This window comes from Lingula anatina, chromosome 8 (assembly GCF_051362555.1).
Source record: "Lingula anatina isolate TDL-2025a chromosome 8, LinAna3.0, whole genome shotgun sequence".
Taxonomy (NCBI): Eukaryota; Metazoa; Brachiopoda; class Lingulata; order Lingulida; family Lingulidae; genus Lingula; species Lingula anatina.
The window spans coordinates 8,202,435-8,326,194 of NC_141774.1; the positions used below are offsets into that span (position 1 = coordinate 8,202,435).

General features: G+C 37.3%; 12 protein-coding genes across 15 annotated transcripts; 7 read left to right on the forward strand and 5 right to left on the reverse strand.

The window, feature by feature from the left end:
• Positions 1 to 583: 583 nt before the first annotated feature.
• On the reverse strand, positions 584 to 3,385 carry LOC106181992 (C-type lectin domain family 10 member A-like). Its single transcript, XM_013566600.2, has 4 exons — positions 2,967 to 3,385; positions 2,633 to 2,699; positions 1,992 to 2,165; positions 584 to 1,403 (listed from the first exon to the last, which is right to left on the reverse strand). The coding sequence occupies exons 1-4, from the start codon at positions 3,285 to 3,287 to the stop codon at positions 1,180 to 1,182; spliced, it is 786 nt and encodes a 261-aa protein (XP_013422054.2). The 5' UTR covers positions 3,288 to 3,385; the 3' UTR covers positions 584 to 1,179.
• Positions 3,386 to 4,967: 1,582 nt separating this feature from the next.
• LOC106181961 (carbohydrate sulfotransferase 1) lies at positions 4,968 to 13,931 on the forward strand. Its single transcript, XM_013566539.2, has 5 exons — positions 4,968 to 5,273; positions 9,523 to 9,697; positions 10,173 to 10,407; positions 10,850 to 10,969; positions 11,848 to 13,931. Exons 2-5 carry the CDS (start codon positions 9,592 to 9,594, stop codon positions 12,923 to 12,925), a joined length of 1,539 nt encoding a protein of 512 aa, XP_013421993.2. The 5' UTR covers positions 4,968 to 5,273; positions 9,523 to 9,591; the 3' UTR covers positions 12,926 to 13,931.
• LOC106150373 (arylsulfatase I-like) lies at positions 13,851 to 38,900 on the reverse strand. Of its 2 annotated transcripts, none has more exons than XM_087019289.1 (8): positions 38,803 to 38,900; positions 28,242 to 28,425; positions 27,721 to 27,899; positions 26,793 to 26,907; positions 25,413 to 25,508; positions 15,838 to 16,081; positions 14,717 to 14,877; positions 13,851 to 14,246 (listed from the first exon to the last, which is right to left on the reverse strand). In XM_087019289.1, exons 2-8 carry the CDS (start codon positions 28,396 to 28,398, stop codon positions 13,942 to 13,944), a joined length of 1,257 nt encoding a protein of 418 aa, XP_086875415.1. In that variant the 5' UTR covers positions 28,399 to 28,425; positions 38,803 to 38,900; the 3' UTR covers positions 13,851 to 13,941. The 2 variants fall into 2 exon arrangements, with proteins under 2 accessions (XP_086875415.1, XP_086875414.1); XM_087019288.1 differs by lacking the exon at positions 38,803 to 38,900 and adding an exon at positions 29,187 to 29,552.
• On the reverse strand, positions 19,178 to 23,202 carry LOC147760306 (uncharacterized). The gene is made up of 2 exons (XM_086994040.1): positions 22,800 to 23,202; positions 19,178 to 20,325 (listed from the first exon to the last, which is right to left on the reverse strand). Exons 1-2 carry the CDS (start codon positions 22,906 to 22,908, stop codon positions 19,178 to 19,180), a joined length of 1,257 nt encoding a protein of 418 aa, XP_086850166.1. The 5' UTR covers positions 22,909 to 23,202.
• LOC106158940 (arylsulfatase J) lies at positions 29,871 to 36,139 on the forward strand. Its single transcript, XM_013535068.2, has 9 exons — positions 29,871 to 29,896; positions 30,762 to 31,048; positions 31,608 to 31,791; positions 32,214 to 32,395; positions 32,540 to 32,654; positions 32,901 to 32,996; positions 33,227 to 33,467; positions 33,759 to 33,919; positions 35,614 to 36,139. The coding sequence occupies exons 2-9, from the start codon at positions 30,785 to 30,787 to the stop codon at positions 35,982 to 35,984; spliced, it is 1,614 nt and encodes a 537-aa protein (XP_013390522.2). The 5' UTR covers positions 29,871 to 29,896; positions 30,762 to 30,784; the 3' UTR covers positions 35,985 to 36,139.
• On the forward strand, positions 37,707 to 40,445 carry LOC106158937 (arylsulfatase B-like). The gene is made up of 4 exons (XM_086994157.1): positions 37,707 to 38,178; positions 39,074 to 39,257; positions 40,000 to 40,181; positions 40,314 to 40,445. Exons 1-4 carry the CDS (start codon positions 37,915 to 37,917, stop codon positions 40,443 to 40,445), a joined length of 762 nt encoding a protein of 253 aa, XP_086850283.1. The 5' UTR covers positions 37,707 to 37,914.
• Positions 40,446 to 40,653: 208 nt separating this feature from the next.
• LOC106158938 (arylsulfatase J-like) lies at positions 40,654 to 43,114 on the forward strand. Its single transcript, XM_013535065.2, has 4 exons — positions 40,654 to 40,747; positions 41,284 to 41,524; positions 41,817 to 41,977; positions 42,392 to 43,114. Exons 1-4 carry the CDS (start codon positions 40,654 to 40,656, stop codon positions 42,760 to 42,762), a joined length of 867 nt encoding a protein of 288 aa, XP_013390519.2. The 3' UTR covers positions 42,763 to 43,114.
• Positions 43,115 to 51,757: 8,643 nt separating this feature from the next.
• On the forward strand, positions 51,758 to 56,803 carry LOC106158935 (uncharacterized). Its single transcript, XM_013535062.3, has 5 exons — positions 51,758 to 52,129; positions 54,092 to 54,159; positions 55,144 to 55,250; positions 55,570 to 55,679; positions 56,188 to 56,803. Exons 1-5 carry the CDS (start codon positions 51,845 to 51,847, stop codon positions 56,500 to 56,502), a joined length of 885 nt encoding a protein of 294 aa, XP_013390516.2. The 5' UTR covers positions 51,758 to 51,844; the 3' UTR covers positions 56,503 to 56,803.
• On the reverse strand, positions 56,718 to 62,194 carry LOC106158934 (tRNA-uridine aminocarboxypropyltransferase 1-like). Of its 2 annotated transcripts, XR_015335721.1 has the most exons (6): positions 62,133 to 62,194; positions 59,748 to 59,935; positions 59,310 to 59,450; positions 57,934 to 58,786; positions 57,355 to 57,730; positions 56,718 to 56,917 (listed from the first exon to the last, which is right to left on the reverse strand). XR_015335721.1 is itself a non-coding variant. In XM_087019401.1 (5 exons), exons 2-5 carry the CDS (start codon positions 59,910 to 59,912, stop codon positions 57,477 to 57,479), a joined length of 1,413 nt encoding a protein of 470 aa, XP_086875527.1. In that variant the 5' UTR covers positions 59,913 to 59,935; positions 62,133 to 62,194; the 3' UTR covers positions 56,718 to 57,476. The 2 variants fall into 2 exon arrangements, 1 of the variants encoding a protein (XP_086875527.1); XM_087019401.1 differs by having other exon boundaries at positions 56,718 to 57,730.
• Positions 62,195 to 63,173: 979 nt separating this feature from the next.
• On the forward strand, positions 63,174 to 69,766 carry LOC106158936 (sperm microtubule associated protein 2-like). The gene is made up of 5 exons (XM_013535063.2): positions 63,174 to 63,255; positions 63,341 to 63,407; positions 66,593 to 66,657; positions 67,013 to 67,079; positions 67,497 to 69,766. The coding sequence occupies exons 1-5, from the start codon at positions 63,225 to 63,227 to the stop codon at positions 68,059 to 68,061; spliced, it is 795 nt and encodes a 264-aa protein (XP_013390517.1). The 5' UTR covers positions 63,174 to 63,224; the 3' UTR covers positions 68,062 to 69,766.
• Positions 69,767 to 71,320: 1,554 nt separating this feature from the next.
• LOC106150489 (uncharacterized) lies at positions 71,321 to 89,155 on the reverse strand. The gene is made up of 4 exons (XM_087019030.1): positions 89,034 to 89,155; positions 88,549 to 88,683; positions 78,582 to 78,684; positions 71,321 to 75,824 (listed from the first exon to the last, which is right to left on the reverse strand). The coding sequence occupies exons 2-4, from the start codon at positions 88,641 to 88,643 to the stop codon at positions 75,696 to 75,698; spliced, it is 327 nt and encodes a 108-aa protein (XP_086875156.1). The 5' UTR covers positions 88,644 to 88,683; positions 89,034 to 89,155; the 3' UTR covers positions 71,321 to 75,695.
• Positions 88,857 to 121,573, forward strand: LOC106150496 (nicotinate phosphoribosyltransferase). Of its 2 annotated transcripts, XM_087019028.1 has the most exons (15): positions 88,857 to 89,035; positions 90,625 to 90,795; positions 95,146 to 95,356; positions 95,894 to 96,024; positions 97,943 to 97,999; positions 99,519 to 99,634; positions 100,421 to 100,505; positions 100,955 to 101,063; positions 104,228 to 104,368; positions 104,726 to 104,810; positions 105,264 to 105,344; positions 105,663 to 105,765; positions 106,167 to 106,324; positions 106,553 to 106,660; positions 107,064 to 121,573. In XM_087019028.1, the coding sequence occupies exons 1-15, from the start codon at positions 88,951 to 88,953 to the stop codon at positions 107,139 to 107,141; spliced, it is 1,719 nt and encodes a 572-aa protein (XP_086875154.1). In that variant the 5' UTR covers positions 88,857 to 88,950; the 3' UTR covers positions 107,142 to 121,573. The 2 variants fall into 2 exon arrangements, with proteins under 2 accessions (XP_086875154.1, XP_086875155.1); XM_087019029.1 differs by lacking the exon at positions 97,943 to 97,999.
• The last annotated feature ends 2,187 nt before the right edge of the window (positions 121,574 to 123,760 follow it).

The following is a 123,760-nucleotide window of genomic DNA, read 5'->3' on the forward strand; positions in this document are numbered from 1 at the left end:
AACAGGACGTATGATACCCTGACCAGATACATGGAGTACACAGACTCTGTTATCTGCCGGTATTGATATTGTCTTGATATTCCAAAGCCGAAGACTTGTTTCTTTGTGTCTGCAACGGGTATCTCTTCACATGCAGTTTAGCCAAGTATAGCAGATTTATTCTTTATCTTAAAATAGCCAAACACAGCAGATTTATTCTTTATCCTAAAACATTTTTGCAAACCGAGGTCATTTCCGTGGGGTGCAGGTTTTATTAAGCTTCATATTCCTTACTCTATACAAGGAGTTATAACAGAACTCTGTTATAACTCTTTGCTCTATACTAGAGTTCATCTGAGTGATGGCATTAATCCCATTCAAAAGCACATGCTGATCACAGAAGAGAAAAATGTAACAAATGATCCAGACACGCCGGTGAATATATCTAGTGAAAAATCAATCTTAGGTCCTGGTAGTGGGAACAGGTAGTTATCCCACAAGGCAACTTAAAATAAACGCCCTTAAATAAGACCACAAAAAAAAAAAAAACAAACTATTTTCACAAATATACATTTGAAGACAAAAACACATCGCAAAATTATTTCTTGAAGTTTTAATTATCTGTACCTTTTTAAACAAGGGAAGATTTTTCGTGCAAGGCCTAAGAATAACTTTTATTGCCTATTGAAAGATAATATAAAAATGTCTCGAAACATGCATAGACTTACACCCCATTTCCATAGATTTTTAGATCGATCTATCCCTGTGGGGAGTCTCACTAGATTACTGTCAGCTTGGCCGGCTTAAGCGTCTGCCCCGCCTACTAAAAGCTGTAAGGGAGTAATTAACTATGGTGCCCGCTTGGCTGACTGCAATTTAGCGTGAACCCCCAGGGAGTTAGGTCGATCTAAATCTTAATCTCTAGATCGATCTAAATCTCTGGGAAGGACCCATATTTCCTTCATCGTTTTCGTTCTGGTACACAAAAATTAATTCTTTCAAAGATTAAGTCTATTAAAGCCAATAACAATCAAGTAATTTTGAACATGTCCAATATATAGACATATTTAATCCTACTATCCGTCCAATATATGGTCAATCATACTTAACAGTCATGCGCCAAATATATATATATATATATATATCCATTCCGCGCATGCCTGGAAAGACACCGCGCGAACGTTGCCATGGAGATCAAAATCACGCGTAGCTGAACTCACAGACGAAGCCGTTTCCGTCCTGGCAGTTTTTGTCGTTGAAGGCAAAGGATCTAAAGAGCTGCAGGCACGGTTCACGGTTCAGTTTGGCGTTCGGTTCCCCGCGATCCCAGTTGGAAAATGTGAACTCTTTCCCCGTGTAAACCCACCTCCATTTCCCCGTGGCTTCATCCAGGTAACCGCTTGCCCAGCTGTCTCCCAGATTTTCTTTACAAATAAAATAATATTATAATAAATAAATAAATAAATAAATAAATAAATAAATAAATAAATAAATAAATAAGACTGATTATTTCCATAAATTTGAAAGGGTCACAATACTTCTCTTAATTCATTTTAATTCTACTGGTAGGCCCCACTCATCTGTCTTTTCTTCATATTTCATCCTGAGTTTAATAACAATAGCAATGTTTTTCAGTCATCGTAGGCATTATACATGTATAAAAAACATTCGGAACTGCTTGATACTGTTTGTTGTACAAGAGAGTTCTCTAAACTCTAAAACCCAGGGTGCAATATAATCTATGTTCCACACGTCGTCTAAGTTTCAAATAAATTAAAATAACCATGTCGATGAAAATAAAAACCCTTCATCATATCCCAAAATCGAGTGACTGATATGTTCCAGTAATATCGACCAGTAATATCGATTTCAAGAAGTCGCTTTAAACTGAAATTTGTCGTCACGTGTGTTTCTCTAATTTCATCGGTATCTTTAAAACTGACGAAATGATGAAGATCTTAAACAAAATAAAAAAATATCCTTTTAAATGGGCAATATTAAAAACATCTCACCGTTCTGAAACACCTTGTTCTTTAAGATGTCCAACTTGGCGGCAGAATCCACCGACAGTAGTTGACCGCCTCGAACTTCACAGTATTTGCGGGCGTCGAACCAGTTGAGGCTGATCCAAACACGGAGGAAGCAGGAGCGGAGTTCTGGCGAGGACTTGAAATTGGCTGGGCAGGCTGATATGATGAAAAAAGCAATGGACGACTTGAAAAAAATATGTATTTTTACCTTGTCTAGGAGAACGTACAATAGAAAGAAATAACTAGCTTTATCTTTACACCAATTATTAGCCAGCTTTACCTTATATCTAGCGATAACTCAGTTACCACTACTGATTCATACATATATAGTTTGCAATTTTCTTTCTTTTGAAATCTCCTGTCGATGGCGAAAAATACCATCAATTTCAAATCCCCCAAATAAGATTAACCCCCAAAAATGTATGGAAAATATCATAGAAGCACCTTCGTCAAACTCCAAAATATTGAAAAAAATTTAAAGAAGGAAAAAGGTTGTAGAGCTGCGAGCTAATCGCCGTAAAACAGGCGTTGATATTAAATCATCCTCATCTGTGTACATGCAATAAAGACTTAAAAGCAAGCTTGCTGCTAGTGCGCGCTTGACTTTTTGACAAAAAACAAACCTGTAAACTTCTGCAACTGCGGCTTCAGAGTTCCTTGCTTCAACGCAGAGACTTCAGCTACTTGTACCTGAAATCCATATGTACACATTTTTAAATTTCCTATTCTAAGCTTTCACATAAACTTCATCTAAAAGATATATAATGCGTAGCATTCTCCCTGACTGTAGTTGATTAAGTTGGATATTTTTCCGTTTTATTGGCGCTGCATGCGTACATTGCAATTTGTTTCATTATTTGTTATTCTAAACGGTCACTGAATCAAAACAATGCCATGTTTTGGCAATATTTAATTAAAAACCAACTTATTTATTAATTTGAAAAAAAAATTAAATACCTGTAAAGACGTCTTGAGGACATCCACCGTCCGCACCAATTGATCAATCTGCGTTCTCATCGAGGCGGCGTCTCCGAGGGCGATTTCATTCTCAATCAACAGCCTCTGGATCTGCTGGCTCTGGGTGGTCACAACCGCAGTGAGGTTGGCGGTGGCCGCTTTGCACGAGCAGGTGTCCTTGGGAACATCGACGCCATTCCCGCCGTCGACCGGATTCGGCATTGTGGCGGGATTCTTCGGCTGTGGCGGAGTCACAGCGCCTAGGGCTGTGCTGGTAAGCGCCACGAGCGAGAAAAGCACGAAGAGATTAGAGAAAGCCATGTTGAAGGCTCGGTGTAACTTCAGCGAAGTGTCTGGTCACAGATATTACCTGCGTTTATATTGGGTAGGTTTTGGAGAGATAGGGTTATCACGAAAGGGTCACGGAGTTGTCTGGCGGTTTTATTGATTTTCAGTGTAGGTCTTAACTATCTCTGTTATCGTTAGATTTAAAGATTTCATGTCTCATCATTTTGTGAAAGTGTTTCTTAATTGTGCATGATTTTCATCATTTCATCGTGGTCTACATACCTTCTGTCACAATAAAAAGAAAGCACTTCTGTTTCTTTGAGCTTTTCTCTGTTACACATTATACCCATTGTAAACCCCCCCCCCTCCCCATTCTCCCACTCCTGGTAGCTTTTATCTAGTGGGTAGAAAGAGATATTGAAATCACCCTCAGTCTGGACGATATCTAGTCCAGATACCGCCACTTGTCCGATCGCTTCATAAAGTAAGGCTTCAGCGGCATTGAGGGCAGGCAATCCATTGGCGCGAAATATTATAAATCCGGTGAAAGATTTTTTTTCGCGTTTTTAATACTTTTCTTAAAAACATTCCCTTTTAATTAATTTATTCGAAGGCCTTCACCCAAACGCCTTCCCATGCACTTTTGCTTTTTATTACAATCACCTGCCATTAAAAACCTCCGTACCTCAAATTTCACTTTCTTTATTACATTTTTTTAACAAATAGATTTTCAGTTGTTTTTAAATATCAAATAACTGAAGCATGACAGTTAAACTTTAATTTGACATCAAAACTCGCCAATCATTTAGGAATTACTGATATCAACAGACACTACTAAATTATGCTGTCATAGTTGAATGACATATGGATACAGGTTTCGAAATTATCGCGCTTCTATGTAACCGCCAGATGTCACCACTAGCTAACCCATAATTTACTTGCCAAAAGCCGAGTCAGTTTACTCAATAGATGATGTAAGCTGGATCACAATGGTGTACTGTTGACTCAATGTTCACAAGCACTATAAAGCCAGTCAAATTTTTAAGGGGACGTATACGGAAATCTGAATTTTGGGGTTCTCATTTAAAATTTTAAGGTCGTCTTATTACTCTCTACCCACTAACCGCCTTTGCTAGAGTTTCAAAAGCATGCTTCAACATTTCGGAATTATGATAATAATATAAAGAATGGTTTTAAAAAACACAAATTTAAAACACAACAACAATTTACGCTGTTTGTTCGCTGAAGAAAAGTAAAGGGCAAAGTTTGATCTTCAAAACGTAATATAAACTCCGCATATCCCCATTGTACCTTATGTATAAACAGGTGACGGCTCCAAAGCGTGACTTCAAAGCCGTATTTTGCTTTCACTCATACTAATTTGCGTAGCGCCAGCAACCCATTTAGAAGTAGTTTAAAATACAACGAAGAGGAAAAAATATAGGGCCTAATCCAGATTATTAAAAAGGGGAGGGAGGGGGCAAAGATAAATCTGCTTCCCCTGGTGACGTCATTCAGGCCTGAACAGGTTAATTTATACAGTCCCGTTCACATCAGTCTTAACATAAAGCTCGATCAATTTATTCTTTTATGGGAATTGCCATTTAACCCGTTCGTCTCATTCGTGACTCGTTAAATCTGCCAAACGGATTAAAACCGGGCTGTAAGTTAGACCCGGTGTGTCTGCATCTGAACGAAGGTGTAGGGAACAGAATATGGGACACCGCTTCATACCTGCGCCTATTCATGTCCCCGTCACTCAGAGCTGGCTGTAGTATATAAAATATAGCACGCCTAATGCATTTGTCCAAACAACTCAAACAATTGACTTCGACTTCGTAATGCGTTACCCCTGTGACCGGTCAATACACTAGTATATGTACCTGGTTTGCATAAAGGATACGTATGTGATTTAAGTCTCGGGATTGAAGTTATAGGCGATGGCTCTTACAGGTTGAGGTTTATAGTTGTAGTCGTTACCTGCTGATGTGAGGAGGTGGAACAAGGGATGCAGTTAAGGTGAGTGAAATCCGGCTGTTAACCACTGTTTAATTTTTGGGCGTGTGACACTTGTGGCACTCCCGCTCAGTATGTTTAAGTTTATGAAGGTAAGAATACATGACAATCGTCTATAGGTATGCACTTTTAATTGTCCACTGGAGTTTAAAAATGCAGCGACCACGATGTGGCATAGTGTCCATGTTCGGTATGTCTTTAACACAATAACGGAGAGTAAGGCCCACATAAAAGACGACCCAACAAGCAACCATTGTGAACACATCTAGCGTGTTCTCAAATTTCAATTTTTTAACACCTTATGGCGTAAATATGCCGTGCCTATTGATAAACAAGATGGTGGAGACGGTGACGACCGCTCCCCCTACATCATGTTTGTTTTGCCATAAATATACCACAGCGCACGTTTTTAGCGATTTCCCTGGGGATTCGAGTAGTAGCTGAGTCCTAGTACAATCAAAACACAAGTTCGTACCAGAAGCTTGTACCTCCGTATAAGCCATACATTATATGACATTCATATTATACGTTAACAAATGGGAGCCACCCCTGACACAGATAATACACATTCCCTATAGATGTTCTGCGGGATCTTATGGGACTTGATAGGAATCTTACAGGACTCTATGAGACTTAATGCATGTTGGGATTCCGTCGGACGTCCTATTGGATTCCTGTCTAGAACATATGTGCTTAAGGATTCTATTAGATATTGAGCCAATTTCCCTATACATGAATGAAACGTTATACAGCACCCTATAAGATTTTTAGCCAATTTCCCTGTATAGGACGTAGGATATGGTAGGAAATTTCCATGTGAGTGGTTAGGGACAGTTGAGGGGGGGATTATTCGTCATTTTCTCCCATGTTTTCTGTCAAACCACAACTTGTATTCCATTGTTCAATGTAGTGATGATACGGGTTAAATCCTAAAGCCAACAGACACTATACTGTCAAATGGATGGATACAAATCCCAGGGCCGTAGCCTGAGCAAAATGCCAAGGGGGGCAGTAGCAGACACGAGGGGTCGAAGCCCCCGAGGGGGGAGGGTATGGGAGGGGGTGTCCCCCTCCCATGGTGTTGAAAATTTTTAAAAACTGTATGTATAATACTGCATTCTGGTGCATTTTAACTGTTTTATTGCTCAATCAGAAGTCAGAAATTGTGGGTTCATTTTGCCATAAGTATAGCTCCCCTAAGGATAGCTCCCTAAGGGAGGGTGAGCTTTTTGGCATGAACTGAGTTGGCTAAAAACAGTACACCTTTGTTAACAGATTGTTGAATGATTGTCTAGTGGCCATGAGTGCATTTTCTCACAGAATTGATACCAACTTTGCAATTATTTTTTGTTAATTATTATTTTATTAATTATTATTTACCTTTGCGATTATTATTTATTTATTTATCTATTTTTTGCACATCAAATCCCAGGGGGGGCAGCTGCCGGAGGCTACGGCCCTGAAATCCTGAACATCGACTTTGCCGCAGGTACCCTTGCAAGGGCATGGAAGAACAATGTTGGTGTAATAAATATATGTGTACCTGTATGATAACAATAATTGTCAATTTCCCTGGCATATAACAAAATCAATTATGTACCGATACCACATGGATTTGTCTCAACCGTAGTAGAGAGCCTACTCATATATCAAACGCCTTATTCAGAGCACAGCGAATTACTTTGATCATTATTATTTAATTGAACGTTGGAAAGCAGGCATCGCAAAAAGAAATAAAAACCGTGCAAGCTAAAGAAAATCGATGCCCATCTTGGTACCGTCACCACGTTGAACAGATGAAAGTGAAATCAATACCCAAATACGGCGAGATAAACCATATGGGCTGTGGGCTGTGTAAATATATCAAGAGTCGAGGCCGTCTCAAAGGCGTCATGACGACTGGGGATGATCAAGGGTTGGTCCAGGGGCGCGGTGGGGTTGCTTTCCACCCGATCTCCTTTTTAAATTAACAGCATAACGAGTGAAATGAGTGAAACAGCAAGCGATTTTCTCATTTTTATTTCCTTCATATCATAGTAAAATTTTGTCTGTTGTCCTACACTCAATTTTTCTTATTCTCGTGAAACACACACACACACACACACACACACACACACACACACACATTTTCGTATAAAAATTACTCCAGTAGGAGACGGATGGTTAACACCCGCCACAGGGGGGGTCCAGAGATATTTTCCAGAGATATTTTCTGACAGTCTTCCAAATGATCTTTGTTGACCCATGCTCATTTTTGACCGTCTTCCAGCAGAAAAAATTACATACCCGTTAATGTAAACTGAAGACCCAGAAGACGGCCTAAATCCGCTCCTGGCCTGCCTATTACAGTTACGTGTTCTTTATTATTATTATAATTACCCAGCAGCAAAATTCTCTTCTATGACACAGAGAGACACGCGAAGTCAGAGCTACAGACTTATAGCACCGATATCGAAATACAGGCTTGACATTTAATATGGAATATTTTTTCCAAATCATAATTTATCAGTTTTTTTCCTACTTTGCTGACTGATAAATGAAAATAAGGATTAAAATCATATTTTCATAACTTTTGATAATCTATTCGATGTCAGTGTGACATCAGTTCATTAACTGAATTCGCCAGTGAAACATACAAAAATACATTGCCTATTTTAAGTCATACGACAACCATTGATAGCGATATTTTGGATCTCCATATTTTCCTAATTATTGTCTTTAAAAGAATTACATGTCCCACAAAGGCCCCCCATGTCAGTGTCTAGTCAAAGCAACAGTCGCTGTTACGCTTGACCTCATCTTGCTGCTACCAGAGGTTTCAAGCCGCAAGGTATTCCTTATGATAGATTTTTAGAGATTAATCTGAAATAAAATTCCAGGCAACCGTTAAAACTTGTCCAATTTGGCTCAGTTTTGTTGTAGGACATGCAGGCTGTTGATTCGGGGAGTAATGACCTACCGACATATTGTCTATGTGGTTCAATTATGGCGATTTAGATGACCAAGGTAGCTACTCATTCCCTTGGTTCTGTAAGTTATCTGCTATTAAAAGTGCTCTGTGTGAACCGGCAATCTCATCGTGCAACCTTAAATTGTTCCTAAGGTGCCCCCTATCAAATGAAAGTCAAGTGGTTCCCAGATTATTCCTTTATATGATCTGGTTCAGGTTTTCATCGATGACTACCATTGGTGTTTTGGCACCAATGTGGTTTCCACTCCAAATACTGACACTGTCAATGACCTTAGTCACTTAAGAAGTGGCACACGCTTCGTCGTAGGCCTCTTCAGGATGTCTGTAAACTCTGTTTAGACCAGTTTAGCGGTACAGGTGAAATCTGACCCCAATAAAGAATGCCACGCGGTTTCAGTGTTCTACCCAGAAACGGTCATGGCCCCCAATTCATTAGAGAAACAGACTACGCAACCTTGCTGTTTACAATGGCTTCCTCAGAGGTCATCTGGTATCTTAACCTGCTGAAACCAGTTTGGTGTTCGCTAAGAGCCTTGAAAAACGCGTTTTGGTGACAATTTGCCCCTCATTCAAAATGGACTTGGTGGTTTTGGTTTAATTGCAGCAGCATATCCTGAAGGACAGTGAGTCCTGTACCCTGGCGGTAAGACGTCGATGCATTGGGTGTGGTCTCTGTGTAGGTACATCAGTCTGGGCATTACTCTATAAAACTGTATAGACCATTCCGTTTGACACAATAATCTGTCTGGCAATGTCTGTGCTTTTCGTGCCATTCTGGCACAGCTTGACAATTTTGTAAAACACTTCTTAACTCATTTTACGCACTGCAAAACCGACCGCTTGCATGTAAAATTTCAAATTCTTCTATACAGTAGTTGCCGACATATGGATACTTTTTTAACAGAACCATGCTTCACCATAGCCAAGCTTTGACCAGCCCAAAGGAGCACTGCCCAATTAAATCAGTGCATATTACACAAGGCAACAGTGCAACAGACTTGGTAGTCAGTTAATTGGCAGCGACACACTTGACTTCACACTTCTCCAGTCAGATGTCTTATATGAGATCTGAATTTTTTGAAAAAAGAACGCATTTTTTCCTAGGTATACCTTTAAAACTGAAATATTCCATATTAAATGTCAAGTCTGTAATAAAATGTATCACAAATACTGTATTTTATATTATGCGTTATTTATTTATTTATTTATTTATTTTCATATGTTTTCCTTAATTAATTAAATTATTTATTTATAGTTTTCTATTTCTTCTTTCTTTTACAGATGAAACCAAAATGACAGCATATTATTTACCGGATGGTCCCAGTGTTGTGATAGCGTGAGAGGAGAGACATGCCGGTGGTACTAGCACGGGGGTTGAGGTTCCTCTCGCTAAAGGTGGTCTTCGTCTACGCATTACTCTCCTGCTCCTTGTTTTATTACTGGCTGGAAACGGGACGTAAGCAAACAGATTGATTTGTGTCCATGACTTTTGTTTCTTTGCATCTTATGCTCTCTCTCTCTCTCTCTTCGTCTGCGCGCGCGCGCGTGTGCGTGCGTGTGTGTGTACAAGGCCTCGGTGTTGCAGTTTGTTCTTTTTTTCTTTATTATTGATGTTAATAAACATTTTTTTGGGGGGGAGGGGTAATTAATTAACATTCTTAATGGCTGACAGGCAACATCCCTTCCTACTCTTACCTATCAAAGGCCCCTATGTGTAACCATCTTTTCTCAAACAATCTATACTACATGTAATTTGGTTTAAGCAATCGTATCGTTATATTTCTAAACATTTCAACAGCTACACTTTCGTTTTAACGAAAAAACAGTCATGTGTTTTCCAATGACCCTTTGTTTTCCAAACGCGTACTGGTTTTCTTCAAATTAACTATTTACAAAAACCTGACATAAAAAACTTTTTTCAATACTTCCAGTGGTTACAAACGACCCTCAAAAAGTGGAGCGACTCTTCGCCCCCCTAGTGGGCATCGGAGAGGAACTAAGCGCACGACAGGTTATAATTCTGACCTATCAGAGGAGCGGGAGTTCTTTCACCGGAGAGCTCTTCAACAAAAACGACCATGCTTTTTACCTGTTTGAGCCAATTTGGGGATTCTACAAATCTATGGAGAAATATGGTTCCCTTACGTATCCGAACGGCACAACAAAGTAAGTGGGTGTTTTCGTCACTTTTTTCTGTCAGAAGTATTTAAACATATATTATGCTACTTTAATTTGTGAAATATAAAGTATTTGAACATTAATATGTTAATTCAAATAAAAATTGATATTAGTTGGTTTGCATGACTTTTTTATTTTCATCACTGAAATTAAGTTATTACTACAAGTATTTTGTCATTATTCCTGTTTTTTTTTTTTTAATAATTTACCAATCAACTAATTTACCTACTTTACCTCATAAATCGGATGGAAAACTGAAGTCGATTTCAGATCCTCAGTCGTAGGTGAAATTTCCACAGACAATAAATTTACCAAAGCAGAAATATTTTAAACGTTGCTAAGCAAATCATAACTGACAATTACATGGTTGAGGTTACACAAAATACAGTACTTTCAAGAACATATCACAGATAAAAATCTTCGTTTTCAGACCGGCTCCAAAGCATGGTATCGAGTTTGACGAGACCACCCAGATCGTGGATGACCTCCTGAACTGCCGCATGTTTAATATTCCATTAGATGTGACCGCGCCATACGATATCGTCTTCCAGTGAGTGTCCAGTCACATTTACTTCTGTCGTTATCTTTCAATAATTATTACGTCACTTGGCTAAATGACGTTGTCTTTCAGCAATTATTACGTCATTTGGCTACATGACGCTATCTTTCAGTGATTATCACGTCATATGCGTCACGACGTTATCTTTTTATAGTCATGTCGTCGCACGGCCTTATGACGTTATCTTTCGGTAATTATTACGTCATCCTGTCTTATGACATCAACTGACCGTAATGGTTAGTCACAATGCCTTATCTTCATTAATAATTACGCCATAATGGCTTGTGACGCTATCTTTCAGAGCCTCTTTTAAGATAAATAGGTTTTTCACAAAAAAAAAAAAAAAGAAAACGTTTTTCTTTTTCTTTTTTTTTTTTTTTTAATTTTTAGTCAGTTTTTGGGCGAAAAAACTATTCCAAAAGCTTAGAAACTGAGCCTATTACTATACAGGTTAAAGCTACTAAAGGTCACTGAAAAGACTGAATGAAAAGAAATTCTACAAAAAATTCCGAAAGTGCATACTTTCACAATGTTTTACGGTAAACTTATCATATGTTTGCGATATTTTGAAAAGCCTATTTAGAAACTTTATTTTACACCACCAAAGCTGTTTGGAAATTTCAACCTCAAATGACGCATGATGGCGTTTCAAGTCACGACGAATTTTTTACGTTACATCGATATCGAAATTAAGTATAGAAATAAAAAATTTAGAAAAGGTAGAAAACTGTCACAATAAACCGAACCCAACTGCCACCAGTTTTACAAAAAATATTCGTATCACTTAGACGCGTACTCGTACAATCACTGTCATATGACAAAGCCTGATTAAGAATGATCTAAAAACGTCTTTCTTTTTTGTACTGCAGGATATTCAGAACAGATAAAGGTAAAGAAATCGTAGTACCCAAGGACAACCACGACTTCCAAGCTGGTCTTGGCAGACACCAGAGACTCAATGACTTCAAGTATTTCGACTGTCTTAAATCAAAACGGGGACTGGGAAAGGCGTCATGTTTACCGTTGATGCAGGAAGCGTGCAGAACAGCATCACTAAAGACGCTGAAACTGTTGCGAATCCGTATGAACCAAGTGGAGACGCTGATGCAAAAGAATCCACGATTGAAAGTCATTCATTTAGTGCGAGATCCACGGGCTGCTTTAATCTCCCGCCGCAAGGTGGGCGAGATGATAGGGAATCTCGAGATGGAGGCCAATATGAGATGTATGGAGATTTTGCGAGATTACAGTACGCGCCAACGTCTAGAGCACGTGTTTCCCAACCGCATCATGCAGGTCCGTTACGAAGACCTGGCCGAGTTTCCTACAGAAACGGCTACTGCTATATATGAGTTTTTAGGCTTACCGTTTCCTAAGTCAGTAGAAAAGTGGCTGTTTAACGCCACTCAGAGTGCGGGCAATGTAACAAAGGGTATCGGAGACTATGGCACCGTGCGCAAAAACTCTACTGCTACTGCACATGCGTGGATTCAAAAGATTTCCCCAGCGGATGCATTTCAGATTGACCAAGTATGCTCTGTGATATATCCTCTCCTTGGCTACCGACCATATAAAGAACTGCAGCCATTACGTAACTTGACGGGAGAGTCTTTAAGCAATAACGTGCGGGGCTCGTATGGCTTTTTATACAAACGGCCCAAACCACCGGTCAATATAGACTGGTTTCGTGAAAACCCGTACCAAAAGCAAGTCCAAAATCAACCGTTCAATCCTCGACCGCCACCCCCGGGTATGGGGTTTTGGCCTCCACCGCCTGGCCCGCCCCAGGGAGCGCCAGTCCCGCGTGGCGACCCTCGTGCGGCGATGGAGATGTTTCAGCGTCAGAAACAGTGGAAAGCTTTGGCTGATTTTCAGGCAAAATATAGAAACGCTCCGCGGAACAATAAACCGCAGATTAATTTTATGAAACATAAATTGAAAGGTTGAAGATTTAATAGGGTACACGTAGCTCTGTTATTAAGTGGTATTTTCAAGGAACCTGAAGTTTGTTTAATTAACATCTAATGTAGAATGAATGTTTGTTAATTAACATGAATTGCATTCTCTTAGGACATATTTGGACGGAGTAGCCATCCAACTTGTGTCATCAGACCGTTTAAAGGAGAATTTAAATCTAGTCCTCTCGTCTGAATTCATATTAGTTTGACTTGTTTTAGTACTTTGGTAGTTATGCGTAACAGTGGGCCATTCTCCGTTCTGCCAAAATTTCCTATTCCTCATAAAGCAAGTGCATTTCTCAGGCGTCACTGTTAAGCAAAATTGCTCAGTTTACCTTTAAAAGTCATTATATAATTATTGAATTTTTAGGCTTATCTTTTATGTTATAATCATTCTTATTCTTAGTTGCAATTATGTTCAATCTTATGCTCTAAGCAAATGTCCTATACTTCAACTCATTGTTGAGTTCGGCCAAACAGGGTGTGAAAATGCCTTCTTTGTACCGGTGAAAGTGACCTCTACTCTTGATTTTTAATTATATCGAATAATAATTTACTTTTAATAATTTTAATGATTTTTTTTTTTTCAATATGATTTGTTACGAATGAAGCTTATTTTCTGGCTGCAAAAGGAACTCGTGTGCTTGTTTATTAATAGGATTTTTATGTGAATCAGTTATAATAAATTGAAATAAATGAAATATTTTATATTATTTTTAAAACTGATTACGCATTACTTACATGCAGACACATGGTTTCGTAGGCTTAAATTTGTTTAGATGATTAATTACGTCAAAATATCTCAAATAAAAATGCACTCTTTTACAATTATGGTTAGGCAACTTTGGAATTGGAATGTGTCCATAAATATGTACTGTAATTTTAAATAACAAATCAAATGGAACACAAAATAATTAAAAATGATACTTTTTTATATTTATAGTACAGTGATAAGTTGAAGAATAAAAAATATTTTGTGTAACAGAGTTATCTTACTTCGGCTCCCTACGTTATTTTATCAGGAACGTCAACTGGAGCCCAAGCACCATTGTGGAACTTAGAATACAGGGCTGGGTCCGGTGGTGGAAACATTGTAGATGGTGCCATCTGGCGGATTGCTTCAAGTCTGTCCAATAGGTGGCGCACTACGCCTGGGTTCTTGTCTGCTACGTCATTGACTTCATACGGATCTTTAGTAATGTTGTAGAGCCATACGTTTTTATTCAAAGAAACGTTTTGAATGTTGGGGTCCACACCTATAATATCCAATCCAACAGGTTCGCCATCCTCGGTATAGGCCAAGAGAAAAGCTGCAATAACATATTTTGGTGTAGAGGTTACAATAAAGTAAAAGAAAACAAACGCCGAACATATAATTTTTTTCTAGAAAAACAACTGTGAATAGATAAAATCCACTTTAAATGACAACCTAACTAACCGAACAATTTAATTGCTACAGAAATGCTATACAGTGATCACTTCTCTTTAAAGATAATGATTCTAAAAAGATTTTATTTGGTGAAATAAAAAGATTTTAGAAACAATTTAGGGTGAAAGGATATTCGGAAAACAAAGACAAACTCACACGGCAATTTTTGATAAAAGTAAGATAATTTTCATTTGGAAATCAAACTGACGAGGCGATTTGGACTTAAATGTACAATTAAACAATATAACTTTTTTTAAATTCACATTTTTAAGCACAATTGATGCACTGAATACCAAGAAGTATATCAAAGATGGAACAAAAACGAACTCTGTGGCAGGTTGGCATGGTTACCTGGAGTTCCAGTGATGATTTTCCAATCTCCCTGCCGTAAAGAGGCTCTCAATGATGTGTCAAAGGTGTCGTTGTACAGTCCCTTGCCACGTCTTGGAATAAATGATGGTGGGGACACTAATTCATGGATAATTTCCACTCTCGTTCCGCGGTGGTCTTTGCTGGAAGGATTTAAGGCTTCGTTCACATGCAATGTCTATTTTCTAAAAATCTATTTTCTATTCGCGATATCTTATGATCACGGTCTGTGCACTGAATATCCCGCCGCGTAATTACTGGCAGCGCGAGCCAGTTACTTATAGTAACTTTTAGTAACTGGCTCGCGCTGCCAGTAATTACGCCGCGGGATATTCAGTGCACAGACCGTGATCATAAGACATACCGAAAATAGAAAATAGAAAATAGACATTGCATGTGAACGAAGCCTAAGTTCAATCAATACCTGTACGTTGATTTCGCATTTGTATAATACAGAGATTTTGAAAAACAAAAGTATGGGAGATACTTTTTTAATTGAAATGCTGTTCATCAAAGCTTTTTTTCCTTTACTTTTCCTTCAGTCAGCAAAAACATTTGTGCATAGGTGGTACAAATAACCCGATACCATGTAACACCTAGGACTTCAAAAGCTGCTCCAAACATTTCCCTCAGCCGACTGCTTAATTTAGGCCTGTATATGTGTAGCATGCTACCCTATCTGTAGATATTGGGGAATTATTTTATTGGTGCTTTTAGGACCAGGATGTAACATGTATCACTCGCTGTAGGCAAATTGTAGGCAAATTTTAAGCCAACCAGTATTGCAAGTAACGATATGAATGGTTTTTAGAACAGGAGTTTACGTGTAGGCCAAGTTGCACGAAAGTCCTGCCATTGCAAATGAAACAGAAATATGGAGCATTCACAACCAGTTGATCCGTTGACTAACTAGATCAACTTGAAAGCAAGCCACATAAACGTCTTACAATAACATGATAGAAACCCTTCTAGCAAGGGCAGCTACAGCAATTTTAATTTAAAAATTAAAAAATTTCGGCACATGCTTTCAAGTACGCGCCATATTTAATCCGCGGACTAGTTAATCCGAGGATCAACTGTGTGTGAATGTCCCATTGTAGTACCTCACCACGTCCCATACATCGAATCCGTCCATCGCTTCAACCCCTTCCACCTGGACTCCCGCTAAACCGAGCAATGTCGGACACCAGTCTGTGATGGTAATGAGGTCACGAGCGGTTCTTCCCGGTTTCTGTAGCAGTTTACTCCATACGAAGGCTGGCACTTTTATCCCACCTTCCCAGAGAGATCCCTTGATGCCCCTGTAAGGGCCGTTGTCAGCACCGACGTCTGGGGCACCGCCATTGTCTGTCAGAGAGAGCATTATTGACAAATAATAGGCAATATCATGGGCGTAACTAGGCATACGCACGGATGCACTGTGCGTACAATTTTTTGAGCCAATTATGATATTACTCTCTTTAAATTTAGTGTATTTTTCACGAAAAATAATCGAAAATCCTCTTCGATTGCAAGTTAGAGTCACCTGAATGTACAAATCTGTATGAATCTGTATGAAACGTATACGCACCATTGTTCTGACGCCCCCCGTCTCGTTTGCTTTCAAAGAACTGAGGTAAATAAACAATGCTAACTACCTCCAGAAGTCCTATCTTAAAAGTCCATCTAGCTGGAACTTCCTTTACCTCTTAATCGGAGGTTTGAATGCCCTTCAACTCTCAGGTAGCCATTGTCTTAAGTGTGTCGAATGCACACTCGCTGGCGATATTTATCTCAGATAAAAATCTACCTGTGTTATTTTCAAAGAGCAGCTCCAGCAGACCTGGGGACACTAGATAAAATCTGGACAACGGGCTTTATAAGGAGCCAGAGGAAAAAAAATTTCTGCGAAGCTCTAAAGAATTTTGACACGGACTTGACCCAGCTTAACCCTCTAAACCCTTAACAGGGTGATATGGGCAATTTCCACAAACAAACACAGCTTTATCCTGTAATATAATTGGTTGATTTTGGATGATACTATATATAAGTTCAATTTTTAGAAGATTCATCATTAAACTGACCATGGATATGACGAATAGGATAGCAAGATCAACTGTTCTTAAGATTATTTTCTGACAACTCGGGATAACCGCAACAAACCACATCGAACAAAGGTGCCTCACCGTTATGTAGAATTTAGCTTAAAACAAGCGGGCATCATTTGCATATGTTCCGAAAGTTTGTGTCAGTAAGCCCCTAGTTCAATAAATATACCATTCTAAGGCTTTTCCCAGCGAGCCGTCCAGCTGCCAATTGGACGGCCGCTGTCATCACGGCCGTCTTACGATTAAAAAAGTCTTGACTTGTCGGGGCAGCTGTGGACGTCGTATGAAAATCCACTGCAATAATTTGACGTATGAATATTATATTACTTTGTAGTGCACGCTGTTTTTCAGTCACGACGTAACTACTACCTAAAGCTAACAAAACACAATAAAATGTTTCCACTAATTTTAAAATACAAAATTCAGAATTGACAAGAATGAACTACATTCGGTACAAAACACGTGTAGGCCCTAAATGAAATATGACCTAACTTGCCGCCAAATTATGAAAGGGGACACCTTTCGGAACTTTATACGTATGGCACCTGACAATGCTAATACATAAGAAAGGCAATTTTTATATCTTCGGCGAGAGATTGTTCGCAATCCGAAAGAGACGAGAAGGCAATTTTCATATTTGTTCAAGAGACTTCGTTAACCGAGGATCGGGAACAAGAGATAGTTACCGACCGCAGTTAGACGACAAGCCAATTTTCGTATCTTCAGCGAGAGATAGAGCGTGATCTGAGCGAAAAGAGAAAGCAATTTTCACATTCGTTCAATGGACTTCGTTCGCAGAAGATCGTCAGCCAGAGATCGTTCGCGATCCGAGCGAGACGAGAAGGCAATTTTTATATTCATACAAGGGCGTTCTTTCGTGGAAGAGCGTGACGGGAGATCGGTATCAATTATTTTCAACCCTCTTTCCCAATGAAATTTATTATTAAAAAAAATTCCATTAATTTTTACCCCACCCCCATCCCCGCGCACGGCTTTTGAGGCCCTGAAGTTTGAGGCCCTGAAATTTTGAAGTAAGATACAGATGGCAATTATGGATGGCCTGTACCCCAATCCCGGAAAAGGTGTTGGTTCTGGAAGAAATAATTTACTGGAACTTAATTATACTGTGGGAATATTTTAAACTTTAAGTAATGATTTTATAAACGGTGAAAACTAAGCTATTATATTTGGCACATATAATTTAAAGGGTTTGCTTCATGCCGTCAGAATGGCCTGAACGGAACATATTCTTCAGAAAACATGCCCAGCTAACGATATCTTTATCCAAATACACAAATTAAAAGCTCATTTTGTAAATTTTTGGCTTTAAAAAACGTCCTATTTGCTCGGCCTGAGAGTTAATGAGCTACGTTGTCACGTGGTCTGATGACGACAATCGAGCCACTGGAGAATAGAGCGTGCTTAGCTGCTAAACTGAGCTGCATTGTCTACCTGTAAGATTACTTCTCTGGCTTCTGATAAAAGTTTATACTCATTCAAATCTCTTACCCGAGGGGTCTAAATCCTCGTGAAGCTGTGTAAAACCATTTCCCGTCTAGTCAATTCTTTAACAAGCATTTAATCATGGTTATCCCAAGTTGTATAAAACACTGCATTTGAATGAGTTAAGGGAAATGTTGATTATTGCATATGAGGTCCATGTTATTTGTGAAATTCAATTTTATTAAACCGCTGACACTCCGTCTTGCATACTTTTATTAAACTGAGGTAAACAATGCCCGTTACCTTTACAAGTCCTATCTTAATCATCCATCTAACTGGAACTTCCTTTACCTCTTAATTAGAGGGTTAAATGGCATTCAATTTTGTCTTGCTTGTATCGAACGCACTCTCTATCTAAGCTTTACTCCAGTTATCTCAGGTAAAAATCTTCCTGTGCGTTAGTTACAAAGAGCAGCTCCCGTAGACCTGGGGGTACTAGATAAAATCTGAACACCAGGTTTATCGAGGAGCTAGAGAAAGAAAGGAAGAAATTTTCCTGCACAACTTCATAGGAATTTTATGTCTCCTTGATCTAAAGGTTCAATACGATGCCGAGAAAGGAGCAATAAAGTGACAAACACAAGTATGATGTTCGAAACTTGGCCGATGCCGGCCGCTTTTATTGTGAATCCTTATACTAAAATGAATTAAATTTTGATGTTAAAATTAATTAATTGTGACAGTGCCAAAATACGTAATTTTTTACGCCTGAAAAGACTATTTTATATATAATTCCCAAAGAACATAGTGCAGACGTTTTAATTTGTGGGGTTGCAAAGAGGCCGAAAAGAAGCCGATAGTGAAGCCCGAAACAAGTTGCTTTCTTAAATCAGAAGGATAACCAGAAAGATATTTATTGAGTTTGTTGGGGTCTACTGGGGTTTTTAGGACCCTGGGGGGTAGATGGTGAGTTTCTGTTGGCCCGTGAGGGGTAGGAGGGGCGGGCAGCTGCTCTATTCTCCGATCTGGGACACTGGGACGCTGGATGGGTACCCCCTGAGCATCTGAAACATTTGTGGTCGTACGTGCAATCCCCCCTACAGTGGTTTCCGGAGTGAAATTTGTAGCAGACCCCTTGGGGAAATTTACGAAATGGCTGCCTAGATGTGAATGACCCCCTTGGGCGAAATTGCTGGACATTGTTATTTGGGCGAGAATTGAGAAGAGCCCTGTTCCAAAGATCCCAATTAGTATCCTCCCAAGGGTCACCAGACCTTTCTTTGTTAGCCCTGAAGTTGCGGTCATAAGCTAACCAGTCCCCCCTTAGCCCTGCTAAGACCCTGATGTCTTCAGCGTATTTAAGTAAATTGGGCGCCTCCTGGGGGTGTTTAAGGGTGTACACTGACATGAAAGTATGAAAGGCCGTTGTCCATTGGGACATGGAGGTGATCTGAGGCCTTCTACCCTGGGAGACTACCAGTGTGATTTTACCGTGGTTGTTTTCCATGGCCAATGGGAGGGGGTCGCCGGGTTGGGGCAATTGCGCTGACTGGTCTTGGAGGAGTAGTGACATGTCGACAAACTCGTTCCCCCAAATTCGATCTTTTAATTTGTCGTCGACTAGGGCGTGTAAGGGAATGGACTTAGTTGAATACCTATTAGTCTGGGGGGATACTATACCTGTGTCCGCTGAAGGAGGAGTAGGCGGAGGGTTTTCTGGCAGATTGCGCTGGCCCGACTGAGGTGCCACCGAGTTGGCTGCCAGTGTTGCCATGGCTTGTGACATCTCCTTCAGAATGTTGAAGATGGCCTGGTTGTCCACGGGCTGTGGGGTTGAATGTGAACTCCCAGAAGTTGAAGGTGAGGAAGTGTCCGCAGAGGAAGGTGCAGATTTACGAACAAGTTGCTTCCCCTTACTGACTCGCGGGCGTTTTTCCGATGCTGAAGAGGGGCCGGCGGAAGAAGTGCTCGCAGTAGAGGGAGTAGGGTGAGTTCTGCTTGCCCGGCGTTTGTTTGGAGTGCTCTCAGGAGCTGTTGAACTTCTTGATCTCTTGGGAGGCACTGAAAAGTGTAATGAAGAGAGCAGCAGACAGGTGAAATTATTTGTAAGTTCCCATGTAGTTTTTTATAACTCGGAGGAGACGGGGAAGGTGGCGGGTATCAAAATCGTACTGAGGCGAATTGAGCAGTGATCCGTTGATTGTTCTCTTGCGACTGTCGTGCGTGAGAGCAAAGTGAGAAAGAATACTATCGTACATTTCGTTAAACGCGACGGCGCGTACCTTGTGGAACACACCTGACCTAGTTCAACCTGATTGGGCAAAAATTAGTAACGAACCAAATACTCTGATTGGATAAGAAAGATTGGCCAATCACAGCCCATTGCCGATGCAGCACTAAATCCACGATTCTATGTGCAGCATTGAATCCGAGGCTCGTCAGTTCATGCAGCACTCAATCCGAGGTTTGTACAAGTATGGCAAAATTACAATGCGAATCCCGTCGGAACTAGGTTACAATCCGTCGCCATAAAACAACGTTTGACTCAGCCGCCAAACTTCCCTTTATGTCTCCTTGATCTAAAGGTTCAATACGATGCCGAGAAAGGAGCAATAAAGTGACAAACACAAGTATGATGTTCGAAACTTGGCCGATGCCGGCCGCTTTTATTGTGAATCCTTATACTAAAATGAATTAAATTTTGATGTTAAAATTAATTAATTGTGACAGTGCCAAAATACGTAATTTTTTACGCCTGAAAAGACTATTTTATATATAATTCCCAAAGAACATAGTGCAGACGTTTTAATTTGTGGGGTTGCAAAGAGGCCATAACCTTGGGATCGCAGAGGCCAAGGAAAACCCCACAAAGGACAAAGGAGCCTGCTGATAAGGACAGAAAGTTTCCAGATGAGTAAGTAGTGCGTAATGAGTAGAGGTCGGAAATGTAAAGACACAAAACGTGCCGCTCACCTAGGCGAAGCTAGGCAGACGAAAATATGACAAAAATAAGGCATGAAAAGTTATGCCACTCAACCTGAAAACCAGGTCGGAAAGATAAAGACACAAAACGTGCCACTCACTCTGACGAAGCAGAGCGGAATATAAAGACACAAAACGTGCCACTCACCTAGGCGTAGCTAGGCGGACAAAAATATTGCAAAAATAAGGCATGAAAAATTATGCCACTCAACCTGGAAACCAGGTCGGAAAAGTAAAGACACAAAACGTGCCACTCACTCTGACGAAGTAGAGCGGAATATAAAGACACAAAACGTGCCACTCACCTAGGCGTAGCTAGGCGGACAAAAATATTACAAAAATAAGGCATGAAAAAATACGCCACTCAACCTGAAAACCAGGTCGGAAAAGTAAAGACACAAAACGTGCCACTCACTCTGACGAAGCAGAGCGGAATATAAAGACACAAAACGTGCCACTCACCTAGGCGTAGCTAGGCGGACAAAAATATTACAAAAATAAGGCATGAAAAAATATGCCACTCAACCTGAAAACCAGGTCGGAAAGTAAAGACACAAAACGTGCCACTCACTCTGACGAAGCAGAGCGGAATATAAAGACACAAAACGTGCCACTCACCTAGGCGTAGCTAGGCGGACAAAAATATTACAAAAATAAGGCATGAAAAATTATGCCACGTCGTTGCCGACTGGAGTAGGATAGAGGATAAAAGGAAGGAAAATTACCGGTGGTCCTGAAAAGGTCGGGACCTGACAAAAGGGGGAGATGCGCCTATGGGCCTGAAAAGGACATGTGATGAGGGTGACAATAGATATACAACAAGAAATCTCAAGGAAGTGATGTAGATATGGACTAAGAGCTATGGATAAAGGAAATGCTATGGGCCTGAAAAGGACACGTGTTGAAGGACAATTTAGGAAAGCGAAACGCGAAGCCGGGAGGCCTTCCTAATGATGGCGCCCCGTAGACTACGATAAAGTTTATACTGGCCCACATCCGAGAGATGCACCCCGTCTGGCTTGATGTGGAGCCGGTTAACTCTCCGCAGACCTACGTTCTTCCAAAAGGAAATGAATGGATTTCTTAGGGGCAAGTCTGCTAGGAGAATATTGAGCTGATCTACTTGGTCATTAAACGAAGGGTGAGGGGGACGTAGCCTGTGGTGAACTTGGTTCACCACCACATGTGAAACACCAAATACGTCGTGAAACGACGGGCTAACTCCTCAATATCCTTACAGAGGTTTGAGGGAGAAACGTTACGATCGGACAGGTCATTAGAACCAATGATAAGAACGACCAGGTCGGGCCGTACCCGGCGAAGGATCCCCAAATCGTACTTGACCAGTTTAGGGACCGTGCGGCCGCCTATCCCGTGCCAGTGCACAGAATTGGGGAAACCAAAATCTTTCGCCGCCCGTACGTCCCGACCCTGGTCGAGAAATGAACGGAGTCTATGAACAAATGAATGACCAATAACTAGAACTGCCATGGTGATCGTAATTCTGTGAGTCAAAAACTAGCAAATTATATTGAAAAAGAGAAAAAACTTACTTGTTAGCTGATCAAAATCGTACTGAGGCGAATTGAGCAGTGATCCGTTGATTGTTCTCTTGCGACTGTCGTGCGTGAGAGCAAAGTGAGAAAGAATACTATCGTACATTTCGTTAAACGCGACGGCGCGTACCTTGTGGAACACACCTGACCTAGTTCAACCTGATTGGGCAAAAATTAGTAACGAACCAAATACTCTGATTGGATAAGAAAGATTGGCCAATCACAGCCCATTGCCGATGCAGCACTAAATCCACGATTCTATGTGCAGCATTGAATCCGAGGCTCGTCAGTTCATGCAGCACTCAATCCGAGGTTTGTACAAGTATGGCAAAATTACAATGCGAATCCCGTCGGAACTAGGTTACAATCCGTCGCCATAAAACAACGTTTGACTCAGCCGCCAAACTTCCCTTTAACAAGGACTTGATCCAGCTTAGACCTCCAAACTAACAGGGTGACATGGGCAATTTTCACACACAAATCATAAAACTATATTTCAGTTAACCGCCTTTGAAATAAATATACCGTTCTGGGTAAATTAGAATAGTTATTAAATCGCGAGAATATTTTTGACTTAAATGATGATTTTATTATTAATGGGAATTAAGCTACTATATGAGGTACATTTGCTTTGATTACGCTGTCCTTCATGTTTTGCGTAAGTCTACATTTTGCTTTATGTGCTTGTAATTTTTTAAAATATGTGCGTACAATTTTTGCAGGTCTAGTTACCCCCTGTTATGTGATGAGAGTATAAATTTGGCAATTAGTTCCTTAGCTTATTTGAATAGAATTGCATTGTAAAATGTTCAACAAGATGTTGGCGAAATAGCCCATTACTCTTTGTAGGTATTTCCTCCTTCAAAGTTTGTCTAAAATTATCTTTCAATCTTTACTCTTTCAAAGACAGTATAAAGTAACCTGACATATTTTCGTGTAAACTTAATGACAAGCCAAGTGTCTCCAGTTCATTCCGTACTCAATTTTACCCAAGCAAATTTTTTTCTTGAGTAGATCTTTATAGCACGGTGTTATAAGCTTACAAATTTGAAAAAAAAAAATTGCGTACTGACGCAGAATTTGCGTTTCAAGTTATAAAATGATCAATCTTTTAAATTATTTAATATTTCAGATGAAACAATCTTCAGAAACAAATCCTCAATGCATAAACGAATTAGGATAACGAACCGTTTTATTACAGCAGTTCCCATTTTTTCTTTAATATAACGCTCTTTTTCCTGTTTTTCCTCAACACGTTTTCTTCCACGGAAGCTTCAAGATACCCTGAGAGCAATTTCTTTTATTAATGTTCGCGACCGTGTTAGAACTTAATTGTTTAATTCAAATTCTTGTTTTTCTTTTTATCAAGAGCTTGTAAAATATGTGGGTATTACCTCAATATTGCTCTTGATAAAAAAGAAAAACAAGAATTTGAATTTATACATACAGAGCTAATGAAACTGTTCTCTCTTAATTGTTTAAGTATTGATATTTAACGTCATTTACAAATACCAATAAAATAACCCCATGAAATAAATGAGATATATTGAAAAATATGAAAGCCCACCAAGACGAGTTTCATACCTGTTATTACCTGGCTTGGGAATTGCAGCGGTGCATAATTAACAGGTTTTATTGATAACGAGCTCTTGGTCAACTACAATGAATTTAAAAATGCATCAGCAATTAGTAAGCTTGCCAACTGATGACAGTATCTAAAAGACTATCAGCTTTTGATATGATCTAAAACACCTGAGGTGACCGAGATCACGAGGATCGCAACTATTGTCACCAAAGTTAGCAAGTTAGTCACGGAAGACCGTCACAGATAAAGAAAGATAGTCAAGGAGTGCTGTAATTTTGGTGAATCCCACGGCAACACACTGAGGCATAAAGAAAATTGCTCAACTCCGTTCAACACAACTTTCCAAAATCATTCTGTCTGTTTGCACCATGCAGCTCAGTTGAGTCTCATAGACCTTTATCGTGATTGTCGTCACAGTACCACGTGACCCAGATCTGTTGCTTCATTTATGCATATTGAGGTGAGGTTTACTAAAACGCTTTTTTACTATTAATAGATTGTTTTTATAATTTTTAAATGGCGGGGATCGATTAAAACATACCTCTAGTGTATAGATTGAGTGCTGAATCTTCAAAATTCGAGAAATGGATTTTTACGTGAACATTGTCCTTTAAACTGCCCTTCATCTTTTGCGTAAGTCGATGTACATTTAGCTATACCTGGAAATTTTGAAATTCTGTGCGTACAATTTTAAAAGGTCTGGTTACGCCCCTGAATATTGAGATGTGTGTTACAATCGAGACTGATCCTGATTTAAAGGAAATACTACTGCAAATAAGAAATTTGTCGCACCCATTTTCACTTTAAAAAATGCTTTGTGTGTTGGCTTGGTAAGTTGGAGAAATTTACAACTTACTCCAGGAAAATCTTGTTGGTTTTATGTTCTAATGAATAAAATAGAAAGACACCGACCGATTTTTAAAATTGAAATTCCTTGGTGCTTTATTTCAACATGAAAGTGACTCAACGGGGAAAAATCGGTCTCGAACTGATTAAAGTGACAGTTGAAAGAGAACGCCACCTACCGGATGAAAATACGATCACAGTGTTGTCAAGCATTCCTCTCTGTGCCAACGAGCCCATCACCTCGGACACTGCGTCGTCTAACGCAGATACCATTCCTACAAGTAAATAAAAACAACAGGAAATGTTAAAATAATTTGTCCTGTGATCTAGCTGCACCTGGCATCAGGCACTAGGATGTGTAAGGGCGCGTTCCCAGTGAAACGTAGTCATTCTACGTAGATCGATTCAACTCCGTGAGAACGAGATTTTCATTGCTAACGCACCCTTAAATGAGACCGGTGCTATGTCCAAAAGAGTTCCTTCCCTTGCGAAAAATTTCTTTTAGGTTCCTATGGGAAAATTTCCCCAAAACCCTCTACGCACGTGACGTCCGATAGAACTCCGGATCCTGTAGAGTCCTGTAGGATTCCTTTACAGACCAAGAAAAGTCCCACACAGCCCTATAGGATGTACTATTGGAAATTATTTTGTAAGTGATATTTGTAGACCACATGGTGTAGCAAAAATGGCAGTCCATGACATAGCAATGCAACGGGTTAGTATACGAGTATATGAGGTGATAAAGCTTTTAAATTTGCAGCACCAAAAGAATGGAATATTTTACCCATCAGTCTTAGACAAATTGTGGACCCTGGACATTTTAAAAAGGAACTAAAAACCCACCTTTTTAAACAATATTATCTTTAAATTCTTGAAAAAACACTTCTTCAGAAAAACTGTTCTTAGTCATAGTTTTAAATTTCCCCTTTTTTATCCATTATATATATCCTTTCATCTTATAACCATTAGCAATATTTTTCTTTTAATTTGAATTTTATAATTTTTGTAAAGTCTACTGAACACATGTTGGATTTTAGACTATAAATAAATAAATATATTATATATAATATTATAATATTATATAATATATTAATATATAATATATTATTATAAATATGAGGGCGAATATCGCGTGTAAGAAGTATTGGACAACTGAATACGGTCCCTAACGGGCTGCCCATTCTTGCCAAGCCGTTTATAAAAGTACCCTTAGCAAAATATCTGGCCTGTCACAAACTAAATGCAAATTTGCAAGAAATATTATCATGCAAATGAAGATTTTTTTGGCAAACTTACTGCAAATGGGAATAATTTTTATGCAGATTTGCGTCAATACATGTATTTTCCTGCAAAGTCCGTAACCCGTTCCCGCAAACTAGGGTGAAATGAAGGAATGGAACAGAATGCAACGGAACAGAATGCAAAAACTGAAACTAGGATTCATGCGTTCTGAAACTTTTCCCGTAAATTTCACCTCATTTGTTCAGCAGTTTGTGACATGAAACATCCAAAACGGTTGCATGATGAGGGAAAAGAACCAAAAAATGTCTGTTTCTCACCTAAATACATTTTCCTGACGCCCTCTGGTACGACACCGTCATAGAGTGCCATGTATTTCGTAGGTACTTGTAGAGGTTCGTGAACAAGTTGGAAGGCGAAGTACAGGAAAAGTGGCTGAAAGCATGAACATCGCAAAACATTGTTAGAACCAGATTATCAATTATTATTATTATTATTATTATTATTATTATTATTATTATTCATTTCATTTAGAAAGCAAAATAAAGTGACTACTTACGTATAATTTGTATATTCAACTATTCACTCCGAGAGCGCGACCTCCGCCAAGGCAGCAATTTTTGATTGTTATTGATTATTGATTGATTATTGATCCAGATCACCACCAAAAACGAATCACTTCAAAGTTAACCCATTTCTGACCTACCCTGAAAATTCCATCGAAATTCATCCATAACTTTTTGAGTCATGTTGATGACAAACAGACAAACAAACAAACAGGGGTGAAAACATAACCTCCTTGGCGGAGGTAATAAGACAGTTATAAAGTGAAATAAAATTTAAATAGCACGCAAAGACATACTACAAATAAATCAAATGCAGTGGAATTGCATATGCTTTACGTGCATTTATGTGCTTCCTGTGGTTGAAACAGCTCGATCTGACCGTGCTGATGCTACACACTTTCTTGGCACAGCTATCAGAATGGCGATGTACGAATCAAAATTGTCCTGGCAGAAAGTGAGCAGAAATCCGTGCTTCGTGATTAGCCATGCATGTTTTTGCCTTTGTTTGTCAGATTCAATGTGACGTCCCGGTATGGACGAAATTATTGGTGATTTCGGATTGAAAAAGCAAACTCAAATTACGTCAATGCGTTGTTTTACATTCTAGGAAAATCAATACTAGTATAGGAGTATATAGGCAGATATTAAATAATGGAAAATCAACACAAAAATATAGACTCACCTTATCAGTACCGTGTTTATTAATGATGTCCTTGGCCACGTCGGTGTAGATATACGTGGCAAAAGTCCTGTTTTTGGTCCAATCCGGCCTGCTCCCGTTCCAAAGGTCAAGACCACACTGACCAAACATGGACAAGCAGTCCGTGTGAGTAAAGTAGTCATTCGCGGCGCCGAAAATACCTTATGAACGAGAAGATAAGGGTTTTTTATACCAAAGTGTCGAAACCATAAAAAAATCTCGCTCTCTTATATGTCTAACTGAACTACATACATATAAAGATAAATTTGTCAGTAAATCATTTTCTCTGCAATTATAGCCCCAGCTATAAAACGCATATTCCGGGAGATAAATAAACTATTAAATGATTAAATAAACTGAATAATTTACGAAAATGTCATCCTGACTCATCAGTATAGCAACTTTAGTTTTCAAAAGCACGAAATCGGCTTCAGGAGAGAGAGAGAGAGAGAGAGAGGGAGAGAGAGAGGGGGGGGAGGAGAATATATCTAGAGGAATCTTACCATAGAAACTATCAAATCCCCTGTAAAGAGGAGTGTTCTTCCAAGTGTAGTGACCAATGTGCCACTTGCCGACCATGTGGGTTCGGTAACCTCTCTCCTTGAGCCGCTGTGGAAGTAAAGTCTCGTTCAGCGGCAGTGCCATAGGCATTCCTTGCATGTATGGCAAAGAGAGGCCTGTCCAAGCCTGAAAATATAAATTACTGGTAATTTGATGTTAAAGGTACACTTCATGGGTCTGAAAATCCTCCAAATGTTTATTTTTGCCATCCACATGCACTTATACTACTTTACATACGCCTTAAAAACGATTTAACTCCTTAAAGAATTTATTGCGGAGCGTGCTATATGTTGATACTTCCATCGGAGCTTAGGAAGATGGTCCCTGGTAGGCCTAATAATGACTGGCCTTTTTAAAATACGTCAACCTTTATAAATTCACTTAAAGGTCGAATTCAAGTAGAGAAAGGGATAGATTAGTGGTTTGTGAGTGCTAGAAAATGGCTAATTTCCCCGGAAAAATCCATTTTGGTGGGTAAATCCCATCAATTGCCATTTAATGGATAAAGAAACTCCAAATTAGCTTTGCCTAGACCATATGCAAGGCTTGAATTAACGATAAGGCCTGAGATGGGCTCTATAACAATAGCGAATTCGTATGCTGTGTAGAGGACTGTAATTTAACTATATAAACATATCTAGTGATTTAACTATGCAATTTTTACAAACATCTAATGCAATCTCGTAAGCTCTCGTAGTAAAAGCGAAATATATACAGTGTAGAGTGAAATAAAGGAAAGAAATAAAGAGATAGCAGGACAGAAAGAAATGATTTGAGAGTAAAGGGATGAATAAGCGGAAAGTGGCCAGAATGACACACACACATACAGAGAGAGAGAGAGAGAGAGAGGATGGAAATTAACAGTGAGAGATAAAGAAAGAGCTCACCGCATTCCGACCTGTTAACAGTTCTCCTCTGCTTGGAGTACACACGGACTTGGCGTAATAATTCTCCAGTTTCACTCCCTCCCTGGCCAGGCGATCCAGGGTTGGTGATTTCACCTGGTTGTTATGGTAACCTACGTCGTTCCAACCCATGTCGTCTGCTAGGAACACGACGATGTGTGGAGGTCTCTTCCCAGCCCCTCTCACACTATCTCCAAGCAAACACAACATAATAATCAACACAGAAATAATAAGCTCCATCTTTACCACGGCAGAGACTTGGTTGCGGTATGTATTCCCTGACAAAACCTATAACGTTGAACAAAAGCACTTCTTTTCATATTCTGCAAAAACGCCCCGTGTTAAACAATGTGTTGACCCGCACCGTATACATATAGGGCACCATTAGGGCATTTTCTAATTCTATATTAAGTACGTGATGCCTCCGATACGGGTCACTGGCATTGTTCAGCTTACATGTCCCCTTTTTCCTACATGCTTAGCGAGGTAGAGTTCATATGAAAACCGGTAAAAAAACACAGGCCTTCTTTTTATGACGGAAACTGTATATATACTTTATTAAAACTATGGAAATACTGTAATTTCATTGGATCTCAGTTTGTATTACCTGTTCAGTTTTTTCACTTTCACCTTGAACAGGTTATTCAGTTGTTACCAAATCTGTCAGAGTGAACAGACGAAACAGTCAACAGGTAAATCAAATATGTGTATCTATCGTAAATGAAAACTTAAGAACTGTTTATAAATACTTTTTGCACTAGACCGATCGAGCTGGTAAAATGCACATGGATAAATAATAGAGATAGTGCGTGCCTTTAGCAATCCAATGAAATTCATATGATACCTGCGCTGGTACATAAATTTTGTGATATAATATGTGATATGTGATATAATATGTGATTTAATATGTGATATGTGATATAATATGTAATATAATATGTGATATGTGGTATAATATGTGATATAATATGTGATATGTGATATAATATGTGATATAATATAGTGCACGTGCATTGGGTTTTTAAACATGCTCCGTAATATGATAGAAGAAAAAACAGTCAAGCATAAACGCAAATCACACTATGTACACTGATATATATATAGGCCTGCACAGGGGCTCTAATAAGCCATCTATACTCAACATTTGGAATTCTTCCACGAATTTATATTTAACATCCGTAAGTTGTTGTTTTTTTTTTTTTTAATTGCCTTAACTTTGCCATATCAACGAAACAGAAGCACTTTTTTCCAGATACAGTCACTGTATACACGTGCACAGACAAAACAAACCTGAATAAGTTAAGAAGAAAACCAACCATTTTCTAGATTTGATGTTAAGCAGAGACACGTATGCCAACCCCAGAAATGCGAAAGAGAATAGTATTTGTTTATTCTTTAAAACAAGCTGTAAAAACGCAGATTTAAGTGGCGCCCCTCAGTTTTGTTAACACGGTGTTTTTTGAAGCCACCAAGGGCAATGTACCAAATACAATTACCAAATTTAGAATAACATTCTTAGTTAGAAATACGAGAACTAATATAGCAGTGTCTTTCTAGACTTAGAGAAGTAAGCGATTTCCATGATGAGGTGGACTCCTGTCATTCCATTAGTTCTTGCTTGGGTTTTGCTGCATCGGATTTGTTCGGCTGTTTCCACCACACCGCCGCACATTGTCTTGTTCCTGGCAGACGACATGGGATGGAATGACATAGGTTACCATAACAACCAGGTGAAATCGCCAACCCTGGATAGACTGGCTAGTGAGGGAGTCAAACTGGAGAATTATTACGCGAAGTCCGTGTGTACTCCAAGCAGAGGAGAACTTTTAACAGGTCGGGATGCGGTGAGTGGTTTGAATTTCCACCCCATTTTCGCGTTCCCTATCAACATGTACCACCCAAGCTATCACTTCAGTTCCTCTGCATCAGATCCCACTCTCTCATATGCATCTCCAACACCATCTCTCTTTCTTTGTCTCTCTCACTGATCATTTCCATCCTCTCTCTCTCTCTCTCTCTCTCTCTGTTCATTTTTTCTCTATCTTTCCCTTTCTCTCTGTTCATTTCTCTTTCTCTGTTAATTTCTCTCTTTCACCCTCTTTCTCTCTCTCTCTTTGGTCTTTCCCGTTTTTCAAGAGTAACCTCAATCACCCATGTGTATTTTAATTCATACACTTCAATAACTGATGTACCCGTCTCTTAGCATATCTTTTCTTCCTTATCCATTTATTTACAATTAGTTTTTTTATCTGTTCATTTAGTCATTTAGTTGGTCAGTCAGCCAATTAGTTAGTTAGTTAGTTAGTTAGTTTGAAAGTCAGTCAGTTAGTTAATTAGTCAGTTAGTTATCAAACTAATAATTGTATATACATGTATAACTTTAGTAATGTCAACGATTTCTAGGTAACCACCGGTCTGTCGGTTGCCTACATGCATGGCTATCCCGTGGGCATGCCTTTGACGGAGAAACTACTCCCCCAGAGGCTAAAAGAGAGGGGATACGCCACCCACATGGTCGGGAAGTGGCATCTAGGGCACTACACGTACAAACATACCCCAACGTATAGAGGCTTTGACAGCTTCTACGGTAAGTTACAACAGAGATCTCTTCCAGCAAGACCTTAATTCAGTGTAGAGTTATTTCTACTTCAGTGTAAGAAGTCTTCTTCAGTGTATGATACTGGTACAATATCGTTATAGCCTCTATATACACTGTATGTATACCATTACAAACCATTACTTTTCACCGTCGAATTGAGACTAATATTGAAGTTCTAGGTACTAAAGGCGCATTCAGAACAAGACGATCCGCGGACTAACAAATCCGTGGATCAAATATGGCATACCCACTTGAAAGCTTGCCGCATAATCCTTATATAGACACTGAATAGATTCTCTGTGGGGGTAGCGCAACAAGCATTCAAGTAGGACGGCCATATTTGATCCGCGGACTACTTAGTCGGCTGTTGTGAATACGGCCTTAGATTTTACGATTTTTTTCCTATTTAGGGATATACGGCGGAGGCACAGACTTCTATTCCCACAAAAATTGTCTCTCTGCATTTCCTGGTGTCTGCGGCCTTGACCTTTGGAACGGGACGGTGCCAGATCGGTCCAAATACGGCGTGTTCGCAACAGAGATATACTCTCGCGTGGCAACAGATATCATACGCCAGCACAATACCAATCAGGTAAGTACAGGGGATCGCTACAGTGAAGAGTCGTCTTTTCATATCATACATAATAAAGTTTAGTTTTCAAATTTAATGTTATTTTTAATGTTATTTTACCAACGTTTTGTTGTGCCATGAAAGGTATTTCATCCACTTTTGCAGCCTTTGTTTTTGTACATGCCATTCCAACTCGTTCACGAACCGGTTCAAGTCCCGCAGAGATTCGAAAGCCTATACGATGGGTTAGTTCCGAATGGCTTGAGGAAAACGTATTTAGGTACGTTCATTGTCTATCCTGAAAGGAAGCGGATCTGCGTATTTTCAAGAGATTATCTTTCGTTTATATTCGCAGGTTCTAGCACATGTAATCTCACCACTGTAGTTGCCTGTGATCATTGTGTGATCATTATTTTTCTTTCCTTGTCAGTCTCATCTTACGTGGTTTTTGTAACCCTCTACTATATTGTAGCATCCTGGTCAAACTGTCTGTAATGTTTTATTTTCTTTTTTTTTTTTTTTCTAGGTATGGTGTCCGCTTTGGACAAGGCAGTATCCGATATTGTGGAGAGTTTGATACAGCGGGATATGCTTGAGAACTCCTTGATTGTATTTTCATCCGGTAGGTGGCGTTTGTTGCTGCTGTAACAGATAGTATTTTAACGCGCTGGAGATGAAATAGACTAAGACTGCATTCCCACAGATTTTAGATCGATCTTTCCCCGTGGGGAGTCTCACTAAGTTACTTTCAGCTTAGCCGGCTAAAACTTTTCTGTTTACAATACAACTGAAAGATTAAGTCTAACCAACAACTCACCACTGTTGTCGTAGATGTTTTGCGATATTTTTCAGACAATGGCGGTGCTCCAAAACAGGGCGCTGACAACGGTCCCTACAGGGGCATCAAGGGGTCTCTCTGGGAAGGTGGGATAAAAGTGCCAGCTTTTGTATGGAGTAAACTGCTACAGAAACCGGGAAGAACCGTTCGTGACCTCATTACCATCACAGATTGGTGTCCAACATTGCTCGGATTAGCGGGAGTAGATGTTGAAAATCTTGGATTAGATGGATTTGATGTTTGGAATACTTTAAGGTGGGTGACACTTTTCCTAGGTGATAATTGAAAATTTGTGGTCATCACTTCCATCTGCTTGCGTGGGTGATTTCGACTTAAGTTTTTTGCTTTTTTATAGCATGCATCACAAATCTTTGCTTTTATTAATGAAAGTTTATCTAGCACATTTGATTGTTTAAGAGCTTACGTATATATTTTTCCATCATCCAACCAGAATCCAGGATATCTCTGCGCGAATTACTTTGGATATATATTTCTTTGGTCTCAAAAATACAACCGTTTAGTCTTTAACTCGACCGCCACTTTCAGTTCCGGAAAAACGGGTCACAGATACGAGGTCATCCATGAACTGATATCTCCCTCGTCGTGGTACCCCCCTCGAGGACGCCCGCTTTACAACGACACCTTTGACACCTCACAGAGGGCGTCTCTAAGACGTGGGGATTGGAAAATCATCACGGGGACTGCAGGTAGTAATAGTAAATAAAAAATTAAATAAATCAAAGAAAACCAAGAAAAGAGATATCCTACGATTTAGATACGATTTTGCCATTCATCATTTTCTCATTTTCTCCACCTTGTTTTGCAAGTTTGTATATATGTATGTTATTGTACATGTGCTGTAACTGTACCCTCTACCAGGGCGACTGATAGATTTTTACGGATATTCACAGATATGTCTCTAGCTAGATAGATTGTCATTTTAACTCTAAGTCACCCTGTACAGAAATCTCAAGGTTGATTACATGGCTGGTAATTGATTGCATAACTGCTCAGGCACTGCCACTTGGGAGGTCCAGTCTAAGTCTGCATGACAGCAATCAAGACAGTTAATTGCTCTGACCTTAATCACTTGCTCTTCTGACACAGATAAAAATAGCCCCCAGTGTACTGCCCGGAAAAAACCTTCACACCACTCCTCCCCCCGCCCCCCCCCCCCCCCCCCCCAAAAAAAAAAAATGAAATAAATAAATAAAAATAAAGATGAGAAAGAAAAAAAACTAGCTATTTATCAGTGTTAAAAAAACTTTCACCAGGTAAAACTCACTCAGTATTATAATTTATTTATCTTAAAAACAGGATATCTAATTTGTTTTCAAAAAATAAAAAATTTTGCCGTGAGTTAAATTTAATAATCGCCAGGGTCCGAAGCCGCCTCCGACAGTCATACGGAGACGTTATTCAAAGTAGGCCTAAATTTATTCTCAGATATAGGCCTAAGGTTTGTTTTGCATACCTGTAAACTCCTAAGGGTTAAACTTACATAGAAGTGTGATTTTTAACATCGTTTATATCATAAATCGGCATGAAATAATTGACGTTTGAAAACAGACACAACTTCTTTGCTGCACTTGAAATGACCTTCTTAGCTATAAATATGATCCTATCACCTTGCGACATTACATCATTCGATCGATATACATGAGTAGTTGTCACTGTTGAGGAGAAACAGTAGCTGCACCGATATTTCTTCTCATTATACTTAAATTTAGGAAAATAAAAAACTTGACTTGTACTTGTATATTTTCCCACCGGTACGATAGGTATTTAATAAACATACCGGGTGGTAGATTTTTGAAAAATTAATAAGCGTACTGGGTGGAAATGGAGCGTACCGATGGGAAGAAATTTGAAAAATTAATTGACGTACCGACCGGTATGTGAGGAAACACCGGGCGTGATAGCCGCCTTTTTTTTAAAGATGCAGTACGGAATTGTGGGATACGGCTCACTTCGGGAAACCCCTTCCAACCACGTGACTGGTTTTTGCAGACAGCAGAGCCTAGACACGTAACGTGCAGTTAGCACATCGTCGCGAAGCGAAGCTCAAGCAGAGCGAGAATAAAGCCCTCTGCGCGCGGGAAAAGATAATTGCTTTCAGATGGCATTTCTGTACAGGGTGACTTAGAGTTAAAATGACAATCTATCTAGCTAGAGACATATCTGTGAATATCCGTAAAAATCTATCAGTCGCCCTGGTAGAGGGTACTGTAACTGCATGTGTGTGTGACACTTAAAATGTTTTACAGGTATAAGGAATACAAAAATTAAAGAAAAAAACGGGAAAGAAACGAGTAAAAAAGGCCCTCGCGTGGGAAATGAACCTATATGGACATTTTATATTAAAACGTTTCTTTTTTAATATATGTTTTTCCTAATATAGCTTTTGTCACAGAGTATGTCGATGGAGAACCAGTGGAACTTGAAATCATTGGAATCGACCCCAGCATCCAGAACGTGTCCCTTAGCAAGAACGTGTGGCTGTACAACATTACTAAAGACCCGTTTGAGCAATATGACGTTTCAGAAAAATACCCGGATGTAGTGCGCCTCATGTTGGACAGACTAGAAACTATCCGGCAGATGGCACCACCTACAATATGGCCCGACCCAGATCCAGCCCTAAATGCAGCAACACAGAATGGTGTTTGGGGTCCGGCCGTTTATCCTACTAGTGGTTCAATGTCTGAAAGTGCTAATCGTTACTTTTGGCTTTATTTCCTCGCCTCAACGGCTTTTAATGTATTAATGTGAGACTATTTAAAGTTAAAAAGTACCGGTGGACTAGCTAGAACAAGTCTTTTAATACGATTTACCAAATGAAATCAAGTAGTTATGTCAGAATATAGCTCATTGATTTAATTACGTACAAAGAGAAAAAAGTAATAAAGGGCATCCTTTAAAGAAATGACTTTGCCTAACTCTGCAATTGATATATGCCAAGCAAATAAAAAAAGATATGAAAAATATTGAACTACTAACTGGCACTTGTTGGTAATGTCTTGAAAAGACCTTTTCTTTTTGGAAAATAATTCCTTACGTATCAGACTACAAAAAATTGATACGTTAACGGTTCCTTAGTGTTTATTTATATTTATCTAACATATATTTTCTTAATTTTGTATATAGAGACATAGACGAGAGTAAGATGCGTTTTTGACTTGGAAAAGGTAAATTTTGAATAAAAATTTGATCCCGGTGTGATAGGAATTGTAGTCCGCTAGCAACCGTAGGCAGTTCCCCATTACTGTGTACAGGTGGAATTCGTCCAATATACATATACTAACCCCAATACTTGCTACTAACCCTTACCAGTTCTTATCATATGGATCCGCGGACTTCCATTCCTAGAACTGCAATACCTGTCACACCGGACCTTTAAAGAAACAAAGGCCTAGTTTTACATAAAAGGCCCACTACATGTATTTTTTCAGAAAATGCCCCCTTAAGGCAACTTTTCTGGTACGTTTTAACATATTTCGTTCATTCGAAAGTTCCCCCTCAAGTTTCTGCCCAACATCCTTAAAAGAATTTCATATTAATTTGATACGTTTACTGTACGAAAGCAATCTTTCAATTTAGCTTTTAATACGTGAAATTGTAATAGAACAGGCTGTTGAAAATATAATTGGTCTTCAGATAATGATAAATGATAGAAATATAAACTTGTGGACCTATTTTATTATGGAGAGCAGGATGGACCTGATGAGAAATTAACAAATTGTTCATTTGGCAGTAGTAGATCGGAAATATCCAGAAAAGGGGGTGGGGGGCACTGTGTGTGTGTGTGTGTGTGTGTGTTTGTATGCGTGCGTGTGCGTTTCCTTGATTGTAACGATCGCTGTGCTATTCTTAAGCCTTAACCTTAATAACATGTTAATATCATTGTTGTTAAAAAACACATTTACAAAAATATGTATGAATAAAACACTTTGTATCTAAAATAAAGTTTAATTTACATGTTACAACGATGTACAGCCTCGCGGGAATTCTTTTCCCTTGACGCTCTTTGACGCGCTCATGGTCGATGCAGCATATATTTCAAAACAAAATGACTTCAAATTAAGCAAAATTTCACACCTTCAAGTATCGTAACACGTTTTCATATCATGTACCTATTATTTCTACAAGTATTTTCTGCTCAAAATACCAAAAGAAAAAATGTTAACTCGCTGTGTTGTTGGAAAAAAATGCTTTTCTCTCTGAACCCACATCTTCACTCCCGTTCACCTCCAGCTAAAAATGACTACTCAGCTTCAAGTCTTACACCACTACACGTCACTTCCGACACAATCCTGCCTCTTCCGGTACCCTCAATAATTAAGGGGAAAGGCCTACAGCGTTTGCATGACAAAGAGAACGCGACCACTTAATTATTATTATTATTCATTATTATTTGTGCATGCGCGTGTGCCTGTGTATGGTTTACAGGGACAGGTAATACATCTGGTAGTGTGTTTTGGGTCAAAATTAGCACATCGAAATTCCGCACATGTCAGCACTTAATTAGCATTTTGGCCATCTGTTCCTTGTTATAAAAACTGTTTATCTAAATCTGTTTACCTAAAGCTTCAGCTCTCAGCTACCGACCTGCAATAGCATCTATCGGCGCTGAGGTAAACTGATGTTGCATTAAGATCTGGCCAAGAGACGCTTTCTCGATTTAGAGAAGTAAACGGTTTCCATGATGGGGTTGACTTCTGTCATTCCATCGGTTCTTGCTTGGGTTTTGCTGCATCGGATTTGTTCGGCTGTTTCCGCCACACCGCCGCACATTGTCTTGTTCCTAGCAGACGACATGGGTTGGAATGACATAGGTTACCATAACAACCAGGTGAAATCACCAACCCTGGATAGACTGGCTAGGGAGGGAGTCAAACTGGAGAATTATTACGCCAAGTCCTCGTGTACTCCAAGCAGAGGAGAATTGTTAACGGGTCGGAATGCGGTGAGTGGTTTGAATTTCCACCATATTTTCACGTCCCTTAGGGCGTATTCCCAAAGCTTTTAGATCGATCTATCCCCGCGGGGAGTCTCACTAGATTACTGTCAGATAATCCGGCTTAAATGTCCGTCCCGCCTACTATAAGCTGTAAGGGGGTAATTAACTTTCGTGCCTGCACGGCTGACAGCTTTTTAGCGTGAACCCCCAGGGAGTTAGTTCGATCTAAAGTAGATCGATCTAATCTCTGAGAATGGGGTCTTAGGCTGTGTTCACAACTGAAGATATAGTACTAACAGAGTCGCTCTATCTCAGCGGGGATTCTCACCAAGACGCAGTCAATGTAATCAGTTTAATTGTCTAACCCATTTGAATAATCATTCATATATTACAATTACTGATGTATCCGTCTCTTTGCGCATCTTTCTGTATTTATCTATTAATTCATTTGCAGTTAGTTCCTTATCTGTTTATTTATTCATTTGGTTAGTCAGTTAATTAGTTAAGTAGTTAGCAAACTAATACTAGTATCTATACATGTATGTTGTAATTGTGAAAATAGTTTCATTGGATCTTAGATTTGATAGTCAGAAAGTTTTCATTTATGATAGATACTGAAACTTGATTTACCTGTTGACTGTTTCGTCTGTTCACTCTGACAGACTTGGTCACAACTGAATTACCTGTTCAGGTGAAGGTGAACAGGTAATTACATCAGTCTTGATGATGACTTGTTAGTTCTTCTCGCCCCCCTCCCCCCGGGTGGGTTTGAGAATTCAGTTGTGACCAAGTCTGTCAGAGTGAACAGACGAAACAGTCGACAGGTAAATCAAATTTCAGGATCTGTCATAAATGAAAACTTTCTGACTATGTATGTTTTAATTGTTTCCACGGTTTCTAGGCTACTACCGGTCTGTCGGCTGTCTTCACGCATGGCGATCCCGTGGGCATGCCTTTGACGGAGAAGCTTCTCCCGCAGAGGCTGAAAGAGAGGGGATACGCCACCCACATGGTCGGGAAGTGGCATCTAGGGCACTACACGTACAAACATACCCCAACGCACAGAGGATTTGACAGCTTCTATGGTGAGTTACGACACAGGTTTCTTTTAGCAAGACCTTAACTCAGTGTAGAGTTAATTATTTCTATTTTAGAATTTTTTTATCTTGTAAGAAGTCTTTTTCAGGGTGTGATACATGTACAGTATCGTTATAGGCTCTATATACACTGTATACATACCACTAACTGCCACCCTAGCCTGAGCTTCAGAGATAACTTCAAACAAACCTCTAAACGAAAACCTTTGCCGTTTCGAGTTCCTTCTTTAAACGGCAACGGAATGCTACAGTTTAGAAGTTATCTCTGAAACACAAGATACTACATTAAGACTGTACATAATATAGATTTCTGCTGGTTGATTGATTAACCAGTTGCTTTATACCGGTGTTGAAAAACAGGTAGCTGTAAGTCAAAGTGTCCTAACTCCATTAGATTTATTCAGGCCAAGGGCCAGCTTCGGCGTTTTCGCTGTCAAATTTCCATAAATGCCTGCTAGATATGCACATAGTCTTATATAGGGTGGTTTGGAACGCGAGGTTGGCTCCCAACGGAACTGATCATGAGCTCTAAAGACGCATTCAGAACAATATGATCCGCATTCGAAAGGGTTTCCCATAATCCCCTAATAGCCACTGAATACATTCCCTGTGGGGAATACGCGACAAGCTTTCAAATGGGTCGGCCATATTTGATCCGCGGATCTGTTAGTCCGCGGACCAACATTGGTCGTGAATGCTGCCTAAGATTTCATGATTATATCCCATTTAGGGATATACGGCGGAGGCACAGACTTCTATTCCCACAGAAGTTGTTTCTCGGTATTTCCTGGTGTCTGTGGCCTTGACCTTTGGAACGGGACTGTGCCAGATCGGTCCAAATACGGCGTGTACGCAACAGAGATATACTCTCGCGTGGCAACAGATATCATACGCCATCACAATACCAATCAGGTAAGTACAGGGGATCGCTACAGTGGAGAAAGGTCTTTTTATATGATACATGATTAACTTTAATTTTCAAATTTAATGTTATTTTACAAACGTTTGGTTGTGCCATGATAGGTATTTCATCCACTTTTGCAGCCTTTGTTTTTGTACATGCCATTCCAACTCGTTCACGAACCGGTTCAAGTGCCAAAAAGATTTGAAAGCCTATATGATGGGTTAGTTCCGAGTGGCGTGAGAAAAACGTATTTAGGTGCGTTAATTGTCTGAAAGGAGTTAAATCTGAGCATTTTCAAGAGCTTATCTCTCGTTTATATTCGCAGGTTCTAGCACATGTAACCTCACCACTGTAGTTGCGTGTGGTCATTTGTGATCATTTTTTTTCTTTCTTTGTCAGTCTCATCTTACGTGTTTTTATAAGCCTTTATCATATTGTAGCATCCTGGTCAAACTGTCTGTAATGTTTTTTTTTCTAGGTATGGTGTCCGCTTTGGACAAGGCAGTATCCGATATTGTGGAGAGTTTGATACAGCGGGGTATGCTTGAGAACTCCGTGATTGTATTCTCTTCCGGTAGGTGGCGTTTGTTAATGGTGTAACAGAAAGTATTTTGATGCGCGGGAGATGTAATATATTAAAAAACTTTTGTGCAAAACACAGCTGAATGACTAAGACTGGGTTCTCATACTTAGATTGATCCATCTGGATCGACCTAACTCCCTGGGGGGGGGGGGGTTCAAGCTGAATACATTGCTATCAGCTCAAGAGGCTTAAATGTCTGTCACGCCTACCGAATCAGCTAGGATAAAGATAATTACCCCCTAACAGCTTTGCTAGGCGCGACAGACATTTAAGCCAGCCAAGTTGAAAGCAATTTAATGAGACTCCCCAGTTAGATAGATAGATCTAAATATCTGTGGGAATAGTCCCTAAACAGTTAACGCGAAAACAATTCACCACCGATGTCTCTGTATTAGTTGCTGTAATAACAGGTGGTATTTTTACGCACAGGAGATGAAACAGACTAAGATAAAACTTTTTTGTTTACAACTGAATGACCAACCAACAATTCACCACTGATGTCTAAGAAGTTTTGCGGTGTATTTCAGACAATGGCGGTGCCCCAAAACAGGGCGCTGACAACACCCCCTACCGGGGCATCAAAGGATCTCTCTGGGAAGGTGGGATGAAAGTGCCAGCTTTTGTATGGAGTAAACTGCTACAGAAACCGGGAAGAACCGTTCGTGACCTCATTACCATCACAGATTGGTGTCCGACACTGCTCGGATTAGCGGGAGTAGATGTTAAAAATCTTGGATTAGATGGGTTTGACGTTTGGAATACTTTGAGGTGCCTTGAAACGAATTTCTTACGTGATATTTGTAATTGTAGTCATCATTACCATTTGCTTGCTTGCGTGGTTTCGACTTCATTTTTTTTCTTTTTATAGTATGCATCACCAATCTGTTTTTAATGAAAGTGTCCCTAGCACATGTGATTGATCTTAAAATAGCTTACTTTTCTCCAACATCAAACCAGAATCCATTGCACGCGCATTTCTCTGCGCGAATTACTTTGGAAAAACAGTTCTTTGGTCACAAAAACACAACCATTTTGACTTTAATTCGACCACCACTTTCAGTACCGGAAAAACAGGTCACAGATACGAGGTCGTCCATGAGCTGATAACTTGTCCGTCGTGGTACCCCCCTCGAGGACGCCCACTTTACAGCGACACCTTTGACACCTCGCAGAGGGCGTCTCTAAGACGCGGAGATTGGAAAATCATCACGGGGTCTCCAGGTATAAATAAATAAATAAATAAAAGAAACCACGAAAAGAGATATCCTACGCTTAAGATACGACTTTTGCCATTCCTTACTTTTTCATGTCCTCCACCTAATTAGTTTATTAATTTAAATTTGTATGTTTGTATGTGTAATCTTAGGCCTAGGCCTACTACTTCTGTAACTGCATGTGTGTGTGGGGCACTTAAAATCTCTCTTTGATTTTTTTGCTGTTTACATATAACGTTCCAGTTATTGCAGGTATAAGAAAAAAAAAAAAAAAAAAAAAAAAAAAAAAAAAAAAAAAAAAAAAAAAAAAAAAACGAGTAAGAATAGCCTTAGCATTGGGAATGTACACTGATAGACATTTCATATAAACCGTTTCTTTTTTAATATACAGTATATAGGCCCTATATATGTTTTCCTATAGCTCTCGTCATACAGTATATTGATGGAGAACCAGTGGAACTTGAAATCATTGGAATCGACCCCAGCATCCAGAACGTGTCCTTTGACAAGAACGTGTGGCTGTACAACATTACTAAAGACCCGTATGAGCAATATGACGTGTCAGAAAAGTACCCGGATGTAGTGCGCCTCCTGTTGGACAGACTAGAAGCTATCCGGCAGATGGCACCACTTACAATATGCCCCGACCCAGATCCAGCCCTAAATGCAGCATTACAGAATGGCGTTTGGGGTCCGGCCGTTTATCCTACTAGTGGTTCAATTTCTGAAAGTGCTAATCATTGCTTCTGGATTTGTTTCTTTGTTTTAACGGCTCTTAATGCATTGGTATGAGTCATTGAAGTTTAGACTTACCCGGCCCTCTAATACCAGTATTTTAATAGGTTTCATCAAATCAAGGAGTTATGTCAGAATATGGCTCATTGTTGAAATTACGCACAAGTGATATATACAGTAATAATCTTTCAGTGACGTAGATGAACAATTAAAAAAGGAATTACTACGCCTAACCCTTCAATTGATATATACCAAGCAAATAGAAAATGATGCCTACTAACTACCAACTGGCACTTGTTTCTAATGTCTTTAAAAGAAAATCTTTTTAGAAAATAATTCCATACATATCAGACTATGAGAAAATGATTAGTTAACGGTTATTTACTGTTAATTTATATTTAACAAACATATACATACACTGTATTCTTAATTTTGTTCATAGAGAAATGACAATGAATTAAATGGCGGTGGCTGTGAAATCGAATCGAAGGAACCTCCGGTTTGGCTTGGAAAAGATCAATTCTGAATCAAAATTCGAGCCCGCTATGGCACGATTTGTATTCCGCTAGGAACCGTAGTACAGTTTGTACAGATGACATTCATCCCATATAATAAGTATTAGTCCCAATACGACCGACTAACCCTGACCTGTGCATGTGGAACCTCGCACTTCCATTCCTTGACAATTCCTGTCTCACCGGACCTTTAAAGAAACCAAGGCCTAGTTTCACGTATAAACCCTGTAAAGGACATAACCTACCATCCCTTCAGTTTAGTATAGTCCACACACCCCTATTGAATAATAGACAATGCCACCTAGAGTGAGCAGTTCACTACACAGACACCTTAGAAGCAAGCAGTTGATTTTTATGCAGACACCTAAGAAGCTAGAATTTTGTCATACAAAAGAGGACATAAAATTGTAAGTTTCATTTACTTTACTTTATACAACTGTCATTGTTACTATTAAATTCATATTGAGTTAAAATTTAGTTTTAGGTATATATATATTTACAAGTCTCAGTAAAATTTGGGTGTGGACTCGTGGATAATTTCAAAAGAAGTGTGTCATTTTTCTTTATTATTTAATGTATTCACTTTATTAATATTTATTTATCTGTTTGTTTCTTTATATCTATATATATATAATGTGCTCTAGGGTTTTTGTCAGTTATTTAAGCATATTTATTTTTACAGATTTGAACCATACATACGCACGTATACAGTCACACAAGTTTGTGTAGAGACAGTTAATCGTATGAGTACAAATACAGTCTCCTCTTTTGTATCGAAGTGTCACCCGTCATAGGCCCACTATTTTTCAGAAAACGGCCCCTTTGAGGCAACTTTTCTGGTACCTTTTAACATAATTCGTTCATTCTAACCCCCCCCCCTCTCAAGTTTCTGCCCAAGGTCCTTAAAAGAATTTCCTATTAGTATAATACATTTACTGTACTAAAGCAATCTTTCAATTACGCTTTATGTGAAATTGTAATGGAACAGGCTGTTGAAAATATAATTGGTCTTCAGATGATGATAAATGATAGAAATTAAAATTTTTAGACCTATTTCATCGTGGACAGCAGGATGGGCCGGATGAGAAATTAACAAATTGTTCATTTAGCAATGGTAGAACGGAAATATCCTGAAAAGGGGGGAGCGGACTGTGTGTGTGTGTGTGTGTGTGTCCTTGATTGTAAACCCGACTGTCGCTGTGCTATTCTTTAACCTTAACATTAAAAAATATTATCATTATTACTTTTTTGTTGTTGTTGTTAAAATCTCAATTTACAAATAATTAATTTAAACAAAACACTTTTTGTATCAAAAATAAGGTTTGATATACATGTTTCCAGCCTAAACTCCAACTTAAAATTATCATTGCAATAAAAATTTAGATGCTGGAATTAATTGGGTTACTAATCGCAAAGTTTAGTGATGTATTTTTTCCTTTTTTATTTATTTTTTACAAATAATATATCGATGTTTTAATTTGATCAGTAACCCCGTTGACGAGGAGAATGCTTTATGAAGTGTTTCTGGGTGGCCGGAACGGAGGAAAGTAATTTTATATTCTGAAGTGGTGGCCCGTTTAGAGAATTTTAATAGTCACATTTATTGGTTGTCAAATTTTCGATCAATATATTAATTTGGTTCCACATACAGCAGCAATTTAAGTTTATGTCATTCACTTAAATGCTTATACGTAACTTGTGCATTTACATATATATATATATATATATATATATATATATATATATATATATATATATATATATATATATATACGCAGTAGTTTTGGTATATATTATGAGCAAATAAGCAAGATATCCCATAGAAGTATAACTTGTCACGGTAAACGAACACGCACACAACAGACGACTAAAGGAAGATGCTGCCCTCCGTCAACTTGATCGTGACCACGGCATGTGCAGGCCTCTTGCTCGTAGCTACTTTACCCGCACCCGGCACGCAGGATGGACAAGATGGTACTGCCATAGACGACCCGACCTCGGTGGAATCGATGTGCAAGATTGGCAACCTCACGAAAGATGGTCGCCCTCTCGTTGTGCTTCAACGAGACGGTACCTTGAAGGCGTGCAGCTGCGCTGCGCCCAGTGCCCCCTGCCCTGTGACGCCCTCTATAAATGCCACCTACAATGACGTGTGCAACAGAGGGGTGGCCACGGCCTTGTACGATTTTGTCGCTCCCAGTTCGCCGGCGAATCCTTGGACGGTCTTCGTTTCTTGTCACTGTCAGTGCGACGAGGTGGCGACATGTCGACATGGTAACTGTATTGACTGGGTCATGTCTCTCAGACAATAAATAGGTAAATACACGCATGTATACTTCAATTCATCTTACCTACAGTGGTCGGAATAATTTTGTTTCCGTTGTACACCGGTGTAACCACGTTCGAAATGTTTTAATCCCTATCTTGTGAATAGAAGGGGGCGGACAAACAATGGAGGGCCGTATAAATCCCTTCAAAATTCGAACGCACAAACACAATAGCTTAGGTGGAATAACACAATACTTAATACGTGTGAACCCCATGACGCCGGTTTCTGTGGCCCAGCGCGAGCGGGACAATCCGCTGTAACTAGGTGTAATTAACAGCAGGATGCATCAGCCAGAAGGTCCCTATTGTTTGTTGCGGCGATAGGATTATAGCTTGAAGAGGCTAAACCCATGCTAAGGCGTGCCACGCGAAGCGAACTGTCCTTTTGTTCACTAGTTTGGCACGCGCAGCTGGTTTTTAGTGTTGCTAACAAACTGCTAGTTAAATTTGTTATCAGTTATTTCATCCTATATGAAATTTCCGCAGTCAAAAATTGAACTAATTATTGTTTGTTTGGTTGAAATGCATGAGCGTCAGCATCAATCTGTCTAAAAAAATTCCTATTGCATTAATTTATAAATGTATTATTTATTTATGTACTTACGTTTTAATTTGAAATATCTGCATTCAAGCGTTCAAGTATTTATAAAACATGAATGATAATGAAAGAGGAATAAGGAAATAACATATTACTTATATTATGCTTATATTATAATATTGAAATTAAATGAGGTGCATTGACATAGGCGCAATGACAATCCAACTACAACGTGCAACAGGGGGAAGTCTGGCTGTATGATCATACAATATACGAAAGTACGGTCAATTAAAAGTGTAAATCATCAGTTAAATAGGAGGGGGTCTTACTATGGTCGCTATATATTGTTAAACCCGACTGTTATTGTCTCTCGAACAAGCTTAAAGCATGCCTATACAATTACTGTGTCTCCGGCTGCCGTTCAGAAACACCATGTCGAACGTATTTTGCTACAGTGAGAAACATGGTACACTAGCGACTTGTTTTAGATCACTCAAGAAAGGATGCATACGTGCGACACCAGAGGAAAAACAATCAAGTATGCGTCTGATCCATTAATAGTAATTGCACAGTGCATGTTACTAGACCTTTGTCCTAACTCAGTAGTTAGGAATAGGATGTTTGGATAAAAAGCTTCTATTCAACTCGCTTAGACCTAGGGCGTGATGCTATCATCCGATGAAACACGTAACTGCACCCTCTACCTGAACCTGAAGTCCCTTTATCTGAAACAAAAACTGCCCCTTGAACATGTCCATTTTTTAATCGTCAAATGATTTGTGATTTCATTGAACGTCTTTGATCGAAAGCTTTCAAGTGACAATAACCGAACCATGTGTTGATTATTTATTAAAGCGTAATTAAGTTTATTCAACATGATCTATTTTGTAAACGATACTTGCCAAGATTGAGCTTGGATTGATCACCGTCACTATTTAGCTACTCGCCTATAATGCGTGCTGAACAACAGAAAACTTAAAAATATTATCTGTGTAACTGTGCAAATGCAAATGTTAAAATATAACAAAGCCGGCATCTAATCCATCGAACATATTTATATTTGTTCCTTTTAAACCAGTGTAAGGGTAACGCCAAATCAAAGCAAGCCTTGCAGACTGGTTTTGTTTAAACTGTCGTGCATCAAGTAAAGCTAAGTAAAGCCTGTTTCTACTTCGCAGTGTTCAACCCAGCCATAAAACTGCATGAAGGATAACAAGACTCCGTAGACCTGTGCTTCAGGTTTCCAGGAGTCCCGTGTAACACAATAATATCGAAGGCCTGAGAGTAATACATATATGAGGCCGTGTATGAAAGATTTAACAAATTAGAAATTCAAGAATTTAAACATGCTAGGTACATGCACATCACTTAATAAGTCATTTCACAAAAATCGCATCTAATTGTTTAGATTAACCTTTACTTTTATCGATCTCATCCCATTGTCTCAACCACCTAATAGAAATATAGAGAACATGGGGAAAAGTAACACGTTTACATGCAGGCGGAGGAGTTATACTTCAATATTAATCGCGAACAATATCAACAGCGACTAAAGACCGTTGCCTGTCTTTCACACTTTTACACAAACACACGAAGGTTTAATAAAAGGAGTCGCGGCGCGATATCTACAGGTATCTCTTTCATTCGAACAAGCAAAGGGCTGACCCGAAGTAAGCTTTCTATACTAATGCCCTTTTTATTGTGTATTGTAATAATTCTACTTGCTCGCCTCCATTGTCTTGTAAAAGTGACAAAGAATGTGTTGTATTCACACACGAGATGAAAGAACTCCTTTACCTTAAGTTGCATAATGTCTTTCTCAAGGTTATAATCAGTGTGAAGAGGGTGTCTTGCCTCATTTAAAAAGGGTGTTGTTCTTCTACTGGTTGTTGCTTAACTTATGCTAATCTTAAACTTTTATGTACCAATATGGTTTTAATAAATCGCTAAAATTATCAATTTAATGAACATTGTGTATCAAACGTTTTGATACGATTTAAATAAATGGACGAGGAGGATTACGGTATTAGGTTCTATTTACCTCTGGCTTTAACTTCGCCCTGCTATATAAATGAACAAATGTTGCAGATCGTAACAAAAACTTTCTTATAGTGTTTTATGACATATATGATTTACACATTTGATAGTGAAACACTCCTCGACTTTAACGAATCACCTGACGTAAACTGTCTACCCGCGCTCCCCAAAAAAACTGTTTCTTTTAATTTTGAAATGAATTGCTTTTAAGGCAAAGAAGTCCATTAAACCATTTAGTCTCAATATCATTGTACAGCATGTTGTAATCGATATTTAAAAAAGTTAATTTTTGTACTCCGCTTTCATCGAGGATACCTCAAGTTGAGGTTACAATTACGTCGCTCGCCTATGCTACTGGAATATATATTTAAGGACAATTTAAGCTTTGTAAAGTCCCTATTGTCACACACCATAGATACTTTATTTTGTCTTGAATGAAAAAATAGCCTCAAATTATCGTTTTGTGCTTAAACCTTTCATTACTTGAACCAAGATCTGTACTATAGCTACCAAGACGTACATGCATCAAGTTGGGTCTGCTGGGGGAGGGGAGCATTTAAATGATAAACGAGGAAGTCTACCTGCAAAAGCAGCAGCAGTGGTTTAAATAATCGCTATCTAGACTCCTTTTTCTTTGACATCAACATAAAAAGTGTTTAGGGAGAAAGTCACACAAAGACCCGACGTTGTTTTGTCTTCAGCATTTCCTCTTCCTTGTTATCTGCAATTACTATCGTCAATTAATGAAATCGAGAAAGCAATTAAGTGACGGCACATTGAATATAGTCACTAGGTGCATTTCGCTGAGTGTTTACAAGATCTAGCGACACATTTTATCGCCACGCGTTCTAGTTTGATTAGTTTAGAAAATTAAACAGTTACTCTGTCGGCTCTCCGTCATTGCTATGAATCTGACATCGAATTTAGTCCAAAATATTAGTAAATTCAGAATTATTAGCTAAAACGTAAATTGCCCTAATTTGTCAGATAATCAAAAATGCCGGTGATCCACGCGGAGGGTACGCTTTCCTGAAGGTAGCGGCGACGAACGGCGACGATATTTTTCTGAATAGTGAACCTTTATTAGTTACGAAAAGCCCCCTTTTCAACAGGCGCGTTTTATTAATTACTTCATGTCACAAAGTTAATTTATACAGGCAAAACTTTATTTTAAGGAAATAGTTTCACGAAATGAACGAGAGTAAAATATTAGTCGGCACAAATATAAGGCATACAACAATGAGTCATGTTATGGATCATGTTATGGGCCATGTCGGATTATAATGGCATACCTTGATGCAAAACAGTCTATCGTTTCTTCCACCGCGAGTCCCTTTATTTAATGTAATGTATTACTCATAACCCGTTTCATTTGACACTCTCTCTTTTTATCTCCCTTCCCCTTTCTCTTGTTAGAAGGAGGGTACATAATTAAGCACTCAAAATCTGCACCACCAATCTTCAGAAAAACAGAAGTCAACGAACCAGTGGGCTGATCCACAACATCTGACACAGCAGAATGAATCAAATAACAGCTAGCACAAATTTATATGCAGTTAGCTATAGTGTCACTACATACATAATCAGCTGCACGCGCGAAGCTGTTGAACAAAAGGATAGTTCGCTACGGGAGACCGTTTGTTTACATAAGTACTCTAAGGGGGCGTGGCTACCCAGGCGACCAAGGGATTAGGCTAGTTACTATATGCCGTCAACAATCGTTTAGCGACCCTATCATTATACACTCTCTCTATTGTATTTTCCACCGCATTAATCGCAGTGTAATCTTCAAATGGTCCACGGGGTAAATGTACACATTCTTAATCCGAGTACGGTATGTAAAACAATATTCCTAAGTTCAGTGAGGAATAACAAAAATTAACCTTTAAATCTGCTGCAAAACATTTTTAAATAGTTACGGAAGAAAAGCATTGATAAGAGCCTTTTAGTTGTCCCGTCAGCAGTTAAATTTTCAGATAAGTTACAAATTTGAAAAGGGCGATTTACATCTTTTGAAACACCCAAAATACGAAACGTCAGAAGCTGCGCTTGAAAACTTTACCCACGGCTGTTGCAGCCAATCTGATTGCAGGGAGCTTACGTGATGTTTAGTGAGCCTTATGTTGAAAAAACTTGCAATATCTGCACGCAGCTGCCGCTACCAGAGGTTAGTGTCCAGTATTACCTGAAACTCAGGCTTGGTCCTCCATGTGATACTTAATATACGCCTTCTTCTTATCGTCAGCATACTTATCCAATATGTTGTTACAGGGTATTGTTTTTTTTTTATTATTTTATTTTAGGTGAAGAGCCCGTTTGGAATTCCCAGGCATCAATAAAGACCTTAATGACAGCAAGCAGAACTGTAACCGATAACGCTATAACGACAGAAAACGAAACCCCTCTGAGCCAGAGCGGAAATGTGGCGGAAAGTGAGCAATCGCACCCTGCGTTTAAGAGGTCCATAAAAACTCACCTCTCCGTCGTCACTTATCAGTGTGCCGCCAGGGGGCGCTAGCAGACCCAAACCAATGGTTTACATATTTTACTTAAAATTTCAAACTAAATAAATAGTTTAATAAAAAGTTTCTGCATCTGATATGCCCTCTTAGAGTTGTGCTTCGTGTAGTACTCAAACTACGTTTCGAGATCACAAGTATTTTATGTATTTATTTGGAAGGGGTTGATTCACAGTAAATCCATGCGCATGCCAGCCTCCGAACGTGCTGCCTCTTCTGTCACAGTAAACAAGTAAAGTAAACAAATAAAGCTTTCGAAAATCAGCTGAGATTTTAGCAGCCCATCTTTGGTCTGCTGACAGTCAGATTTCATCAGGAAAATGGAGGTTTTGATGGGTATTAAAACCACATTTCGCTGTCACAGGAAATATATACAAATACATAAATGTTAGAAACGTGAGTTTTGAGACGAATCTAAAACCCAGGGTGACAAGGGAGAGATTTCCTAAACAATTCCCGCGGGACGTATTTCCGATACCAGCAAAACGGGTGGTGTGAATCCGCTGAAATATATACACCACACTACTGCTGCAGATGGTAGCTGAGTAATTTCCGTTGAACTTAACTTCATTTCAGCATAAATGGCTTTTCTGATTTTCAGCACTGTATGAGGTGAAATAAAATCTGTGTCATCACCAAGCAGCTTGTGTATCCTACTCTTATTGGTAGGCCCTACTACTCTGTGTTTTATGTGTTATATAAAGTTGCGACAGAGTAGGCTTTTCCTTGTCTATTTTGTAGTTGTAGTGGTCAAATGTTCGATGCATCGACATGCATGACTCAAGCCTTTTTATTGACTGTTGAAAACAGATAGCGCATTTGTCTAGGCCTCTATATATTGTCTTAAAAAGAAAGAGAAAAGGAAAGTAAAAGATTAATTTAATCGTGCATGTATGAGTAATACAGGGGAGCAATCCCCTGACATTAACGAAGTAATTAACACCCTTATAAACAATTTTACCAGAAAATCCCCTTTTCTCATTGTCAACGCGGATTTCGAGCACGATGGAGGTGTGAAAACCCAAAAAAAAAAAAAAACACCGTGCGCCGATTGGCTTAGAGTTGCCTAAGATTGACAGCCAGCGATTGGTCAATGAAATAAATGAAATAGGTCACTTATATTGAACAAAGCTACTACGTACAGGGCAATCACGCCGCAGTACATTTAGATCGGTCTTGATAGGTAAGCTTCAATAACCACCATGGACAGAGAGTCAACGTCTAATCACACTGGAAGTCGTACAAGTAAGACGATTTTAGATGATATTAGCGACTCCAGTGACTATGTCGTCGTCTTCAAAGGAGACACTGGCCAAAAACTTGTACAGCTTATGGAGGAAAACAACAGACAACAGCAGTCCATCATAAACCTGCTCAAAGCCCTGGTGGAGAGGGGGGCGTCCGATCAGTCCGATCCCCCCAGCCCCTATTCTGGGAAGAGAAAGAGGGGCAGCTCGGAGAGTCTTAGCGTCGACAAGGAGTGCAGAGTGAGTTGTAAATTGACTTCCTTATAATTCAGTGTACTTCCATGGTCAATATTGTAGTGGCTGGTCGGGGTGGGCCCGGGCTTGGTAGCCTAGTTGGCAAGGGCAGTCGCACGGTTTGCAAGAGTCCTTGGGTTCGAATCCCTGTCGAACCGGGTGCCTCCCCCCCCTCCCCCAAATAGCTACAATATGCACTAGCTACATGATCGAGCTACTAGAAGTGAAAAGAGTGATATCAAGAGGCAACCGAGCCGGTGGTTTACAATATTTGATTTAATACGAAAAGCTAAATAAGATGTTTTGATATGGGACGTGTATACTAGCTGTGCAACACGAATATTACACCAATAAGTATAAGAAGTAATATTACAAAGAAAAAAATTGAAAAGGTCCCCTCTGGGTAAAAATTTATCTAGGTACGCGAAGGATGGTAAAAGATCCACTTTTTCCGAAAAAGAAACCCTCCCCCCCACTCCTCCGCCCCCCATTGAAATTGCTGGCTACGGGCCTGCAACCGTTTCTTATGTAATGAAAGGAGGAAGAAGGTGAATTTTCAGTGTCCTCTGGAACTCAGGACGACAGAACTTTGAACTGATAAGTAATATAAGGGCGTATAATGGTGTATAAGCATTAAAACGCTTTTTATGACTAATGTAAATATTAGACTGCTTGTACGTAGAAAATAACATGAAGACGCCAACAGCTAGCTATGGGCATACTAGAATTCGCCTTGACATATAAGGTACAATTAATCAATGAAATGATAGAAAATTTAAGGGACAAAGATGACAACATTTCTACAGTACACCAATTCTAACTTTATATTACAGTGATTGTAACAGTGTACCACAGCACAAAAAGACCCACTACTTTACGGTTCAGGAGATGACTCTGAAAATGCCCTTTAGAAACCAGTCAGATGCGGAAAGCTCTTTAGAAATGATAAAAGCCTGCACTCTCCATGACTTGTCTAACCGCCATCTGAAAAATGTGAGACGCACCATACTAAGCCTTTACACAGGCTTTCTATTCACGCTGAGGAAATTATAATTGCAACGACCTTTACAAAAGAATATCCGCTCAGAGTAAAGGCGCTTATATATCGACAGCTTTTATCAACTTTAATACTCGTTTCCGCTCCGGTACATGCGTTAAGAGTTGGCGGTTTCAGCACATGTAATACCCCTTTCAGACCTGGTAAATGGGTTGGTATTTACAGTTTTTAGCATCACTACTGGGACAGAATAGCTGCTGCAAGGCTAAAATTGTCTGCCATAGTTTAGCTATTGAAATGAGGCGGTCAGCCAGAACGTCAAGTGAAAATAGACTTCACGCATGGCGTTGTCTTACAGCAAGCGGGACATGCCATTTGGGAATGTGAAGATGCAAGTCCCTCACGGTTGTAAATATATAGAGACCATATCTTCCCATGGCCAAGTTAATATGCAATATCAAAGTTTATATTTTGATTTGTCCAGTTTTCGCTTCAGTTAATAAAGAATGGAAAATGAATCACAAACACAACGAAGCTCAAATCCTTGATGAGGTCTATGGGATATATACGACACTGGAACTCATACCATTTGTACATGAGTGTCCAATATAGAATTTGATTTACTTTTTTTAAATCAAAACGCAATATTTCTTAGTACATATTTATACTGATTTTTCCAGGATTAAAAAAGGCAGGGGAATTTACTTATCAATAGTTTTTGACCTCCTTTTAGTTTAATTGTTCATATTTGATAATATCAAGAATGTTGTGAATTAAAAATTGTCACTACTCAAGCACTAATAGACACCGCAATAGAACTTACATTTGCATTGATTAAGATAACTTAGATAAATTCACCAGAGAGATTTATCGATTTTTTGTAAATAACACACTTATATTATATATATTTGTGCATCAGCTATACATTACACTGAAGGCTAATGAAACATTTTCTTTTTGCCTCCCACCAGACGGCTTTGAGAGACACCTATCGGACAATAATTAGGCACAGCTCTGTCGGCTGGGATTTTGAGCAAAGGTATGGTGCGCTCGCAGTCTTGCTGCATAGTAAATGTATGATCTTGCTTCACAAAAGGGGGGGGGGATGTTTTTCCGAAATGTTTTTAAAACCAAATATGAAATAGAATGTGTCGAGAACAATTTCACTGTAACATGTAGGGCAAACTGTTTTGGAGGGAAGAAGGGGGCATGTTAGAAGTAACGTCCGCGTTACTCCCCCCAGCAAAATTACGATATTGCCAACACTGTTACTCACTCCCCGTCTCGTTGCTTCTTAGATAGCTATTTAGGTATATACAGTTAAAGGTACATACGAACCGAGCATCGGTGGAGCGTGGATTCCCAGTAACACATATAAACCACTTCTACTAGTTTCTTATACGACTCTAATAAATTCGACATGCGAAGGGATAAATGAATACATCACCCGATCAACCATAAAAGAGCTCTAGACTGCTCCTTTCTTTAAATTTTTGGTTGTCAATTTAACCTACTTTCGTGACCTACTTTTCTGCCCCTTTGACGTACAGCGTAGAATGCTAGCAGAAAAATCTTTTCGGACATCACTTTCGGGTAAAATTAAACAATGCCTTTTGGTAATTCTCTTAGTTATACTACTTGAAAGTATATGCTGGCATTTGGTTGGTTTTTATGACAAAAAATTGACTTTGTATGTATCTTTAAAAATTTAGTGCTTTTACCAGTTGGAGGGGGGAGGGGGGGTAATACTGTTTTGGAAGGGAGAAGGGGACACCTCAGAAACAACGTCGCCGCATCGTTACCAAGCAAAATTACGATGTATCTAGCACCGTTACTTCCTTGCTCCTCTACCCAGCCAATTACAATATGGGTGACAATTACAATATTCTCAGTAAGGAGTTTGTATTAAATTTATGTTTTAAATTAAATTTTATTTTAACGGGACTGGGAGTGTTAACGGTGCAGGGACGTATAGAGATCCAATTTAAATCACTCAACCCTATTTTTAATCTTACTTTTTCAGCTTTACTGCTCCACCCAACCTGGCCGTCACTGAGGCCGTAGTTACAGAAATAAGGAGGAAATATTCACAAGATGGAACGCCCAAGTGGTCTGAACCCATGATAAATGGTAGGTTTCAGGCTACACGTTTCTCGTTATTAAACGTGATTGTTACACCTCTATGTTGAAGGCTGTGATATCGGTCATTCATTTACTATTATAATGAATTTATCACTGATTTCACCTTTTATCGGAGTATGCTCATAAAAACGCGTTTTTTGACAAAAACACGGTTTTGAAGAAATTATGAACAACCTTTGATGTTTTTGCTGTATTGTCAAAAAATATAATTATAGTTAGTATAATAAAATCAGTAGAAAAAGATTACTGAGAAACAATATATGGTGCTATCTATAATTCAAGAAAAAGTCTCATGTTTTTATTTCAGCGGCGTGTCGTGTTTACTACCGTTCACTGAGAGACGACTTTAAGAGAAGCAATGAAGGAACAAAAGACAGACACAGGGAGCGGATTAGGAGGAACGAAAGGCTGAAAAGGGTACGTATGGGTATCCTCTATTGCCTGGGCTCGACCAAATTAAAAAATATGGATAAAATTTTGCCCTACACAATGGAGAAATTATTTGGTTTACACACTCATTTAGCTTATTTTTATCAAAGCCTCAAATAATAAATAAACGATACATTATCCGGGCTTACTTGTTTTTTATATTTTAACTATGAAGAACTTTTTTGACTAAGGTATTTTATAGTTATTTTTTTTAAATTACTAATAAGTATTTAATAAGTAATCGATTAGATATATGATCTCTGGATTTAATAAATATCCGTGACAAATTTGTTCAATAAGCCAGTTACGATCTCGTCAATAATATTTCGTAAATATTTTAGGCACATTGAGCGTAAGACCATTATGCGCGCATTTTTTTTCTTCAAATGTCCACATTCTTCCCTAACCACCAAGGTGAACAAGCTTTAATTTTTGTTTCAAGGTTTTGTATTGATTTTATCACTAATGTAATTTGTACATCTTTGAAATTTTACAGAAATTATCCAGAAGACAAACTGCCCTCAAGGACATAGATTGGAGCGAGGAAGAGAAAAAGAAAGTGGAAGAAATACTTGTGAAAGACTTTATGTCCAGCGATGAAGAGGAGGACGGTGGCAGCTATGTTAAATCTCTGGAATGGGAATCGGAAACCTTAAGGCATTACAAAATGGAACTGGATCATTTTTACGTTGAAAAACAAAATGCGAGAACGGTTAATGCCATGATTTTACCGGAAAGAAACGGGGGCTATTTTTCTTTGCGGAAAAAGCCAGAAAATTGTCCCTCGTGGGCAAGTCTTTCTTTCACGTAATCAGCAAGAGAAAATTGAAGAGGAAACTGCGTCCATTTTAGCTTCTCATGGTTGTCATATATTCTACGTCTATAAATTCTCACTTTCTGACACATTTGTAATTTTGTTTAACTATCTTTTTATGGTGAATGTGCGACATCTGCAGGTCGAGTTATAACGTACTATGAGCAAGATCGTAAAATTTATTTGTACCAACTTCAAAAAATGAAACAAAAGCCGTTTCCAAAATTTTATTGAAATTGTTCAACCAGTACTTTCTTATGTCTTCATAATTTTACATAAATAAAGTTATTTATATCTATTACTGGACTTACAATTTAGTCTAAATGACGACGTTGTGTCTACCTCTTGGATATTTCAGCCATCTACTGAGAGAACAGGTGAAACTATTCTCAGTTCTTGTTACAAGTACAACCTACAAAGACCAAGGAATTAATATAATTCCTAGCATAGACTGCATAATATCTTTGCAATTTTACTTTTACAATTAAAATTTGTGTAAGTACACAACAGTCACAGAAAAATCCTGCAGTACACGTGTTAATTCACAACAAATATAGGTAAGAGATGCATGTCACTCAAAAGTCTCCCAAGCTTAACAAAAGCTTTGGCCAGTTTTATCTGATGTCTTTGTAATTTTTTAAGACATGTAAGTGCATGAAAGTAAAAGACTGCAGTATGAACTAACTACAGAAAAAAACTACAACTATATGCAGTTAGGTCATCTCTCTAAGGTAAAAGTCCATTTATATCCACCCCATATGCCCCAAACCCATAGTATTTTCTATGTCTACGTAAGCTTATTTTCCCCAATTCTGACCTAAAAAAAAAATACCATAAAAATAAAAGTACCTGATGTTGATGTTTCCTCTGAAATGTACAGGAAGACATGGTGGGCAAATCCAAGACAGGAAAACTTTAAAGAATATGGCAAGGGTTTCAGAGATCTCACCACATAAAGTTATCACTCTAAGTTAGTTATTTGGTTTTTGATACGCTTTTAGATTTTTTCCACCATCAAATAAATTCTTGATTTTCTGATACATAAATGCGAAGAAGAAAAGCATGTTGTCATATTGGCCATTGTACTCTGCATCAACAAAGAGATCATGATATTCACGCAGGAAGTAGTAGATGGCTTCAACTGTGGCGAGATATGTGTCAGGTTTGTTGCGCTGATGGCGCCAGAATTTGGTCTTGTGCTTCTTCAACTCAATACAGCGTAAACCTAGAAAATAATAATAATAATGATAAAAATAATAATAACAATTTAACATAAGTCAGCCTGGTTAAATGTTATAAATACATATATTATTAAAAGGTAAATTAGATTTACATGTACATTTTTCGTTAGGTCAAGCCCATCCAAAAAGTCCACTTGTACTAAAATAAATAAATCAATGAATGCCTTAAAACAAATTGAAACCCTACCCTTTAGCCTCTCATCACAGAAGATACTTTTGGTCTGATTCCATGTACAATCTATGAAAACCACTCTATCAAAAGGAGCCTCATATATAATTCTTCCTTCCACTGTAGGAGTGACTGAATCTGAATGTGTTAGGTGAGATTCCTCTGATTGCGTCAGTCGAGAAAGGTCCTTAACAGCAGTGTTTTTATTTCCTACAGTTTTGTTACATACTGATTGCGATTTCAGGGACTGTTCTGTCTGACATTGATCTGAAGAGTCACTTTTTTCATCATCTCTGGCCTGAGCTTGGTGCAATTGTGTTAGTTGTGAATCACTAGATTGCATCGGGTGTGACACAGCCCGAGGGGTGGTGCTGTTCTCAGATGCTTCAGCCAAATCTGGTTGATCTGATTGTGGTAGTTGTGACTCCACACATTGCGTTTGTTGAGTTACAGACTGTTCCGTATTGTGCTGCATACTCTTATCATTGGAAGTTATTTCGTCTGAACTTATACGTCTCTGTTTAACAGGAGGCTCTCCGTCATCATCTCTGAATTTGCAACTTTCGGAGATGTCTTTTTCTGTAGAACTTTCATTGTGTTCATTCACAGCTTCCAATTCAGACACTGTCTGTTCCTGATGACCTTTGACCTTAGGACCTTCATTCTGCCCAACATCACAACTATCTTGACCTTTGACCTGGTCTTTTGATATTTCCGAATTTTCACTCTTCATGTCACCTTTGTTTCTTTTCTCAGCATCTGTGACAGAAAAACCAGGCAGAGATGCTACTTGCTGTTTCCTCAACACTCTGCACTTCTTAGCAAGTTGCTCCAAGGTGACCGAATCTTCTCCTGGGAACACTAGCACCACCTACAGTAGAAAACAGAAATTTTATGTCTGCAAGTCTGTATAAAAGGTAGATTGTGTGAGCTCCATGCCAATTTGCCTACTTGAGTGCATGTCTAGTTGGAGATTTAGAGCTCATTCCCATACAGGCACCAGCCTACATAGATTGATCCAACTCTGCCAGGACTCCTGCTAATTGCAATCAGCTTTATTGAGTGACAATGTACTCGTATTATAACCAGCTTTTCTATATTCTACTAAAACCGGGAGGAGGTGTGTCTTTCAGTTAAGCCATCAGCAAGAGTCTCCAGAGTTGGATTGATCAAAGTAGATAGATGGTGTCTGTGGGAATGAGCCCTTATTTTCACATCTTTATGAAAAGAGACAACCACTGGACTATTAAAAATGTACACTTTAATACTGAGACCTATAAGATTTTCTAATAAAATTCAAAATTGCTGAGATGTCATACAATATAAGCAAAGACTGGTTTTTAACTTATTCCTCTTTATGAAACTGAGACCAGCTCACGGGGAATTTCACTTACCCTAGACTTATCAGGGAAGTCAGGAATGCAGGGATATGTGTAGACGGAGACATGATCAGGAGCCAGGGTGGCTGCATGTGCAGACGTACTTTTACCATCGATCTCGCTCCGGTGTTTTATGATGTCAATCTTCAGAGGGAGCTGAAAGGCACAAAATAGGAGTATGTGTAAAGAAATATACTGTAAAAGGTTTAAAACTGTCTCTTGTGTAAAGATGGCAAAATGATGAGTGAATGAATAAATATAACATTATCCAAAATCACACAACCCATTTTAATAAAAAGCAATTTAATTTCACTTATGACAATCCACCACATGACATGTTTTATTTTATGGCGATTTCAACTAGATGTTGCATATCCTGACAACGGATGAGCTTAGAAGCCAAGATACACCTTTTAGTCATCAATAACTAAGTGACCTTAACCTTGAGCCTACCTTGACCTTTGGCACAGATTCCTGCAATCCTTCCACAGGGCAGAAGCATGTGTAACAGTAATATTTCCTGGATTTGTTGCACTTGGGACAAAGGCTCCTAGTGTCAACTGACTCCAGGCAACTGAAATCGCTGATCTTAAGATAGGGGTATGGATTTTCCTCCATCACTCTGGTCTTAAGTCTCGTACCTGAAGGAAAGTTTCAAAGAATATTTTTTCACTAAATTAAACCATGGTTTCTAGGTTTAATTGCTAGATCCCTGCAAGGAAGGAGTGTGTGGAGTATGGGCAGCGGTTTATACAAAAATGCAAAACACGATTAGTCGTCATCGTTATCAGATCAGTCGAAATGAAAACACGATTAGTCGTCGTCGTTATCAGATCAGAAGGCAAAATACGACTAGTAGTCGTCAAAACGCAACTAGTCATCAAAACGCAACTAGTCGTCATCAAAACGCAACTAGTCATCAAAACGCAACTAGTCATCATCAAAACGCAACTAGTCATCAAAACGCAACTAATATCTCGAAGTCGAGAATTATCTCGAGTTCGAGATATTATTATATATATAATATCTTTATTAGATTGTACGCGTAGAGATAATTCTCGAGTTCGAGCGAGGAATATGATAATGCTGCTTCAATAACGTCCGCCATTTTGATCACTGTGGATCATGTGACTTGGCCTAGATTTTCGTACAATGGGCGCCATCTGGCATCAAATTGAGTTTTGATGATGACTAGTTGCGTTTTGATGATGACTAGTTGCGTTTTGACGACTACTAGTCGTATTTTGCCTTCTGATCTGATAACGACGATGACTAATCGTGTTTTCATTTCGACTGATCTGATAACGATGACGTCTTATCGTGTTTTGCATTTTTGTATAAACCGCCGCCCATAGTGGAGGCTGGGAGACTATCAGCAGTTTAGCTGGCACTTCTTAAAGTCATAATAACTCTTCGTTTTGGCCAAAAATTGGATTTTCCTGGAAAAAACGGCAATTTTCCCGTACTTACCAATGGCCAACGACCCCATTCCTGCATTCAAAGTTAATCCAGGGTTTTTTTCCTAAACGTACGGTTTTTTGTTAAAATCTCTTAAGAGATTTTAACTGACGGAGCTCTCTCTGACATTGCAAAGTCACTGGTGACCTACTTAAAACCGCGGGAAAAGCAGACAACAACAACACTATATAAGATTTATGAGATATATTCGTCTTTTTGTTAAAAATGCATTTATATCCACAATGTGTGCCATTCTGGGCTTTTCGTTATCCGACGCACTGTACAAAAACTCGCAACTTACGTCTGAGGGTTTCCCGCCATGTTATTTTGGTCTCGAATGAACGCGAGAATCCGCGTGACACCATTACGTCATTAGCAACGAATGCACTTGTCGACCGGAAAAAAGTGATCGAAAGCCCTATTGACAAGCACAGATTTTAGTTTTCCTACAATAACGGCCATTTTAGTGGTAAAATACAATAGAATATATTTCCATGCGTTGTTTACAATGTATTTCATGCGGATTTTTGAATCTCAAAGGAAGAGTTATTATTGCTTTAAATGACGGGTCCTCCATATTTGATCTGCGGATCTGTACAAGTAGACCCCAGGATCATCTGTTGTGATTGTCTTCTTTGGCAGTCTAGAGAATACGTACTGAGAATACACACCTATTTGTCATGTAATCTGAGATTGGAGTTTAAGAGGGAGGGGGAGTGTCAGACGCCATGTCATCAACTAGACAATCTGTACATAAGTTCAGAAATAGATTAGCACGGAAATTCATGTGTTACCACTCCTACTGACAGCCAGTACATGTCAGTTCGAACCCTCCACAGGAGTGCTAACTCATGAATTTTCATGCTAATTAAGTGATAGATTTACTAATAAATTATTTGTTTCATGTGAAACATGACTAGATGGCTAAAAACAAGTATCAATACCCCCACACTGCTGAAACGACGTAGGCCTGCTTGATTTTAATGGTGAGTTTCCCTGCAGAGATCTTTGAAACTATCAGGTTGCCGGGCAGCTGAGATAACTTTTTAAAATGTTAGAGATCAGTACCCACTTTTTCCAGTCGTTCCCTGATAATTCGTAAAACCATGTTTCAAAATACACAAATAATGGATAAATATAAAAGTGTAACTAAAATTCAACATATTCTTTACTGATTCTACCATTTCTACTCAACCAGATAGGTACAGCGATCGAGAGAAAACTTCAGGAAGCCATCAACATAGCCCATTTATCTAGGGTGTGCGTTCTCCGAAACCTTATTTACCATGATAACGAAAATATGTAGCACGTTAATCTTAATTCTATCTAAATTGAAGGACACTGTGACTTCAGATAACTAAGAGTAAACTTCAAACTTACAGTAACAAATGTGTAAACCGTTCCAAGATCCACGTGCTGAATTTTCTAATCTCCAAACATTTGAGAACCTTCCGTCTCGCTTTCCCCTGATAGACCTCGTTTTCGATCAAGCCATTGACGTTCTTACTGATAACATTTCAGGCTGTTCAAAACTGCATATATATTTATTATTGCAATACTTTGTATACTTAAGGTTATCTTGGAGTTGCGCATATATCTTTTTTTCTCATGTCTTATATCATTTCTTATATTAAAAATAATAAGTCTAAGTGATTAAATGTAGTCTTCGCATGGTTAATTTTATAAATTTTCACTTTTCATTTTTATCGTTATCTATGAAAATAGATTTATGTTAAAAGTTTACAAATGTAACTTTGTTTTTTATAACGGTCACTTGAGATGTTGTTAAATGCCATGCTTTAAGAAAAAAATAAAGATATAATTATAAATAAATATATAATAATTATGAATCCCATGTGTGCCAATTTCATTAACATAACAGAAGACAAAAAAGTTGTGAGACCCATCTGTATTTCACATTTGACAGATTTCCATACGACTTTAAAAATATTGTTCATCAATGTAATTATAAATAAATTTAAAATGGGTAAATTAAATTATTGCTTTTAATTCAAATTAAAGGGAGATAAAAAAAAAAAAAAAAAAACTGACGAATCGAAATTGAATTTTACTTTTAGCCTATACTTACTTATGTGTTAAATGTTTTCATTTCTTCCTGTTTATTTATTCAATTATTGATTCTTTAAACCCTTACTCTGATATGGACCGAGCTGAAACCCAGAAAGGCAAATTTCTTTGGAGCGGCACATTTTGTCAAATGTACAAAGAGATCAGTTATTATATCAATCTTGCCCATCTGTAACGCTTCACATATGCACAAAACCTAAATTCATGCCTAATTTGAGTCAGTTATAAATTTGTTTTTCCACAAATCCATCGTGTTTACTACGCTGTTTACTCAAAGCGCGCTCATTGTAATCTTTTGTGAATGAGGCACAAAAGTGCCCCGCGCGACCTCATTACCATAAAACTGAGTCCCTAGTGACAACGCTAGCAACGAGCTTCTGCCACATGACAACAAGAACCAGCATGGCGGTGGAAGGTGAGGAAAATTTTTCCTGTGTTGGAATTTTTGCATATTTCTCCTAACTTTCACTCAGAAATTAATAAGTCTTGTGTATTTTCAGCGTCAATAAGGCGAGTAGATGAGCTTGCCCGGCCCAAACCGATGGCAGCCGGCTTCGTTGAAGACAGGTAAGTGGAAAAAGGCGGTCGAGTATAATTCGGCAGTGACAAAACAATACCTGGTCAGCAACGTTCTGTGAAGTCCTCTAAAATGATTAACCAAACATTGCACGTCTGATTTACTGCATTTTACTTTGTTCGTTTAGACGATAATTTGGCGAAAATTTAAATGAAGTGATGCATAATTTCAAACTGAATTATTGCCTATTTGTGTGTGGCAGTGTTATCCGATTTCAATGTAAACACACGTGTGTTTATCAACCAATTTCATTTTGCTTTGAAAGTGTGGAAGATCGAATATCTGTAATACATCTAACGGCAAATTTGTTTAAGTCATTGTCTCTTGCGGAAAATGATACAAGAGTGATATATAGTTTGTGAACATGCCCAGCCTTGAGTAAATTTGGTAGCCATTAATATATATTTGAACTAGTGTTATCAGTATACTGATTACCGCATTTTAGGCACTCAATGTGTGACTTATCTAGCACTTAACTGGCTTGCACTAATAAATGACTATTTTTAAAATTTCCACACACCCTTTTCCATCTTGTGCTACATATGTACATGTCATGACTTTTTCCAGACATTTTACAAAATAATTTATTGTAACTGCTGCAAAGACTGCAAAGGTTATTTTTTGTCAAATATTATTTCATAAAAATCAAAATCATGAAAGTAAAACTGACAAATAAGAAATGATCATAGTGGTTCTGAACTTTTTGAGTTGGCAACTCTAAACATTAATATTGCATATACACAGCTGCACAACAAGTGTTTGAAATTTCTTTTCTGTACACGTAAATTACTGGTACATGTATATGCCATTATATGCGGTGCTCTTTTTATGACCCCTAAATCAACAATTAAATATTTAAAAGTTTGTAGTTGTGCACTTGACTTGCACTTGTAAGCGGCAATAAAAATACACAGAGTGAAAAGTTCTTGGTAGTTATAAGTCCCGAATCATGTTAAAATCCTCATGTATTCTTTGCTGCTATTTAGTTTGAAAATTATAAACAGTATTTGTTGGCAGTTTGCAAACACCATTGTTGTTGCCTATTATAGGGTATAGAATTTTCTTTCACTTATTTGAAGCAGTTTTATCTGAATGAACAAAAGAAAGATTTTAATGATTGACATCTTTCAATTCTGACTGAGAATGAATAGATACTCAGATTTTCAAGTTTGTTGATCAAATTGTTGAAACTAGCAACAGCAAAATAAGTTTGAAAGTGATTTGAAAAAAAAAATTATTTGTAGGACAGGAAATTAATTAGAAATTATAATTTCCTTCAAACCTGTTAGCATTTTCTGGTCAATCATTTAGATCAGTGTCTGCCATACAGACATTAACAATTATAGAATTACTGAAGAAATTTCATCATCTGAATATAGAAATATAAGAAGCTACGTGGGATAAGATTAGGACTCTGGGGCATTTCTAAACTTGTGTGGATTGCCTTATAAATCAATTACTACGTCCCGTCACTAAGCACCATGTACATGAAAGTGGCTTCAGCACAGCTTGCCTTAGCTTGCAGGCCTTGCACCAGCAGAATGAAGATTTGATATGACGAGAGTCCCTACAACATATTATCCAGATCCAGAGTGTCGCTCGGTCGATAAGTCTCAGGTCTATTTTCCCACTTAACAGTTGACTCTTCTGATTGTTCTTTATTTGCTCACCATTAGTACATTTCATTTCTATTCACATCAACTTAAGCAGATACCACCCGCATACGCACTAAAAGTCGGGAAATGAAAACAGTGCAAAAAGATCAATGTCTTTTCTGCAAATATGACAGATAATTGCGTCTCCGTCTTTTTCACGACTTTTAATTAGCTATCCTACTTTATCAACCATCTGATTTCCCCCACAATATTAGGTGTCAGGAAATAAAATAATTATGAAATTCATTGATCAATATCCCAGCGGCGTATAACATTACCGTTAGATCATGTGTTATTTAACTGCAATCACATGCCGAATGATTTGACACAATGTGAAATCAATGACTTGGGTGTGCCCTCAGTGCCCTCTAGTGGTGCTTAGTGACGGGACGATATTTGATTGACCCACAGCAATGAGGGCCTCAAAGTGGGGGTGTGAGATTGGAACAAGTATTTTCACTGATTTAATGATTTGACTAGCCTTTCTATGTATAGAAATGTATATTTTTAAATTTTATTTTATTGAACACTGATCGTGGTACATTGTATTAAACAGCACCAAGCTTTGATTTTTTGAAAAAAAAAATCATTTTTAGGTAAGTGATGCTTTTAAAATCAGCAGATGATGCTCTCCCCCACCCCTTTTTTACCCCCTCAGCTCTCCCTGGTGATATTTGTTGGTAGTCCGCTTCAGATTTAGTAAGATTTTTGAGAACAAGGGACCAGAGAGATAAAGTTCTACAACATTGCAAGTGATTTTTTTAAATTTGCTTTACCCAAAACAAGTGGCATCATAAGATTACTTTGGATTGTTCTCTTAGTAGCATGAGGATGTGGCACTGATTTCATTGTGAAAAAAAGAGCTTTTCAAAGCATTCTAACAGATGAATTAAGCTTTGCATAAAGCCAGTGGATTCATACAAGCTTAAGTGGCTCAGACAGATTATATTTGCTAGATGTCTGACTTTGCTGGCAAAAAATAAATCTAGCTGCATTATTGATTGAGGCAATTCATTCCTTGCAAAGAACCATGGAAAAGCAGCTGGAAGCGTCTAGGTGATAATTTCATGGCTTTTTTCACATTGAGCAGTGTAATTTACCAATGGACAGACAGTCTGCTATGATGCATGCACTTTAGCATGGCTATTATGAAAGAGTCACCTAAGTGGCCATCAACACAGCCAATTATTAGTTTATTCCACTAAATAAAGGAAACAGACTTTTGGAGAACTTGTGAAAAAGAATGAAAGCCCCTAACTGTAGGGTATATAGTTAAATGTTAGGACCTCTCACAGTTTATCAGTACAGATTTATAACTGACAATTCAACTGCCTTAAAAAAAAAAAAAAAAAAAAAAAAAAAAAAAAAAAAAAAAAAAAAAAAAAACTAAGAAAGTAAGTTGGGTACTAGTAATGTGCCAAAACCTACAGTCTGTGGGATGGCCGTGACAGGATGCCTAATAACCTCTTACTAGTAATTGCTTTAGACATATGTATATTTGTTTTAATTTGTATTTCCAGGCGTTCTGTATATTGGATAGACAGATGGCCACCTGGTCCAGGACCTAATGGGACCACAGTTTGTGGTAAGTCTTTTTATCTTCAGGTTAAATCTGCTTAAACCAAAAATAATAACAGCAATAATAATTATATAATAATAATGATTATAATAGAAGTGTTATGATTTTAATTGAAAATTACTTTTGTTAGCAACATTTGAATTGATTTAAATTTCTCATTTTGAAGAGACTCACCCTTTGAATATACTAGATTTTTTTAAAGGGTTTCCTTTGCATGTTTGTTTTATAATAATTTTTTACAAATGTTCTCCTTTGAATTTCATATTAAGTTTTCTGTATGAGTCAACAGTGGACAATTTTCTTACAGCATATAGGAATATTTTGATTTGGGTTTAATTTCCTTACAACCTCCTATTTTCAGTTTTGACTCCACGACAAATGCAGCTAGTCCTACACAGGAATGTGAACCCTGGATGGAAGGGAGACAGGTGAGAGGCCATTGCTATATAAATTGTGTTAGATGTTACAGAGGAATTGTGAGGAATACACTGTTATTTGTGACAGAGGAATTGGAAGATGGAGTCAGTTGCAGCCTTTCATTTGTTAAAATTGAGGAAATGCTCAAGAGGATGAAAACCTGAACAGAATGGATATTGACATGATAGTATTTTTTATTGTACTGCTTGACTGAAAAAATGCATGAGAGTTGGTTCTTTGTAGCGTCATAGCGTTATATTTCATTTGTTTTTAAATTTAAAGTAGTAGGTTAAGGATAAACTATTACAAAACTTAAATATGCAAAAAAAAAAAAAAAAAAAAAAAAAAAAAAAATTTAGTGGAGATTATTTGCAAAGAGTTAACATTACAGATTTTAATGTCATTGTTTTTTTTTTTTTTTATTTTAGACCAACACCCATTTGGCAAGTCAGCAAAGGGGCACAAAAGGCAGAAGCATCAGAACGCATAGAGGTCTTAGCCATGGATCGCAAAGTGAATCCAAATTACTCCTTCGATCGCTCTCCGTATACTGTGGTTCCAGAACCAGCCAAGAAACGAGAACCAACAGACAGATTAGAACAGCTTGCCCAGCCAAAACCATACAAAAATGTGAACACTATAGAATACGAAGGATTTGATTGGACAAAAGTCATTTGGCCAAGCCGAGTTTCTGCGGCCGCCATGAAGGCAAATGCTACACCACGATTGGAGGTTTTGGCTGAGGCTAAAAACCCCCACCCGAAGTTTGTTGGCGAAAAGCCTGTTCAGTGGCCCGTTTTACAAGACACTTTGAAAGCCTCGGCATCTGCACGCGTGCAGCAGTTGGCACGGCCGAAGAGTCGCACAAGGATTGTCGATGATTACGATCCTTATAAAGTCTCCAATGGGGCCAAGAAGGCACATGCCACTCCAAGAGTTTGTGAGCTGTCTTTACCAATTCCTCGAAAGATCAGAGAGAAGAAACTGGTCTAAAGTAATGACTTAATTTAAAAAAATAGATAAAAGGAAATAATGCTGTCTTAATGGAGGACTGTGCCTTTTTTTTTTTTTTTTTTTGGTTAAAAATAGCAAAATACATATTAAGTCAAGAATGATGGTCTCCGATTAAAACAGCATTATTCATTTTTCTCAAGAGACTTGCTCATCATGTTTGAACTGTGATCATGTGATGAAAAGTGTAATCCAGATTACCTTTGCGAAAAAGATTTGAAAATTTCGGTTACACTGCAAATGCAGAATTTTGTTGTCATGGACTTTGAATATGTTTACTGTATTGTTTGGAAATTGTGGAAGATGTATGTCATGTTTTTGTCAGAGCTGTTTGAAGTCAATAATTGGAAGTATATCTCAACTGTTAAAAAAATAACTCAGACTGACTTTCAGTTAATAGTTAACTTACTGTTCAGCAGAATTTTGAGAGAAAATGGATGAGATATGATAATTTGAAAATGGTTACATGTTCGTGGTTACAGTTGCTGCATAATATGATAATACTGCAAAGGAAAAACAGCTGTGAAAAGCATAATATAATACAATATTGATATGTACATTCATTTAAAAACAATGTCCCTTCGGATGTGCAATCTACGTCTTGTTTATGCACGCATTTTCACCTGCTTTGTCATTCACTCAAGAGTGTGTGTGCGTGCATGCGTCCTCGTGTGTGCATTCCACTGTATTAATTTGCTCAGTATTTTTGAGACGTTCCTCTGTATGCAATTTGCTCAAGTATTTTTTGTATGACTTTTGTAGTATTACAATACAAGTTGTCACATTTTTAGATTAAAATGTTAGTTGACTATCTACTAGTTTAAGTTGCAGTATGTAGCTCTGATTATTTTGAACTAAATTTCAGTATTAGGTGGGTAGTTTAAGTTGAAATCATTATGAGAGTAAAAAGAGTTAAGAAAGCACCAACTGAGGGATGAATTGCTGTGCATAGGTTTAAAGGTCTTGTTTAGTGAAGAAGAAAATCTTAACAATGCAATACTAGATATATTACCAACACTTTGATAATACAAAGCACGTCTTCTTTTAGCTAATCAGTGTCTATTTTCTTTAAAGTTAAAATAGTAAAAGAAATACTAGTGATATATACATTTGCTCATTATTCTGCCAATTGCCTCTTTTCCTTTTTGCTCAAGATAAGTATAAGGTGAATGACAAAGCTATTTATGTACTTGTGGTGTCAAAAGTATATCAAATGGCTATTTGTGATTGAACCTATGCAGTGATTTTTGTCTCAGTGACAACTATGCATTGATAAGTGCCAGGGATGCCAATCAAATTACCTGACTTTAAGCCACACCCTCTTTTTTGCCATTTTTGATGACATATCATGTCTCATTTGACATGCTGCAAACACCTTTTTCTCATGATACCAGTGAAATGATCTGAATGATATGCCAATCAAATTATTACTTGAAGCCACACCCTCTTTTTGCCAAATTTGGTGATGGCACACCCCTTTTGTGACACCTCATGTTTTTTGACATGTTGTAAGCACCGCCTCTTTTCCTCATTACACCAAGTCTGTATGACAAAATTACCTCATGGTGTTTTGCTTTCTTTCCACAGTGTCTTAGCCTCAACCCCTGTATTTCAATTATATCATTTTCCAAACCAGCTTTGTGATCTTATTTTTAGTGCTCAAAATAAATATTATTGTGACAAAGTCCTTTGCATTGTTAGTTTGTGATTTTTATGCATTTTTTTTTTCAAACAGACATTGAAGTTTTACAGCATTTTGACTTTAAGTGCCAAAAATTCATAAACTGATAGAAGTTAACTTAAATGTGGACGGTTGGTTAATAAATTTGCCTACTATACATAATATAGAAATCCTTTACAAAAAGACAAAGCCAAATCCCAACTGTGCTCTAAAAAGTATTTTTTTAAATGGTTTTTAGTTTACAGCTTAATTAATTATAACAACATAGAGTGATTTACAACTGCAGAAGTAAATAGTCATCAGTTATAGTAATAATTCAGAACAACATTCTTAGGTTCAGTACTCTTAGCTTCTAAACTTGAAGCATCATCTGATACAAATAAAATCAATAAAGCCCCAAAAGGATCAAGTGCAATGAAAATATCCTCTGTTGAGCAGTTTCTGCTTTTTTTACTTCTCAAGTATTATATAATTATAGGCGCATTGCACTGTTATGATAAATATATATTGTTTCATGCAAAAATCCAGCTGTGGAAGTTGTCTCTAGATTGTGATAGGTGTGACGTCTCTCCTGTCACAATGTGCTGGGATGTGAAACTGACCTCAACAAAGAAAACTTTTTTTAATATTATTTTTATCTATTTATTTATTTATTTATTGACAAAATTACTATTTAACACTCCTTTTTTATTTTTAGATTTTTGTTTTTTAAACAACACTCCTATAATGCAGATGGACTATGGTGAGTTTCTTTAAAAAGAAAGAAATTCGATATTTCTAACTTGAAAGCAGGTTTTCAGTTTTGAATTTCCTCCACTTTTGGATGCCATATTAAAGGAAAATAGTTGGAATTTCTGGGAATATTAATCTTTTTCTTCACAAAATGTCTAACATGCACTGTAAACAATAAACAAATGAAAAGGAACTTTCTGCCAATGGCAATCAAGCAGATGATCTCAAACTTTTCATTTTTAAAGAATCATTCAAATAAGTTAACCAGCTGATCATATAAAGGGGTTGAAAATAAATAAAACATTGTATGTGAGTATCAAATAATATTTATTTGATTACTTGAACACAACACAGTAAAATTATGTAAAATTAATTTATTCTTTTTTTTATATGGAGGGGTTTAGAATCACATCACATTTTGACACCTGTTCAATTAGCTTTTTGTCTCCATTTCTTAAATGTACAAATATTTTGGTCTCTGCAAATCTAAGACTAATCAAACACCCACAAAATCTTCTTGAATTAAATATTAAAATAACTCGCAAATTCTCTCCGCTGATTACAAAACAATTAGAAAATAACAGCCTAACTAATATGTGTCTAGAATTATTTCTATTTTTTTTTTTCCTTTTTGGGGGCGACACAAAAACTTGTTTTAATGCTAACACCGGTTCTGTGTACATTCCATACATTATAGTAATACTATAATAAAAGCACCAGCAGGCAAATATTACTTAAAATACGGAACTTCATCTTTTTTCTCAGCTGAATCAAAACAAACTTTCCAACCAAGTCAACTTATTGTTTTTTTTTTTTTCCTTTGGGGAATCTGCAAAATCATGTTTTCTCATTTTCTTCTACCAGATTATTTGACTTGCAGACAGTAATGTAAAACGAACATGCAAGCATTACCCCAATAAAGCAAAAAACTCAATAACCTGCAATCTTACGTTTTGATTTTCTTTAGATCCACAATTGTAACCTTAAGTTATCCAAGTTAAGTGGTAATGAAAGCACACACAATATAGTCATAAATACATACACTATTATCATTACATCATAATGCATTAGAGTACAGGAGTGCATGAACATATGTATATCCTTATGTATTATCTTTTAACATATAATCACACAGAATGGCAGAATCAGCATATGTGCCCCACCCCCAAAAAATTATTTAAAAAATCAAATAAATCAGTTATTAAATAAATCAATTGGTATAATGAGCGAAACGAAACAAAACAAAGCACTCTTTTTCAAACCCTGTGCAACTACATATCATGGAGAATAAAACTGTCCATCTCTACTGTTTTATGTTTGCCAAGAGAATCAAGACAAAAATTTATTACCCTTGCCCCCCCCCCCCCCCCACCTCCCTCCCCCTCCACTCCACTGCAAAAGAAAAGTCCAGATTCATCATTGGATGCATGTAACTCATAAGCTTTGTGAATTTGCATGTATACCTTCCTTCAAATAACTCGGATATATATATAAATGGAATCGCACCCGAAATTCAAAGTCATAATGGTGACTTTCCAAATTCTCTCAGTGCCATGGATCCCATAATAAAAGGTCACAGGAACCCAACTGGAATGGGACCAAAAAAAAAAAATAAATAAATAAATAAATAAAAAAAAAAATAAAATAAAATAAATAAATAAATAAATAAAATAAGTTAATAAAGTGAACTAAATAAGGGACTAAGTAATCTAAAAATATATAGACAATATTATTATCTGTCTAAATAATAATATGTGCATTCAATCAGTTATAGTACAACTTCCCCTAATTGCACTTTTCAGCAGACTCAAATCAGAATTTACAATACACTAATTCTAATAATGATGGTTATTAGTTCTTAATATTAATAATCACCATAAGGATAATTTACACACACTGTTTGAAACAATGTTCGCACTTCTGTGCAATACACTTTTCCATACAAATTGAATTGTACACCTTTGAATTGTCCTTTGTATCCCCTGGATCGCAACCGGAACCACACATTGTGTGTAAATGTGCCTCAAATTGAACACAACTGTGAATTAATAGAGATGACATGTAACCACTGATTTTTTTCCCTAAAAATATGTATATAGGTTTCTAACACTCAAAGGCCTATGCTAGTTACTTAAGGTTTACAAGCACATGAAATGATTTCCATCACCCCTTTTTTTCTTATCAGTTGCTTAAAAAACAATACATTTATTATCATAACATTCAAGTCTAATTAAATATAATTAGCCTCATCAAGCAGGGCTTTCTAACATTTTTCTGTGTTATTTTTAATCAGCATCACAGAAAAGCTACCAAACCTGTCTTGCTCTAAAAAAGTTGACCTTTATTTTAAACTTTAATTTATTTACTATGTACATACCTAGGGGTCTGATTTTTTTAATTGCCACTTTTAATTTTTCTTTTCTTTTTGATGCTCTAGCCACTCTTTTGAAAATATCTGGTGGATAAAAAGAAGTCCCAAACTTAAAATTTTAATAAACAAATCATGTTATCCATGAAAATACATAACTTTTGGTGGGACTTTTGTGTGAAATATAAACCTCATTTTTATAACCACTCCATATATATTTTTTTCTAATCATTAAAACTTTGTACCTGAATTCACCTACCCCTCACTTCAATTTTATTCTATTTTAATTTCCTTTTAAACACATAATACCTTTCACACAACTATCCTAGTCTGGATTTCATTCAACTTAAAAGACACAAATTTTGGGTGTATCAATATAAACTGATATTTTAAAATTCTACACTAATTTCAAACTTCCAATTAATACAACAAAAAATGGTCATACTTTCCGTTTTATAAGTCACAACTTCAACGCTCACAGCAATATCTGTCAATGAAAACCCCATCCTACTTATAACTCCTTGCATGCTTCCGTTTAAATATATAACAAACAAACCCTATATTCTGTCCTTTAAATACAAACTCAGCTGTCTTAGTGAACATAAATGCTTGTCTCTCCTTTATTTACATGTTTTCAAATCTATATTACATGTCTACACTAACTGCTGCCAGTTAAGTTTTTTCGCGCACCCAGGGTTACGAGCTGGAGAGCTGTTTGTGTAACAATGTCAGCCCAGACCAAAGCTTTTTTATGCTTGGAATTTTCAAGCTTTTTTTTGCTTTTTCTTATTACCAAGCAAGAAACAATCATTTCATAATGCTTTTTCAAAAAGCTGGTAAATTTGGAAAAGGGATTTATCATATTACTCTTACAAAGAGTGTCAAGTGAAGAATTTGTAATGGTGATTGAACACCATAATGATTTCTCTGTGATTCTTTTTTTTTTTTTTCTTCCTTGGTAATCTGCATTATCAAAATGCATCATGATTAAAAAAATTGAGATCACTCTGAATAAAGCAGTATAGTGCAAAAAGCCAAGCAAACACACTGGTAACATAGCAACATTGACCAGTTACCTAGCAACAGTACCTGTAACCTAGCAACAGTACTGTTAGCATATAGCAACAATGCCGTTTACATAGCAACAGTGATAGTATCATCACCTCTTGAGGAAAATGATACTTGGAACTTTCAAATATTCAGAACAAGTCATTCTTACTCCTGATATTCTCAGTTACAAACTTCAATTTTGAAATTTTTAAAGCTTCAGATACATATCGCCCAAAAGCAAAGCAAAAATCACCCTGTAAGTAATATGGTATAGTACGTTCCTTAGTATAGGCCCAAGAAAAATAAACATAGTCTGAAAATAAATAGGACATTTTGTTAATATGTACATATTTTATCACAAATAACATTGCTGCTTCATAGGGATTAAAAGGAACTCTGAGGTCGAAACTTGGGCCAGGTTTCACAAAAAGTGCTGGCGAAGTATTGTCATAACAGTGCCATTTGCCAAACCTATCTGCACATTAAAAAAAAAAAAGATATTTAGCAAGCACTGTGAAATAGGTCCCTGTACTTCACATAATTTAGTCCTGTTTTTTTCACATCCAGCAATTCAGTTTTCTGTATCACGCCAGTCTGAAAGACTGATAACATTATAACCTGGATAGTACATAAGAAAATGCAGCATTCTCAACAGCTGACTAACAGATCTGCTGATCAAATATGGCAACCCACTAAAAAAATTGCTGCATAATCTGCTAATAGACACTGAATGGACTCCCCGTGGGGATTACGCGATGATCATCCAAGTAGGTCGACCATATTTGATCTGTGGATCCATTAGTCTGCTGTTGTGAATGCTGCCTAAGTCACCAAAACAGTGCCCCAGCGCTTGACATGGTCAGTTAACCAAATTAGTTTTTATTGGTACATTTGGGGGCAGACTTGTTGGAACTAGTAAATTTCGTTTGGTACAGAAAACTGTACTGCTCAATGCAGAAAAGGTCTAAGACTCCCATTTTCTAATACAGTAACCGCCATAGTTTAAATTTATCTTCATCTCCACAATACTTTATGTGTAGTTTTGATATTTCTGGCCTTTATGTCTTCACAGCCTTTTCCTGTTGAAATTGAAGCCCGCTGCCGATAACATCAAAGTTTTGTTTTGCCCTGGGCTATCTCTTTCGATTTACTGCGCGTCATGTCTTCCATCTCCTGTTATAATAGAATATCACCCCACTCAAATCCTTATTTCATGTCACGGCAAAAGTCCTTGTTCCATTTAAGCCCTTGCTTCTTGTCATTTTAGACCTTGTCTACATCATTTAAGCCTCCATCACTGAAACCTTTTCCCTTACAGGCATGAACTGAAGATTTTCCTGTTGTTTTCAATTTCCTTTGCAGACGAACAAAGCCTTTAAGGTAACACGACAATTTGCTTCATTAATTTAAAAAAAAAAACGGCTTCAACCTTGTTATGTCTTATTTTTTAACATCCTTGGCATAGCAGTAAAGCTCATACCCATATACTGGGATGGGATTAAAGTCCCTTTTAAACTGCAGGTCCAGCTTAAAAACCTCAGTCTTCAGAATCTGTATAATCTCTAACCTACAGCTCGAGGTTCAAATCAACCATCCGGCTCCCGTACAGATTCCCTCCACTTGGACCTCTTTTTTTCTGTATTCATAATTTGGGGCATAGTGTTTGCATCATAATGCTGCCCCGCAGAGAGAAGATTTTATACAAGTATATTATGTTTCGGGCATAAATAAGAATGTCCCATTACCACTATTCTTTTTTTTTTTCTCTTCATTTTGTAAGTCCTATCAGGACATGAATACTGATGTGTTCACTTTCAGTTCAAATGTCTGTGTGTGTTTGCCGTATTCTTTTCCATAATATTCATCAAGCAGCGAAGATACAAACTCGTTATTGTCCTGGCTGTTGGAAACAGACTGAAAAAAATAATGAAAAAATGTAAATAATAAGAAATCAAAATGGTATTCTTCTGTGTGTATATATACCATAGGCTCCATTCACAACAGATGTCTAACTACTAGTAGATCAAATATGACAACCCACTTAAAAGCTTGCCATCTAATATTTGATCCAAATCTTATGCATGTCAGATCCACTAGTTTATGCCCATTCCTAGACATTTATGCTCAGATTCATTCATTTATGTTCAGTTCCACATATTAATCCCCCCACTTACCTGATATCTGTGCCAATGCAGACTTGGGTGAGACATTTATCCCCAGTTTCATTCATTTATGCCCAGTTCTCCACATTAATGCCCACACTTACCTGATATCTGTGCCACAGCAGACTTGAGTGTATAATAATGATGCCCAGTTCTCCACATTAATGCCCACACTTACCTGATATCTGTGCCACAGCAGACTTGAGTGTATAACTAGAGGATCAGAGAGGCGATACCGCCTCCGGATATTGTACCACCAGCTGGAGTAAGCGCATTCGTATGGACCCCCCCCTCCAAAAAGGGACACCATCACCAGTCTTGTGCTTGACAAGCTCTATAAGATGCAATCAAGAAGAGTTCTCAAAATATGCAAAAAAATATAACTAAAAATGGTACAATCAAGCAGATTTTCGAATTGACTTGCACTTTCCTACCCTTGATCACTCCTGTATTCTCTAGACAAAAGGCCTATTGGTTTTCCTTGAAAAGTGTTGTCAGTGGTGCATATATGCTGACAAAAGAGAAAACCTAGGGGCAACAAGGGGCACATCTCTGCTAGTTTTAAAGATATGAGAGGCAAAAAAAATATGCAAAGCTCAGTTCATGGTGAAAAAGTAGGTCAAAGGTCAATTTCAATATCATACTATATGAATTTCTATTCAAGTTCAATAGCAACCATGGGCATTTCTTTGCCAATTTTGCAGATTTAAAGGCCTGAAAACATGCAAAAAGCAGTTCATCATAAAAAGTAGGTCAAAGGTCAATTTCAAGGTCACAGATTGCTAGTGTAATACTTCCTATTCAAGTTCAATAGTAAGTATGGACCTATCTCTGTCAGTTTTGGAGATAAAGAAGAAAGAAAATATGCAAAGTTCAGTTCATAGTAAAAAGATGGTCAAAGGTCAATTTTAAGGTCACAGTAAATTGCCAGTATATGACTTACTACTTAAGTTCAATAGTAACTATGGACCTATCTCTGCCAGTTTTGGAGATAAAAGGGAATGAAAATTTGCAAAAGTCAGTTCATGGTGAAAAGTAGGTCAAAGGTCAATTTAAAGGTCACAGTAAATTGCCTCTAATGACTTTCTAATAAAATTTAATAGTAACTATGGGCGTATCTTTGCCCGTTTTGGAGATAAAAGGAAACAAAAATTTGCAAAGTTCAGTTCATGGTAAAAAGTAGGTCAAAGGTCAAATTTAAGCTCACAGTAAATTGCCAGTATATGACTTCCTATTCAAGTTCAATAGTAACTATGAACCTATCTCTGCCAGTTTTGGAGATAAAAGGGAACGAAAATTTGCAAAGTTCAATTCATGGTGAAAAGTAGGTCAAAGGTCAATTTTATGGTCACTGTTAAATTGCCAGTATGTGACTTCCTATTCAACTTTAATAGTAACTATTGACCTATCTCTGCCAGTTTTGGAGATATAATGTTACAATTCTGAGTTACAATAATGTGCCACCACAATGTACTTTTTAATACAGCATAACACGAAAACCGTATGAAATACAAAAAAACGGAGACCATATGCAATGTTGGGCTTTACATGCTCTACAAAATGCAAAAAAGAACGGGTCGCTAGCATTAACGGTTCCCGAATTAGAGACAGTTTTCAGTTTCGGTATCTTATGGCCGCTTCTCCCGTGAAAATGCACCGATTGACCCCAAATTCATGGAGATGAAAGATGACCCAAAGGGTAACACTTTCCAATAATATTATTGGTTAAGTCTGTGTAGTGTCTGAATAACAGCGCAAATAATATTTTTTTTGTAAAAAATTTCATTTTTTTGAAAATTTTGGCCCATTTGACCTTGACATAAAGGTCAAATGTCAAATCCAAGGGCATATTTGAAATCTACACATATGACTTTTGGGAAGCCGTCTGTAGAAATTTTTCCCATAATTCCTTCCGTAGGGTAGATAATTGGCATTGAATTTTCAAAAATTTTGACAAGGGTGCATTTCAACGAGCGTCACGCCCAGGTTAATGCACCGACTGAGACAAAAAAACCTGGGGGTTCAAGTTGAGGTTATATGTGACCTAAATCCAAGAGATGGGGACAGGGGTCCTTGCGGTCTAGGAGGAGAAGCGGTAACGGTGACTTGTATCCGGCGCCAGTACGCGGAGCCGGCGGAGCTTACGGAGCCGGCGGAGCCAACGGAGCCGGCGGAGCTGGCGGAGCCGGACGAGACGGGTCGGGACTAAAACCATGAGTACCGCCAGCGTACACGCTGGTGGTACTAATAATGATGCCCAGTTCTCCACATTAATGCCCACACTTACCTGATATCTGTGCCACAGTAGACTTGAGTGTATAATAATGATGCCCAGTTCTCCACATTAATGCCCACACTTACCTGATATCTGTGCCACAGCAGACTTGAGTGTATAATAATGATGCCCAGTTCTCCACATTAATGCCCACACTTACCTGATATCTGTGCCACAGCAGACTTGAGTGTATAATGATGATGCCCAGTTCTACACATTAATGCCCACACTTACCTGATATCTGTGCCACAGTAGACTTGAGTGTATAATAATGATGCCCAGTAGGAAACTAAAGCTGAATATTGTAAAGAAGTGAACCAGCACCCATCGATCAAAGCTGAAATGGATGAAAAGATATCAATTTTAAATCAGCTCAAAATTATAAGTACTGAAATAGAAAAAAAAGGTAGCACATATACAGGCATAATCAAATCATGCTAACTTTAGAACCTGATTGGTATTTTAGGCCAACAATGAACATCAGCAGGTTTTATCTTAGATCCCATTCCCATATATTTTAGATTGATCTATCCCCGTGGGGAGTCTCACTAGATTACTGTCAGATAATCCGGCTTAAATGTCCGTCCCACCTACTACAAGCTGTACGGGGGTAATTAACTTACGTGCCCGCTCTGCTGACAGCTATTTAGCGTGAACCCCCAGGGAGTTAGGTCGATCTAGTTGGACTGATCTAATCTCTGGGAATGGGGTCTTAAACATTTAGTTCCCATCCAAATAATACATTGCCCTAAGTGCCAAAATTATCAAAAATAATATATCAACAGAATGTAAAGCATAATTGGATAACACCCACAACAGCATTTTAGGATAATAAGGTATTCATACGAGAGGAAAGCAAAAATGGCATCGTGGTTTTCCAGATATTAAAGTAAAAAAAAAAAATGTGCACGGTTCCAGCATCAGCTACGGTCATGCAAAAAATCTCAGGTGATGGGAATATTATATATACAGACCTTAATGCCTGCATATATATGTGAAAATACCAATCAGCATTAAAAGGAACATCACAACTGCTTTAACAGTAATTATCTAAAGCCCATGCTTGGTAAAGAATTGATCTGCACTTTCATCCTATTAAGATATCTATGTTAGTACTTTCCATTTACTGCATCTTTTATGATATAGCTTTGAACTTCTCCTGAACCTGCTGGCCAATTTTTTAATAATTAAAGCATTTTACAGTTTACTCAAGTCTGTGACAGCCCTGTAAAACAAATATAATGAAAAGGGAGGGCAAATCTAGGAGAGCATTCCCAACAAAGTTGATCAGCAGTCCAGTGTGTCAAATATGGCGCATGCTTGACAATAGATTCTTGCCTCCCACGCGCACCATCCCAGCAGTGACATGCTTTCTAGTGGGTGGTGCCATATTTGACCTGCAGATCAACTTGTTCTTAATGCACTTTTAGACAAAAATATTGTCTACTTGATTTCAAGATAAATTCAATCCATTATAAATTAGAATTGGTCTGAAACAAATGCCACATCCAGGGATGAGATTGCCATTTAGTATATGGCATGGGATCCAGGAGGCCCTCTGTATCAAACTCAAAAATGATATTTTTGGCCCCCAAAATGATGAGTATCTGCCAATAGTCAGAAAAATCTCACTATAACAGCAACCTTCCTTGTACTAGTAACCAGTCTTATTTATTTGCATACTTTATCTGGCATGACTAAATGTACTACTTATTTAACACAGATCAAAGCTGATCAAAAATGTATGGTTCAATATTTGAGTCCAATCATCAGGCTAAAGTTCATTTGTTAATCAGGTACCTGGTACTGGGAGCAAGTTAAAATATCCTAGCCAGGCTGGAAATCCGCCACTGGCCCTACTGCACATACAGTACTAGTAACCATCTCTATCACTGATTAGAAATCTTCATAATTAATACATACATTCTTATAATTTCAACCAATTTTCAGGCTTAGGTTCAAATATATATATATATATACTAGTATGTGAAAAGAGCCACTCAGATACTAGGAACAAGTTAAGACATCCTAACCAAACTGGAAATGCGCCAATAGAGAGAGGCTGGCCCTACCGCACAATATCGTCTCCATCACTGCAAAATACAATACAAAAAGCCCTTGCCAAGTGTGTGAGGTAATCATCCGAGTAAAACAACTACTTCATTGCACATGTCGTAATAGTAACAGCTGGTTACCTTGTTATATGTGGGAGTGGATGATTAGTTAAAGTGCAAAGTAAATAAATTTTGTGAGCACTGTGTGTATACTGTCCTTGGGGGAGACAGGAAATGAGGGGCAATACACAAGATAACTGCAGCTGCAAACAGCAAAGTTTTAACACCTTGCGGTAGAGTTTTCGTCCTTTTCATAATTTAATAACAATTTCAATGAGCACAGAAATGTTTTTACACTTAAGGTTCTCTAACTACTAAATACACACACACACACACACACACACACACACACACACACACACACACACACATGGGATAATAGTAAAGATAGGTAATAAATGAAAAATTCAAAATAGTGTTACACGAAAAAAGTGTTTTCTGTACCTAAGGGCGCATTCCCATAGATTTTCGATCGATCTATCCCCGTGTGGAGTCTCTCTAGATTACTGCCAGAAAATCTGGCTTAAATGTTGGTCTCGCCTACTACAAGCTGTAAGGGGTAATTAACTTTAGTACCCGCTCGGCTGACAGCTATTTAGTGTTAACCCCCAGGGAGTTAGGTCGATCTTGTTGGATCGATCTAATCTCTGGGAATGGGGTCTAAGAGGCTTGACTGGTCTTAACATGTAAATCCTCCAGGGCAGGGGTGGATTGAGGCTGTCATCTGGGTCTTCTAGAAGATGATCAGATATTCAAGTTTACATTGATGGGTATCTAATTTTTTCTGTCTGAAGATGGTCAAAAATGGAGGGTGGATCAGCAAAAAATAATCTGGAAGACTGTCAGAAAAAAAGCTTTGGATCCGCCCCTGTAGGGGGGGGGGGGTGGTCACATATTTTCACAAGTCCCTATGTAGCAATGAAAACTGATCCTGTTAACCGCTGCGTTGAGTTTGCAGGGCTGCATTTAGGCGACACTCTTACCTAACAGCCACTAAAGTTGTCAAACTCTCATAATGGCACGAAACATAAAAGTATATTGCACGTCAACATGAAAAGGGTATTTTAAAATTAGATAAGAAAATAAAGTTCTGAGTGCAATTTACCATACTGGCCACACCGAGTTATCCCTCACAATTACCCACTCCACTGACCATTATATAGTGATTTTACTTTTATAATCACTATATAAGACAGGGGGAGGGGGTGGCTGGGGTAGCCGTAGCAATTTTTTTCACTAAGCCAAATCACTACTTTTTCATTACTTCTTTCACAAAATGGTTTAAATTTGACTGAAACAAGTCAAATCAACCCAGTTTTGTTAAGCCAACATAACTAAGTCAGTTTTAGCATTTGGCTAAGTGCGTATTCCCAGACATTTAGATCGATCTATCCCCGTGGGGAGTCTCACTAGATTACTGTCAGATAATCCGGCTTAAATGTCCGTCCCGCCTACTACAAGCTGTAAGGGGGTAATTAACTTTCGTGTCCGCCCGGCTGACAGCTATTTAGTGTGAACCCCCAGGGAGTTAGGTCGATCTAAAGTAGGTCGATCTAATCTCTGGAAATGGGGTCTAAGTTGGCGAATGTTAGCACTACCCCAGGGAGGGCAAATGCAATTTGGAGGTACCGTTTGTATTACCCCACTCCCTAGCTGTCCATTGTGTAGACCAGTTAGCTCTGAGGATTACAAACAGAGTACTTGCAAACACTCAAATCTAATTTCTTGAATTTATTCTACAACAGCTTCTGTTTAACTGGTAACCAGGGGGGGTTACGTAACCACCATTTTGAAATAGGGAGTCCAAATTATTTTCTTACTGAGACAGGTCGTCTAGGCTCCATAGGCTGCATAATGAAATTCTGAATAAAAATTGGCTGATTAAAATTGAAATAGGCGACTCCAATAGACAGCTGATTCAGCCACGATTTGGAAACAGGGAGTCCCAATTCATGTTCTTACTGAGACAGGCTGTCTAAGCTCTATTAGCTTTATCAATAAAATTCTGATAAAAATAAAAGTCCAAAATAAAATTGAAATAGGGAGTCCAAAACACATTGGCTACTGTTAGATACAGTTGCCTGTAACACATCATTTATTTATTATTATTATTATTTTATTTTTTTTTTTTTGGTGTGTGTGTGTGTGTGGGGGGGGGGGGGGTCTAGTAATAGTACTTAAATTTCACCATCTTTTTAAGGTGGGACAGCCCAATATATGAGTCAATCTGAAACATTCAGAAATGTACATGATTCCAAGATTCCCTTTTCATGTTTATCTGGTTTTGTTGTTCTTCCCTTCAAATCTGCATCTGATCTTTTTCATATACCATTTTGACATTTAGTTCAGTTTGATTTGGCATTTTCCCTTGATCGAATACAGCAAGTTCCTTCTTTTTGTTCCTCAATGATTTATCTGATTGCTTTCGTATATATACTCTATTTAGCTTTTCTTTTCCTTGAATGTCAGTACTAGTATTCTGTTTTGGGTCTTACTGGTATATGTCACTGATTTTTTATTTATTATAATAATAATAATTATTATTATTATTTTTTTTTTTGCTTGAAATCTTCATCATGAAATCCTTCAAATCATGCCATGAGTCAGATTGAATTTCACTGACATTAAACATGATGCAGAAAAACTGGAATGTCTGTTCTTTCTAATTATCTATCACATAAAAAAATTCATGGAAAGCAATTTAAAGAGAAGATGAAGTAATTCTATTTCTTATCTAGCCTAATAATGTTATTTTATTTACTACTAAGGTACTTTTTTTTTTTTTTTTTGAGGGAGGGGGGGGACTGGTATAAAATACTCCCCTAAAAGGGATTTGGGTAGCATACTCATTATTTTACTCATATTACATAAAATCGATTTTTCCTTTTACATTTACTCTAAAAGCTATATACAAACACATCAGGCATACTTGCAATTACTAGTATTTGAACCTCCCCCATGTTTGTTTTTGAACTAAGTATGTTTTTTCAACTTATGTGTTTGAAATGTTGTATAGTATTTGATGCCTTAGCAAATCACAAAGCAAGCTCTCTTTTGACACACACACACACAATCGCTCTAATGCATTTTAAAACCTTACAAAAGAAAATTCTTTCCAAAAGCTCAAACAATATCCACCTCTAACTTTTCACTTCTGAATCAAAGAATATATCTGACTGGGCACAGTGACTCAGCATTTTTTCCCCAAATAACTCTTTTGAACATTGAACAATCATATAAAATTGGACCACAGACAGAGTAAAACTTTCTGGGTTTGATTTTGCTATTGCAAAAGTTATAATCTGCCATCAAAATTACCAATAACGAGTGTAACATAATGTCACTAAGTTTATTCTAAACCTTGAGCAAGACAACATTATTGACACTATTACTTTCTACCACCAAACCAACAGGCTACATGCCTAATGGAACAATTAAAGATGGCCAAACGTGCTTCATGACACGCTACCAGTCAATGAGCTATGCATACAGTCCTATCAAGGTAAGATAAAGTATAAACAGACACTGCTATTCAGTCAATTACAAGTACGGTCCCCATTCATTAAATGACCTTGGACTCTTTACTCCGATCAAAACTTACTATAAAACGTCTGATCTGCTAGGTTTGCTTGATGCCTGACCATCAAATAGATTGCCTCATTTGTCTTGGGGAAAGACTATTGATTTCATGAATTTTTGAACAAATCAATGAAAATTAACAGAATTGGTTCTTATTTTTCAGAGGCATTAGCTACCGTTTCAGCTATGGTGTTTGGTTGCCTGTGAGACAGTCGCGGTGACAGTGGCATTTCATGAAATCAAAATGAAAAGGCGACAAAAATACCAACCTCGCGTATACAATCAACTCCTGAAGTATCAAAATACCCACATCGCACTACCTAACAAGAATGTGCATTTTTTTACCGCCTCAACAAAACAACCAACTTCATTCTTTTATTACTGAAGAGAGGCAGTGTTTTTATGGCTTTATACTCAGGCATGACATAAAATCTAGAGGAAATCAATTGTATTGCCTATCAGTCCTTGCTTAGTTGGAAGGAAAGTCACGATTCTGGTAGGATAAACTTTCCTGTTAGCAGTTGACAACCTGAGAGTGCCTTTTATTTGTGGAAAAACTACATATCTACTTTTTCAGCTGGTTGCAATATAAACCAAGCAATCACTTTTATAGTATTATCATGTTGAAGATGGCATTAAAATCCTACAGGTGAATGCTCAAAGAGGACATCCGAATCAGGTGTTCTTAATAAGCTTTTCTTTTTTTTTTTTCATTCATCAACAGACAAATGAACCCTGGTCTAAAACCAAACTGGTGGTTTTATTTATTTATTATACAGCTTCTGTTGTATACAAATATGATGTTAATTAAATAACATTAAAATTCACGATTTTATTCACATGGCTTTACATAGTTTTCCATATATATGGAAGGTCACAAGGGTAAAGCTATTAACCTTAAAAAACTTAAAGACGTGTACTAAACATCCGCGACATATTGTGAATTATGAAGTTGCTTCAAGGCAGAAGAGTCTGAAGCTAGACTCATGTCAGAAAGTAAAATTTAGCTAGTTGTTAGACATATTCTAATTTAGCTGAATAAAAGGAAAAAATAAAACATTTACCTAATTATTATTGTTATCATTATCATGATTATTTATTTATTTATTTATTTATTTCCAAACCTATATTCACTTTTCATGTTCATGTTTTTCTATGTCCCATATTAACCAGCAGTATGGCTTAAAAAATTCTATCCTTGAGGGAAAGATCCTGTAACTGACTCCACCACATGTATCTTATCTATAACCCATCTCACCTGTAGCCTGTACCATGACCCGCAGTTATCCCCATTCACAAAATACCTGACCTGGACTGCCCCCTGTCCACGTGAAATATCACACCTGGTCAGCCGAGTGAGACGTACTTGGACTCAAGATCACAAGCAAAGGGTGATGGTGCATGTGTGTACTAGTTTACAGTATGTGTGTGAAAGAGAGAAACTGTGTGTGTGTATGTGTGTGTGTATGAAAGAAACTGTGTGTGTGTATGTGTGTGTGTATGAAAGAAACTGTGTGTGTGTTTGTGTGTGTGTGTGTGAAATGTGAAAGAAAGAGAGAAACTGTGTATGTGTGTGTGTGAGTGTATGAGTGAGGTGACTGTGTGTGTGTGTGTGTGTGTGTGTGTGTGTGTGTGTGTGTGTGTGTGTGTATGGGGTGGGGGGTGAATAAAGGCATTTTACATTTACAATGGACCCTACAGTACTCAGTATCTGTGAAGTTGCACAGAACCCAGATGATAATTTTGTTTCAGGCTAAAATTTTCAACCAATATTCTAGTCTATTAAGGCCTTAAAGATAAACTGTAGTTCAAGCATATGAAATATTGTGCTTATGACTAGTTTTTCTGAACACTTGTGGACAATTATGGGTTTACCATGAAATTAAGTCTAGACCAAATTTTTGGTTTCAAAGTTTTTACCAATTTTTAAGATTAATTGTCTTTCAATCAGTCCAATGACACCAAATATCAAACATTCATTGACAAATTATGCGGAAATAATTTTCAAATCCTGTTCAATCTACAATCTATTCACATTTAAGATTTATAAATCTGTATTTGACTAACCTGTCAGTTAAGGACTGCTGCCTCTGCTATTCAGCAGTGCTATAAATAGCACATAATATTGTTAAAAGCCATTAATTTACCTCTAACATGTCAACCTTCGTCTTTATTAGAAAAACGGAAAGTCACCCGAGGTCAAATGAATTCTGTACATGTATATAAAAATCTGGGCTAAATCTAGGTTTAAATTTCCTAGGCTAAATTGCTAGATATTTTTAACCATATCTGACAAAATAACTAAATCAATCATATATTTTGCAAAACAATGGAATATTATACATTTTCCTAAGCTGAAATGTTTGAAGCATTTGGCTAAAATAAACTAGCTTAAACTCTGATCTGGACCTAGTAAATGGAATTAATTCGAGTTTGTGTAGGTTTTGTCAACTGTTTGTATGATCTTTCATTTCCTATTATCACAGTTACTGTTAACTCAAAGCGGCAATTTGATTCAATTACTGTGTGCACACACAAACACAGATAAGTATATATGCGTAGGGCCCATTACATGGCTATTTGTAATACCTTGAAATTGTATGTTGTTTTTCATGAGGTAAGTTTTCTGTTGATTGAAATGGTAATCAAAAGAGATAGTTAAGCTTGATTTTTGTTAGTTTCATTTTATTTATTTTATGGCAGTGATTTTAATAATAATGTTAGGTACACTGACATTTTCTTGGAATGGAGGAATTTAGTATTCTTATTAAACAACTGAACAAAAATGTACCTTAAATTAAAGGGATAATAACTCTTCATATGAGATCTATATTTCACAATAAAAACATTGTGAAAAACTCATAGAAATATAATATTTTGTTTTACCACAAAAAAGGCAGTTATAGCTATTATTCTGATATCTGAGCTTGTCTTTAGACCACGTGACCTCCATTGATGGCTACACTGTTAAAATCTCTTAAGAGATTTTAACAAAAAACCAAACTTTTTAGAAAAAAACCAGGGACTTACTCTGAATGTAAAAATGGATTCATTAACCATTGGTAAGTATGGGAAAATTGTTGTTTACTCCAGGAAAACTCTTTTTTTTTTTTTTTTTTTGGCCGAAGCGAAGAGTTATTATCCCTTTAATGTCACCAAGGTACCTGTTGGGCAACCAAAAGATTAAAAATACAAAGTGTAGTGGGGGCTCTTTAGGGGACCACCTGTGAGTTATAAATTTGGTATTGTTACACCCCATTTCCATACATTAGATCGACCTACTTTAGATCGACCTAACTCCCTGGGGGTTCACGCTAAATAGCTGTCAGCCGGGCGGACACCAAAGTTAATTACCCCCTTACAGTTAGTAGTAAGCGGGACGGACATTTAAGTCGGATTATCTGAAAGTAATCTAGTGAGACTCCCCGCGGGGATAGATCGATCTAAAATCTATGGGAATAGAGCCTTAGTTTACCTATTTTAGGTTGACATCAACAGGTCTCCTTAACCACCCAGCCACAAACAAGCAATTATTTCAGACAGACAGGTTTATTCAACGGTTCCATTTGAGTGGTTTTATGGTACTATAATGTGGTAGTTTTTAAACAGATCTGTATTATTCCTACTTGACATGATTTATGACTTTATATCAAGGTGAGTTGACTGGTCTAATGGGCTGTGTGGATATCATGTCATCTAACCCCCCCCCCCTCCCATCACTTTAACAAGCAATTTGTAAAAACAAGGATACTCAATGGCACATGTTGCCAAAAGGTAAAAACAAACAAATAAATAAAGAGAAAAAGCCTGACCCAAGCAATAAATCCTACATGATTGGTCAATGTATTGATCTTGGTAATGCTTGAAGGTGTCTAACCATTAAGTCAAATTATGATTTTAATAAGAGTTTTATAAAATAAAGAAAAATGGTGGCAACAGTTTCAAAATAGTTTAAAAAAACAATCAAACATGCAAACAGTAAGGTCAGCTTGACCCAGCAAACAGTCTTGTATTGATCACATATAAATTGATCTCAATCACAGGAGTCTTTCTGCACGAAAGTAAAACAGAAAGCTAAGCTGACAATTCATTAGATGTTAATTAAAAACAAACATACAAATGTTTACTTTGCCAGAGACGAGCCACTATTAGTAACACGTACTGTAGACACGCACGTCTCAAAATGTAAAAAAAAATCGTTCAAAAATATCTACAAGTGAAAATTTTAATTTAACCCCTTTTCAACATTTCCTATACTGATATCATATTATCTAAATGAACATATTGTATAAATGAATTCAACTGTCCCGATGCAAATTTGCGGCTAAAACAAGGACTACCTGACTATGCGGTTGCTAATGCTACTTGTCAAAACTCGGTCAAAATTGCCCGCAAGTTTCGGTCACCGCGACACCGGATTTCGGTTCGAATTCGACTGAAATCTGAAAGGAAATCAGTGATTGTCTGGCAACAAAACAATCGCTAAGGAGTCATCTTTAAGAATGTACCTGTAATTTTGTGTGGAATAGTTTGGTTTGTCCTCTGCCATCGGCTGAATCTCTTCGACAGCTGGTCTGCCGTCGGTGTCGTCGTCGTCCGCCATGTTTACATCTTATACAGAAGGTCACTTGCCCTCAAGGTCACTACAAACAGGTAATCTTTTTTTTTTTTCAAAAACCTTAAAATTCAATCTTTTACATCATGTTTCAGGGATAATAATAATTTTCCTCTGTAAATAATTTACTAATTATATATAAAATATGTTTGTGAAAAAATAATTTCGATTCCGGAAATAAGTGATGACCTAGTTTTCCTACTTCGGGTATTTCCGCAAATCCGAAAGGAACGACAAGCACAAGGGCATCCTGGCAGCCGCTGCAGGTTAACCATAGAAACGAAAAGAAGCAAAGATGGAGGCCCCCGAAAAAGGAGTGCCGTTGTCAACCAAACTATCCAAGCACGGTCAAAATGGGGTCATACAGCCTTTACTCACCGGTAATTTTAAGCCATGGCTCTCTTTCAATTCATTCCAGGGGTTGCAAATTGTAAATTTGTAGCGAGCCTCAGCCATGTCACATTTCTGTGAATTTCCCATTCAGTTTATTTTCACTTTCTGTTTCGTATCCATTGCATGTGATCTTTACACAGAGGCCATTTCTCAAGTACTGAGGCACGCTATTTTTGATAAAAAGAGGCAGTGATTCTGTGAAAAAAAGACTGACTCACTGTGGGGAAAAAGATTTAAACCAAATTGTGTAGTAGTAACACATGCACATGGTGTGTGTGTGTGTGTGTGTGTAAGGTGGGGGGGGGGGGGGGGGGGGGTAGAGACTGTTGAGGTAAGACTACAAAGTTGCCAATTTTCCCACATTACACAGTTTAGCCATACATTTCTTTGTGTTTGTCAGCCCACTTTCTCTCATGAATCTCTTACAACACCATCAAATACCAGAGTTCTCTTTTGGGCTCTTTTGGTTTGTTAGACAGCATTCAGATTTTGACATCATACCTGCTGGATTGTTCTAGCTCTGCAAAGGATATTTGGTTAAGTGCATTAAGTGTTATTTGGGGAGAATCTCCCATAAAGTTGGATTGATCCAGCTAGTATGATGGGTTTATCTGAATGCTCCATTGGGTAAAAGCCTTATTTAACAGTAAAGGAACAGATTTTGATAAGATTCTGCAGGATCGCCCAGAAATGCCCCAACTTGGAATCAGTTAGATTTTGGTGGTGACCCATTGCTTACTAGTAATTGATAATAAAGGAGAACTGAGCTACCTCAGCACAGGTTTGCACTCTTTTAAGTCTTTTTTTTTTAATGCCTTTCTTTTATGTACTGGCTCAAGCGACACCAGTAAAAGTAAGAGAGCGGTGTATAGTACAGATAGTGATGAATCATCTTCCAAGTGCATGTGCAACTGATGTCACAAGCTTGCCAAGCATGACCTAGCAGTTATTATCTGCAGCACATGCAGTCAAACAGTTCTACACAGATATTATAATCTTCTTCTTTTGACTTTTTGCAAATGATCCATTATCCAATGTACAGTAGCTTCTGTTGAGCCTGAGCCTTATGATTGCAGGGATGAGATTTTTCTGATTATCAGCAGATTTCAGATGTTTTGGGAGCCAAAATTTCCACTGGCCTAGGCAGCCCCTTGGACTCCATGCCATATTTTCCAACTTTTTCACTAAATAGCAGTCTCAACTCTGATTGTCTCTTTTGATTCTATGAATCATTAATAGTAGGAGATCTTTCCATACACAACTGAGAGGAAAGTAAAGGACTTTTTTGCACGTGTTTTATGAACTTTTAACAATTATAATAATAATGTTTATTGAACACTAAATATGTACATGGTATACCATTTACTGGCTCACTTATCTATGAAGAGTAGTATATATACATGTATACAATAAGGAAAATAATGAATAACATGACATGACATATTAATACCACTTAAATAATTGTTACCTTACTTAATACAATAAAGTAAGTACACAATCATGTGATATTTTATACACTTGTAAGGCTGCTTTACGAACACTTTTAAAAATTATATTCGTGTTCTTATCCTTGCAGATTTATACCAAATCACAATGGCATACGCCTACTGGAAAAGCCAGAAATATGAAGACACTGCGGTGTTCGACCTTTTCTTCAGAAGAAATCCTTTCCGAGGAGAATTCACGATATTTGCTGGGTTAGAGGAATGTATCAAGTTTCTGGAACACTTCCATTATACAACAGATGGTAAGAAGAATATCTGAGTTCTTAAAAAATGTGATGGTATACAGTCTGCGACGTTAGGCACTAGCCCGAGGCAATTGCCCACCTAAAGTGGCACCGGGCTAGTAAAAAAGTTGAAATTTTATAAAGCACTAGCCCGAACGGGCTAGTTGAAATTTTGAGCCTATTGTAACACTCAGTAAGATTTCAAAAATATAAGTCGCCAGTCTTCTTTGTCCCTGCCTCTAATTTGACGTTTCTAGATAGTATGATATGCCTCTCAGTTGAAAAATCTCACACCTAGCTCAAACTACTGAATATTGATTAGTTGCTATAAATAACTTCACTGTAGTTATTTATAGCAGCAGTCTGTCTGATCAGCGTGTCGGCATCTTTTTATTTGACCAGTTTGTTGTCATGACTACAAATTGCTGTCAATCAAGTTACTGGATCAGACCGGAATTCCTTGGTACTAGCAACAGGTTTTGTCAAAACAACACTGTCTCCGAAGCAAGTGTAATGTATGCATTATCTCATAGAACATTTGGGTTAGGACCACTTAGCAGACTGAGGGGTGTAGTATTCTATTTCCTTTTTGTTTATAATTTTTTATTTATAATTTTAATATCCACGAGTTAATACATTTTCCTTTGCTTATTGCCTTTTAAAAACAATAAGACCCAGGCAGTTACATGTGACATAAATACCCTATGAACTATTCTTGACAATGTGGAATAGTTGGGTTTATGCCATGGCTACCCCTCCACACTTTGTCCTGGTAAAGTCCTTGAAAAGTTGTTTTTACAAATGTATAACCAAAAGAATTGTAACCAAAAAAATTGCAAGACGTTTGTTTAATTACCCTTACAGCACCTATGTATTTTAATTTAGAAGTGGCATTATATACCAATGTAATTGGTAATACATTGTCGGAAAAGAGCCATTGTCAATAAAAAGAATAGGAATTTAAAAAAAAATTGATTGCATATAAAAATGGAAAGAAAGGTATTATAAAAATATGAAAAGTAAGGGTAACTATATTCAGTATTACATATTAAAAAAGGGATTTTTTTCAATATTAAATAATTAAATATATTTAGTTGATTTATATTCATTTTCAGTTGATGGGGTGGTAAAATCAATTTTACCACCCCATTAACTGAAAATGAACCTGATTGACTTTGTTATTCACTTGCTCTACTTCTATAATAAGGTTTACAAGAAAGTACAGTATGGTACCACAACTCTTTACAACATCTGCTTAAACTTTTTTAATGAATTATTTAAATTGGGCTAGTGTTTTTTGGTTCGGGCTAGTAAAGTTTGAGAGTCTGCTAGCCCGAAGGGCTAGTAGTCTTAAAAGTTTTTGGCACAGACTGGGTATATGTTTAGAAGGAAAGCAGTTTGCAGGTTAAAAATATTTCTTTTATTTTATTGTATTATAATATTTTTAATTTGTTTTTGTTTTTATCGAACCTTTGAACACAAGGTTATTTTCATCTTGTCTAAATTGTTTGAGAAATTGCCAGCTATGTTTTCAGGATTTTCAGTTTTTAAAACTTTAACCCATGTAAATACAGATTGTTGTAAGTGTTTCATTTTTTAGCACTCTCTGAAATCACACTGCCAGCATTTGATTGTATGAGCTTACAGTAGAATTGTTGTTTTACACTACCCTTATACACAATCTAAGTTTTTTTTAAAAATTATTATTATAATTCTGCTTTTATGACGTCTTATATTTATACAGATACCTCCATTTGGCTCTATGAGCTTAATGTAACCTATTTTCCAAGCCAAATTTTTTAATAAAATTGGTTAAAAAAAGACAGAAGTTATCTGGATAAATGAATTTAAACACTAAATAACAAAACAACATTATACTTAGACAAATTTAACTGTGTGTATGCATTGTTAGGGATCATAATTATGCCAGTCATACATTCACAAAATTGTTGTTTAACAATACCATCATAATGGAATATGTTTTCTAACTCTTTTTTTTTTTCAACATTCTCTGTTTTCCTATTTATATTTGCACATATTTTTTGGCTTGCTGTGTAAACTATTAGAAATGCTTTTTAGTCAAATGCATGAATAAATTTGGCCAAACCCAAATTATGAACAAAAATGATAAAAATTGATAAAAGGTACAATACCATCATTATTGCAAGTGCTTTCTCTCTTTTTATTTTAGTAATCTTTGTGTTCATCGAATGCATTTGCCTATATTTTTGGCATGCTGGGTTAACTTTTGGATTTCGGACTAATATCTTTTGGCAACATATCTCAATAAATTTGACCAAACCAAAATTTTAAACAAAATCAACAGTTGAAATTTAGCCAAAAAATAAATAAATTAAATAATAATAATGATAATAATGAATAAGTAATTCAAATCAAAATTTGAACTTTCACTTAAACTAAATTAAAACGTCACAGTGTTTATAATGTGCTCAACATTTACTGCACTTGTCTAAGACTAGGTTGGAGAAATTGAAAGATTAAACACATGATTATGAGGGTTGCCCAATGCCAAGCTTTTGTGTTCTGTTCATCTTCCTCCAGCAAGGTTGAGGTAAGGGATACAACCAGCATTGATAGTGCATGTTGTTTAAATTATTAAGCTCTTAAGAAGACCGTAAACTTTCTAGTGTATGAAGAGACTCTAGGCTGGCATACTAACATCAGGTGAATCATATTATTTATTTAAATAGAATGCTAGTACTAAAACTGATGCTCAACACACCCAAATTGTAAAAATTCTTTCTCACGAGCATTAGGCCAGTAGCAATAGCCTTTAGTTATAAAGATTATAATGTAAATCCTATCAAAAAGTGTAAAAAGAGTGTCATTATTCAGGGATGAGAATTTTCCTACTATAGGTGTATTTCAAACTTTTTGGGAGCCAAAACTGTTATTGGTCTAGGCAGCCCTGTGGACTGAGTCCATTTTTTCTGACCAGATCACTAAAGCCCCCCTTTACACTGGACAGCATCCTTTCTGCATCCCGAAGTACAGCAATGTTTGAGAGTTGAAAAAAATAATTATAAAAAAGAAAATAATAATAATTATTATAATACTTAACATGCTGACAACTGGCTGATCATTGAGCATTCATTTTGCAACCAAAGCGATGCTTGTGCCTCCTTTCTATGACCACAGTGATGCCAGTTTCATGGTTGCACAAAGGCTGCAGAAAGGAAAGGTTTAAATGACAGTCTCATCCTTGATTATTGATTAAATCCGCTCTGGAAAAATGAAATTATTTTTTTTTCCTTTTTTAAAAAGTTTCTTTAATGCTCCACTACAATGGAAAACTGAAGAAGAGATGTTTCCATAATATTCCACCTTTTCTGAAATTCTCAGAACTCTTTGCTAATAGGCTAAAATACGTGACATTAGGTTAATGATTTAACCTTTGAAATGTACACGTTTCACCATAAGATATTGCTACTAGTCAAAGTTAAGTGCATATTTTAAGATGGAGTGTTGTCAAAAGCAGAAGCTTGGGGATAACAAACATAAATTATTTTACTACACTTGAACATTGTTAATGCAAATGGCATTTATTCATCTGAATTAAAGAAATACTTAATTATTGCATGAAAATGATATACGGTAGATGTGCCATATTAAATGTATGTAGATAAGGATACTTCATTACAATTTGCTCTATATTTATATTGATTTTTCCATGATGAAATATATCATAAGTATTTGAATTCCCTGCTGCAGAATAAATGTGTATTTGGCATTTCTCGTTGAGGAAGCGTGCGTCTAGAAAGCCGTAGTGTGGAGAATTGATTTTCTTGGTGTTAGCTAATGCATTTCTGTTATTGGAATAAGAGTTGTTGTTGTGCTGTTGAAGTAAGACCGTTGTGATAAAATCAATTGATCCCAGAACCTGGGGTGTTAATGTTGTGATAGCAGGGCAATAGTTCAATAATATTTTGAATTGATTTTTATTGGTATCCTATCCGCGTTTGAAAATGTCCCAATATCATGATTTCTATGTCTACATCATCCCCTGCAAAGCAACTAATCTTTCTCAATTCAGACTGTAAGGGTGCATTCCCAGAGATTTAGATCCATCCAGAGATTTAGATTTAGATCGACCTAACTTCCTGGGGGTTCACGCTAAATTGCAGTCAGCCGAGCGCACACCATAGTTAATTACTCCCTTGCAGCTTTTAGTAGGCAGGACAGATGCTTAAGCTGGCTAAGCTGACAGTAATTTAGTGAGACTCCCACAGGGATAGATCGATCTAAAATCTATGGGAATGGGGTCTAAAAGGTGAAACCCCTCAAATATGAATACTTGCTGTTGATAATTCCTTGAGTAATTTTAATATTCCTTACTCTTTCATCAAGACATCGAGTACCTGAGGACGATTCTACCTCCCACCACAGAAGAAGAATTCTTTGAATTCCTGCACAACCTTACAGCGAAGGACGTCATAGTCTACGCCGTGGACGAGGGGTCCGTGGTATTTCCCAGAGTTCCCATTATACGCCTGGAGGGCCCTCTTCCTGTTGTACAGCTCCTGGAGACCACATTGCTCAACTTAGTCAATTATGCTAGGTTTGTCGACTGGAATACTAAATATCTTAGTGGTATTTATAAATGAAAAACATTCAAGTTAAATGTACATTTAAGAAATAGATAAAATTTGTTTGTTCTGTTTTCTTTTAGTTGTGTTTATATACCTCTGTTTCTGAGATGAATAAGCATATTAAATTGAATGCACATTGAGCAAATAGCTGAACAACTGTGTAAGATCAAATCCAAGAAATTGCAGTTTGATCAGTCTGAATTTTTCATTAATCTCCTGATCCGTTTTCTTAGTTTACTAATGATAATGCTACAAATGGCATTTATAATTATGACCATAGTGGCTTTGTTTTTATTTACATAGTCTGTTGGTAGTATTTGTTCTTTTGTCACAAACTAATTTTTTTATGACTCTCACAGATATATTTTGACATCTGCATCAGTACATGAAGGTGTCTGTGCGCATCATAAAGAATTTATATTTACTTAATTAGTGTGTGACAAGGGAACAAATACTGTCAATTAAAATTACCAAATTAATCAACTAACGAACTTGTATTTCCACAGTCTAGTTGCCACAAATGCTGCCAGGTTTCGCCTAGCCGCAGGCCAAGACAAGCAGCTGTTAGAGTTTGGCTTACGCAGAGCACAAGGTCCTGACGGAGGGCTGTCTGCCTCTCGGTACTGTTACATTGGAGGTAGGTTTTAATCTTTATTTATTTATTTATTTTATTATTATTATTATTATTATTATTATTATTTTTTTTACACTGGCAAAAAGATGCAAAAGTTCTGTACAATTCTCTTCCTGTTAATATGAAAATAAATGACAAAATGTGTTACACATTTTTCCCCATTTATACGTTTAAAAATAGTCAAATGTTATGTACTGTTTCAACCCCATTTACACGGACAAAAAAAAAAGAGACTTGGCCAAACATTAGATTTAATCGTGGCATTACAATGCAGAGTTTGCCATTTGATCACTTAAAATGTTAAATATCATAAGCTTGATGTGATACTCACGTCCGGAGCAACTTTGACTCCATAGTACCTAGACTTAATTGATGAAACCGTGCAACCAGATTGCTGAGAAAACATGGGATTGGGATTTTTATTATTGATGTGTTATTGTGGGTTCCCTGTGTGATATGGTCACCTGGTGACATAATTTGGGTTGTTTAGACTCTGTCTCATTTAGACCTGATTTAGACACGACTTTCCTCTCATAGTCCAGAGACATTGTACTGACTGACGTATTGAAATTCCCCACTGTACTAACTCGCAACCACTGCACTGTTATATAAGAAACGCTACTATAACACACAGTGTTTTATTTACCTAACACAAGACACACCTAACACACAGTTATATAACTAATACACTGTCATACAACACCTCACACATAACATACTGTTATGTCACTAAGGGCGCATTACCATAGATTTTAGATTGATCTATCCCCGTGGGGAGTCTCACTAGATTACTGTCAGATAATCCGGCTTAAATGTCCGTCCCGCCTACTACAAGCTGTAAGGGGGTAATTAACTTTCGTGCCCTCTCAGCTGACAGTTATTTAGCGTGAACCCCCAGGGAGTTAGGTCGATCTAGTTGGATCGATCTAATCTCTGGGAATGGGGTCTAAGACATATTCACACCTTAAACACTGTCACTCCGAATGCTCTGGCACACCTAACACACTGCCAATCAAGCACACTGTCACACCTAACACACTGCCATAACAAACACACTGGCACACCTAACACACTGCCATAACAAACACACTGGCACACCTAACACACTGCCATAACAAACACACTGTCACACCTAACACACTGCCATAACAAACACACTGGCACACCTAACACACTGCCATAACAAACACACTGGCACACCTAACACACTGCCATAACAAACACACTGGCACACCTAACACACTGCCATAACAAACACACTGTCACACCTAACACACTGCCATAACAAACACACTGGCACACCTAACACACTGCCATAACAAACACACTGGCACACCTAACACACTGCCATAACAAACACACTGTCACACCTAACACACTGCCATAACAAACACACTGGCACACCTAACACACTGCCATAACAAACACACTGTCACACCTAACACACTGCTATAACAAACACACTGGCACACCTAACACACTGCCATAACAAACACACTGTCACACCTAACACACTGCCATAACAAACACACTGTCACACCTAACACACTGCCATAACAAACACACTGGCACACCTAACACACTGCCATAACAAACACACTGTCACACCTAACACACTGCTATAACAAACACACTGTCACACCTAACACACTGCCATAACAAACACACTGGCACACCTAACACACTGCCATAACAAACACACTGTCACATCTAACACACTCACATCTAACACACTGCCATAACAAACACACTGTCAAATTTAACACACTGCCATAACAAACACACTGTCACATCTAACACATTCTCACACCAAATGCTCTGGCATATGAAACACACTGTCACCCCTTACACACTGCCAAACCAAGCATATACCAATCTTTGACACTGTGCAATCAGTTGATGGACCATTTTGTCTTTGTAGGATTTGATGGCACAACAAATGTACTGGCTTGTAAACTCTATGGGATACCTACAGAGGGTAGCAAAATTTTGGTGTCGTTTTCCCCATCTCTGTTGTGATTATGCTTGTACAGGGAGGTCCAAATTATTATGGAAAAATAAGTGATCTGTGCTGCCCTCTGCTGCAGTTTTGAAATTCTCTGTATTTTCTATTAATTGTTTAGTTATTACATTTATTTTATGAAACAAACAGTTTTCCTTTTCTTTTTTATGTAAACATTAATATTTTTTCCAAATTCAACAATATAAAAGCAGAGAATCAGATATGAAGAGCACTCATAGTTTTCCCTTAAATAATTTTTTAATTGCAATAAGTGAAAGGTTAGATTTTGAAGTGTTTGGATCTCCCTGTATTTTGGATGAAAACTGTGTAGAAATCGTACTGAAATCATTGCTGCTGCGGCAAGCTGCTTTTCTTCTCTTTCTGCTCCATTGGTCAGGTGTTTTAGTTGAGGTGGATCCAGATAATGTTTTATGTTTTACATTTTAAAAAATGTTTAACATTTGTATTTATTATTATTATTATTATTATTATTATTTTGCAAAATACCCATTTTTGAAATATGGACCACAGTTACTTTTCACTTTATTTCAGTGGGAAAAAAATCTATAAACAATGAACTTTTTCTATGTTTATTATTATTATTATTCTAAATTGTACACACGTAAAAGAACAGTAATTACTACTGTAATGTTTATTATCTGTGCCTGAATCCCTTCCAACTTCTTTCAAAACATGTCTGGATCTGCTTCATGTATTTTTAATGAATATGTCTTAATATTATGTGCCTGATTTTTTTTGACAGCAAGATTATTTTTATCACGTGATTTCATTGTGTGGAAAAAACAAGGTTTTGTGTTGCAGTGGTCGTAGATTCTGTAAGTCCTGCACTGTCATGCCCTTCATCCTGTTTTGTGATTTTGGTAGCTCAGGCTTCTATATATGTTTTTATTTTAAAGTGAGAAAGATTGTGAGACTTCATAACTGTGTTGTATTTATTTATTTATTTATTTATTTATTTATTTATTTATTTATTATCCTAATATGCTGCCCTCTGTTGGTGTAATAAAAGTTTTGTGCTGCTCTGTTGAATTTGTTCAAAATAAAAGTGAACACTGTAAAACTGATTTAAATTCTTGATAAAAAAATTGATGAAAAACAAGGATTTCAAGCTGATTAATTTGCACACAAACAGTGATGTTTTGTTATTTAAATGATATTATCTGTCATATGCCAACTGATACCAAAATGAAATGCACCTGGAATATGGGTTCCATAAATTTTGCTTGGGCTTTTGGGCATAGTTCTTTGATTTTGATAATTTTGGTCACAGGTTACTTTTTAGAACAGTAAATGTATAAATTTTATATATGCCTTAATTTAATGTTTGTATTCTTTATACAGGTGTACTAAAACATGTTAAATAGTCACACAAAGGAAAATGTAATACATATAAGTTTCTTTGGTCATTCTTAAATGTAATTTAGAAATTTCCCCTCATACATGTTCACTCAGTTGATTGATCTTCTAATTTAAGGATTTGATGGCACAAGCAACGTCCTGGCAGGAAAGCTCTTTGACATACCTGTAAAGGGAACGCATGCCCATGCGTTTGTCACCTCCTACGAGAAGTTGGATGACGTCCATGAGAGAGTAAGTATCATGTCAACCATTTGGGACATTCCATTATCAACTTAAACACATCAATAGGGATCGGAACATCTTGGCAGATTGTAAATATTGTATCACTTCATGTCTTCTAACTTGAAGGTACTTTTTCCCCAACTTACATCTGTACACCCAATCCTGGGAAACGCCATGGTTTCTATTTTAAAGCTTTAAAGGGATAATAACTCTTTGTTTCGGCCAAAAAATGAATTTTCCTGGAGTAAACAACAATTTTCCCATACTTACCAATGGTTAATGAATCCATTTTTACATTCAAAGTTAGTCCCTGGTTTTTTTCTAAAAAGTTTGGTTTTTTGTTAAAATCTCTTAAGAGATTTTAAGAGAGTGTAGCCATCAATGGAGGTCACGTGGTCTAAAGACAAGCTCAGATATCAGAACAATAGCTATAACTGCCGTTTTTGTGGTAAAACAGAATATATTATATTTCTATGAGTTATTCAAAATGTCTTTATTGTGAAATATAGATCTCATACGAAGAGTTATTATCCCTTTAAGTGTTTGGAGGGGAATTAAGTGTTAGGAGGGGCAAGGAGGGGGAACTTGGAAATGAATTTCCTATTCTTAGCTTTTATGAGCTTTACTGATTGATATGCTTAAATGACTTAACTATATAATTATTCAGTTTCAGAAAAAATATTAAAGAGAAGTAGATAAATGAGTAAAATATCAATAATATTTAATTAGATTTTTAAAGGGAAAGGGTTGTAATTGTATGTGCTTGATTTTCTTCTATCAATGAAATATTTTTAGACTATGACAGCAAAGGATGGCTCAAAAACGGTAGATTTTGTCAGTCTGTGTGAGCAGAAATTGGAGGAGCTTTCCAAAGTATTAGGTGAGTACTAATGGTGTGTTGCGTTATATTTTGATTTTAAAGATGTGATGCTAAAAACTTCCCTCATGTGAGTAAAGAAGAGCAATTTTTTCCTCTCCAACCCCATGCCATGCACTTTCATTCAAAATACAGTGGCTGTGTGGCTTTTTTTCACTACAAGTAGTACAGTATTATGTCTCTCAACAATTTTACTGGTCATTATATATAAAATGTTACATGGTGTGTGTGTGTGTGTGGGGGGGGGGGGGGGGGGGGGCTACTAACCCTTATGTTCCACTCAAAGTTTATACATTTAACTGGGTGTGTTGAGCATGTGGGATATGTTTACATAGTAGCGAGGCTTTTAATTTGACACAAACTGGCATGAAATGGGGAAAACTGTACAGCTCTACATGAAGTTGGCCTATATATTAGTAATACCCTCATTTTCACCTTCCATTTTTCCCCAGGTTTCCCCATAGACCAGGTTCACATGGGTGAGTTGGCCGCCTTTGTGTCCTACGCCCGCGCCTTCCCCACTGGCTTCCTGGCCCTCCTGGATACCTATGATGTCATGAAGTAAGACTTTGACCCTAGTGTCCTGAGATTTTTTTTTTTTCGTTTTTGAGATGAAGAAGAAATTGTGCTCTTAGTTTTATTTTTAAGTGAGAGATTTTTATGTAAAAGGGTAGTAGTCTAGTGGGATTTCCACAAAAGATGAATGGTAGGGGCATTTTGGGGTAAAAGTTGGGAACCAGGCTTATTGGCATAATTTTGGGATGCTGAATCCGATTTACCCGGTTCCCAAGCGAAATTTTGCGTTTTTAACGGTCTTATTTGCAAAAAAACAAAATGGCCGCCAGATTTCCTATTTTCTGCAATATCTCTGGAACTAGACAGGCAAATATTACAAATGAAGTGTCTTTACCTATATTTTCAGGGTCGAGGAACATTATTAAGATGTTTCTGTTAGAATTAGATTTACTCAATTTTCCAAAATATGCAAATTAGGATCGCCATTATTGAAAAACCATTTTACTTCTGTATCTCTGTAACTAGGCAAGCAAACATGACAAATGAAGTGTCTACACCTATGTTATCAGGGTCAGGGAATGTGATAAATCAGATGTCTTGTCTTTTGGGTAGCACTGACTTTGTGAATCATGTCCGAGTAGCACCTTTTATTGTTTCTTCCCTGTATCTGTCAAACACAAGTCAATCTGCTGATAGTTAGAACCTGCCTTCAGAACTGCTTTTGCGTTAACTAGGCAAGCAAACATGACATATTAAGTGCCCACACCCATGTTTTTAGCATTAGGGAAAGTGATTAAGACATTTTCACTATAATCAAATCAGCAATGAGTGCTACACTGTCACACTGTAGCAATTATTCGAATCTGAATTGAATTTTGCAATTAAATACTGCGCTGCCATTGGGATGTAAACATATTGGATCACACAACTGCCCCTTTTACCTAGATTTAAAAAAGATTACCTTATTAATGCAATGGAGGGATTTGCCGAATCATCTTATTCATGTGATGCAATGTACAGACCTCACATTTAAAATGGGTTTTTTCAAACATATTTTCTTTTTTCCTATATATTAGTAATGGATGAAAAAAACACTTGTTATCGTGTTCGATATGGATTTAATAAATCAACCCTTGTGAATACATCATCAAAAATTTGATTTAAATACGTATTCATATCAGCGTTATAAACAGCGCATGGATAATTTTATAGCTGATAACAACGAGATATTAAATTCTTAAGAACTCGATATTATCAAGAATATCAGTTGGTAAGGATTTTCTCTCACACAAAAGAATCATCAAGACAAATGTGAAAAATGGAAACTGATAACAACGCGTGCAGCCTCTTCTAGCTGCAACCAGAGCCCTCATTCCATGCAGAGAGGTTTCTGAGAGTGTGATCCAGTATTTTGTTACACGCATTAGTCAGAGATTGCATAAGCTTGTGCCGATTTGTAGGCTGGACGGGTAAACTCTTGATTCTGCTAGCGATTTATGCCCACTGGTTTTCTATAGAATTCATGTCAGGGGAATTTCGTCGGCCAAGGCAACTGGTTTACCTCTTGGTTTTGCAGAAAAGCAGTTATTGCATGGGCATGGTGTGGTCGGGCATTGTCATCTTGCAGGATGAAGTTGTCCTGGAAGTACCTTCTTGCAAATTGCAGCAAGTACTCTCTAAAATGTCCCTGTATTTTATCTGGTTGAAGTTTCCGTCAATTGCCACCAATATTGTTTTGGCTCCAGAGTGGAAACCGGCCCATACAGAGATACTGCCACGGCCACAAGTCACTGTAGTGTGACACAATCCTCGTGCAGTAACTCGTCTGGAAACCTTCTGACTCTGATTCAGCCATCGCGGTGGTGGAATTCAAACCCTGCCTCATCTGTAAAAATCTACATGAACCCAGTGCTGTGCCTGGAACCGCAAATGGCGTCTAGCCCACCATGTTGCTCTGTTCATAGAGTTAACCAGCTAAAAGTAGCCTTGCATTCACTAGAGTTCTAGAAACATGCTTTTGAATGGTAATTTGGCACTCATTTTGTACAGCAAGAGTTGTCTTTATCCAGTTGTTACGACATAACCGCAGAAGCAAGCGGTATTTGCATCCGCGGACTCCCCCTTCAAATAATCCTGGATCCGCCTCTGCTCATCTTGCCTTATAATTGATGGGCAAGCACTGGCAATTTCACTGGGAAGGTCTGACAATGCAGTGACCTTTGGTAATTTGGCTGACACGTACGTAAGAGCAGTTCTGAAGGCAGGTTCTAACTATCAGCAGATTGACTAGTGTTTGACAGATACAGGGAAGAAACAATAAAATGTGCTACTCGGACATGATTCACAAAGTCAGTGCTACCCATCAGACAAGAAATCTGATTTATCACATTCCCTGACCCTGAGAACATAGGTGTAGACACTTCATTTGTCATGTTTGCTTGCCTAGTTACAGAGATACAGAAGTAAAACGGTTTTTCAGTAATGGCGATCCTAATTTGCATATTTTGGAAAATTGCGTAAATCTAATTCTAACAGAAACATCTTAATAATGTTCCTCGACCCTGAAAATATAGGTTAAGACACTTCATTTGTAATATTTGCCTGTCTAGTTCCAGAGATATTGCAGAAAATAGGAAATCTGGCGGCCATTTTGTTTTTTTGCAAATTAGACTGTTAAAAACGCAAAATTTCGCTTGGGAACCGGGTAAATCGGATTCAGCATCCCAAAATTATGCTATCAAGCCTGGTTCCCAACTTTTACCCCAAAATGCCCCTTGCTTCTTATGCAGAGCCTTTTTTCAAAAATCTCACTAGACTATAGGAGGAATTTAGAAATATAAAAAAATGAAGATGTTATGATTATTGAGGATTTCAAGGTTAGAGACTTCGAAAATGTGACAGTTGAAAAGAAAAAAAAAGTAAAGAATCAAAACTTGAGGACCACCTGCACTTAAAAGAAAAAAATTATAGCTTTGTGAATTTTGAACAAAGAAACATATATTTGGCCTTTGATTACATAGTCCAGTCATACCAAAAGGATGAGATAAAATACAGTAGTTGCTGTTTCTATTGCCTTTATTGTTATGTAAATGAATTATAAAATGGATATTCAGTGTTTTGTTTTGAAGTAGTGCCCACTGAATGTAGGTATTTACCCCTGTCACAAAGAAAGCATGAGATAAATGATATAATTATTTTCCCATCTTCAGATCTGGCGTCCATAACTTCTGTGCAGTCTGTCTAGCCCTCCATGACCTTGGTTATCGTCCAGTTGGGGTCAGATTGGACAGTGGTGACCTGGCCTACCTGTCCCTGCTACTGAGGGAGAGATTTAAGAAGGTGGCAGAAAAGTGAGTATTTTTACAATTCTTATAGTAGCACATATAGTAACATACAAAGTGGTGTTAACACTAGCCCTTTGCCAAATGCTAGAAAACTGATAATGCTGCCTATTGCATAGTATTATTATAAAGTAATAAGTCTAGCAGTCCCAGTCAGTATGTAAATACTCTTTAAAATCTTGAGATGTAAGTTGACCCCCTAATGTATAAGGCCACAATCAACATGTTACTGCCCAAATGTGGTACATAGCTAAGCTGCCCCAACCAGAGTGTAAATTCTCATTAAGTCCTTGCCTGTGAGTTGACATGCTTTTTAAATTTGTTTCTGCTTCAGCTGACATAATTTGTGACATTTTTTCTCCTCAGGTTCAACTTGGACTGGTTTGGCAAGTTGACGATAGTTGCCAGCAATGACATCGATGAGGACACCATTCACTCACTAAATCAACAGGTAGGTACTTTGTCACATGTCACCTGACAGATCAACTGACGTAATTGACATAAAAAAAAGATATGTGTGACACAAAGGCTTGTCATTTGTCACATGTCACATGACAAGAAAGCAGTACAACATTGGACACTAAATTTAACATTCCTGATGCAACAGCTGTCAAAGTTGACACTCCATGCAACTATTGTCACTTCTGACACACGTCACAGAACTACACACTGTCAGATGACACTTATACAAAACTCGATACACATAGCACAAAATGTCTCTCACGCCCAGAAATTTGTATTGGCCTGTGTCATTGAACAAGTTATAGAGAGGATTTATCTGGGTGTTTTTATTCCCATGGATCCCCCATAGCTCCATACCTTTATGGCTTTAATTTTCCAGATGGTATTTTAAAAGGTCCTCTTTCGCCTCAGAAGTAAAATTTTTTATTCTATGTATTTTCAGGGTCACTCCATAGATGCGTATGGGATAGGAACACATTTAGTTACTTGTAAGAAACAGCCAGCTTTGGGCTGTGTGTATAAGGTACGTGATAGATGCAAATACAGCATAGGGCTATGAATATAAACTTTGTGATAGAAGTAAAGACCCCATTATTCTGTTTTTAAAATTATGATATGTCTTGATCATCTGTCAAAAAAATAATAATATTGTCCAATTTCCTTTTGTTGCAGTTCATTAACAATTTTGACATAAAAGTTAATCAATAATTTTGAAAAATTGGATAAAATTTTAAGTGCTAGTTTGAGCAATGGTCATTTATCTCGTTCCACCCATGGTCTGTAAATGTAACCAAAGACACAACATAAATCTTAAAAAATTGATGAGCATTTCTCTCTCCAGCTTGTAGAGATAAACGGCCTTGCAAGGATAAAACTAAGTCAAGACGTGGAGAAGGTGACGACACCAGGAAAAAAGGTCGCATACAGATTATTTGGAAGTGATGGTAAGTGGTGTTCAGAAGGCATTTGGTAGAGAAGGGTTTCCCAATTTCTAAGCATTCTTTTCTAAACCAATTCACTTCGATAGCCTAATTTATGCCATTTTCACATCATGAGGAGAAATAACCTGTATTTCAGAGTTTTGAAAGAATGACAATTATTTAGCCTGATATTTACAAAAGAGAATTTTCAAAGTGTTGCCTTCCAGCTCATGCTTACAAGTAAACACGATTTAAATTGATAAATTTTAATTGGCCAATGCACTTGGAGTCCAGCACACATGTAAAGAAGCAAACGCCCAACCACCCTCCCTTTTTTGTATGTACATGTTGTGATCAATCAAGACTTTAAAAAAAGAATGAAAGAAAGAAAATAATGAAATCCACACTTTCACTTTCACTTTCAGGTAATGCTCTGCTAGACTTAATGACCCAGTCAGAGGAGGAGCCGCCCAAGGTCAAGGAGAGAGTCCTTTGCAGACACCCTTTTGTAGAGTCCAAAAGAGCCTATGTTATACCTGCCTATGTGGAATGTCTGCACAAATTATATTGGAAAGATGGACAGGTTTGTTCCTTTGTGTTGAAATAGAAACTTGTTAATGAGTTTGGCTAGACTTAGATTTCAGGATTTTGTTTCTTTCTGGCTGTTGGTCCGCAGAAAACTGTTTGTTTGAATCAAAATTAGCTTTGTTGTCGGAAGATAAAATTTATGTGTTCTTTTTTCAGTATTTCTTTTAAGGTATTGTAACAGTATTTTAAGCTTTTACTTGTTATTTATTTATTTATTACACAGGTGCAACAGCCATTACCCAAAATGAAAGAAATAAAAGAGAGAGCCTTGGCGTCATTGAATAAACTAAGACCGGACCATAAAAGGGCGTTGAATCCCACCCCATATAAGGTAAGAAAAACAATTATTTCCAAACTGTCTTGCAACAAGCGCTGAATGCACCTGAAACGGGATTGACTACGGGATTGATGTACTGTGCTTTAAGTTGTTTTATGACCAGATAACTTGTTCAACACAAGATTTAGAGCCAACTTTTATATGCTAAAATACAATTCATGACCAGCAAGATATCATGATGCTAAAAAGCCACCGACTACTTTTGATGATGCAGTAGTTTTACTAAATGGGACACTGAAGGCTTTTTTCCCCAAAATGAGCAGTATATTTTATGGAGATAGTAAATAATTGAAAACCTGTGATGAAGACCTTATAAGAATCTTTCAGCTTTGTTCATTTTAGGCATTGATTCCAAGTTGATGTCAGTTCTGAAGCTTTAACATTTTTTTTTCTTTAGGTATCTGTGTCAGATCAACTTTACAACTTCATGCATGATTTGTGGTTGGACAATGCACCAATAGGAGAGCTTTCCTAAGTCATGTGACATTTGTCAGCCAATAGGAATTTTTCTCCGAGTCATAAGCATATTGTACATTGTCACTAGTCATGTTATATTAGATAACCAAAGAAGGTGACATCTGGCAACCAATAGGCGGAAATAATTTTGTCATGTGACATACGACAGCCAATAGGAGAAAACCATTATGTCATGTGACCTGGGAACCACAAGGAGCAAGTGTCTTTTCACAGCTGAGTCAAGATTACTGCCAGAAATCAATTTCCAGCTGAAGGCCTACAATTTGAGGGATGTTTGCAATATTGGAAAGACCCAGCCAGTGGTAGGATTTTTTATAGATAAATTAAATTTATAAATATTTAAAAATCATAATTGTAATAAACTTGGGTTTGGTGTCTAAGTGAGCGTTGCCTAGTCCATTTTTACCATGTGACAAATACATGTGAACGCTAATCAGAAGCAAAAAATATTTTCAAATTATAGGATTCATCATTAATAGAATTATACAAGTATAAATTTTTAGTTATTTTTATTGTCTGTCACATGACTACAATGTCTTAGTGGATTTGTCAGTTTGATACTAACAATTTATGCACATGCAATTGGTAATCAGAAACTTGAATATTTTTCAAAATGATATTATTTGCATTATCCAATTGCACTGTAGTAAAAGTGCCATGAATGTGAGATTTATAGTTTACACCAGTTAAAATCATGGGAACATTTCTTATATCATGGAGCAAAATTATTGACCATTGTTGATTGTTTTAACATAAAGCAAGTGTATGACAACAATAAGGTCTGACAAAATTGATAAATTGGTAAACAAGTTAGAACTCTCTGTAAACGTGTTTCTATTTATTTATTTATTTATTTATAGGGTGGGGTTGGGGTAGAGATTGTCAGATTCACAGTAAAGGCAATTTTAAATCTGGGGTCAGCGGTAAAATTTTTCTTCTTACCCAACCAGTACCGAAAAGGGTAATTAAAAAAAAAAAAAGTAGTGGCGTTCACGATCCTGAACCAATGCATCAGTTTTGTCTGGCCTTACATTATTGTAATTTTCAGTGGAAAAATATACCTCCAATAGAGTTTCAGATCCAATAAGGCCAAGCTTTTTCAGTTTGAAATTTCCCACATCTTATTGATGTTGAGCTTTGAAAAAAAAAAAATAATAATAATGAAAACTTCCCCATTTGCCCACTTCCTGTTCATATGGAGATTTGAAATTGAAGAAGCTGGCACATGTCATATCTGTTATTTAGGATACGTACCTGGAGATGTTATGTGACCATAGAAATATGCGCTTTATTTGTTTTTAGGGATGGTTTTCGGTGAAATGTGAGGACATGTCAAATAATATACTGCCACCCTCTCCCGCCATATGCCATTAATACTTCCTGTAGGTGCTAGAGGTGTTGTGGCATAGAGTTCGCGGTGGATAGTTTATTAATTCAAACAAAACTTCTTATCACATGACCGGCAACATTTTGCACAAATGTTCATGTATAGTCTTTATTTGGGCTGTTTAGACCGTGTGTAGACACGATGATGTCCATAGTGCTAAGTGATTTAGATTTAGTGTTGTCAAGAAAGAGTGCTGGATCACTCTCCGATTTTATTGTGAACAATTGAATTCAGTTAAGGTATAAATATATAGAATAAATGATGTATTAGTAATGAAGTTAAACCATTGAAAAGCCTTCCCAGGGTGATTTTTCAGTAAAAACTAATTTGATTGATTATTTTACTAAGTGCTTCTTTTATTTATTTATTTATTTATTTATTTATTTATTTATCTAATATTTATTTATTTTTAATTATTTATTTATGTTTGTTGTTGTTGTTAACAGTCAGTTGTTGTTGACATTCAAGTCATTAAATAAGGATATATGTAAATACATATTAGCTTTTTTTTTTTTTTTTTGTCATTTAAGATTTCTAGAATGCAGTTTATGACTCTTGGGCATATTTAAAGAAAATAATGTAGAGTTTCGGTTGTATGAAATGTATGAGATGGTATGCAACTAGCATGGCATCAGTTTGTGAAGGAGGCTAAATGACAGTATAGATAATCATAATAGTCTACACTTGCCTTTCCTTGGAACTGAGGATAAAATGGTCTGCCATTATAGTCCAAGAAATTGGTGCAGAAAAAAGGGTGAATTGTGCGTTTTTTACCTACAAGCATGAATTTTGCCACAGTTGTAGATAATGGAATTCTAAGCTTTTTTGGATATATGGGCATGTCTGAAAATTCCAGTATGGCCGCCAAATCCAATATGGCCGCCACAAATACTCTTTTAAATTAAAACATCTAATATATAGTCCTAAAATGGTTTAGAATATCATTTTATAGCTGGAAAATATCATGCTATGAATGAATTATCAATATCCGTTTCTACAGGTGTATAGAATTCCAAAATGGCCTCCAAAAGTAAAATAAGCAGTTTACTTACGCAAAATATGCAGCAGTTTTGTAAAATCATCAAGCACTTACAATTACAAGCATAAAAATTGGCACAGTTATGTAGAACATGATTCTAAGCAACGTTGGATATAGGGGCATGTCTGAAAATTCCAATATGGCAGCCAATTTCAATATTGCCCCCAAAATACCCTTTCAAGGTGAAAGTTATTTGTATAGTCTTTTCTAAAAATATCATTTAATGGTTAGAAAATACCATTGTATGTATGAAGTATCAATATCTGCCACTTAAGGTTTTAAAATTCCAAAATGGCCTCCAAAAGTCAGCAGACCACAACTATTGAATTGTAATCACTCGGGAATAGGCATGTGGGCTTTGCAAACTACCTGTATAATCAGCATATTCCTACCTGTGCAGGAGCTATTCTACAGAGTTTTTAAAAAACCATCAAGCATGATACATTTATTATGTACTGAAAAAAGTCCTTCTTTTGATAAACCAACATAAGTAGTTTGACTTTTTGCTCTGGATTCTCATTTAGATCAATTCCCAGTTAGCAATCTTCTTATATGGCACTCATGAGTGACTCCCCCTTTCTTAGAAAAAAAGGATCGTGCAAAATCCATAAAATGTGAAAGAAACACCAGAATAACTTAGCCTTAAAGAGGCAAATATAAAAAACTTGGGGTGTACCAATTTTGTCTGTTGGTTATGATTCTTCAGCTAGATCAGTGCATGGCGCTTCATCAAATGCTCATAAATATAACAAAAATGACAGCTAATCAAACATATAGGTCTCAACAATTTGGTGTTTTTCATTGGTAAAGTACTAAAAGCGGGGCACATTTGCACTCGATAATGTTATGATGTTATCTTGTGCTTCAAAAGTAAATTAGAAAAGCTTCTTATTTAAAAAATTGGCTTTAGTACATTCGCAGTAATGGCTACCGAGAATTTAGTGAAAATTTATGAGCAAAGAAATACCTGTACCCCAAACAGAGGGCAGGTGTTGATACGTGCTGTATCCAAGAGTTGCATTGCAGACTTCACACTTCGTGCACTAAAAAAGAAGCACTGATCTATAGGCGCCAAACTTTGGTTTTCATTTGATCATTTGGCAACTTGTTTAGTTACAAACTTATACTTTCGAAAAACTGAACATGAAAATAAAAGAATTAAAATCCTCCAGACAGTTAATACATACAAAACTTCAAAAAGCGATGTATTCTGAGGATTACACCAAGAGATTAGTGCAATATGGACTTTGAAAGGTAAAAATTCATGAGATTTCCGGCATCATTGTCTCTGTGGGACAATCCAGAATGAAGCCATGAGGAGTATTCACTTACCCAGCTTACAAAATCTACCAGGTAGCTCCTACCACATCTGTTTGTAGTTATGTGTGCAGTTGCTAACTGTGGTGAGGGGAGTCAGAAGCATTGGAAGACTGGTGCTATAAGGGTTCACACTAGTAACCTACATCTACTAATATGCCCTTCCACACTTTCATGTTCCTATGGACCGTCATGCATGTAAACTGAGTCAGAAGCATTGGAAGACTGGTCCTATAAGGGTTCACACTAGTAACCTACATCTACTACTATGCCCTACCACACTTTCATATTCCTATTGACCCTCATGCATGTAAACTGATGCTTTCTGGTGTTAAAAACGACCAATGCCTCTTGGTATTTTGTTGGGGAAAGTGGATTACATGTAGAAGCTTTAGCTTTAAGGAAATACTGGGAAAGCTGAGGGAAACACAACTACTAGTAAAGCTAGGCACACATTAATGAATGAAAATTATTTAACCAAATAAGTAGAAATTTCGGTGTAGCTAGCTGTTATCCTCTGTTGAGATATTGTCCATTTACTAAAGTAAAAGGTTGACCGCCCATAAAATGTACAACACTTACTTGATAAAATAACTTTCGTTAATTTGAAACTTATTTGTGAAAATACCTTGACATTTTCATATCCTTGACATATATAGAATTGCTGCATGTGGTGTCACAACTAGACCAAAAGGAGTCCTGTTCCATTTTTTATGGTCATTTGGGTCTAAATGTAACTAAAGGAGCGAAAAACCAAAAAAGAGTAAAGACTGTTGTCAGTCAGGTTATATAGTAGTCTTTTTTACTTTAAAAGGGTTTTAGTGGCCATATTAGAATATTCAGACATGTCCCTATATAACGAATTGCTTAGAATCCTGTTCTGTACAATTGAACCAATTTTTATGCTTGTAGTTTTAAGTGCATGATGAATTCACCATACTGCTGCTGTGAGTGGCCTGTTTTTCTTATTTTTGGAGGCCATTTTGGATTTCTATACACTTAAAGAATCAAATATTGATACTTCATGCATACCATAGTCTTGTCTAACCATAAAATGTTATCTTAAGTTATTATAGGATTATACTTGAAGTTTTAATTTGAACGGGTATTTGTGTCGGCTATATTGGATTTGGGGGCCATATATTGAAATTTTTAGACATGCTCATACATCCAAAAGTGCTTGGAATCCTGTTTTACAACTGTACCAAATGCCATGCTTGTAGTTTTTGATGAAATAACCACTCTGCTGGATATCTTGGATTAGTAGAGTGCTTTTTACTATTGGCGGCCATTTTGGATTTAATACACCTAAAAAAGCAAATATTGATTCTGAATTCATACCGTGGTGTTTTTTAACCTTTGTATGATATTTACGTCCTTAAAAGACTATATACTTGAAGTTTTAATTAGAAGCCGTATTTATGGAGGCCATCTTGGATTTGAAGGCCATTTTTAAATTTTCGGATATGCCCATACATCCAAACTTGCTCAGAATTTCATTTTCCACAGACCTGCCAAATTTTATGCTTGTGGTTTTAAGTGCTTGATGAATTCCCCATTCAAATGGATATCTTGAATAAATGGTCTGCTTTTTTACTTTTGGCGGCCATTTTGGATTTAATACACCTGAAGGATTCATACCATGGTGTTTTCTAACCTTTATATGATATTTTAAGTCATTAGAAGACTATGTACTTGAAGTTTTAATTTGAAAAGATATTTTGGTGGCCATATTGGATTTGACGGCCATTTTGGAATTTTCAGACATGCCCATATATCCAAATTTGCTTAGAATTTTATTGTCCATAAGTGTGCCAAATTTCATGCTTGTAGGTAAAAAATGCACAATTTTTCACCAATTTCCTGGACTATTAATGATGGTGACACCCATATCTGCATGAGTATTTGGGTGGCCCCCTTTCACTTTCCCCCATTATCGTCTTGCACTACAAATGGAGGTCCTACCACCGAAAAGTAGTTGCATAAAGCATCAGCTACGGCCTCTGCTAATTTGTCCTTCAATGCTGCCTGTTTTTATTACAAATCTGATGAAAACATCAACAATTTCCAAAATGTATTTGTATCTATGTTATTCATATTTGGTCATGCCTATAAGGTCAACTTTATTTATCTTTTGTGGATGAGAGGCAACAACTGGTTTTATCTGAGGTGCATTGTCAAATTTGGGGTGATTTTGAGGCATTTTATTCAGGGTAGAGAGAATTGGTACCTTCCAAATACCACATACTGAATTCCTACTATGGTAATATTGCATTTTTTCCAACCCCTAAGGTTTTTGTTTGTGCCTCTTTGATGATTTTGGGAATGTCTGATTTTTTTTTTTTTTTTTACAATTATGCCTTTGTACATTATGGCAGTTTTTTCCATTTATATGTTTGTATGTTCTTGAGGGAGTAATTTTGCTGTCATATCTTCTAAGTGCTGCATGGCTTTGCTTGTATCTCTTCTTTTTGATCTCTGATGAATTTCACTTCTCAGCTTTCTACCACTAAAGAGGTCAGAAAATTCTCTAAACTGTCAAGAGATTTAGTGCCCTGCCAATACCACCCACAGAATTAATATCAAAGGCGTTCTTTTCCAGCCCCCTCTGGTTTTTGCTTGTGCTTTCTTGGTGATTTTGGGCACGTCTGATTTTTTTTTTTTTTTTTTGTACAACTTTGTCTCAAAAATTATGGCAGTTTTTCCATTTATGTTTTTGAGGGTATTTTTTGCCACCATGTCTTCTTAATGCCACACGGGCTTTGCCTGTATCTCTTCCTTTTGATCTCTGCTGAATTTTGCTTCTCAGCTTTCCACCACTTAAGAGGTCATAGAGAATTCTGTAAACGTCATCCTCCACAGTGCTGATTCTTGACCCTGAAAGAGTCTTAAATCAGTAGTTGACTAGGTATAGCTAAGTGACTTACCTATCACAAAATATCCAGAATTCTAGTTTAGTTGGCTCACAGGACTGATGACTATTTCTTTAAGACCAACGCCATGGGATTTTCCTGCCAAACTTTGCCAAAATTATTTTTCCTGGGGGAAAAGAGCAATTTATTCCCACTCACAAATTACTTGACTTCTCTTTGCACTTGCATTTAATGTTTTATTCCATTTTAAATTTGATATTTTATTTTAGAAAGACTGGCCAGTCATCATATTAAACTCTGCCGTCAACCAGTTGATGTTGATATTCAAGCCATTATTGACTAAGAATATATGTACAGTAAATACATATTAGCTTTGTTTTGTTTTTTATTTGTCATTTAAGATTTTTAGAATGCTGTTAATGAGTCTGTGGAATATTTAAAGAAAATAAGAATAATGTAGAATTTTGGTTGTATGAATGTTCAGTCCTATTAAATGAGATGGTTTTCAACAAGCATGGCATCAGTTTAGATGATCATTACGTGTGTCGGCACTTGCCTTTCCTTACAACTGAACTGGCCTCATCATTGTTGCAGTTTCCATTGGATTACTTGCTGTAATTTTACTTCCTTCCAAAGAAGACATTAAAAGGCGTCATCATGCCTGCAATTACAAGATGTTTGTAATAGCCTATAATGCACCAAGCTGCAACCCCGCCCCCCCCCCCTCCACCCAAATTTTTGCTTACGTTACCACCTCTAAGACTCATTAGGGCAGGGATAACACTGCTCATTTCAAAAGGTATAATAGTTACTAATGACAAAGTACAAAAGATCTATGTCATGTTGAACCTGTAGACCATATATGTACCTTACGATGAATGTGCCAGGTTATTCTGAAGAAAATCGAATGTACACAGCATTTGTGTCCAGTCAAAGCTTGGACCATGTTCTGCCATGTCTTGTTCCACCATTCTTTGAAACCCCTGATGACTGCGTTCAACCTGGACAAATATATGGCATCAGTTTGCGATGTAATCTTGACAGTATAGGTGATCTTTACATGAGTCAGCACTTGCCTTGCCTTGCGATTGTGGATGGTATGGGCAGCCATTAATTATCTTTACACCCAATTTCTCCATCAGTGCTTAAGTGGCACCCTTGAACTCCCCACCATTGTCTGCCTGCAGAATTGTCAGAGGCCCCACAACAGAAAAGTGGCTGCACAGCGCAGCTGCAACGGCCTCTGATGACTTATCTTTTAATGCCACTCGTTTTACAAAACAACTGAACACGTCCAAAATTTCTAAAATATATTTGTACCCATTTTTTTATATTTACTCATGTCTATTAGATCCACTTGATTGATCTTTTGGGGACTAGAGGCAACAACTGGTTTTAAGTGGCACCCTTAAATTCTCCACCACTGTCTGCCTGCAGTATTGATGGAGGCCCCACAACAGCAAAGTGGCTGCACAGCACAGCTGCCACAGCCTCAGAAGACTTCTCTTTTAATGCCACTCGTTTTACAAAACGACTAAACATGTCCAAAATTTCTAAAATATATTTGTACCCATTTTTTTATATTAACTCATGTCTATAAGATCCACTTGATTGATCTTTTGGGGACGAGAGGCAACAACTGGTTTTATCTGAGGCGCATTGTCAAATTTGGGGCGATTTTGAGGCATTATATTCAGTGTAGATAGGATTGGAACCCTGCCAATACCACTAGCTGAATTTCGTATGTGATAATACAATCTTTCTTTTCCAGCCCCTTTTGTTTTGGTGTGTGCCTCTTTGATAATGTTGGGTACTTGTGACTTTTTAGACACCACTCTCCCTTCACACATGATTTCCATTTTTCCATTAATTTCTTTGAGAGAATATTTCCTAGAGTCAAATCGTCTCAAAGCTGCACGGGTTTTGCCTGTTTCTTTAACTTAAGATCTCTGTTGCAGTTCTCTGCGCAGCTTTCTGCCATTTAAGAGATTGTACAGCATTTGGTTCACCTCATCTTCTACTGCACTGATTCCACGACCCTGAAATAATATTAAATCTGTAGGAAGACTTCTCTTTTAATGCCACTCCTTTTACAAAACGACTAAACACGTCCAAAATTTCTAAAATATATTTGTACCCATTTTTTTATATTTACTCATGTCTATAAGATCCACTTGATTGATCTTTTGGGGATGAGAGGCAACAACTGGTTTTAAGTGGCACCCTTAAATTCTCCACCATTGTCTGCCTGCAGTATTGATGGAGGTCCCACAACAGCAAAGTGGCTGCACAGCACAGCTGCCACGGCCTCAGAAGACTTCTCTTTCAATGCCACTCGTTTTACAAAACGATTAAACACATCCACAATTTCTAAAATATATTTGTACCCATTTTTTTTATATTTACTCATGTCTGTAAGATCCACTTGATTGATCTTTTTAGGGACGAGAGGCAACAACTGGTTTTATCTGAGGCGCATTGTCAAATTTGGGGAGATTTTGAGGCATTATATTCAGTGTAGATAGGATTGGAACCCTGCCAATGCCACTAACTGAATTTCTTATGTGGTAATATAATCTTTCTTTTCCAGCCCCTTTTGTTTTGGTGTGTGCCTCTTTGATAATGTTGGGTACTTGTGACTTTTTAGGCACCACTCTCCCTTCACACATGATTTCTGTTTTGTCATTAATTTCTTTAAGAGAATATTTCCTAGAGTCAAATCGTCTCAAAGCTGCACGGGTTTTGCCTGTTTCTTTAACTTTAGATCTCTGTTGCAGTTCACTGCGCAGCTTTCTGCCACTTAAGAGATTGTTCACCTCATCTTCTACTTCACTGATTCCACAACCCTGAAATAACATTAAATCTGTAGGAAGACTTCTCTTTTAATGCCACACCTTTTACAAAACAACTAAACACATCCAAAATTTCTAAAATATATTGTACCCATTTTTTTATATTTACTCATGTCTATAAGATCTACTTGATTGATCTTTTGGGGACTAGAGGCAACAACTGGTTTTAAGTGGCATCCTTAAATTCTCCACCATTGTCTGCCTGCAGTATTGATGGAGGCCCCACAACAGCAAAGTGGCTGCACAGCGCAGCTGCCACAGCCTCAGAAGACTTCTCTTTTAATGCCACTCGTTTTACAAAACGACTTAACACATCCAAAATTTCTAAAATATATTTGTACCCATTTTTTTATATTTACTTATGTCTATAAGATCCACTTGATTGATCTTTTGGGGACGAGAGGCAACAACTGGTTTTATCTGAGGCGCATTGTCAAATTTGGGGCGATTTTGAGGCATTATATTCAGTGTAGATAGGATTGGAACCCTGCCAATACCACTAACTGAATTTCGTATGTGATAATACAATCTTTCTTTTCCAGCCCCTTTTGTTTTGGTGTGTGCCTCTTTGATAATGTTGGGTATTTGTGACTTTTTAGGCACCACTCTCCCTTCACACATGATTTCTGTTTTGTCATTAATTTCTTTAAGAGAATATTTCCTAGAGTCAAATCGTCTCAAAGCTGCACGAGCTTTGCCCGTTTCTTTAACTTTAGATCTCTGTTGCAGTTCACTTCGCACCTTTCTGCCACTTAGGAGATCAGAGAGAATTTGGTACACCTCATCTTCTACTGCACTGATTCCACGGCCCTGAAATAATGTTAAATCTGTAGTTGATTAGGTATAGTTGCATGATTAAAAAATGAAAATAAAATATCAGTGTTATCTTTGTCTTCTTTTTATGATATACAGATTCTGTCAAATCAGTTGGATGTATTTCTCAAAAAAGTTTTTTTAAAACAGTTTGCAATAAATTTTATTGCTACATTGGAGTTTCTTACCTTTCTCTCTCTCCCCAGTTAACTACTGCCCACTTTGCTGGTATTTAAAACACTAACCTAAAATATTTGAATCAAAGCTTCATTCACATGGGAAAAACCATTTATTGTACCACCAGCGTTAGCGCTGGCGGTACACATGGTTTCGGTCCCGTCCGGATCGTTCCGCCGGCTCCGCCGGCTCCGCCGGACGGCTACCGTTACCGCTTCTCCTCCTAGACGGTAAGGGCCCCCGTACCCATCTCATGGATTTAGGTCACCTATAATCTCAACTCGTTCCACGTAAAATTTGGGCTTTGTCGGTATTGGGGTCTGGGTGTGGCACTCATTGCAATGCACCCTTGTCTAAAAATGGCAAAATTAAATGCTAATTATCTACCCTACGGAAGGAGTTATGGGAAAAATTTCTATAGACGGCTTTCCAAAAGTCATATGTGTAGATTTCAAATATACCCTTGGATTTGACCTTTGACCTTTACTTCAAGGTCAAATGGGCCAAAATTTTCAAAAAAATTAAATTTTTTACGAAAAAAAATTTTTTTTCCCTGTTATTCAGACACCACACAGACTTAACCAATAATATTATTGGAAGGTGTTACCCTTCAGGTCATCTTTCATCTCCATGAATTTGGGGTCAATCGGTGAATTTTCACGGGAGTAGCGGCCATAAGATACCGAAACTGAAAACTGTCTCTAATTCGGGAACCGTTAATGCTAGAGACCCATTCTTTTTTGCATTTTGTAGAGCATGTAAAGCCCAACACTGGAAGTGGTCTCGGTTTTTTTGTATTCCATACGGTTTTCGAGTTACGCTGTATCAAAAAGTACATATTGGTGGTAAAAGCAAAATGTGCAGTACGGTAATGGATAATAAATTTTGAACTCTGGAAAAATAAAACATAAGGCTTGGCAAAGCAGACAACTTGTGTTCAAAAATGACATTATTTCATCAAATTTGAACTTCTGAAACTTCAGAGCACCTCCTATTTCAAGAATTTTGACCAAAATGACATTTTCTTTATTTTAATTAATTTTTTCTGTACGAAATTTAAGGCACATTATGGTAACTCCAAAATTATAACATTTAGTCCCTTATATCTCCAAAACTGGCAGAGATAGGTCCATAGTTACTATTGAAGTTGAATAGGAAGTCATATACTGGCAATCTTACTATGACCTTGAAAGTGACCTTTGACCTACTTTTCACCATGAACTAAATTTTGCAAATTTTGCTTCCCTTTTATCTCCAAAACTGGCTGAGATAGGTCCATAGTTACTATTGAACTTGAATAGGAAGTCATATACTGGCAATCTAAATGTGACCTTGAAATTGACCTTTGACCTACTCTTCACCATGAACTGAACTTTGCAAATTTTGCTTTCCTTTTATCTCCAAAACTGGCAGAGATAGGTCCATAGTTACTATTGAACTTGAATAAGAAGTCATATACTGGCAATCTAAATGTGACCTTAAAATTGACCTTTGACCTACTTTTCACCATAAACTGAACTTTGCAAAATTTACTTCCCTTTTATCTCCAAAACTGGCAGAGATAGGTCCATAGTTACTATTGAACTTGAATAGGAAGTCATATACTGGCAATCTAAATGTCACCTCAAAATTGACCTTTGACCTACTTTTCACCATAAACTGAACTTTGCAAATTTTGCTTCCCTTTTATCTCCAAAACTGGCAGAGATAGGTCCATAGTTACTATTGAACTTGAATAGGAAGTCATATACTGGCAATCTAAATGTGACCTCAAAATTGACCTTTGACCTACTTTTCACCATAAACTGAACTTTGCAAATTTTGCTTCCCTTTTATCTCCAAAACTGGCAGAGATAGGTCCATAGTTACTATTGAACATGAATAGGAATTCATATACTGGCAATCTAAATGTGACCTTGAAATTGACCTTTGACCTACTTTTCACCATGAACTAAATTTTGCAAATTTTGCTTTCCTTTTATCTCCAAAACTGGCTGAGATAGGTCCATAGTTACTATTGAACTTGAATAGGAAGTCATATACTGGCAATCTAAATGTGACCTTGAAATTGACCTTTGACCTACTTTTCACCATGAACTGAACTTTGCAAATTTTGCTTTCCTTTTATCTCCAAAACTGGCAGAGATAGGTCCATAGTTACTATTGAACTTGAATAGGAAGTCATATACTGGCAATCTAAATGTGACCTTAAAATTGACCTTTGACCTACTTTTCACCATAAACTGAACTTTGCAAAATTTACTTCCCTTTTATCTCCAAAACTGGCAGAGATAGGTCCATAGTTACTCTTGAACTTGAATAGGAAGTCATATACTGGCAATCTAAATGTGACCTCAAAATTGACCTTTGACCTACTTTTCACCATAAACTGAACTTTGCAAATTTTGCTTCCCTTTTATCTCCAAAACTGGCAGAGATAGGTCCATAGTTACTATTGAACATGAATAGGAATTCATATACTGGCAATCTAAATGTGACCTTGAAATTGACCTTTGACCTACTTTTCACCATGAACTAAATTTTGCAAATTTTGCTTTCCTTTTATCTCCAAAACTGGCAGAGATAGGTCCATAGTTACTATTGAACTTGAATAGGAAGTCATATACTGGCAATCTAAATGTGACCTTAAAATTGACCTTTGACCTACTTTTCACCATAAACTGAACTTTGCAAAATTTACTTCCCTTTTATCTCCAAAACTGGCAGAGATAGGTCCATAGTTACTATTGAACTTGAATAGGAAGTCATATACTGGCAATCTAAATGTGACCTCAAAATTGACCTTTGACCTACTTTTCACCATAAACTGAACTTTGCAAATTTTGCTTCCCTTTTATCTCCAAAACTGGCAGAGATAGGTCCATAGTTACTATTGAACATGAATAGGAATTCATATACTGGCAATCTAAATGTGACCTTGAAATTGACCTTTGACATACTTTTTATCATGAACTGAACTCTGCTAATTTCTTTCTCTTTTAACTTCAAACTTGACAGAGATAGGTCCATAGTTACTCTTGAACTTGAATAGGAAGTCATATACTGGCAATTTACTGTGACCTTGAAATTGACCCTTGACCTACCTTACGAAGAACTTAAATTTGATTGTACCATATATATTTTTTGCAATAGTTTAAAAATTCTTGTTGATTGCATTTTTACAGCTTGTCAAGCACAAAACTGGTGGCTATGTCCCTTATTTTGTGTATGTGGGGGTCTATACGAATGCGCTTGCTCCAGCTGGTGGTACAATATTCGGAGGCGGTATCGCCTCTCTGATCCTCTAGTTTAATTGTTCTATCCCTCCCTCAGTATGCTTATGTTTTGTAAGTGTTACACTGTTAATTGGCTGAAGCATGAAGCAATTAAGCATGTTAGAATAACTGTAATGAATTCTTCAATTATTCATTCTTACATTGTTACAAGTTCTTACATTATTCACCTCCCTTTCCTTTTCTTCTTCACCTGAACTTTCCTCCACCTCCAAATTGTCATCTGTAAGACACGGCCACAAAATACCAAATATGTCTTCATGTCATTCTTGATAAAATATCTCAATATGAAAATGTAGCTGTTTTGGCTGTTTTACAATTTATAACATGGTAGAACGGCTATAAATTTTGAATTTTCTTACATTTTGCAATCTTTGAGAGTCATTTTCATCCTCAGTGCCAGATAGGCTATGATAATCCTCTGCAAACTGTCAAACAACATTGATAATTTGAATATGTGTAGATTTATATATAAACTAATAATTGTACTAATTTGTACAATGTACATTCTTTCCTTTTTTTTTGGGGGGGGGGGGTGAAAAATGTATATGTAATGTAAATGTTACTGTTGTCTGAACCATGAAGCAATTTACTAGCATGTTAGAATAACTGTAATGAATAGGCAGGCAACAATAAACCTTACCAATCTGTAAAACGAAAATAAAAATTTGAATACATATATATTATTGTACAAGTTCATGGATGTACTGTACTTAGTTGTGTATTCATTTTTCTGTTTGAAAAGGGTGTATGTGAACTTACATCTTTATCCAACTTTTCTGTTTTTAATTCAGCACTAGTGCCATCATCATCTTCAGTGACTTTAATCTGAAATAAATATTAGAAATGGAACCAATAACAGAAAACCTTTAGTAGTTTAATTTCTTCGGTATTTACGGCAGTTAAAGTGTAAATCGACATTTGATTTCGTTTGGATTTATTTCATATTTAAAATGAATCTTATACATAAAATTTTGTCCATTAAAAGGGATATTTAATACATGAATTATACAAAGCATAAAACTTATTTCCACTGTGGTCCATTTATATTTGACGAGATCACGCAAGTATTTTGTTGAACATACTTGGTAATACATTCTTGATTACATGTGTTTTCAGGCATGGAGACAACGCGTTGTTTTTGTGTAATTGTGCTATGACATCATCACTTTATGAGGTCGCCCAACGTTATTTGAGATGCCAAGGAAAGACCCGTTACGCTCGTCTTGTATATATTTGCATACATTAGCATCGGAGTAGATGTAATTCACATTTTCTTTTTGGCATCTTGGCAGACGATGATTTTAAACTACCTTGTCAAGTTTATCAGGTAAAATTTCAATGATGTAATTTTAGAGCTATATTTGTTTGGGTAAATAATTCAAGCTTTCTTTAGTTCAACGCGTGGAGAAAAAGGCAGAGAGGGAAAGAGAGAGCTTGGGGGATCCAGGGAAAATCGATATGATTCGTCAAAAAAGCGTTTCATTTTTAGTGTGTGCCCGTGTCAGTGAGTCTTAATTGGTCGTGCATTATATGAAAGGAAACATTATTTTACGTGAAAAACGCTTTAAATTGTAGCACTTTTTATAACGCAAAATATTCACTGAGTTAAATGAAAGTGTTGTGATTGTGAAACACTATATGATGGTTGTGGGCTGTCTTGAAGAAGCGCCATCCAGGTGTCAGCACACGCTGAGGAAGCGCGTGATATGAATTAAGAAGCACTCGACTTCGAGACACCGGACAGAACACACCTTGGGCGTCAAATCCACAATCTGCGAGCATTCCTTGACCAATACCATATCTACTTAATTATACCACTATAGCTGACATTCAGCAATAGTGTCATAGTAGATATTGATCATGGAGCGGTTGTGAAGACGTACCAGGATTCCTATGAGTGGAATATAAGGTAAGCGGTCTATGCCCCTGATCAGGGCGTGACAGCCGCCTTTTTGTGCATCACTGCTAGTTAGACTGTAGTTATCACAAGAATAAGTGACTTTAGCCACTCGGGTTCACTTCATTTGGCGACAAGGAAAATCGAGCCCGTTTCCTGTTCTTTGATCAATTTTTGGTGCAAGAAATTTTTAAATTCCTTTGTCTGCCGCCAAATTTGGATAGGTGGGGGGGGGGGGGGGGGGGGGGGGAGGGGGGGGGAGTGAAAGTGTGCAGGGGTGGCAATACTTTTTATTATCCAACATACCCTTGTACGTCCATTTGGTGGTATATGAAAGTAATAATTTTGGTTACTAAATTTAAAGATTAAAAGGGAATTCTTTCATCTAAATTTAATTATAAAGTAATCTCACTTATTCTTGGGGATAACATGAGGCCCCCCAGACTAATTGGTAGTGATCCCTCAATATATACTGCTATCATCTGTTATTTAAAGGTAAGGGTTTATTTTTATAAAATTTATCTTAGAATTTACCATATTAGGAGATTCATTCAGGGAATAGTTTCTTATTTCTTTGTTTAGGGTGAAGTTTTTCGGGGAATTTTGAATCAATTTTTGAGGGAAGGTATTTTTGGGTTTACATTTATTTTCAATTTTTTACAAAATTTTATGGTCAAAAGCAAACATTTGACTTCATTTATTGTATTTCCGGCTACATTTAGCCCAAGAACAGACAGCAGTATATATTCACATTGCCCATTCCATTGTCTTTTACAAAATACCCCTCAGCCCTATTTTTGACCTTTTCCCTGACCTTCTCATCTCAGTGAATCTGAAAGTTCCGGATCACTAGAAGTCGGGTCTTCTGATTAACTCGCACACTAATTGGGGACAGGAAGTGCCTCTTTTACAGAAATTTGCTGGGTTAGTGTGACCTTTGACTTGTCAAGTTATAACATTGTCAAT

Bases quoted from the DNA above. Each gene is read 5' to 3' on its own strand.
- LOC106158937 (XM_086994157.1), top strand. From the start codon at position 37,915: ATGATGGGGTTGACTTCTGTCATTCCATCGGTTCTTGCTTGGGTTTTG. The intron at 38,179-39,073 runs GTGAGTGGTTTG...CACGGTTTCTAG, and splicing joins TGTTAACGGGTCGGAATGCG to GCTACTACCGGTCTGTCGGC. The intron at 40,182-40,313 runs GTAAGTACAGGG...CCACTTTTGCAG, and splicing joins GCCATCACAATACCAATCAG to CCTTTGTTTTTGTACATGCC.
- LOC106150489 (XM_087019030.1), bottom strand. From the start codon at position 88,643: ATGGCGGACGACGACGACACCGACGGCAGACCAGCTGTCGAAGAGATT. The intron at 78,685-88,548 runs GTACATTCTTAA...CATCCATTTCAG, and splicing joins TATTCCACACAAAATTACAG to CTTTGATCGATGGGTGCTGG. The intron at 75,825-78,581 runs GTAAGTGTGGGC...TATTTTTTTCAG, and splicing joins TACTGTGGCACAGATATCAG to TCTGTTTCCAACAGCCAGGA.
- LOC106150373 (XM_087019288.1), bottom strand. From the start codon at position 29,444: ATGGAGCTTATTATTTCTGTGTTGATTATTATGTTGTGTTTGCTTGGA. The intron at 27,900-28,241 runs GTAAGATTCCTC...CTCGTTCATAAG, and splicing joins GGGATTTGATAGTTTCTATG to GTATTTTCGGCGCCGCGAAT. The intron at 14,878-15,837 runs GTACTACAATGG...AAATCCTTCCAG, and splicing joins GATGTATGGGACGTGGTGAG to CAAAGACCACCGCGGAACGA.
- LOC106181961 (XM_013566539.2), top strand. From the start codon at position 9,592: ATGCCGGTGGTACTAGCACGGGGGTTGAGGTTCCTCTCGCTAAAGGTG. The intron at 10,408-10,849 runs GTAAGTGGGTGT...CTTCGTTTTCAG, and splicing joins TATCCGAACGGCACAACAAA to ACCGGCTCCAAAGCATGGTA. The intron at 10,970-11,847 runs GTGAGTGTCCAG...TTTGTACTGCAG, and splicing joins CCATACGATATCGTCTTCCA to GATATTCAGAACAGATAAAG.
- LOC106150496 (XM_087019028.1), top strand. From the start codon at position 88,951: ATGGAGGCCCCCGAAAAAGGAGTGCCGTTGTCAACCAAACTATCCAAG. The intron at 89,036-90,624 runs GTAATTTTAAGC...TTATCCTTGCAG, and splicing joins CATACAGCCTTTACTCACCG to ATTTATACCAAATCACAATG. The intron at 96,025-97,942 runs GTAGGTTTTAAT...TTGTCTTTGTAG, and splicing joins TCGGTACTGTTACATTGGAG to GATTTGATGGCACAACAAAT.
- LOC106181992 (XM_013566600.2), bottom strand. From the start codon at position 3,287: ATGGCTTTCTCTAATCTCTTCGTGCTTTTCTCGCTCGTGGCGCTTACC. The intron at 2,166-2,632 runs GTTTGTTTTTTG...TCATCATATCAG, and splicing joins GCAGTTGCAGAAGTTTACAG to CCTGCCCAGCCAATTTCAAG. The intron at 1,404-1,991 runs GTGAGATGTTTT...TTATTTGTAAAG, and splicing joins GAACAAGGTGTTTCAGAACG to AAAATCTGGGAGACAGCTGG.
- LOC147760306 (XM_086994040.1), bottom strand. From the start codon at position 22,908: ATGTACGATAGTATTCTTTCTCACTTTGCTCTCACGCACGACAGTCGC. The intron at 20,326-22,799 runs GTAAGTTTTTTC...TACACTTTTCAG, and splicing joins CGATTTTGATCAGCTAACAA to TGCCTCCCAAGAGATCAAGA.
- LOC106158938 (XM_013535065.2), top strand. From the start codon at position 40,654: ATGGTGTCCGCTTTGGACAAGGCAGTATCCGATATTGTGGAGAGTTTG. The intron at 40,748-41,283 runs GTAGGTGGCGTT...GGTGTATTTCAG, and splicing joins CGTGATTGTATTCTCTTCCG to ACAATGGCGGTGCCCCAAAA. The intron at 41,978-42,391 runs GTATAAATAAAT...GTTTTCCTATAG, and splicing joins AATCATCACGGGGTCTCCAG to CTCTCGTCATACAGTATATT.
- LOC106158935 (XM_013535062.3), top strand. From the start codon at position 51,845: ATGGACAGAGAGTCAACGTCTAATCACACTGGAAGTCGTACAAGTAAG. The intron at 54,160-55,143 runs GTATGGTGCGCT...TTACTTTTTCAG, and splicing joins GGCTGGGATTTTGAGCAAAG to CTTTACTGCTCCACCCAACC. The intron at 55,680-56,187 runs GTACGTATGGGT...GAAATTTTACAG, and splicing joins GGAACGAAAGGCTGAAAAGG to AAATTATCCAGAAGACAAAC.
- LOC106158940 (XM_013535068.2), top strand. From the start codon at position 30,785: ATGATGAGGTGGACTCCTGTCATTCCATTAGTTCTTGCTTGGGTTTTG. The intron at 31,049-31,607 runs GTGAGTGGTTTG...AACGATTTCTAG, and splicing joins TTTTAACAGGTCGGGATGCG to GTAACCACCGGTCTGTCGGT. The intron at 32,997-33,226 runs GTAGGTGGCGTT...GATATTTTTCAG, and splicing joins CTTGATTGTATTTTCATCCG to ACAATGGCGGTGCTCCAAAA.
- LOC106158934 (XM_087019401.1), bottom strand. From the start codon at position 59,912: ATGGAGGAAAATCCATACCCCTATCTTAAGATCAGCGATTTCAGTTGC. The intron at 59,451-59,747 runs GTAGGCTCAAGG...TGTGCCTTTCAG, and splicing joins AATCTGTGCCAAAGGTCAAG to CTCCCTCTGAAGATTGACAT. The intron at 57,731-57,933 runs GTAGGGTTTCAA...ATTATTTTCTAG, and splicing joins CTGTGATGAGAGGCTAAAGG to GTTTACGCTGTATTGAGTTG.
- LOC106158936 (XM_013535063.2), top strand. From the start codon at position 63,225: ATGACAACAAGAACCAGCATGGCGGTGGAAG. The intron at 66,658-67,012 runs GTAAGTCTTTTT...TCCTATTTTCAG, and splicing joins TAATGGGACCACAGTTTGTG to TTTTGACTCCACGACAAATG. The intron at 67,080-67,496 runs GTGAGAGGCCAT...TTTTTATTTTAG, and splicing joins CCTGGATGGAAGGGAGACAG to ACCAACACCCATTTGGCAAG.